The sequence below is a fragment of the Tyto alba genome, unplaced genomic scaffold, assembly GCF_018691265.1.
Source record: "Tyto alba isolate M040663 unplaced genomic scaffold, T.alba_DEE_v4.0 Super-Scaffold_42, whole genome shotgun sequence".
NCBI lineage: Eukaryota > Metazoa > Chordata > Aves > Strigiformes > Tytonidae > Tyto > Tyto alba.
The window spans coordinates 7,561,545-7,703,555 of NW_024881318.1; the positions used below are offsets into that span (position 1 = coordinate 7,561,545).

Consider the following 142,011-nt stretch of genomic DNA (forward strand, 5'->3'; position numbering starts at 1 on the left):
GGCAGCCTGGCCTCCCCTCACGGACTTACAGGACAGCCTGGCCTCCCCTCACGGACTCACAGGGCAGCCTGGCCTCCCCTCACGGACTTACAGGGCAGCCTGGCCTCCCCTCACGCACTTACAGGGCAGCCTGGCCTCCCCTCACGGACTTACAGGGCAGCCTGGCCTCCCCTCGTGTACTTACAGGACAGCCTGGCCTCCCCTCACGGACTTACAGGGCAGCTTGGCCTCCCCTCACGGACTTACAGGGCAGCCTGGCCTCCCCTCACGGACTTACAGGGCAGCCTGGCCTCCCCTCACGGACTTACAGGACAGCCTGCCCTCCCCTCACGGACTTACAGGGCAGCCTGCCCTCCCCTCACGGACTTACAGGACAGCCTGGCCTCCCCTCACGGACTTACAGGGCAGCCTGGCCTCCCCTCACGGACTTACAGGACAGCCTGGCCTCCCCTCACGGACTTACAGGGCAGCTTGGCCTCCCCTCACGGACTTACAGGGCAGCCTGGCCTCCCCTCACGGACTTACAGGGCAGCCTGGCCTCCCCTCACGGACTTACAGGGCAGCCTGGCCTCCCCTCGTGTACTTACAGGACAGCCTGGCCTCCCCTCACGGACTTACAGGGCAGCTTGGCCTCCCCTCACGGACTTACAGGGCAGCCTGGCCTCCCCTCACGGACTTACAGGGCAGCCTGGCCTCCCCTCACGGACTTACAGGGCAGCCTGGCCTCCCCTCACGGACTTACAGGGCAGCCTGGCCTCCCCTCACGGACTTACAGGGCAGCCTGGCCTCCCCTCGTGTACTTACAGGACAGCCTGGCCTCCCCTCACGGACTTACAGGGCAGCCTGGCCTCCCCTCACGGACTTACAGGGCAGCCTGGCCTCCCCTCACGGACTTACAGGGCAGCCTGGCCTCCCCTCACGGACTCACAGGGCAGCCTGGCCTCCCCTCACGGACTCACAGGGCAGCCTGGCCTCCCCTCACGGACTTACAGGGCAGCCTGGCCTCCCCTCACGGACTTACAGGGCAGCCTGGCCTCCCCTCACGGACTTACAGGGCAGCCTGGCCTCCCCTCGTGTACTTACAGGACAGCCTGGCCTCCCCTCACGGACTTACAGGGCAGCCTGGCCTCCCCTCACGGACTTACAGGGCAGCCTGGCCTCCCCTCACGGACTTACAGGGCAGCCTGGCCTCCCCTCACGGACTCACAGGGCAGCCTGGCCTCCCCTCACGGACTCACAGGGCAGCCTGGCCTCCCCTCACGTACTTACAGGGCAGCCTGGCCTCCCCTCACGGACTTACAGGGCAGCCTGGCCTCCCCTCACGGACTTACTGGGCAGCCTGGCCTCCCCTCACGGACTTACAGGGCAGCCTGGCCTGCCCCCAGGCCTCTATAGCGCAGCCGGGCCCTCTCGCACCTCCTCATGGGGGAGCCTGGCCCCTCCCGCAGACCCCTTCGCACTTGTTCTCTTCCGCCGTCGCTCCCACGCCCTCCGCGCCGCTGATTGGCCGGGATCGCCTGGAGCGAGTCGGGGGCGGGGCTGCCGCCATTTCCGGCAGCGCCCAGGGCCGAGCGGGGGGCGGCCATGGCCGAGGCTGTCCGGGCTCCGCACCGGCCCCGCGCCAGGGGCAGGCCGAAGGTCGGGACCGGGGGTCGGGACGGGGACAGGCGGCGGCGGGGGCCGCGCCTCAGGGTGTCTCGTTGCGGGTCCGTCGCTGCCGCCGCCCGCTTGTGGCGGTCGCAGCCGCGAGGTGGGCCTGGCGTGGCGGGGAGGTGGGGATTGCGCGCCGTGGGGCTTCAGTCAGGGGTTTTGGGTCCTGTGTGGCGTTTCTCCTTTTTTTAAGCGGTGTTGTTAAAGCAGCCGAAGGGGGTGACCGCTCTTGGCGGTGTTTATAGCCGTTTTTGCTCCTCCGCTTCTGCTGAAAGCGGTTATCTCCGGGGGGAGCGGGTGCGCGTCCTTTTCTAAAGCGATGGGAGGAGATTTAGAGTGACAGTTCCCCTGCTGTAAAAGGCTGTAAACGAGCTTTTTATTCTTACAGCGAATGGCCTTCTCGGGCAGCTCTGCACAGCGAGACGGCTGGAGTTGCCTTTGCGTTGAAGCCGTAGAGCAACTGAACTTCCTGGCGTTTACCTGGGTTTTAGTGTAGTAGGACTGTCATCCCACACCGTATCTCCTGTGTATAGGTTTGGCTTTGAAATGCTGAAAACAGGAGACCATGTATAGCAGGCAACAGTGCTTCTTCTTCATTAATTGGTGTTACAGTTGCTAAGTATCAGTCTTCCCAGGTTTTAATCCTGTTGTGTGTTCCTGGTTAGTGATGTTAGTACCAACAGCTTTCTGAATGCTTTATTTTCCTTGCAGCTGTGCTACGCAGAATTTCAGTGGTTTGTGGAAATGACCTGAACTGAAATATCTTGCCCCAGAGTTGTGTCAAAATGGAAATGTTTCCCGTAATTGCTTAACCTTTACATATTGTAAACTGTACCACATAGAGTAAAGGCATTGAAGTCATGGCTGTCAAAGCCCTCTGAAAAATAAATTAATGAACTAATTGATTACTCTTCTGTAAAATAAGCGTTAGATCTACAGCTGTGATTGCTCAACTGGAGCCAAGTAAAGATTAGAGGGACGAGCAATCCCAGAGGAGTAAGCGTGTCATTGTTTTTGTTTTGATTCAGACCCACAGTATGTGCAAGGCAGTCAGATCTTAAGACTGCTGCTTAAGAGAATCAGTTCCCTGCAGGAAGGTGGTGATTCATAAATGACGCTGGTAGTTCATTAATGACGTGTGTATGGTGACTCCAGTGCCTGCTGTCTTTGGCTGTCCCTTCCAGGTGTAATTCACGGTGAAAGAATTCACAGGCAATGTCACATTGACATTCAGGATCCTTCAGTGTTGCACATGATCCATTCCTGATATTTTTGTTCTATTATTATACTCAGCTCTGTTAATAGGCAGGGGTGTTTGAGGATGAAGTTTGGGGCCCCATCACATTAAGGACTTTATCATTCCCATCCCTCAGAAACAGCCGAAATTTTTGTGAGCTGGGAGAAAGGCTGGGTCAGCTGTGGAGCTGCCAAGTAGTGGAATGGAGCCCAGGGCTTTCTGAAAACAGTCCCAAAGTTAACCTTGTCCAACACCAGTAATACCAGACTGATTCAAACACAGTGAAGTGGCAAAACCAGTGAACCTGGAACTGGTGAAGATGAGGTTGTATGTTTGTGTGCATCTTAGTGGGTCGCACTCAGGTACTCTAGAGATTTTTCCTGAAAAATATTAGATGTCCTTAGAGACTGAGATGTCGTTCAGTGATGTGCTAGGAGAGGAGAATGGCTAGGCACAGGTCAAGGCTAATGAGCAGGCATCGCCTGTGACTTCAAGGCTAAACCCTCAGAAGAGAGAACATCAGGTTTTACTTTCATGTTAATTCAGAACCTGATTTCTTTCATCCTTTATCAGATGAAATCCCTGTTAATCATTATGGCATTTTTTGCCTTGGAAAGTGAAAACTGAAAGGCACTTCATACATTTTAAAAGAAACCATTTTATCAAACAGTAGCATTTGGGAGGAATATAGGATGCTACTGAAAGATAAAGGGAGTTTATTCTGTGTAAGGACTGCAGGAGGGAACTTTGAGGTTGTAGAGGAGAAAGGACCAGCGTGTGTTTGTAAAGTATGCGGATCAGTACAGTGTTAAAAATACGATCTAGTGATACCATATCCTGTGGAAATTACTGACTTTGAGTTACTTGTCAGGAGATGTTTATTTTAAGTCCTAGTTTAAAGAATTGTGCTGATCTATTTTTAACCTCTCACCTGTAGCTTCAGCTAGCCTTGGAGTGCATCAGAAATGTTTTGTGAACAGAAGTGTTTACAGGTTTCTAATATACTGGAAAACAGTCTGAAAGCAAAGGCAGTGTGCTGACATTTTATAAAGAAGCTGTGAGCATATGTTTAGAGTAAAAATAGGCTTGAGATTGAGGTTACCTAGGGCCTTGATTTGAGTTGTTTTCATGTATGCCTTCTCATAAGGCAAAGTCGTGTCAGGTGTTTAGTGAAAGTATATGTGATGCTGTCAGCAAGTTCCCAAAACTATCATCTTTTCCCCAATCATGGAGGAGTATTGAAAGCTGATTTCAGCTGTGTTCTTTGCTATATTTGGGTCATTAAAACTGGAGCTCTGTAACCAAATTCTTCTCTGTTTCACTCCTAATATACTTACCAGTTTACACAATTTACAAATTTGTTGATTTCCTGTGCAACATTATTTCCCATGCTGTGCTTTGGGAAGGAGGACAATCTTCACTTTAGACTAAGTCCATGGGAATATTTACCCTCAAATTGATCTTATTTTAAAAGTGGACAATTGATTTACAATTTTAATGTTACTGCAGAGTTTTTCTACATCCCTGGTGTGTAATAAATATTGAAATAAATATTTCAGTAATCATACAGATGTGATGGTTTTAGAATGTAATTGGGGGGTACATTCCAGACTTCCTTTGTTTTGAAATTACTTTTTTGAAAATATTTTTCCATTAACTAAATTATTTAATTAGAAGTTAAAATTAATCACAAAATAACTATTTTTGTAAGATTATGAAATCTAGTGACTCTTTTTAGAGGTCGGGGTCCTGTTTTGATATTTTCATATGTTAATGAAACATTCTGTCCTGATATTTATAGCTTTTTACAGAGAAATGTTGAAGCACTATTGAATAGCTGCCCTTTGAAGACTGTCTATCAGTGTCTACTTGGTCAGTTCAAGAACAAGGGTCTGTTTGGTACATTTGTTTTTACCTATAGTATTATGAAAATTTATGTGTTAAGAGGGGTTTTTGGAGTTGTAATGTTGACAAATGCTAGTTTTGGTTATGGTGGGATTTGAGATGCAAGGGGGAGAGATTCACTTGATAGTGACACTGTTAATTTTGTTTTTTCTAGGAAAAAAAGAAGAAAAGTAATGAGGAGTGCCAGATACAAGAGTCTGATGATGTCTTCCTTCCTGCTGTAACTGAAGTGTCTTCTCAAGCCAGTAAAGTGCAAGTGGAACATCCTGGAGAATTTACAGAAATTCAACTCAGTGATGAAGTAGAGGATGGAAAAACCGTAAATGATGTGTGTGATATCCCCCAGAGTAATTTGTCTTCATCAAATGAAGGGTCTTCGGCAGTGACTCTAGAGCCTCCCACAGGTGCCAAAGAGTTCAAAGCTGATCATTCCCATGAGGAATATGGTGGGGATGTTGAGAAGAGTGGAAAAAGCAAGTTGGACAAACCTCACTGCCCTGTGGAGGCAGTTGCTAGCGGATCAGGAAACTCTGATTTATTGAGTCGTGCTTTTCATTCCATTGCTGCTGTCCCTCAGGCAGGAGTGGGTTTTGTACAGGACAAAGGGTCTGAAAACATACAAGATATTAAAAATGCTCTTGTCTGTTCTTCAGAGAAGCTTCCTCTTAGTATCTCACAGGTCTCTGAGAAATCCAAAACACGTATTCAGTGTTCGGGATTGAAGCCAGTTTATCCAGACTTGTCAACTGAATTGTCCTATGAGAGACCAACCATAATAGCAGTTAAACCACTGTCACATAATGAACGGCTGTATCCAGAGCTTCCAACTGAACCAGAACTGGTGCCATTTACCAGAGAACAGCTGAAAATTTTTGAGCCGTGTTCATGGCTGGAGAATGTTGACTCCTATGCGGAGGAATTTGAAAGTGTTGCTCATCAGGACAGGCATGAATTTTATGAACTGCTCCTGAACTACATGCGCTGCAGGAAGCAGCTCTTGCTGGCTGAGACAGAGCTGCAGGCTATAATGACAGACTGCCAAAACGTTAAGGGAAGATTGTGGACTTTTAAGGAAGAACAGAAGACTGTACAGGTGCTGTTGCTGAAGCTACTTCTGAACCCAAACTATTTGGATGATTCCAGACATTAATTTTACTTGCTGTCAAGTTTATCTTATTTAAGCTGTTTTGTTTTAAGAGATGATTGCCCTTTCTTTCTGTCTCATCACTGACCCCCAGTACTTCAGAGTATCATCCTGTTGAGATTTAAGATAGGTTGTTGTTTGATTTTTTTTTTTTTTTTTTTTTTTTTTTTTTTCCTTTTAAACTCTGACAAATGTAGGGTAGTGGGATCTCTGTTAGCTATGTCTTTTGGAGTCACTCGTGTGTCACCAGTCAGAATGAGCCTGTGTACAGGCAGTTCTGTCTGTAGTGTTGGATGAAATTTGTGCTGCTGTACTTGAGGTAGATGCAGGGGGCGTGTGGTGGAGGATGACTTCAGAATGACTGTAGTGTTGATATCCCATCTGGCCTGCTGCCTGTAGTGACAGTTTTCATTGACGTCATTCCTAACTGTCCTGCTGTCAGACGTGGCAGCTGCAGAGGAGCTCTAGTCACGCTTGTGGGTGACCCTGTTGCTCAAAACAGGGGGAGTGTGAAGTCCATCCACTTTCAGTAACTGTTGCTCTCTTAGTGTAGCTGTGGTTTTAGCTATTTTCAGAGTGGCCATGGCACTCTGTAGCATTTCTGTCTCCAAACTGGAACGGTTTGGGGAGCTCTTCGGTGCATGCATCAGAAAAATTTTTACCACAAACTCATTTTGTGTAACTTGTTTTTGGAGCTGGATGTTGCAGGGGGAGTAATTAAATTGTTCTGGCACTTTGAAGCTGTTTATAATCAACACATCATCGAAATTATCCAAGGGTACTAAGTGCCTGTGTATGTGGTGGATTTTACCGTTGTTTCTGTGAGTGCAGTGCCTCTCCTGTGCAGTTCCTCAGAGTTGAGACATTTAGAAACATCCACTGAACAGATATAAATCTTTTCCTTTTTAGTAGGGAATAACACTGCATCTCACTAGACTCTCAGTTTCGTGTTGATTGCTTTCTACAATAGAAGCAATTTTGGCTTCAGTCTTACATCCCCACTAGGCATCGTACAGTTGGCTAAGCTTGTTGCTTGCTTTCTTCCATCCCAATTCGCTATCTATTTATTGTATGTCCAGAGTAATTGTAATCTTTGTGCCAATTTAAAATTCTTGTTCTACTAACTTAGGAAACACAGGGATACTTTCAAGCTAAGCTTCCAAAGTGCTGACTCTGAAGCATGTTTTCTGGTTACATAAAAGAATAACAGGAATGTTATGCATTATGGTTTTCTTGCGCTGAAGAATTAGATAGGACAGAGGAAAGCTGGCCTCAGCTTTTAATTCCAGTTTGGGAAAAAGAGTGCAGTTAACTTCTGAAAATTTTAAACATATGAAGGCAAGTTGCTACAAATATTCAGTTCTGGGAATTTAGAAGAATATTTGTTTCAGTACATATTTTAGCTTTAAAATAGCAGATCCAAATATTAATGGAACTCTGTAAACTGCGAAGCAGGTGCGCTCACTGGGAGTAGAGACAGTTGGTTTCGTTCACATTTCTCAGTGATACAGACAAGTTGCTTGAGGTCTTTATAAATCTGATTTACTGGGGATTTATAGAGTAATTTTTTTCAGAAGTCAGTGGTAGGACTCTTCCATAAACAGCAGCTCTAAAAAGTATGTAGGATGTTCCCAAATGTCTGTCTTTTCTACTTGTGAAGTGTCCCCTTTTATGAAAACTTTGAAATCTGTTGAGGAGAGGGTTATGTCAAGGTTAATTTATGTAAGCGTGCTTGACCCAACAAAATGACAAAACAGCTTATGTAAAATAATTGCTTTCTTTTCAGGGTGTCTGTGCAGATCAGTGTAAAGTGACAGGTCACCATCGCTACCAGACAGTGGAGCTGAATGAAAGTGTGCTGGTGGAGCTGAAGAAGCTGTTTGAAGCCAAAGCAGAACACGTGCATCAGACACTGGCGCTGCACTCGTACACTTCGGTGTTGTCTCGGTTGCAGGTGGAGTCATATGTGTACAGGTTGCTCAGCAGCTCGTCCCTGCTGAGATCAGTGGCTCTTCAGCAGCAAGAACAAGGTGTGTTGCTGGTCTGGACTACTGCCATGCTGTGCAGGGTGCCTAGCACCTTGTTCACCTAGAGTTTTAGAGTCTTGTGGTGGAATTTGTATATACTGGAGTGTTTCTCCTCTGATACTAAAATCTGCTGATATATAAGGATCAATGGAACTTTCTTCTCACAGGAAAAACTCCAATTCTCTTACCTTATTCACTTGGGGAGTAGAAGATGAATGCAGGAGTGCTGTATTCTGTCTAAGCTGTATACTGCCACTGATTACTGTAGAGGGACACTGTGTGGGATGGCATACCCAGACTCCAATCTTTTGTTATCAAAGGCAACTTATAATATAGGCCCTTTCCCAAATTGATCATGCACAATTCTAAAACCAGATGGATGTTTTTCCTGCTTTACTTCTTGAAGACCATTTGAAATCTTGCAGCTCTAAAACTTATAAGTCTTTTTGGTTTTCATCCTAGGTGTATTACTTATTTGGGTTTGTGCCAGTATAATCTTTTAGCTAAAGTAGTCCTCCCCCTCCTGCCTTGGATATTTATCCTTCCTAGTCCTCCTCCCTTTGCCCCTCACCTCCCAGATAGTTTATATGCATAGTAAATAGTGTTTTTTACAAATATTATGTTGAGGGAAGGCCTTTTATTAGAATAACCATAGTATATTCTTGTAATTAGTGTCCAGTCCTTAATTATAAGATTAAATAAAGTACTCTTAAGTGTTCTCCTCTGTCAGATGTATCAAGCAACTTGATATCTATAGATACAGAGACCAAGTTTTCTCTATTGCCCCAAAACCACTACTTATGCTATTACTGAATGCTGCTCATTGAAGCTTCTTAATTCTGTTTTTAATTTACAGTTTCAAAGCAGTCAGAAAGTCTTTCATCAGACTTGGGCCACTTGAAGGAATGTATCAGCGTCCTTTTCAGTTTCACGCGCAGAGTTATTGAAGATCCTCAGTTTCAGAGTGACCTTCTCATGTGGCTGCAGAGACTGGTGAGGGAGGAAGAATGGGTATAGTTGTTTGACCTAACACATGGGTTAAGTTCTGGAGTTGTTTTTGAAAGTGTTACTGTTTCTCTCAGTCCCACATGCAATGATTTTCTGGGGGGTTTGTTCTTGAGGAACAGGATCTGTTAGTGAATCTTTAGAATGAATTCCCTTGACTGATAAGTTAATGGAGGTCAGCAGCATTAGCGAGGTCTGGCATCTGAGCAGCCAGCACTGCTCAAAGTGGGCTTGATACTCAATATTCATTATGCTTTTACTTATTTTGAAAGTAAAACTATTCAGGCTTATAGTTTTTGAGAAATATATATATATATAGTATATAGTGTGTATATATATATAAATACATAGTTTTTGAGAAATAGATTCCTGCTGATTTCTAAATAAATTAGTTTTTAATGCAATTTAATGTAGTTAATTTTTCTACACCAAAGAAAATGGTTTGTGGCTCATAATCCAAGCAAGCAGACTTTTAAATATGTTCTCCTGTAACTTGCTTTTAAAATTGAGGTTAGAAAGCATGGGAATAAAAATGAGAAAACCCCCCAGTATTACTCTAGTTAGCGAGACTGTAAAGGAATGAATGTTGAAATAGTTTACAAGACTGCAATATACTTTGCTTTAGGTATCAGTGTTGCAAAGAATTGGCTGTCCAGGTGACCATCTCTTCCTCTTCAACCACATCCTTCGATGTCCAGCTGGGATCAGTGAATGGGCTTGTCCATTCATTCAGGTGTGAATGTTTAAGTCTTTATTGCCAGGAAGTTGGAGTAGAAGTGGGGTGGGTAGGAAGGGAGAGTGTCTTGTGCTAGTCAATCCATTGTAAAGGACACCATATTTCCAGGTGTCTGGAGTCATTGTAACAGTGAGGGGTTTGTCAAGGAATGTTTTTACCCACGTTAGCCCAACCATGTGAAGGTTAACAGGGAAACACACTTCTCATTCTTGGCTAGAGAGATTCCATGGAAGGGAGTAAAGGAGTTGTGGTGCACCTCAGGTGGCCTCATGCAGCAGCAGGTTTCGGCGGTGCACTCCAAGAAATAGAATATTTAGACTTGAAGAAGCAACTGTATACGAGACAAGTGAGATTAGAGGCAGCTCTGTGATGTATAAGGGATGAGGAAGAACAGATTTTTATATCCTGGACATTGAAATGGGACTGGCTGTCCTGTAAAGCTTTAGTTAGGTAATTTCAGGGGAAAGAGTTCACTTTATATAGATCAGAGGGAGTGCAGATATCCAAAGACACCAGGGTCTTCTTGTAAAGAACATTTTTGCGGTAAGATGTTGGAAATCTAGTTGTAGGAAAAGAATTGCAATTACACTAAGAGGGGAAAGGCAAACAATGAAATAAAAGGATAGAATAGAATCATAAAATCATTTAGGTTGGAAAAGACCTTTAGGTCATTGAGTCCAAACATTAACCTAATGTTGTAGCATCCTAATTTCCCCTGTGCTCAACATACCAATTCCCCCTGGTGCCCAAAAGTACATCTGAAACAGAAAGAGAAGTTGTCTTTTTTTTGTGGAGCTTTTGATGTTGTATTTTTTTTTTATTTTTAACTCCTTTAATTTCTAGAAGTACTTCTTTTGGACAACTCCCAACATTTTGCCATAACAATACTTTCTCCAGGGTGTGGGTACTATCTTTTATGGATACTTCTTAGTTTGAACAAAAAGCTAGTGAAAAATGTGAAACTCAGAATTTTAACTTCTCTGATAAAACTGGTGTCCCCTTTGTTTTGCTTATTTAGATGTATTTAGATTTTTTGCATCTAATTTCAGATCAAAGTCTTGGATAACCCATCAGGTGTCTTTCATTTCATGCAATCTCTTGCCTTGCTTATGTCTCCTGTCAAGTAAGTATGAATATGATTTTATAAATTTGTTCTGATTGTTTAAGAGTAGAAAACTTGACACATGATCTACTTGTAAAACTCAAAGTTCACTGCAGACAAAGTCATAAAAGCAGGCACAAGTAAGAGATTCATGGTTTAATTCAAACTCTTTTTACTCATTCATCTTAAAATACAGCCTTGGCAGTACATTCTCCTACTGTGCACAGTAGGATGCAGCTTGCTTTCAGCTGTCATATAGCTTGTGAAGACTGGCATACCCACGTGTTTTGTTACTGTGACTTCTGAAATAGAGTTCTTGCCTTGCATGATGGCCTGTTCATTTTACTGTCTCTGCAACAGAAGCCCTTGAGTTAAGGGTTTGCTAAGTTAGTGTATACACTGGTTGGGCTTTTTAATTTTCATCCTTTTTTTTTTTTTATCTAGAAGGAATACATGGTCCTTGGCAAAGCTAGTTAATAAGATCAGACAGTAGTGAAAACTGTTAGTGCTTCAGATAAAATATATAGCTTGCCTGCCCTCTGCCCAAATTTTAACGTCAAAGAATGAAACTGATGACATTTAAGGTTGTCATTCTGGTCTTGATAGTCTGACTCTGAGTTAAGTGAAGGTCCTGATTATCGAATGCTATTATTTTAAAGGGTTTTGTTTTCACATTTCCTGTCTAGAGCTGCCTGGGGAAACAAGTGTATCCTGAGGGCGTGCGTATTGCCAGTGCATTTTGATGCTTGTGTTTTGAACAAGGGCTGACTTAAGGTGTCTGGAGTGATTGTCTCAACTGTAGATAGAAGAACGCAGAGATTCCACAGTGGCTGTACTTACTGGTAAAAGAGCTATGTCTGGTTTAGTTGCTGTGTGTCAGGAGCAAGTTTGAATTCTGAATTTGGTTTATGAAATTAGTATCTTAAAACTTTTGTTTAATTTGCAATACATCCATATCATCAGAGTTTAAGTTCAGGGAGATCAAGAGGGTGATACTATTCTGGAGTTTTGTGGCACAGTGTGCAGAGTACTGCTATTGCATTTAAAGTTAGAAGGAAGTTGGATGTTAAAATTGTAACTTCATATATAAACTTTCTGCACATTTGTTTTAACTTGGTGGTATCTCTGAACAACTATAGATTTGTATAGTATAGACTCTGGAAAATAGTATCCCAGACTTAAGGTAGTCTGATACATGGAACTGGAGCTGGCTTGCTTTGAGGCAACTCTTTCCTGAAAGGTCTTTAGTTTTGGTAGCTTAGCGTACGTAAGACCAGTGTTATTAATGTTGATGTGGTATCCAGCTAATGCACCTAAGAAAGTTGCATAGTGGAGCTGGCCTGCTGTCATCCTTTTGTTGACTCAGTGGTGATAGCCTTAAATGGTTGTTGCAGAATACCTATTCTGAGACATGATATTCTTCTTCTTTGTTGTTGTTGTTGTTTTTTTTTGTTTGTTTTTAAGGATTTTTCTTACACATAGGCAAGAATAGTGTTATCCCCTGCATATTTAAATGTGCTTGCTATACAGAGCTGATAGCCTTCTACATTGTTCAGAATACTTCTTGGAAGATCATTTACTGAATACAGCAGATTGGTGCAAGTCTTGGAGAATATCAAATTATCATAGAATCATTTAGAATCGTAAAGTCATTGAGGTTGGAAAAGACCTTTAAGATCATCTAGTCCAGTGGCCAAGTCCATCACTAAACCATGTCTCCAAGCACCATATCTGCATGTCTTTTAAGCACCTTCAGGGCTGGTGACTCCATCACTTCCCTGGGCAGCCTGTTCCAGTGCTTGACAAACCTTTTGACAGAGAAATATTTCCTAATATCCAATCTAAACCATTCAGCCACCATACATGCACCCCAAAGCTCAGCTTGATCATTTCATCTCTTCAGGTCTTTTTAAAATGAGGCAATAGGTACCCTCTCCCACCTGCCTCTGATCCTTAGGGAGAACACCTGAAGAAGAAGCCACATCTTGTGAGGTAACATAAATAACATCTTTGAGAGATCACTTTGTCTTTCCCTCTGGGAAAAAGGAGGTGGGTGTAAAGAAAGCCTGTGTGTTGCAGTCTAAAACCAACCAGATTTCTGCAGCTGTTTTGAAATCTGTACAGACAAACAGTGTTGGACTTGCTTGGTCAAATGTAGGTATCTCCACCTGGGTGATCCGCCCCAGCTGTCTGCTCTCAGTGGAGAGAAAAAAGTACTGCTAGAGGCTTGCATTAGAAGGTCTACAAGATAAAATAAATAGCTTCCTAAAATGTCTGTATCTATAATGCAACTGCAGCTGCCTATGCTGTTGATTTATAGAGTTTGGCAGTGGGGCTCACCTAACTTAACTCTTTAAACCCCAAAAGCTTGTAGGGGAATGGAAAAAATAAAGATTATAAATGGATTTTTTTTCTTCCTCTATCTAACTTCCCATGAATTTCCTTTTGAGACAAAGCATCAAATCCAACAGGCATGTTCTTCATGACTGGGACCGTGTAATAGCCATGCTGTACGTAGAGAACTGGGCCATGTTCAGTGTGAGGTGCCAGTAGCAAGTCCAGGTCCAGCCTCTAATGTCCCCCTGGCTAGACACATCAGTGGGAACCTACACATCCTTCAACAGTGAAGAGGAACAGGGCACAGGGTGTGGAGGAGGCTTTTTGCACTTTCTCTATTGTCACAGTTCTCAGGGTTCAGCGGATGGTTCCTCGGGCAGCTGGAAAGCCCAAATTTTCCTGGAACATGGGATTACAGCCTAGACAGACGTAGGTGCATTAGACACTTTTAACTGCACATTTTCCTCCTCTTCATCCCCATTACATTTGTTCCAGGTTGGTTTGTACCAAGTCTTGTATTCAGAGGTTTGTTTTCTTCAGTTCTCAACACCAAAATTACATTAATTCAGGGTTATTCTGCAGTGCTCTTTGTATTTAAGCATTGCCAACCAGGTGAACCATAAAGTCAAAATACTTGGCCAGACCATCTCAATTGTAGCTTTGTAGCCACAGAACCTCTACTTAGGTCATATCATCTCATTAATAAACACACTATCTAATCCTGCTCCTTCTTTGTAACATCAAATCTGTGGGCTGTCCATAATATACAAAGACAAATTCAGGACAAAATTGTGCATCTCCTATGCCGAGGTCTTCACCATCTTCTACAAGCTGAACTGCAAGGTGAACTTCCTGGGAGAGTGTGTGGCCTGGGCAGGCCACCAACAGCTACAAACACATCAGTACAGATGTCTGACAACATGTAAGACTGAATTATTAAACTGCTCCTGAGTCCCCTTTTTTTTTAACGGGCAGTTCAAAATGTGAGGATCAAACTCTGGCACTATCCCGGCCTCACAGCTAAGGATTCCTGGGCATGGAGTTCATAGCACAACACCAGCCATGCAAGGAAAGAACAGCGTAAGAAAACAAGTTCCTCATCGGTCAAAAGTAAGAGGTGGTTTACCGCAGTGGACAATTAAACACAACAAACAAAACTGGGAATTCAAGGAGTAATACTGGCACCACCTCGCTTCCCACGTTCAACCCAACCGATTTTCAGAGGTAGCTCCATACCTTTCCTTCAGAAAGTCTTCAAACTCTTTGCAGTTCTTCCTGCTTTCATTCAGATGTTGAATGATGCTGTCGTAGCTAACTGTGCTCGTCAGATCTGTACTCTGAAAGCACAAGAACAGGAGTCACATCCTTGTCAGTGCAGTCCACAGCCACTGCCACCTTCGGCAGCATTTGCACAAGTGATGGCTCAGCTGGGAGCCGATGTGCAAGTGCCTCTTTATGAAATAAGCTCTTTTTGTTTTAGGGGTGGGAGAGGCTCCAGAATGAGAACAGTGGTGGCAATTTGGGAGAAGGCACTTCCATGACTTTCAGAAAACAGAAGAGCTCGGTCCTACCACATCCTATTGCTCCCCTCTGGCCTCAGCACAGCTGGCCCCACAGTGTATGTCATCTCCTCCTGGGAGCTTAGCTGTCAGCTCTAACTTGATGAAATCAAACACTAAAAACCCTCCAAGTCCCTAGATATAGCCCATCTGTCTACCGCTCCTCCCCGTTTCTGCAGACATGGAGATGGATCTTGGTTAGCATTGACTTGCACTGTTCTGAGTATCACCCTCACATCTGGCTGTAGGAGCCTACATCTGGGCTGGAGGTGAATTTATCCGACCTTTCTACACAGGATCACCGAGCTATGGGCTTCTCTCACTGCCCTCAGTATGTATGGATGCACCCAATGACCGCTGCTGCAACAGCCTTCTCCTTGGCCTCGCAAAAAAGCAACACTGTCCCACATATCAGTTCAAAACACCACTGCAAATATAATTTCCCTAAGTACCAGGTCTTCCCCTCCCACTGCTGCGTGCCCTCCAACACATCACACAGGGCTAGCTTCTTCAACCCCCCCCAAACATCACAGCCATGGAAAGGTCCTGCCTACACCACCCATGGGGCCAAGTTCCATCTTCCAACCCAGAGCTCTCAGCCCCACAGTGCCACTCGCGCTTCACACAGACTTCTGAAGGCTCAATGCTTTCCTTCAAATTACTTCTCAAAAACATATATCGTACTGATGCTTATTAAAAAAAAAAAAAAAAAAAAAAAAAAAAGACACATGTGTCGATATAGGTAGGCTAGGATGAAGGTTGACTAAGTCTACTCCATTCTTTCCTCATACCCATGCCTGGAACCAGCTTAGGACAAAAACTGGATTTTTGCCTTACGACTGTTGAGGATTTACCCTTCTGGAGACCCAGGACAAAAGCAGGGCTTCTGAGTGCTATGATAATGCAAAGAGATGCTCTGACCATGAATTGTCCTTCTCTGGAAGAAGCCCAAAGCAGATGAGGGGAGCTGAGAAGAAGGTGCTACTGGTTGTCATCTGCGAAGAGGATCAGTTGGTATTGCATAGAACAGCATGTGTGGGAGCAAAAAGGTATAGGGAAAGAGGATGCAAAAAGGAAACAATGGTAGGACCGGATGTGAAACTCAGTGAAAGGAAGCAAAAGTGGCAAACTTTAAGAATCCTGAAGAGAAATAATGGCAGGACAGAGAAACTCGGTAAATTGTTGAAAATCAGGATGAGAGTTTGCAGAGAACTGGGACAAAAGTGTGGGCAGCAGAGGCGGGGGGATTTCTTAGGAGGTCACCCCTGATGCAAGAAATGAGGAAGAACAGGGCTAGTATTTGTGATGAATGAAGTATTGAATTATGTAGACTGCTCTAAGGAGTCATGGACTTGAACGTCAGTGGGCAGAAAGCAAGAAGTGAGGAGGGAGGTCTGGTGGAGTGGGACCTTCAGGAAATCCCCGGGTATCCCAGATGAGCTTTGCTCCGTCTGTGACATGCATGGGAAGAGAGAACTGTGGAGCAGGACCTAAGCAGAAGCCAGAACGGTTTCTGTTTCTTTAGAAAGCACAAACATCGCTCCAAAATGGGCTTATTACTGATAAACCCGCTACCAGTTCTTAGTTCACATCACGTCTTTGCTAATCAGGTCTGTGAAAAAGGAAACGCGCTTGCAATGAAGTCAGTCTTCAGTTGCAAAAGACAGGAACATCCTAACTTGACCTCTCATCCCCAGTCTTAAAGGACATAAGATGGATGAAGAGAACAACTTTTGGTTCCTGCAAGGCCTGGCAGGAGAGGGTGGTCAGAGGCACATCGCTGCGTGTCAGGAGGCACCCGAAGGCTCCTGCATCCCGCTCTGCTGCCTGGGACACCTGGGCTCGCTGCGCCAGCCAGAAGTGCCAGGGGAAAAATTGGGGGCATCCATCAAAAATGTGCACTAAGCTCTTTATTTTGTCACTCTTGCTCCCGCCGTAGAAGGATTTTATTCCAGCTCATAGCCATTTCCTAAGCGCCCAAGGCTGGACCAGGCCTCACAGCGCAAGGTGTACACGAGACATGGGAGGTCACAGAGACGGTGGAGGTCTCCAGAAGAGCTGCTTCCAGGCAGGAGGAGCTCCTGGTCCAGAAGATGCTGGGCAGAGTTGTATGCTGTGAAACCAGCCTTCTCAGCAAACCTCTGGGCAGATGTTGGCACAGAAAGGATAAAAAGGACCAACGTGACTGCCCGTGGGACGTCGCAAAGGCAGGGCTGGCAGGGAGCAATGAAAAAAGAAAGGCAACACAGCGAGCACAGAGCCATGGGCACAGAGGACAAGATTTAAAGACATAATCGACTAAGCCAAAGACGGGCGTGGAGGATGGGGAGTTGCACCAAGCCCTCCCTGACCAGAGGGATGCGGGAGGATGAGCATCTCTCCTCCTCCCCTGCAGCACGTGGCTGTCATGGTCCTCCCCACCGCGCAGAGCTCTGAGCCCATGTGCTATTTAGAGGACAGCCCGTGGAAACTACAAGGAGATGATTTCAAGGTGACAAAGCAGCAGCTGATGTTTCCTAGGCCTTCGGGGCTCTGCAGGATGTGCCCCCCCTTCCTGATCTGTTGCCCGGGTTTGCACCATCCTCCCAAGGGACTCCATGAAGAGAAGGAATTTGTGTGCTTGTTGTGATATTTTGGTGTTTGTTTGCACTTTTATCCAAAAGAGGAGCTAAAATGCTCTAGTGGGGATCTGAAGTAACATTATGACCTTGTGTGAGTCACAGCTAAGAGGCAAGCTGCTGAGCTTGATATTTCCATCTTCCAGCCCACTTTACATGGAAAACTCCTTCCAGATACACAGCCTACAAAGCCCATGACATGACAGAATCATAGAATCAGAATTTTTTAGCTTGGAAAAGACCTTTAAGATCATTGAGTCCAGCTATTAACCTAACAATGCCAAGCCCACCCCTAAACCAAGTCCCCAAGTGCCACATCTACACATCTTTTAAATACCTCCAGGGCTGGTGACTGCACCACTTCCCCGCAGAGCCTGTTCCAGTGCTTGACAACCCTTTTGGTGAAGAAATATTTCCTAATACCCAACCTAAACCTCCCCTGGCTCAACTTGAGGCCGTTTCCCCTTGTCCTATCCCCTGTCACCAGGGAGAAGAGACCGACCCCCCCTGGCTCCAGCCCCCTTTCAGGCAGTTGTAGAGAGCCATCAGGTCTCCCCTCAGCCGCCTCCTCTCCAGGCTGAACCCCCCCAGGTCCCTCAGCCGCTCGTGACAGAACTTGTGCTCCAGACCCCTCACCAGCTCCGTTGCCCTTCTCCGGACACGCTCCAGCACCTCAGTGTCTGTCTTGTGGCGAGGGGCCCAAAGCTGAACCCAGTATTGGAGCTGCGGCCTCCCCGGTGCCGAGTACAGGGGCACGATCCCTGCCCCAGGCCTGCTGGCCACACTACTGCTGACACAAGCCAGGATGCTTTTGGCCACTTGGGCACACTGCTGGCTCCTACTCAGCCAGGTGTTGACCAACACCCCCAAATCCTTTTCAACCAGGCAGCTTTCTGACATACGTATTAATTTCCTGTTCTTGTATCTGTTTTTTAAATATCTTCTGTTAACTAAAAGATGACTTAATTCAGAACTTTTAATTTTCTAATATTTGTGAACTCAATTTTTGACTTTAAATCAGAAATCGGGTGGACTTCATGTGCCATATGAAACCAAGTGAAAGGAAAAGTTCTTCTTCATCTGGGAAAGAATCTGGAAACTGGACCCTAGTAGATGAAGGAGGAGAGGAGGTACAGCAAATGATTTTTTTTTTTCTTTTTTTCTCTTTATGCTTTTGCTCAACCTTATTATGTTGATTTTTGTGAAATTTAGAAAGAAGAGCTTACTTTTTCAGTTGAAAAGCATCACTGGAAGCTTAGATCAATTTTACTCTCTTTTATCTCTGTGATATATCTGTAGATAGTGGAGCTTCCAGGAATAAGTTTTAACAGACAGAATTTAAATGTGTTGGGCTACTGCATGCAAAAGGAGCATGGAAGTTGACATAGGTTTGGATAGGTGCTTCACATCTGAGGCTGGGTTAGATTAATAGAGTGTTGCCTCTGGTTCTGGTTCCTAGCTGGTGAGAGCTTTTATGTAGAAACACACACAGAAGAGGAATTTAGGAACTTGTGTATATGTGGGAAGGAGAACTCATTTGTACTTTTTGTTTTCTTCCTAGAAGCAAACTGTGATTAGTACAGTATTGAAGCAATTGCATTTTATTGTAAAGCTACTAAAAATTACTGTATTTGTCTATAGGATGAGGATCCTGAAACAAGCTGGATTCTGCTTTTGGAAGATGACTTGATTGCCCTGTTGTCACAGTTTCCATTTCATGAACTTTTTCAGCAGTTCCTTGGGTTTAAATCTGGAGGTAAATCAGCTACTAAAGAGTTATTCTTCATTTTGTTTATGCTAATTTTATTAGTGACTAAAACTGCCAAGAATGCTACTGAGTTACAAGAGTGTCTGAGTGAAATAATGATGAACCTCTGCAAGAGCTCACAGACTAAATAGATGAGATGGAGGTGTATGCCATGTTTATGGCATAACTTTAAAACTTAGAGCAATACATGCAGGACATTAGAGACTTCTACCTTACTTTTGATCTGCTTGGTAGTTATACTCACAGATGTGCTTTCAGAATGAACCTTTCCCCTTTGCCTCTTAGCTGTGATGTTACTGTGTTTTTTCTCCAATTATTTATTCATTCTTGATTTTGCTAAATCTCTGGATAAGTACATGAAGATAGTTGCTTGCAAGAGGTCTTATAACCTTCATAGTTTACTTGTACTTAACAGATATTTATTGTTCATTTCATAAACAAAACATAAATTTCAGTTCACTGTATAGCTGGCAAAGAATGAACTGTTTGTCAGCTATATGGTGGATTGTTGCTTTGAGTGCTTGTTAAGGTACTTTTAAAAATCCAGAATTCACACATTTTGTTTGAGACTTATTTTTCTGTCTTGGTCTTAGGTGCTTATTTTCCTGAAAAAACAACTCCCCAGGAGATGATGAAGATTTTTGCTTTTGCAAACTCCTTAGTGGAACTTCTGTCTGCAGGGTTAGAAACATTTAACAGAGCTCGGTACCGACAGTTTGTGAAGCGAATTGGTCAGCTGATCAAGTAAGAGAATATTTTCTCAGTGATTAATTTTTTTTCATGCAGCCTGGTTTAAAGTTCACAGCTGCTAAAAAAAAATAGCCAACCACCAAACAAACAAAAGAAACCCCAAACCCAAAGAACCAAACCAAAAACCCCGAACAACTCTTGGGTAGATTCTGCTTTGAGAGTTGGTCAGTTTAGGGTTAGTCAGTCTGGGAATTTGAAATCCCAGGGTTCTTGACTCTAAAGCTGCCTGTGAAGAGGGGAATTGCAGAATCTAAATGATGTGGGTACAAAGAAGCCAGGTGAGCTGTGGAACACCAGGCTGCCTTCCATCAGGGATGTGCTTAGTCTTGTCTTGGAAAGTCACTGAAATCTAACAGTTTCTTGACCCACACCTGTTTATAACAAGTGTTACTGCTTTCTTTCTGTTGTTATCTATAATTGTTTTAGGGTTTTTAATTTGCTCATTGGAAAATGTCAAGTTGTTGCAATAAACAAATGTAATTGAAACCTAAAAGTTCCTCTTTAGTTCTAGATCTCTGGCAGTCACTTTATATGGCTTCTATGAGTGTGTTTTCAAGGGGTGATACAGTTAAATCAGAAACAAAATCCATGTTTTTCTTTGTGTTATTAGAGTAGTAACTTTCTCAGTATAATTACTGCTGTATGAACTTTTTGCATGTACTGCTATTTCATCATGTGGGATTACCTTAAGGCTCTAAAGTTCATACACAAACTAATTTGGTATAACAAAATATTATTCATTGTTTGCTAGAAAACCAAGGAAGGATAACAGAAGAATTTTAGACTAACCCTGTTTGAAGAGGGGAGGGAATTGCTATTTATATGGAAATCTCTGGAAAGCAGAGGACAGAGGATTGAACGTATCTCTTGTGACTAGACTCTGACCTAGTTGCACTTGTTTGTTTTTATATGGTGATGACATACTTAATGATCCTTCTTCAACTTGTTCTGCTGTGTAGGATGACACTTTGTCATGTGAGTGACCACTGGGCCCAATATGTTAGTGGCAGTAAACAATATGGATCAACAGTGCATCCCTACTCTGTGGAAAAATTGCAGCTGGAGTTTGATGAACTGTTTTTTAGAGCTGTTCTACATGTTCTGAAGGCAAAAAGGTAGGCTGTCCCATGTGATTGATACTGGCTTCATCTTGGAGGAATTAGATACTTGAAACTGGGATTTGAAGTATCTTTAAATATGGAGCAGTTTAAACAAAACTGCAATATGCAGGACTTTTCAGCACATTGGTAGCATCAAGATGGGCAGGAAGTATGCCTTGAATTCTGGCCTCTGACAGAAGCGCTGAGGACTTACTCAGTTCAGAATGAGGTTAACTCAGAATATGAAATGCTAAGACACATCCTCGCCTTCTTAATTCTGTTACATGGCAGAGATGCAGGCATGTGCCTCTTTTTCAAGTGTTGGGGTTGATCAGGGTGAAACTGTTTCTATCTACCTCTTCAAATCCAACAGGTTGGGAGTCTGGTTGTTCATGTCTGAGATGCCCTATGGAACTTTATCCAGAAACATGCTTTGGAGGCTCTTCTTTGTCATGCATTGTGCGGAGAGTGAGCACCTGGAAAAGCTCTGCTCTACTCTGCAACTTGCTGACTGCAAGCAAAGACTCAAAGGTAGAATTCCTACATTCAGAACCAATTCTAATCGATTCATCTACTTCTGCATCAGATATGGGTTTAATTCTTTGCAGGTTCCACTGTTAAATACACCCTCAGCAGCATGACTGGTCCAGAGGCCTTAGAAGTGTCTTGGGCCGTTCATGGTCTTCCACTACTTGTTTGCCCAAACTTTCATTTTAACAGAATTGTCAGAAATACTGTACTTTTATTATTTTCTCTGGCAGTGATTGCTACTGGCTGCTTCAGAAAGCTGTAAGATTGCCATACAGTAGGTACATGTTGTGTATTCTTGTATCATCTCCTATCTTGACCTTCAGTAGTATTTGGAGACTGAGTTTTAAATCCTAAAATATAAAATTTTGTATAACTTTTGGTTGGTTTTTTTTTTTTTTTTTTTTTTTGTGTGTGCATGATCTGTTGATAGTTCTGGAAATACCCCAGTCCTCCTCTTCTTCTTTTTTTTTTTTTTTTTAACCCCTAAACTTGCTAGTTTTGGCTTCAGTAACTTACACTGTAGGAGATCTGCTTATCTTCCACCACAGATGTTCACCTTATCTCAAGCCTTCTTTTGATGCTTTCCTTGTCCTATATGCCACCTTTTCGTTCTGTTTCCCCTTGACTTCTGTCCTGTGTTGATCTCCACAGTAATTGTGGTAGCTTCAGCTATAGCAGAGTTATTTAGAAGCCAGCTGGAATGCTGCTTTCTCTTTTCTGCTACCTTCATGGAAAATATTTCAGGAATTGATTGACAGGGAGACAAGTGAACAAAGCAGTAGCTCCCTACTTCAAAGCCTCTTTGCTGTCTTGAGGGAGAGCAAATCTCACTCTGTCACTTCTACTTTTCAGCTAGCTGCTAGCCCAGATAATTGTTACCACATCAACAAAGTCTTTTGATGGAGAATCAGAAGAAAATGGTGATCTTGAGAGGTTACAGTGTCGTGACTTTGTGCAAGCTTAGCTAACATTTAAGTCAATTTTATGCAGAGTGGGAGAGAGGTATCAAGACCATAGCATTTTAAGAAGTGCTGATGTGACTAGAGCTTGCCAGCCAAAACAGTAACAGTTATGCTGTTTCAGTAGGACTAATTTTTGTTTTTGCAAGAACGTTTTACTGCATCTCAAACAAAGAGAATGTAATATGATGTGGTGGGTTGTAGTCCTGACTGTAACAAACACTGATATTTTTTTGTTTTTTGGTTGGTTTGTTTGTTTGTTTTGTTTTGTTCAGGCTTTGTTTTGCTTCTAGCTAACTTTAATGTTTTAAAGTCCCTGGTATGCTGATGCAGGATATTTTTATCCTCTTCATTCTCCTCGATGGTTTATGTCAGCACAGTACTATTTTTCACAAATGTCTAGACAGGGAATATCAACCGTTCTTTTAGTGAATTCCATCTAATCTTCTGAAATAGTTTCTTTTGATTGACATCAATATAATGCTGACTTATTTTCCTGTAATTCATAGTCTAGAAGACCATGGCATTAACGTTCTCTTGGGAGAGTACCTTTTTTTATTGATTTCTCTTCTCAAATTAAGCTTGAGAAATCGTAAGAGTGGTGGATCAACAGTTGTTAGCAAGCCTTGGTAATTGCTGGAGGCTTTAGGCTTGCATATATAGAGGTGGGACCGTAGTTGCTTTTAAGGGATAGGTAGAAAGAGCATGGTAAAATGGATTGCAGTGATGGAGCTGCCCGTATTAGGATGAGTGCTGGACTGTGAGAGCTACCAGACATAAAATAATCCCGCTGGGTTATATGGGAAGTGTTGCTATTTGAGGTATTCTTGAGTGGACCAAATGTGTGTTCCACAGTAAGTTTATTAACATTTTCGCTGACAAGCAATGACCTAGTAGTTTCTTCGTGATGTTTCATACCTGTGGGAGATAACCTGTGTTCTCCATAAGTTCTGTAAATATAGATTAACAGTTTTGTATTTGCTTCTATTGCAGTTGGCAGTGAGAACCTGCTGAACAACATTTCTGGTTACAGTTTCTTTACTGCTGTACCAAGATTTGAGGAGGCACTGCGTTTTAGGGTCTCTGTGAACTTGAACTGTAGTGTGATCAGATGTGCAGAGGAGGAAGGGAATTGGTGCAAGTAGCAGCTGTGTGGTGAAGATGTCATTGCTCCACTGAGATGATAGGGTTTAGGTGGAGTCTCTCTTCTTTGCTCTTTCCTCGTCTTAATCCTTCAGTCCCAAGCTATGGCTTGGTGTGGGTTTGAGGTTGCTGGGAGGTATGTAGCATGTGGAGCTCACAGATGACCTCAGGTGCAGTGAAGAGGAGGGTGCAGCTGAAGCAGAAAGCTGGGAGATTGCAGAGCTGTCAGTTGCACCAGAGAAAGTCTAGTGCATGTGTTCAGCAGCTGGTAACAGCCCTTCTCCTATTTATGGTCTTTGTTCTTTACGGGGATCGCTTTTTTCTCTTCTATCCCCCTCCAAATCCCTTCTCTGTTGCTTAGCTGGTCTGTGCCTAATAAAACAGACACATATATCATGGTGCTAACGAGACAAGTGCTGTCAGTTACTTGTTACTTGTGTGTTCTACCCCTTCCCCATGCTGTTGGTCATTCTGCTATGCCTTTATATACAGTAATGGTATAGGTGTGTGGTTTTGTTTTTTTTTTTTTGTCCTGCATTACCTTAAAAAAAAGAAAATCCACCACCAAGCAACAAGGATAAAAGGTAGCATTAGGAAAGGGAGATGAATGGATGGGACATCCCCTGTATTTCTACTGTGTCTATCAGGAGTGTAGTTTATCTTGCTACATGGAAAAACTCTTAACTGAAATTTCACAATCCTCTAGCACAGTGTTGATAAGATCTTTTGGCTGTACAAGTCTGACCTTTTCAGGTTAAAATACAGTTGCAAAGTTCTTGAAAGCCCTCAAAATAGAATGTAATCTAAGTGGAAGTGTTTAATCACAAGCATCCTGAGTACCTGCCTGTGCAGATTAAGTAGTTGAGTGCCACAATGAGTGCTTTTTCAGTATATTCAGCTAAGATAGGATCACTGTAAACAGTGTTTACTGGCATGTTTATGCTTCAGAGGGAGCAGAACACTCTCCAAACCATTTTACAGCTCAAATGCAGCTTGCAATGCTTATTTTACTGCACAGACTATTTTTAAAGGTTATTTGGAAGAAATTAAATTATTTTTTAAGTCCTGTTCAGGTTTCTTTGTACCCTTCCCTTCCTGCTGTCCCCCACCCCAACAAATGAAATATTTATTTGCATTTGGCAGCATGTCACACTTGAGTTTACAAAAGAGGAAACTTGTCTTGCATTCAAGTGAGAGTATCTCTTAGCCTGTATCTCCCGTGCAACTTCAGTTCTCTGTTTTTGGAGATATTTTCCAAACAAGTGCATTCAGTAATTTTCTTGTTTTGAATCTGAGAAACTGAAACTGACCTTTTCTTGTAACTCTTGGACATAATTTAGGCCCAGGGCTAGATGCTTGAAGTATTTTTATTTGTAGTCAGCATAAAATGATTTCCCCAGCTTAATTGCTGCTTGAGGTCATGGTATGTGGAATGGCCTGTGTCTCGCAACTTGATCAAAACCTCTCTGCTGTGCTTGGATGGGCTTAGTTTTAATCTTCTCTTGACTGTATGCTATTTAAAACTAGAATCCTTTCATAAAGTTTGGACTTAATCTGTGGAATTAATTGCTCCAATATGTAACAGAAGCCAAAACCATAACATCTTTAAAAAGCAGAAAGATTTAAGCAATTCTTCCTGTAGATGATCGACATAGCATAGTTAAAAATTAAATCCCAGCTGTTCTTGAAGCAGTTCTAGCTTTCATTATGGATTACTAGCGTATTTACTGAATCATATGGACTCACTGCATGTTATGGTGTGTATTGCACCTCATTTTAAAGCAGCTGATAACAGCCACTACGGAAGAGAGGATATTAACCCAGTGACAATTCCATTGTCACTGATACCTTCCCTGGGATTAGACTGTCAATAAATGTATAAATATTAATGATATATGTCCTATAACACTTATTTCATCATGTTTCTTTCATGTGAATTTTTTCTAGACCCAGAGCATCTTGAGAATTTTGAAAAGTATCTCAAATCCATGAACTGCTCAGAAGAAATTTGTCTGCTCACCACATTTGCTCAGATGGCACAAAGCAAACGGGCTGATGCTGATGAGGATTTTATCAAAATCATTGTTCTGGAGATATATGAGGTCAGTAATATTACTGGTCCATTCAGGAAAAGAGTGAGTGTGTTCTTTTCCTAACAGTGGAAAGTGTGAAACATTCATGGCTTCTGTAGTGTGTTCTACCACGAAACTAGGAAAGCACTACTACTGAAGTTTATAGTCTAGTACTGAACTAAAATGTCCTGATGTGCATGTTTTTCTGGGAGAAATAACAGCTCTTCTGTAGATCAAACCAGAATGAAACAAATGAACAAAAATATCTTTGTTTTGGTTTTGTTTGTTTTGTTTTTTTTTTTTTTTTTTTTCTTGCACAGATCTAACTTGCAGCTCTGAAATTCCTTGTGTGGTCTTTTCTCTGTTGTGGTGTGTAGTGGGATTTTTTTGTTCGTTTGTTTAAGTGTGTGGTGGTGGTGGTGCTCCTACGTTTAGTTTTAGACTTTGTTTTTGGCACTGTGATGTAATCATTTCCTTATCTTCTAGGGCCATCAGTTTCAGTTTTAATATTGTCATTTATCAACTTTGTCCAGGATCACCAAGAGCAATTTAGTTCTATATTTTCCAAAAGATGACTTATTGTAGTGAGTGAAGGTCAGCCATAACCAGTAAATTCTCTCTGCTCATCTTCTCAGGTGTCTTATGTTAGCCTCTCCACAAGAGAAACATTTTCAAAAGTTGGTCGAGAACTCCTGGGAGCAATTGCCAGCATCCATACGCAGATTATTTCTGTGCTGCTGGATCGAGTTAGAGAGACCATTGAGAAAGTTGGGATGGTAAGTGTTAAAGTCCATCGTTTAAAGCAGGTGCCCAGTTAAAACTAGAGGCCATACCAGGTTGTGTTGTAAGATACAGCTCGTTATGAATGGATCATGTTAAAGGCCCGTTCATGTTTTTTTTTGATCTTATCGCTCTTTAAGATAGATGGGCATGATGCTGATTATTTCACACTGAGTACTGATTAGCCTTTTTTTTTCTTCTGCCCTCAAAGGTTTCTTTATATCTGTTTAAAGAACTGCCGTTGTACCTGTGGAAGCCTTCTTCGTCTGAGATTGCACTGATTCGTGACTGGTTACTAAATTACAGTCTAACAACAGTGGAGAATAAACTAGCCTGCATCATCTTGGAAGGGCTAAACTGGGGATTTGGTGAGCATGTATGTATTAAAAACAGGAGGCCTGAACTTGGTCAGTTTTACAAGAGTAAAAGTATTACTCAACCTGGGATTGTAACTGAATTTGAAAACAGTGAATTACATGCTTTTTTATGATGGCTGTACACTTGATGTCATAGGATTAGAACTTCACAGTAATTCTGAAGCATTCTGCTTGAGGATTTGCTTGTGTTGCTTTCTTGTAGTGCTGCAGCTGACATTAAAGGAGATATTTAAGCAGGAGTTTCCTCTCTCTAAACAAGAGGAAACAGCTGACAGGACAGTTTTTATGAGTCACTTGATTAAGATATCTCTGGCTGCAGAAACAGAGGAATCCTCCAAGAAGTGTGTGAGACTGGTCTGACTCTAATTTGCAGGCTTGTATCCAGGTGTGTTTTTCATGATATAAGGAAACGAATGATTGAAATTGGAGATTTCAAAGTCCTGAGCATTATTTACATGATTGGAATATATCCCATAGAATGGGTTACTTCAGGAGCTCCAACAGTTCAGGATTCAACAGAATGTTTTTTCAGAGAGAAGCAGGAATAGATTTGGGGGGGGAAAAATCCTGTTGTCTGTGTTCAGTGATCCATGTTAATATTGAAATCTGTGCATTTGATTGTACTGAACTCTTCTCTTTGCTGTGCTGATACTTGTACATGAAAATTGCCTTACTTTTCCTCCCTGCCTCTTGATCACACGTGAAAAAAAAGGAATCGTAGGAAAAATTAACTGTGAGGTCTTTGCTGTGTAACAACAGTGTCATGTCTATACCCTTTAGTATCGGGAAAAATAGTTCTTTAATGTGGCAATTGATAAGAGGAATTATGTTTTGATACAAAAACTGTGATAGTTTTGGTTGTGTTTTGTTTTTAAAGGCAAGACTTCCAGTGTCTGTACTGTGTAGTTTAAAATGCTATCTATGGATCTTTGGATTAATTGCTGTAAATCCACCAAAGGAATGAGAGAAGTGATTACGATCACTTTTTCTGGAAATAATCTAGCTGTTGAGCTTTGTATTGCCCAGTGTGAGCTCATTATTTTTCAATGTTGGGCCAAAATTTTTTTGACTAGCCAGGATTTTAACTAGATATTACAATACTTAATGTCTTTCTGGTTGTTCAGATTAAGATTTATTTCTTTGTAGTGCAACTGAATTATACACTTGCAGAGAGCTTTTAAACAAGGCAGTTTTGTCATGTGATTCTGTTTTTATCAGGGTGTTCTTCATCTGGATCCAGCTGTCCATTCTGAAGTTGCATTGATGGTGCTGGAAGCATATCAGAAATATCTCTCCCAGAAACCATATACTGGGTTGCTTTCTGAAAGCATAAAACAGGTATTCCTTCTTCAGAATTACAGAGACTAGCTTAGTGATAGTGATAGATAGGAAAAACTGCAGGCCAAGACCTTGTTTTCTTTTTTCTTTTTAAAAGCTTCGCTATCTTGATACTACTAGAACACCATAATATACCAACTCAAAGTATTTTTGCACCCACAGACATATTTGAAGATGCTGTTATACATATGTTGAACATCTATATGAAAAATAAAAATTTTAAATTTGTTCCTCTTGTAGGTTTGCATTATTGAGCCTCTAGTTCAATAGTTGCAAACTGTTCTTTCAAAGCATCCTTTACTCATGTGGCGTTGGCCAGTACTTGCTTAATGAAGGGCTACTTACTATTACTGGTGAACATGAGACACCCTTCCTGTGTCTCCAGCTCTTAGTCTAACCTTATTTAAAGACTCAAGATTTTAGGAGCTTTTCAGTAGTGATCGGTGCTGTGTTACTTGAACATTTATTACATTGATTATACAGCACTCTGGTGACTGAGGAAGGTATGGCTTCAAGTTGCAGAAGGGGAATGGAAGGACAGGATCAAAGTTAACCCCTTTTTTGGATATTCCATCCAATATACTTCTATTGATTTATTCAGAACTTTTAGCATTGTCTTGTACTTTGTCTTCTCAGGGTTTCTTGTACAGTGCTTTCTTCTCCCCTCCTCCCCTGTGCTTTTTTCCACAGTCTTTTCTCACACTTTGAATGTTCCTTATTGTCTCTGCTCTTTTCTGACTTGCTTCTCTGCACTAATTAATTGTGGTTTGTTGTCTTGTGCCAGCTAGATAAGTTCTATTTTTAAGCCTATTTCACCCTTGGTTGCCACCGGTATTGGTGAATCAGTACTGACTTGCATGAGCTTGTAACTGGAATTTAAGAGAAAATAATGCTTAGGTTCTTGTACCCCTACTTGGAGAGGATGAAATATCTACACTGACTCTCAACTCTGCAATTTACACTGGTCTGTCAGAACATGTTTTTCCCAAAGTTTTTATAATTCCTTCTGATCGAGACAGGGTCTTCATGGTTATGAATGCATGTACATGACACAGAGACTTTGCCTGTCCACATTACAGACTCCTAAGGAGAGGATGCTAGGTTTTAGGCTTTTTGCTGACAGATGTTATTTTGGTATATATATATTTCTTGTTTTCCTTTCACTAGCAGCCTTAAATATTACTAAAGGTGTTGTGTGGGTTTGTTACTGTTTTTTTATTATTAAAAATAAAATTTAGTCCAAGACCAATATCTAGTTTGGAAAATTTTGGACAAACAGTAGAGGTCGATAGCCTTTACCAAAAGGGATGGGTGTGGGGAGAGAGGTGGTAGAAATCGTAGGCCATAGAAACAGAGATTTCAGATAAACTGAGCTGGTGGTGCTACATGTTGTGTCTGGATGCTCTGATCTCGTGTCAGGGTGATGGGATAGAAGAGGAAACGTATCCAGGCTGACCAGAGTCCCAGGCTAGTGCTGTATGTGCTGTAGTATGGCTGTGCTTCCTCTCATTCCAGGTCTCCTACTTAGCCAGCATTGTTCGCTACGGAGAAACACCAGAGACCTCCTTTAACCAGTGGGCATGGGGTTTGATTTTGAGGCTAAAGCTTCACAGAAATGACTGTGCCATGCAGCATGGCTGGCCTGCAGTCCCTGTGCCTGACAGTGTGCTCGACATGACGGAGTCGGTCACGCTTCACCCCCTCGTGAAGGCTGTTAAAACGAGCATCCCTCTCGGCTGTTTTCTGGCACTGGCGATGACCACGCTAGGTCACAGGTAAGTGTACTTTTTCCTGTTTGCCTTGGATGGATGGCCCCCGTGACCAAGCAACCTACCTAATGATGAACTGAGGGCTGTTAACATCTTTACGCATGTTTAAAGAATAAAGGACTTCTGATGCAAGGGTTTGAGTGGTCTTTCAGGGACTGTAGTTTCAAACCACGTTTCATTTCCTTTAATTTGCTGATACTCTCTTTTGTGTTCTGCATGTTAGGATCAAAGCAGTCCTGAGAAAAGTAGTATTGCAGCTGAGGGGTTTGGCACCATTGCTATAGACAGAAATAACTTTTAACCACACTTGATGAAAGGTTTATTCTACAGGTAACTTTTGTTAGCAGGGCTGCAGCAGAGCCTTCAGAAAATAGTGAGGATTAAAAATCCACTCATGCTGGTAATGATAGCTTTATAACCCTGATAGTGAGGCTCCTAGCCCTGCCTGTGTTCCAATAACATCTTTTCCAGTGCTTTCAGCTGGATTGTAGGTAAGGTTCTTGGACATAATCAAATGTATTTGTTGATTTGGGTACAGAGCTAGGCATAGATTAATCAGTCTCTCCTGTGTCTGTTTTCCTTGAATCTCTTACCTCTTTAATGTCTCTTACTCATATTCAAAATTTTGACTAGTTTTCTGCATATAATACTGCTTTACTCCTTTAAAGAGAAGTTGTCTTGGCTTTCTCCTCCCCTGTGCTAGGTTGGCCTTGTCTGGATGCCAGGTGCTCACCAAAGCTGCTCTGTCACTCCTTGACTGGTCAGAGGATAGAGAATATTAGGAAAGGCTTGTGGGTAGAGATAAGGACAGGGAGAGATCACTCACCAGTTGCTGTCATGGGCAAAACAGACTCAACTTGGGAAAAATAATTTAATTAATTGCCAATGAAATTGGAGTAGGGTAATAAGAAATAAAACCAAATCTTAAAACCTTCCCCTCACCCCGCCCTTCTTCCCAGGATTAAGTTCATTCCGAGTTTCTCTACCTTCTCTCCCACAGTGGCACAAGGGGATGGGGAATGGGGGTTGCAGTCAATACATCACATGTCTCTGCCACTCCTTCCTCCTCAGGGGAAGGACTCCTCACGCTCTTCCCCTGCCCAAGCGTGGGGTCCTTCCCACAGCAGACAGTCCTCCATGAACTTCTCCCATGAGTCTTTCCCTCAGGCTGCAGATCTTCACGAACTGCTCCAGCATGTGTCCCTTCCTTCAGTAACAGACTGCTCCAGTGTCGTCCACTGCCTCCATGGATCCACAGGTCCTGCCAGGAGCCTGCTCCAGTGTGGGCTTCGCACAGGGTGTCAGCCTCCTTTGGGCATCCCCTTGCTCAGACGCGGGGTGCTCCCTGGGCTGCAGGTGGAGATCTGCTCCATAATGGTCTTCCCCATGGGCTGCAGGGCACAGCCTGCCTCACCACGGTCTTCACCGTGGGCTGCAGGGCAATCTCTGCTTCAGTGCCTGGAGCACCGCCTGCCCCTCCTTTGTCACTGATCTTGGTGTCTGCAGAGTTGTTTCTCACGTATTCTCACCCTTCTCTCTGGCTGCAATGGCTTTCCCAGAGGGTTTTGTTTTGTTTTGTTTTTTTTCCCCTTAAATGTGCTATCACCGTTGCTAATCAGCTTGGCCCTGGCCAGCGGTGGGTCCATCTTGGAGCCAGCTGGCATTGGCTCTATTGGACGTGGGAAGCTTCTGGCAGCTTCTCACAGAAGCCACCTGTGTAGCTCCCTCGCTACCAAAACCTTGCCTCGCAAACCCAATACATTCCCAGTCTGTTGCTTGATGCTGAATTTGTGCCGTAGATACATATGTGCTTCAATGCACTAGAGTAATTTGAAACTGCTATGAAGGTATTCTGGTTTGAGAGTGGTAATTTGTACATGACTTTGAGCATGTAATGAAAAACAAGGAACCTCTTTACTTCTGTGGGTTTTTTTTTGGTGGTACCCTATCCGCTCACTGTCTTTGGCCTTGTGGAGAACCATTTGACATCTTTCTCCTATGTATACAATAACTGATATTTATCACATGCAAACGTTCAAGGCCGGTTATATTAATGAGCAGAAGAAACAAAGCGCTGTACTTTATGCTAGTGACTTAATGCAATCTTTCATTTTCATGACCTCAGAGTAAACATAGGATTAATGTTTTACATCTTTTCCTAATGTGCAACCCTTCTCACTTAGCAACACTTGATGCAGAACAATGTACCAAATAAGTTGCTGCTAGTAAGTTTTTTGGACAGTAAGAGTAGGATTAATCCCAGCTGACTGTAACCATCTAAGTACCTACTGTACGGAAACCCCCTGAGCTCCATCTATAGGTAGTGAATCAAGATGTCCAGAGCATCATCCATCCTGAGGAAATGTCAAAGCTAGGTAATGCGGCACACCCTCTGTAGGTTCTTCCATTGCCTGGACAGGGAAGCTAGTTGGCTAGGAAATACCTACCAAATCTGTCAGCAATTGAATGACTCCTACAGCTGAAAAAAAACCTCTGCGGATTTAGCCATCAAGGATTTCAAAGATCAAGTGTAAATATATGAATTTCTTTACATCTCAGTTCACAAAAAAAAGCCAACACTGTCTCCCATTCTACTGATAGATAGAAATGTGGTTTTTTTTATTTTGTTTCCTTGTTTTTTGACAGTATTGAGAAGTTCTGTGCTGAAGGGATCCCTCTTCTGGGTGTACTCGTCCAGTCTAGATACCTGAGAACAATGGTGCATGCGCTGGATAAAATTTTACCCTTCTTTTACTCCTGCCAGTATTATCTCCTGAAGAATGAACAGTAAGCATTATATGTTCCTAATACATTTATTGATAGCCAACAATGAAAGTTAATCTTAACTGTTAAATTTATTAGGCTTCATTCTGGATTTTGCATTCAGTGAGAATGTGACGCAGGTGGTGGGGAAGTGTGTCTGCTTTGTTTCCCAAGTTACTTTTTGACACTGACTGTGGCTGTGGAAGTAGTTCAAGTGTGTCCTACTGACATTATGTGTAGCATTGCCACTGATGCTGCTGCTCTGCCACAGCTGTATTTACAAGTAGCTGTTGTGTTTCTATGAGTGAGAAAGGCAAGGAGGCAGTACTAGTTAACTGTGTCCCCACTGGTACGTTGAGCGATAGCTCAATAGAGAGTGTTCTCAGATGCTGGACCTCAGCTGTCTGTCCTGGTCAGTTGGTAATGTGGTCCTTGGGGTGCTTTTGGCTCAGACCACCTGGCAGTCTCCCTATCAATCCCTGGGCTAGATTTGGGTGCTGATGTGGATCAAGAATGTATTCAGTCCTGATGAGCTGCCTTGAATTACAGTCTGCCGTGAACTGTTCATACTGTGCCTATGATATGGTTAAAATGGAGCAATTAAATCTGCATCATGGCTGTGAATCAAAGTGCTTGTATACTGGTGTCACCTTTGCTGTTGAGCTGGTTTTAAATTCTCCAGAAGCAGATTTTCCATATATTATGCAGTAGGAGAAATTTTAGAATTAATTTAATTTGTTGACATCCCTAGGTTTTTATCTTACGTCCAACTGTTCCTTCATCTGGATAGTGGAGTCCCTCAAGGCATGACCCAGCAGGTTACCCATAAAGTAACACAGCACCTGACAGGAGTGACCTATGGAGAAAATGTTAAACTGCTCAGTAGTATGATACAGGTAAGAAGATTATTTTTAATAAAAAAAAAAGGGGGGGGGAAGTTTTTTAAAAACAGGTAGGCTTTTTTGACCGAGTTAGTGTTTAAGGTTAGAAAGGATACTGAATCTGCAGTTCTGTAGCCACAGAGTACCCTGCATCAAGCACGAGTAGTTGGATTTGGTTCTACTTAAACTTGCCTAAATCTGTCAGTGCATGTGACACTGGACACAATAACAATATGTGCCTTTCAGATTTGTTGGAAAATGCATTTTCTAATACCAGGTCAAAACTGCCTAGAAAGGCAATGTAATATGCAGAACTACTTTCTTGCTTGTGTTAGTTGAGGAATGCAGCAGATATATTAATGTTTGAAAGCTTTGCTTTTGACCATTAATTTATGGCTGTGGTATGAAAAATTGTTCCTGTGTTAGGGAACGGTAGTATTTTTTAAGTGTACAAAGGTCAAGAACAAAGGCCCACTAACTTTAGAGAGGGATAAAGACTAAAGGGAAACAAACTTACACTGTGAAGTCCTTTTGCCGGAACAGCAGGCTATTTGGAAATAGGTGCCATTTATGCATGCAGGTCACAGGGGTCCCACTTATGGCTTTTGTGTTTGTTTTTGCTGATTGCACAAGATGCTCAGCTCTCCAGGCTGCAGAATCTGCAGAAATCTGGAGGTTGGAGATGACAAAGCTATTTTTTACATAGGCATAGAACGACATTGTAAATTATTTATTTTAAGGATAGTCCCACTGCCTTATAAAAGTTAAACAGTTCCTTGATAAATTCTTAAGCTTTAATTGAAGCTGCAATCTCTTGCAAAATTTTACCCTTTAATTTGGCAGACACACATTTTTCTAAGTGACCAGCCAAATGGAGTGGGGCCAGTTGCAGTGCTGGAGTTCTGGGTTCAGATCCTTACCAGCCAGCAGCTGTGGCACAGGGACTGGGCAACACTCTTCTTGCTGGATGACTTATGTAAAGCTGCTTTTCAGTATGGTCAAGAGGACTGTGTACAAAAGCTGCTTTACCAACAACACAAGGTAAATTGATGTGGTGTATTGGTGTGGTTATTGTGTCAGTTAATGTGTTACTCATTCTAATTTTTATGTGAATATTTTCCTGAAATGCAACAATAACAGTCATGGTAATGAGTGATAATGGAGTTATCTGATTTGTTTCTGAGTAGGTCAAGATTAATGCAATGGCTGATATTTTAATAATAACAATAAAAACCTATTTGGAACACAGGTTTCATTCATATGAGTTCTATTGTATTTTAATTTGTGGTCTTTGGATTTCAAGGGTTCAGTAGTGTGTTTAGAACAAAAGCAGAGCTTCCTCTTCTGTAAAAAACAGACACTGTCACTATAACAGAATCTTCTAACTGAAAAAGAGAGTACAAGCAGGCCTTTAAGTGATGGCTGGCTAAGGTTGGGAAGTAGCAATATGAGGCATAAAGGAAGGAACCTGGATGAAGGTAGACTAGCATACCTGTAGTGTGTGAATCATCTCTTATGCTGCTTACCAAAAAACCCTCAAATATTTTCTGTTTCTGTGCAGAATGCTTTGGGCTATCATTGTGACAAAGGTCTGCTGTCTTCACTTGTTAGCTGGATTGTGGCAGGCAATGTGACACCTTCTTTTATTGAGGGCAATGCCAATTCTTCTCAGGTAAGTGGTGTGATGGTGTTGTATGAACAACCCTGGGATAAGCAATGTACAGCTGTCCAGGGCGGGGTTTTTTTTGGCTTTCACAGGTTTTTGAAGATTTTTCTCGTTCCTTTTTTCTTCCTGTCTCAGTGTTTGTGAGATTTCTTGTGATAAGATTGTAATTTAGCCTAAGAGAATGCTGTGGGTTTATTACACCAAAGGGAACATGGATATTTTGCACAGAGAGAGCTTGTCTGATCTGTATCCAAGAATTCATATAATAGGATTTATTAGTTAAGATTTCTTTTGTCTTCAGTTGTTCTTGAAATATTTAATGAGAGAAAAATATGTAAATCCTGACTTTTCTATTAGATCAGTCTTTATCTGATAAATATTTTGAATACTAGTTGCTTTCTCTGTACTTGAGTGAGTTTCTCATTTGAGCAAAAAGGAAAAAAATCTTGCAATATTCCAACTAGAGGTGTGTAGTGTAGGTAGGAGAGAGGAGATCTTAATTTTACTGAGTTTGAGTATGTTGTTTCCTTCAGAACACTGGATAATTCTGTCAGTTGTCCCTGGTTTCCCCCTTCTTTCTTAGGACTGTACAAAATACAAAGGGAAAGGTTGAATGTAGATAAGGAGGAAACTGTTTTCTCGTCAAGTTACAATACTGCTTTTGCAACTTTGTGATGAGAGTCTGGCAATGACCTTTTCCTCCTAAGAGCACAGCAAGCTTCCTGATCCTACTCCTGCCATTTTGTTATCAATGTTTCTGTTATTGCTGTGTTGTACAGGTCTGGTTTTCATGGATGGTGTTAAATATGGAGTCAATATTTGAAGAAGACTCACAGCTTCGCAGAGTTGTGGAGGGGGAGTTGGTTATTAATGCTTTAACTCCTGATCAAGCTTTGAAGGTGAGAGAACCATTCATCTGCTTTTATTAGAGAGAACTACTGGAGAAAAGTGTTCTTTTGTATTGTTTAGTTTTTATCTTACGTACTTTTTTTTTACCAAGATAAAAGCATAACTATGCCTTATCTGGCTTTCCAGGAGAAAATACACCTCAGGGAACTTCTACATTTTGAGTTGAACATTTAAAATCTACCATGCAAACATCTGTTTTTAAATATACCATCATTTACAGGAAACTTCAGTCACTAATTAGGGCTCTTGCATGATTTTCTGGGTCATCTGAATGCCTCATCATCTTCAGTGGATTTATTCTATACCACTGAGATGGGGAGTGCAGATAGTATTATTTTGCAGGTGGGAAAATGTGTCTATATTTCAAAGAGTATTTCTCAGATGATCTGTATTTTGCAGAAGTCTGGGCTTTACTTTTCTCTGTATTTGAATTTTCCAAGATTTTCAGAACTATTTAGGGGTCTCCCTTAGCAAGGCATGTAGTCAGGTGTGCTTTAAGCCATGTTGCAGCATTTTTCAAGTTCTTTGCCCAAATTGAGTTAGAAATTCTGAATGATGCAAGTGGAAACTGAAGCTGTCCAGCCTCAAAGTGTAACGTTTGGCCTGTCCTTCACCTCAACTGTTTCAGTGTATTTTAATGGAGAAGGTAGTCTAGAAGCTCTATGAAAATAGGTTTGCTCGAGCTATGTCTAGACTGGTACATGTCTTGCATCCATGGAGACTAGTCTGAAGAACACTTATACTTGTCCTTTGACTTCCATGTTTTGATTTAGCTGGTAAACAGTAAGATATTATGTAGGTAGTGTGTGGGAAAGGGTGCTGAGGGTTCCTGAGGTCTTATGTGGGGGATAAGGTAGTGCCAGGATCTGAGCTGAGACATGGGAACTCGAAAAAGCTCTTCCCCTGCTTCAGGCACAGTCCGTGCAATCATGACATGACTTTTTAATGATTTAGTGGGTCCATGGAGTAACATTCCATGCTGCTAATATGGAGTGCTCATGTGTTGCTTTGCCTTTGTTATGTGTTTGCAAAAAGAAATTTTTTTTTCTTTCTGTATTTTTTCTTCACATTAATTTTACTTTACATTTTAGATTTTCAGTAGGGCTATATGGAATGTAGTCTGGAAAAAGAAGTACCATGCTGGAGGATTCTGTATCCTCACATGGCTTAAGACTGTTTTTTTTTATTGGTTGGAATGTGCCATGTGCTTCACTATTGCTGCTTTGTTCTCTAACATCAGCAGTCTTACGGAAGTCTAAACCAGGAACATTTACCTCTGAGGAAGAAAAGTAATTAACTGTAATTAACATCGATGACCCATATGTTGGCTTTGCATCACAGAGCCATCATGCTATTTTTTTTTTTTTTTGAGCATCAGAGGTGTAGCAATGCTTTCTAACAGCTGTCCCAACATAACTGTAAGCTAGGCAGCTCTTCCTCTAAGACCTGTAACAGATGTGTGAATATTTCCAAAGTCGTCTTCCCTGTAATTACTGAATTTTCATGCTGTGTTAATCTGTTGGGTTAAGCTGTGACGGCCTCTTACAGGGAACTGCAGCAGAGTACTTGTCTGAAAATGTTTTTTTTCCAGAAAGCACAAACTCAGCTGAAGCTGCCCATTGTACCTTCCCTTCAGAGGCTCATGATTTACCGCTGGGCTCACCAGGCCCTTGCTACCCCTGCTGATCACCCTCTTCTGCCACTAGTCTGGCAGAAATTCTTCCTCCTTTACCTTCACCGACCAGGACCACAGTATGGGTGAGTCTGATCATAAGGGCTCTAGCAGATTAGCAAGCACTGCTAAATTTGCGCTGCAAGTGAGATTAAGTGCATCACACTAAGACTGCACCTCAAAGCAGTGGGTACTTCTCTAAAGTGTCAATTTACTTGCAGAGATGTTGATTTGACACTTGCAACAAGACTTTGCTGTGCTTTTTTGTTCATTTTTAGATTACCTGTAGATGGCTGTATCGGAAGACGTTTTTTCCAGAGTGCTGCTCATGTTAACTTACTAAGTGAAATGAAGCAACGCTTAATAGAGGTAGCAGACTTCCACCATGCTGCCAGTAAAGCACTGAGAGTGGAGAGCCCTGCAGAGGGCAGTGACAGACCACCAGAGAAGACGAGCTCCTCACCAGGTTACCTGACTTCACCAGAACTGCATAAGGAGCTTGTCAGGTAAAAAAAAAAAAAACATGCCCAGTTCAGTCTTACTCAGTGCAACTACCTGAGCAACTACTAGAGCACAGTGTGGGAGACGTGCAACCCTTGGCTGACCTAGATGTACTGTAGGCGTTTGTTCTATGCATTGTTGTGGTCAAATCTGTTCCTGTGTTGATACCACTTGTTTTGTTTGAGAGGTGGCTGATTTTACTACTAAAAATAAAACGTTGTTGATAGAGTTGCTGCTCCCCTTAGGGGAGAGCTTTGCTTTTTAATTAATGGTGTCCCCATGCTGATAAAATACTTGTTGTTTAGACGTATCTGCTACTGGTATGTATGTCACTAGCTAGAGATGTAAAATGCCCTGGTCTGTAACAAACAGATGTATACATACAAAGTAGCCTAAATTTATGTCTGAGTAAGATGACTTCATCATGGAATTTAAACTGGGGACTTCAACACGATTCAGTTAGTGCAGTTTACCCAGCTAGCATGCTAAAGCTGAGCTGTGCTAAGTGTGTTCTGTGGTATGTCTGCTTAAACAAAGCCTTAGCACAAGACTGTCGTCTTGTGTGGGAGTAGGTGAAGAAGGTGGGCATGGTCACTCACTGTGACTCAGCTGGTGAACACAGCCGGTAAATGCTCAGTTTTGTAAGGGGTGGAAACTTCCAAGAGCTACACTGGAACTACTGCTGTGCTGTACAGAAGTCTGTGGTTTTGTTAGACAGAGACTTTTGGTCTGAGAAGTCTACCTTAAAAAAATGTTTGCAGTATTACAGTATCTGAATATTCCCAGAAACCACTTGAAAGGATTATTTGGAAAGAACCCCTTGTTCAGGGGGTTTGGTCATATGGCATCTGAGCTTCTTTTAAGTGCTTCCTCCACCTCAGCAATTGATAGGTACTGTACAAACAAACAAAGGAGATCCTTGGTCATTTGTGAAAAATAATCTAGAGATGCTCACTGGGTGTAACTTGATTATCATTTTCATTTCATTTCAAAGGAGTTCCCCACTCCAGTGTAAAACCAGAGAGCTCTATGGCCAAGTAAATCTTATGATCAGGAAGTTTAATGGCCACCTACACAGGAGAGAAAATATCGGTAGAGTTCATGAGGGCTGACTCTTAGAACTAGAATACTTCAATTTTTTCACCAATGATACTGACTAGGAGTTGGCTAGTGATATTTAATACCACAGTGTGAAGATTTAATGGCATTCTAGTTCTTCCTTGTCAGGAAAGCTTGGATGATATGATTATAAAAAGGGTACCACTCAGTAAAATTACGTCAGTTGAAGAAAGAGGTATATTTATGTTACAGTGTTAGCAGAGGAGGAAATGGGAATAAGCTAGCCAGGAACTGGAGTCTAAAAATAAATTAAAGGATGTAACTCAACTTGTGTGTGACATTTTGGAGTGGGGACTCTAGAGAAGTCATGAGGTAAGAAGTCAAACTTGCTCAAATGTACTCTGTTTTTTCCTTTGTTCTTTTGGATGGGGTTGTGGATGAGATTCCCTGACATAAGAAACTATTCCAGTTGTGGGTCATGTGCTAACTTGCATAAATGTTTTCCTTTCCAAAACTTGTCCTGTTACTCTTTGTTACTGCCCTTCATATTTTTCTGAATAGGTTCTTTCCGCTGCTGATCTTTGAACTGACACTTGAGTCAGCTAGTCACAAAAACATCTGAAACATCTATCTTTTCAGCTGTGTCACCTTGTAGTGTTACTTGTTGCCTTCACTTTAAACCCCAGAATGAGACTCCTCTGTATTATATGCTATGCATACAATTAAAGTTCACATTGATTTATTTTTTTCCTTTTTTTGTTTTGATTCTCAGGCTTTGTAATGTTTTTGTTTTGTGGTTGGAAGAAGAGAGTTTCCAGAAAGGAGACACATACATTCCTTCTTTACCGAAGCAATATGATGCACATAGACTTGCAAAAGTTATGCAGAATCAACAGGTGAAGCACTAATGACTCTGGCAATATGGGATCTAAATTTCCCTTCACTTGTTAAAATGGGTCCTCTAAAGTAGTGAGAGACTGTATCACTGGTCTTTAAGCAGCATACAGTGTGTATGATACCTTCACAGCTCTAACTTTTTTCCTAAAAACTCTGTGCTAACCTAAACTGCCTTCCTTTATATTTGAGCAAGGACTCATGAGTAGATATCTTGCATATCTTAATGAGAACACAGTCCTTATTCTGTATTGTTCTGTAATTCTTTCTATGTTCCAAGGTAATGTAGAGAATTATTAAAGTTGGAACTTTAAATGACAAAAGACTGGAAGCCATAATCTGATCATGTTGGTAGTCTGTAATATGTCAGGTTCAAATATAAGTTATCGAGTGGGAAGTGTATATTATTCTGTCCAGTAAACCTGAAGAGTTAATGTAATTGAAAAACCTGTGAGAGGGGGGATTTTGGAAGGGCATTTCCTCATGCCTGCTTTGTTTTTACTCTTCCAGTGTATATGACCACTGGAAGTGCAGCCTGCTTTAGCCTGATTACAGCTAGTCATGCCATGATGTTTTAGACTATATTGGTTTCCTCTTTTTTTACAAACAGAGTTTTAATAATCTGTACCCTTTCTCTATTTGTTAAAAATTATACCATGTGTGCTTGTCAGATGTCTTCTCTAAGTGTCATGAATGCTTTTCAGTGGCTTATCTGTATATGTGATAAAAATTCTGCAGCTTTTTTCTTCAGTGTAGATTTTTTTTTTTTCCCTTAGTAATAATTTTCCTGTGGCTTAAAACTGCAGGGTCTAGTTTTATACACTTACTTTAGTTCCCCAACTACTGGGATGGGTCCCACAGTACATGTTACTGACCAAAATGGGAATGATAATTTAATTTTTTTTGTGCTTTAGGATTTGTGGATGGAGTATGTCAATGTTGAACTCATACACCATGAGTTTCAGGAAGCTCTGAATCTTTGGCTGCAGGTTCAACTCGAATCACATACAACTTGTGTTTATGCAGGGCAAACAGATTTCACCAACCCTTTATCAGGTAAGAGGTAAGAATATTGTTAATGAAACTGGGTCAGAAAGAATTATTAGCATGTTGAAGCCCAGGTTTCTTTAGGAACATGATGATGTCTGTAAATAAAGATGTTAATACAGAAAACAAATGTTTGTTTTCTATGGGTACAGTATTTTGCCCAAAGCTTTCATGGTGTTCTTACGAGGATGCTCATGTGAGAGGCTAACATCAATGTTTTTGGCTTAAAGTTTGCCACATCACAGTACAGCAGGTCATGGTGCGCCCAGGGCTTCATGGGTGGGCTTCCCAAAGATTCCTCTGCACAGAGCATGCTCCAGACAGGCTTAATTTTCCCAAAGCTTAGATAGACAGCTGCAAACAAAGGCAAACCCCACTGTAACTGAAAATGGAAAGATTGTCTCTGTTCATTTTTCTATGGTTACCAATGCCTTCCCCTGGAATTTTGGTGTGGTGAAAGGGTTGTTCTAGCACAGAAGGGGGATAATAGTCATGGTAGGTATAGTAAGGATATGATGAGAATGGATTTTTGGGGCCATGCTGACTGAAAACAGGAAGGGAGGGAATAGAAGGAAAGTGGAGTAGTTTCATAGGTGAATTGGCACTGTTTGGGCAAAGGAAACTGATTGAGAATCACCAGGAGGAGAGCTGACCTGGAGAGAGGCTATGCTTTGGGGCAGAATTGGAGCTGGCAAGATTAGAGGTGAGGATGAATTGTAGGGAAAGGAAGGTGAACTTTACTTAGACTGGGTCGGGGAGCCTCTGTCAGATGAGGGGAATAAATGGGGTGGTAAGAGGAAAGGTGGGAGGTAGCAGTGGCTGGGGAAACAAGGAAAGCACTGGGGCCTTGGATCCTAGTGTTTGTATGATGGAGCTGGTCATGAAAACAGCTGTGTGAAATAAACTTTGACAATAAAAATAGGAAGATTAGGCAAGTGATTTTTTTTAATTTTTTATTTTAAAAAGGGAAGAATGCTGAAAAATATGTCTGCTGCTAAAAATGTTTAATGCAAAAAAACCCGATAATTTTGTTCAGTTGCTCATAAACTTTTCCTTTTGACAAAACTGCTTCTGCTTTCTTTTCTAGCAAAAGAGAGAATAATGAATAATTTAAAGAAGTTTGATACTCCCAAGCCCCCTTTTCCACTCCAGACAGTGAAAGCTCCTGTGCCAGTTATTTCCTCTGCCAGTCTAGTAAGTCAGAAAGAAGCAGTTCAGCTCATGCGCATGAACCTCAACATCTTGCAGCAGCATGCCAAGTAAGACATAGCTGTTTTCCTTCTGCCTCCCTATCGTGTCTAGCAGTGTCTTCAGGTGCCCTTTACAGCAGCCTCATTTGTGGCTTTGGCATAAGACTGTCAGTGCATCACTTCTGCTTCTTGTCCCTTTTTTTCTTTTCTTGGCTATCATATTATTATTCCACTCCTTTAACTAAGATAATATGACACAAGTCCTGTCTAATGACTTATTTTACATCAGCTGACATCTAACTTCTACAGTTTCTTTTCTCATTAGGCATACTTCTTAAAATAAAGCCTGCCTTTAGACTAGATTTGTTGACAGTAAGTTAGTTAACCCTTTTGCGCTAATACAGTAGCTGCAGTATGCAGCACTAGAGTCCTTGAGAAATATGATTTCTGGGACTGTTAGCTTTGTGAATAAAAGAGACTTTCTGTCTTTAATACTCCCATTAAGAGAATCAAGCTGAATTACGTTTGAACACAGCTGATGAATCTATAGCTGTTCTCACCCAATATAGTAATTTAATAAGAATATTATAAATGAAAAAAAAAAAACTTGCTAAGCCCCAGAGAGGATGTGTCTAAACAATTCCAGCAGCAGTTTTATGTGGGCTATTTTTGTTGATTGAATCATCCCACAGTCCAGCTCTTTTTGTCTGGTGGAAAATTACATTTCTTGTGGAGGGTGATCTATTTAATTTCCTTCCAGGTTGTCATATAGAATAGTTAAAAAGAACTCATGCAGACTTAAGTAGTTTTGTTCTTATGAACCTATTTCTTTATTACTTAGAAGTGCTATTACTTTAAAGTTTTAACTCAGTTTCATTTAACAATCTTTTATGTTTTCTTTGTACAGCACATTAAATTCCTAGCATTACTGTTTTCAATAAAGATTTTAGTAACTTCATTAATAAATGCTTTTCAGAACTGCAGCTCTCAGGGAATCTCAGCAAGTTGCTCTTGATAGTGAAATATTGGACACGGTACCTAAGCTGTACGTCAATCGGGAAGAGCAGATCACCCTCCATTTGGAGTGCCGGGGAACTTCAAATAAAGGCTGTCAGGGAGCAGCTCTTCTAACCATCCAGGTTAGAGACATGGCATCACTTCTGGTTTGGGGCTGTTGGACGTGGATAAGGAAAGTGAAATGGCTGAATGGTTACAAGAATGGTAGCAGCTGACCAAGTAGATCCCTACACACAGAAGTCACCTGAAATACCTAATATGTAATGCTCAAAAGGAGATGCAGATCAACAGCTGAAGAATAAATTGTTGCATAAAGCTTGTTTTGCTCAAAGCATCGATTCTAAACTGTTTCACAATGTGTGAATATGGGAATATGTGTGCTGATAGGAATAGAAGCATGGAAATGTTTATAGAAATATTCCCATGTTGCTTGGTACATGAATTTCTTGATCTCCTCTAAGTTTCAGTCCCTGTGGATTAAAAGTCTTACATAAAAGACATGAATTATATTAGTGTGTGATAATTAAATGGGAACATGACCAAGGATGTGTGCTTGGGCACAGCGTGCTCTCAGGGGGGAAAACCATCTGTATTCAGAGTTCTGTTACTGGTCTCTGCTTCATTTTAACAAATAGGTGCAACATTGAAGAGTTTTAGCAAACAATATTATTCTGAAATGAATATTTGTCTTTTTGTCATTTAGTTTGAAGGGAAACATAAAAATGAAGCAGTGAGCCAGCAGCTTCATGTTTTGCGTAAAGAAGTGAGACAACTTCAGGCAGAAGCTACGAAGCCACCGTCTCTGGGTGTTGTGGAAGCAGCAGTACATGTGGAAAACTTTATAACGTAGGTTGTTCAGACACTGTTTTAGGTAGTGATGTTTTATATTTATTTTTCTGTGTGTTAGCGATAAAATGTGGAACATGTCGCTGTTTTTGTGATGCTTATCAGCATGGGTCAATGATAGAGCTGGAATCCTGAGACCTGTATGTCTGTATGACAGACCTCTAGAGCAATAACTGATTATCAGAAGGTCGTTCAGCCTCAGCAGGGCATGGTTTTCTACTTCAGTTTATTGTACTGTGCATTAGAATAGCCCTTCTAACCCTGCAAAAGCAGCTTGGATGATGACAGGGGTGCTATGTTAAACTTCTGGAAGTAGCAAACTTGTGTAGCACAGTTGTCCCAGCCATAGGCTAAACTATAGGGTTTTTTATATCTATTTCTCATTTTTTTCCTGGTATAGTGCAGGACATAGTTCTTTAATAGAGTTATGATTTGAAGTAGCTTTTCAGTATGTGAAACAAAATCATACAGTGCAAGAGGACTATATAATACCACTTCTACTATGGAGGATAAATAAACGGATTAGTTCAAGGCCCTCTTCCTCTTGAAGATCTTTTAGAATTCATCCCAGAGGTCCAGTTTTGCACCACCATTTTTCTCAATCTTCTAGATTTCTGCTGGGATTCTTTTAGTGCAGTTGGTTTCCTACAGAGTATACTCACTGTACAAGTAAAAAATATTTGGTTACCATTTCTACACATTCATTCTTGGTCATTACTTTGAAAAATTATGTGGATGAGCTAATTTTTGGATTTACATGTGTGGAATTGCATGTTCTTTAGATGTTTTAATTCAGACTCGGTGAAGGTGGGGGTCTGAGTTTATTAAAACATTTACTTGGCAATATAGAAGAAAAGATTGATTCTGTTTTTGTTTTTTTTTTTTTTTTTTTGCTGAGCCTGATAAGTAAATTGAGGTTAATTTTCTTGAAGTACAAATGTAGTTGAGATGGCTTAAGAACATGAGAAACACATGATTTTAGGGAGAAATAATCTGTTGGAACCATGTTGTGAAAAATCTTTTGATGATCACTTTCTGACTCTGATTATGGAGACTTTTGAAGGTGTGGAGGTACCTATTTCAGGCAGCAAAATTACTTGAGCTAAACCTGGGACTGTTCAGCCTGAATATGAGGAGGCTCAGGGGGGTTTTCATCAATGTATAGAAATACCTAAAAGGAGGGTGCAAAGAAGATAGAGCCAGGCTCTTTTCAAGGGTGCCCAGTGACAGGACAGGAGGCAACAGGCACAAGATGAGACAGATGAGGTTCCCTGTGAACATCAGGAAACAATTACTGGGAGGGGTGACACAAGCTGCCCAGAGAGGTTGTGGAGTTTCCATCTGTGGAGGTACTCAGAAGCCATCTGAACACAGTCCTGGGTAACCAGCTGTAGGTGGCCCTGCTTGAGTAAGGAGGTTGGTCCGGATGTCCTCCAGAGGTCCCTCCCAACCTCAACCATGCTGTGATTCTGTGAACCCATCCTTGATTATCATGTAAGCCAGAAATACCCATTTCAAGGCTATATATTGACAAGAAACCTTTCTTTATTGTCACAGATCATTTTCCATATGTAAGTTTAATCTGATTTTTTTTGCAGGGCCTTAATAAATATCTACAAGGTGCAGCCTATGCCTGCAATTAAGACAGTTGGAATTAGTTTGTTTTTTACATTAGTGGAATATGTCTGTGATGAAACTCAACGCAATCCTCCCACAAGACAGTTCTTCACATCCTGCATTGAGATTCTAGGCCAAGTGAGTTTATTCTCTGAATTTTGGATGCCTAATGCTTATTCCAATTGCCTGCCGATATTGGGGGTGTAAAACATTCAGAAGCCTGAAAATGAAGTTTTAAGCTTCTGTCTCATTTTCCTTTCAACTAATTGTATAATATACACAGTCTTTAAGAGAGTTTAAGTTTGCATATAAGCAAAAGAAAAACTATTGCTCTGAGATGTTTGCTTAGTGCTAATAAATGCTCATTGTGTTAGTTAAATGCTAAGGTAGGCTGGATTTCTGGGTGGGTAACTAAAGTTTGGGTACTTCTGTGTGTAAGAGTGCTTTGGCATAATATTTTGCTGTTACTGATGACTTTCTAGCTGATGTATATCATGTCAGCCTCTGTATTTAGACACTTCTCTTCTACTGCCTTGCAGTATTCTTTGTGTAGAGAGTTAGCCAGAAGTTTGTTGGTAGAGAACATAAGTGCTTGTTGTTGGTGGTAATGTTTGCCATGGGTAACATACTACATGGGTGCTCTGAGAAGAATCATTAGCCACTGCTTTGAGTCCAGGTGCTTATTTTCATCTCTTAGATTCAATTTATTTCCATGTGCAGCTGTCCTTGTGTGCCTCTAACAGCTGAACTACTTAAAAGCTCTTCATAGCTGTAGTTCTGTTTAAATTTTCCCTAATACCAGGCAGAGCTGCTGAAATCTGCATTAGTTTTCTTTTGCTATCCAATCAGAAAAGTATTTCTAGGTATTTTGACACAACATGTGAGGTCACAAGTACTGTTCTTAATTACGCTAGGGAAACGGGTTAATTTGGCATTATATCTTGTGGAACAACAGTGTTTAGTTGATGTTGATCTCATATAGTCTGTCAATTTTCAGAAAACTTGCCTTTTTAAAAAAGGACCAAGATTTTGCTTATCTCAACAAAAAGCTCTAAGAGATGTGTTTTCCAGTAGATTCATACTGGGCCGTTTTTCTCACCAGTCCTAATTTCTTCAGGTGTTCATCAGTGGGACCAAGTCAGAGTGCAAACGTCTCCTCCAGACGATCCTGCAGAATCGAAGGCTCTGTACTCTCCTTTCTCCTTACTTTACTCCTGCTGCCTCTTCCAATGAATTTGTGACTTTGTATGAAAAAGTTGTGGCCTTTCTGAGCGAGGATAACAGTGATGTTGTCTTCATGCTGCTGACAAAGGTAATATATTTGTGAACGTCTGGTTTGTGTTGCTTTTGTGGGTGTTCTTTCCCTAAAGACTGTAACTTTAGCCTAAGGAGGAAGGAGGTGCAAATCTGGTACTTTAAAATAATATTGACAAGTTCTGTAGATCTGTGTTGCTCATCCATGAATCGTATGTGTTGTATTTAAGCTCAAGAGGGGCTTGAGGCAAAAGCGAATAGGAAGTTTAACCTACCCTTTTCTAGCCCAGACAGTATCAGTATGTGCTTCCTAGGGCTTACTCTTCTGTGCACTCTTACACTTGAAATTAAAGCAGCATCTTGATGGCTGCTTCTGTCTGATACCACTGCAGAGACATTCAGCAAAACAGCCAGTGAATCCCAGGTATCTTAAAAATAAAAACAAACAACAAAAAAGTTTGGAACAGTGTCTGAATCTTCCATCTCTTTTTGTCACTCATGTACTTCTTGTCTATCTTAAAACATACAGATAGGTAAGAGCAAGTGATATGCACATCTTTTGTTTCAGGGCTGCACAGTACTACTTGTATTGTCAGTGGAGAAATTACTGCTTTGTGGAGAAATCACTGCAGTGGAGAAATACTTAGGCTTTGGTACCGCTCTGATTCTCTCAGGGACAGGATTCAACAACTGTGCATAGCAGGCAGTCTTTTGGGCATGACTCTGAGCTGTCCTTCATGGCAATGATCAGCATTGTCCCTGCTGACCTAGGTCTGAACAGATGGCCTTGAGGCTACAAAAGCTTTACAGCTTCACCTGAAAATGTATGGACTATAGAGGTTAGCCCAGTCTAATGCCTGTAAGTGTGTGTTTGACAGTGGTACCAAAGCGTGGAAATTCATACACATCTTTATGAATTTGAAAACCCCTGCCAAGGGTTGTTTCATATATTCAGGGACTTCTGCAATGTGCGAAATCATACCCTTTGGAGAGCGTTACCTTGGTTTTGAGTTAGGGCTAGTGAGGTGCAAATTCATTAGGTTTTTCTTAAATATAGAAAAACTTCAGGATTTTTTTTCCCCCCCAAAATTTTCTCCCTTCTAAAGGTGGTGGTGGTGTTAAAGCTTCTGCTTACAAATGCTTCCTGTCCTCTGTTCTAGTTTGACCTTACACAATGGTTAAGCGTTGCTAAGCCATCACTATCTGAACGTACCAAGCTTCTGGAGTCTATTCACTTGGCTCTCAGTGCATGTGGCCTTGAACCTGAAGAAGATATTTTGATGCCATTTAATATTTTCTGCAAGCATTGGACTAACCTTCTCCAGTATCAGTTCCCTGATCACTATAGTGATTTCCTAAGATTGTTCATGCAAAGTAAGTATCTGAATAGATGCATATTAAGCTTTTCATATGGAACTCTTCTGGCTTAAAAATATGAAATGCTTGCAGTAGTTAAATTTCAACAAATACGGAATGATTTAAACTTTCTTATGTTTCTATATGCACTTTTATGTGCATGCGATGGGATATGTTTTTATTAGACATATTTTAGCTCTGCTACAAAGAAACACTCTTCTGCAGATCAAAGTACAAGCATCAGTGACAACAGATTTGCAGCCTGTATTACAGGAGGAGGATGGAAGATAGGTTTCTATTAATGGAAGCACTTAATTACAGTTTTGCAATGATCTATAATGCAGCATACTTGTTTTCGAGCACCCTTCAATGTCACAGTGAGAACTGGAATTATGGAGACCTGAGACTGATACTGAAATCTGCTGAGTGTGTCATGGTTGACATTAGATGCTACCTATAATCTGATGCGCCTCTGAAATGATAACAAAAGTACTTTCTTTCTGTCAGCCTGTATGTGCTGTGGCAGCAGATGCCTCTTAATATGTGTTTGTAGCCAGGGATGTACTAAGTGCCTGGGAAACTCTAAGGAGAGTGCATGAAGACACCAAAAGGGAGTGTGAAATTATTCGTGTTTGGGAATTAGAGGTGTCTCTCACCATTAAACTTGGGGCTTTCAAACTCATGCCTTACCGTATTTTTTTTATGTGATAGGGAGTTCTAATTTCAACCCCTTCTGACTCTTACTGAGAAAGGGACTAGTATTCTTCTGATTTTCACAAATGCATTCCCTTCTCTTTTTCTTAAGGCTCGTCAGAGCAGCTTCTAAGCCCTGACTGTTGGAAGGCATCACTTAAAGCTTTGGGATGTGGCTCACCAATGACTGAACAGGGAAGCTTCAAGAAAACTGATTCTGCTGAAAGTGCTGTATTGCAGGATGCTGCAAAAATTCTCCTCTCTGCAGAACAGGTGGGTGCCTCTTTGCTTGATTTATTGTGTTTTTTCAGCTGAAACGTGCCCACCAGTAACAAATAACTGCTGTGCAGTCTTTCTGTAGCTGATTAATAGTTTCCTTCTTTTTACAGGTTAGAGAGACAATAGAATGGCTTTCCACATCTTTCTGCAAACTCCGAATGGCTTCGACAGACTTCAGGACTTTTGGCCTGTTTTCAAAATGGAGCCCTTATGTGGCTGAAGTGAATACATTTTTGGAGTATCTTATTAAACGACTTATTGACAACAAAGTTGCCAATTTAGCACAAGAGCCTGTTGGCAGTAACAGAATTCTAGCAGGTGATGCATCTTTAAAAAGCAGATTACTTAAGAACAGGCACTCAGTTTCTCTAATTTCCTCTGGTAAAGACCACTTAAATATACAGGAAAATCTTCTTACTTTGTGTTTGTACAATGATGAGAACATTAAAATACAGATGGGAGATGCTGATGCTACTTCATGGCTATGTGAGACTTCATGCTTGTTGGAGGAAGCTTGTTTATATTTGAGCTTGCTTTAAAATTATTTTATGAAGAGAACATACTTTATTCAAAGCAAAATAGTCTTCTGCACTTAGCAGAGATTTAGGAATGAGATACTACTGAATTTCATCATGGTGTGATTCAGATTTGGAGAAAATCACCAAAACACGTTTTATTTTAGTATATGTGTGTTTAAAGTGTGAATCATCATTACCTCCACAGTCTCAGATATGTTAAAGTGATATTAATAAAACATCTAAGCAATGCAAAATGCTTATGATTGTTGTTAAAGCAACCATAGTGTTAACCAGGATAACTAATAAGCATATTGTATATAAAATTTTTATTTGACCAGGAAGAACTGCATAAATGTTGGAATAAGCAACAGACATTGTATTCAAGTTTGGAAAAGTGTAATATGTTCACTGTTGCTGATTTGAAGGAAAAAACCCAAAACACTTACTTGTTTTGTTTTCTTTTAGAATTGCAGTCCTTGTATTCAGTCATTTCTGAACTCTTTAAACCATGGATACTGGTCTTGGATAAGGAAGATACAAGGTATATATTGCATTTTAAAAATAAATGAATTTTTACTAATGTAAGGGCTTTAGCCCTCTAGGAATGGTTTTCATTGTTACCTGTTTTTTTTCTAATTCATGACTGTATTGTGACCTTCCTTTTAAACAGCTGTTACTTGTGTCATATTCTTAATAATTATGGAACTAATTCACGACTTAATTCAAATTTTCCAAGACCTGGATTGAATAAATCTTTTAGATACAAGAAATACCTGTTTCTTGACTAGGGCTTGGTTACGAGAAGGATATCAATTGCAATCATTTCCGAAAACACTGAAACTTGAATTTTAGATTACTTTTTTTAGCTTCCATACTATCTATAATGCCTTAGTTTAAAACAAAACTTGTTTTTAGCTAAACAAGTACATCGCCAAATGCCAGTGGTATGCAGGGAAACTTCAGGCTAAATCAGTCCTGTGATGATCTGTCTCGTGTACCTCTATCTTCACATGAATGGGTATTTGTAATATTATACATTTAAATTTTGCATTTTTACAAAATGAAAAGCTTTTGGAGTTCTGAGTGTATCTTAATTGGAAGATTGACTGCAGGTAGTAACTGCTGTTACTCAGAAATTCTTGTGTTTTGGTCTTTAATTCAGTTACAAAATTCCAAAGAAGTAATTTCTGCTTACTCAGTGGTATTGTGGATCTTCAGTGTGACATTAAAGTATGTACCTGTTCTAAGCACAAAGAGGACAGTCCCTAAGTGTTGAGTTTGGGGGAACTGCTGATACCTGTGCTATATTGATTTACTGTTCTTTAGAATATTTAAATCACTTAAGTGTTTATGATCTGGTAACTCTGACCTGAAATTTGTGTTGCTTCTCTTCTTCTTTTAAGTAACCAGTCCTGCTACCCTTGGTTAGAGAGTGACACTCCTGTAGCATCCACCATGGTGTGTGTGTTTACAGATTGCATCAAGCTTTTGCACGAGAGCTTTAAAGGTGGGTGAAATCCATGCTATTTTAATGCAGTGGCACTTGCTGTTCTATCAGACCAAAAAAAAATTTTTGAGGTGTGGGACGTGAGGGGATTTTGTTTGTTACGAACTTTTAGGCAAGATGATCATTGCAGTGGTACTAGGAGAATTTATTTACTTCATCCTTAACAGACAGCCTTTTTCCTTGGCAAGGGTAGATAACATGATTGATAAATGCGTATCTGTCAGATAACAAAATTAAAGCAAAGCAAAATGAACTGTCGTGAGAAGTGCCTGACTTCATTCCAGGTCTCTGTGTCGTTCTCACACAACATACGCAGTTGGTCTGTCACTATGACCAATACATGTGTGTCAACAGCTATTCTTGAGGGTAATTTAAGCTCCAGGACTGATCATTTTGAGCTCCTATGTAGCACTATATTGCTCCTAGTATGTAGTTAGGAATGGAAAAAAAAAAATAATTTCACAATACCTCTTAACAACTTTTAGGGATGAACTAGATTCAAGCTCACCTTGTAAAAATAAATAATTAAAAATAACATATTATTGTGTATCTTACAGAATTTGACACACAAGATATTTTTAAAAAAACTAAAACAACCCAGCATAAAAGCAATGAAATTCTACATGGAAAGATGTAGCTGTGCTTAGCACAACCAACTTCAAAAGATAGAGGAAGGTCATGAAATCATAAGCTTCCCCACTTGTTGATTTGGAGAAAAAAAAAAAACCAACTAAAAACTTTCGTGCCATTGTTTTTTCTTTGATGAATGTATTTTAGTTTAACTTGCACTTACAGTTTTTCATCTTCAAAACTGGAATTCCTTCTGTAATCAAGCTTTTCTTGAATTTTTTCTGTTGTTAATTCAATGGTTTTCTTTGAATCTAGATAAGCTGTTGCCAAGCCACCGTGGGGCTCTCTGGTTCCATCTAATGCGTTACTGTGAATGTTGTACAGCCCCCAGAATGCCAGAGTTTATTCTCTATACTTTCCACACTGAGTTCAGAAGGCTCCCATGGAAGGAAATGCATCCAGACCAGATGCTTATGGAAGAGTTCTTCAAAGTGAGTACACAGCATCTGTTGAATTAAGTTCTTAATCAGTGTTGCCCTTGAAAATAACTGGAGAGCTGGAGACAGTTCTTTTAGCTAGTAAACTTTTGAAGTTTGTGACATTCACAGCTGCTCATTTTGTGATTGATTTTTGTGAAGGAGTGCTATTGAGTCCTAGACAAAGTTGTGGGGAGCTGTAAAGCTGGCAGTCTTTGTAATCTGTCATTGCTCTATTTGAATGTCTCACTTATTACATATATATTTAGTATGTATTCAGTTAGAGTTAATATGTTTTACTGTTGCCATGTTATTCTCATTTTCGAGTTGTCTGAGGCAATATAAAGCTGCAGATAGGTGTGGAAATGCTCCAGGATTTGCTGCTACCTTTTGGGATGAGTTCATGCAGTTCTAAACAGTCTCAGAGTTTCTTAGTTTCTCTGAGAGTGAAGAGAAATGGATGCAATTATGCAGCTGAGAGTTTCTAATAGATTATTTTTTTCTGGTTTGCAGCAGCTTGGTATTCTGTACTGGTTGTTTTAGAGGCTTAGAAAGTTACATGTGCAACTCCTCTGATAGAGGCAAAATGCTGGAGAAGTGGCATTGTCCACTCCTCCGCTGACCTAAAATGCTGCTGTGAATTTATCGTTGGCTGAGGAACTGGGAAGTATGAAAGTATTTATATCTTGCATTGTTTCATGTGCCTGTCTTCTTCCCCTTCTCCTTTCTAGATTGAAAGAGGCAGCCCTAAGAGTTGTTTCTTATTCTTGGGTTATGTTCTATGTGAAATAAACTGGGTCAGTGTGCTCTCTGATGCCTGGAATCCCAACCCTCATCCTCAGACTCACAACATGATTGTCTGCTTGCTGTATATGATGGTCCTGTTGGCAAAGGAGGATCAACTTCTAGGCGAAGAGGTAACTTTTGAAAAGGATCATAACTGTCTGTCTTAAAAGGAGAATAATCCTTTTCTACCGAGGGCACAGGGTGACTTCTTTCTCACTTGCAGAATGATTAACTCAGAAGTGTTTTTTACTTAGGTAAAGTACCCCCAACAGTATTCCAGACATGGCCAAAAGCTTCTGTAGGTGCTGTGATCCAGTAGTGTTGTAAAGAGTAAGCAAATAAATAAAAGACAGTTTTCTGGAGTTATGAAATGACACTCTAGGTTTTGGAAAGAACACGTATCTATGTTAGTTTCATTAGTGTTTAAAAATTTACTGTTTTTATGTAAAGCTACTGTGCAGTTGTTTTTCCTTTCATTGTGAAGTATGGGATGCTGCATAGTACAGCTTTCTTGTCTCTTAGGCCAGCCCTTAATTAAAATGTCCATTTCCTTTTTTCTTTCGAGGTTTTGGAACGCCTTGGTTATAAGCACATGCAAAGTAGAGGTAGTATTAGCAAGAATTTGCATATGCACCTATAATATATGTGCATATAAGTATATGTACATGTTACGTACACCTATGTGTAGGTGCATATGTACTGTGCATGCATATATATGCGTGTGCAATATTATGTATAACTTCAGGTGAAGGTTTTTCTGGCAGCCTGAGTAAAGAGAGTGTGTAGTACCTGCCCGGTTTGATTTGGGCAGTCTGCTGACATGAGTGCAGGAGCAGCTCTGACTGTGGTGTTCGTGCCTGTAGTGCCTGTGGTGCTGTGTGAAGAATTGGGAGGCTCACTGAGTCATGTTTATACTGTCACAGTCAGTAACGTAAATGCTTTTTTTTTTTCTGAGTGGCAAACACGAATGTGTGGAGGGATGGTAAGGAATCATTAATTTATGAAAAGCTTGTGCCTGGCTCTGTGTCTTACTGTGCATGTTCATGATGTTTTCCAGCCTGGTCATCAGTACTGGTCACGCTTCAAGTTGGTTGTGCTAAGCACAGCTCATCAATGGTGTTAGTCCCTGTGAGGTTAGGAGCAGCACTTGTTCTGAGCATAGTTTTTTTTCATAGCTGTCTAAAAGGAAAATATGTATTTCTCTACTCCTGTTTTCTCAGGAGTAATAAATAAGTGTTATTCAGTCCTTACTCAGAACTGCTTTGGCAAACTTTTATTTCTTACCATAAAATTATCGCCTCCTAACTCTTTATGATGTGATGACAAGTTACAATGATGTAATAACATCTTGAAGACCAGATATATCTCTAAGAAGCTTGGCACTGTCTGCTTCTGATGAGTTACTAGAGATAGATTACTTCATCTGTTTAATCTGAGGTTGAGTTTTCTTGTTTTTCTGAAGGAGGATTTGATCATCTTTGATTTCTCAGTGCTTTTCCCATTTATGGTTGCATTCCAGTATTTCTGAATTGTTAGAATAGAAAGGAGAAACACTGGGTGTTAGGATGAGCTTTCCAAACCCTGATTTTGCTAGGAGCTCTGTGTAGGTAAATCTAGCACAGCCTCATTCAGTTCATTGCCTCTGGAGCACTCTTCCAGAGGGGCTGGGTAATCATCAAACAGTTCCGTTTCACATCTGCCATCTTTCTCCCACTTGCAGTGTCTTCAGTTTTTTCCATTTCCTCTGAGGCATTATGAGATGCTGTGTCATCAACAGCCTTTGCTCAACATTGTATTCCAGTTTAGGAAAATTACCGGAGTTCACATGCTTTGACCTGAATGTATTTGCTGATAAGAAGCTTCTCAAACTTCAGAAGATACCTGTTTGTACATTGTATGAGTCAGCCTCAGGAATTCCCTCCTAGCCTCCAGCAGTGTATTAAACTGACACTCGATCACTCATTTTTTACCTCCCAGAACACTCCTGTGACAGCTTGACCTAAATCTCAAATTTTCTCAGCCCCGTGTTCCAGTGCGTGAGCAACTTGAAGTACTTGATATACCACTGTCATGTTCTTGTCGATGTAGTTTAATCGGAATTAGTTGTGGATCCTTAAAGTCTTTAGGTTGTGTTGGCCATCAACACAATTCCAGTATATAACGTGTAGAAATCTGGTGCTTCTCAGTGTCCAGGGGAAGCCCTTTTGTATGGCAGATGTATATGAACCTGTGAGAGGGCTAGGCTCTCTGCTCCTTGTTGACAGACTTTTCCATCTACATGCTTGCACTGCCTCTGTGAGTTGTGGACGCTGTAGGCTGCTGTACTGTTCAGGATGGTATTTATGAGAATAAGCACTTGAGGAGTCCCACAGGTTGGTAGATGATTCACTGAATGGAAAATTGAGGGACCTGGCTTCTGTCCTTGGTTCTACCGTGAACTTAGATTAGTTAATTTTTTCAAATAACTTTTTAATGCCTTCTTTAAGCCTCTGATGAAGTGACTTTACCTTGTAGGGTCTCTATTTCTTTCTATCTGTTTTTACATGTTTACATGACAAATTTTGCTGTCTCTCACTGACTTCTGTGCTTGGTTAGAGCTGCTGCAACAGTCTGAGTACTGTTAAGTGGATGCTAGAGAAGACATAAATGTGTTGATTTGCTGCTTAAATGACAAGGTGCTTTTCAGCCAGATTCCCAATGGTCACCTATTTCTGTGGGGTTTTTTCTCCGTCTCCTTCAAATTTTGGAGTCTGGGCTTCCTTACAATATTGAGTACTGTGAATTAATTTAAAACAGCAAGGAAGATGAAGCTTAGACAGATGTCTTTTAAATCTTCAGGAATCGCCACTCATAAATCTTCTTGGACAGACCAGCTCCCTTCCTTGGCAGCTTGTGGGCATCTCATCTTATCAAAGCATCATCAGCTACTGCAACAGTCACTACCCTCCCTCTGTGATCCTTGCCAAGAATGCCACATCTGAACTGGTAGTGAAGCTTCTGAAAATCTCAGCAGGCTTTGGTGCATCTTCAGATAGTCACATCCACCTTGTAAGTTGAACTGATTTTGCAGTGTCTCTGAGCTGTTCTTGTTGTTTGTAGTGTTCTGCTTCTGTATATTATGGACTGTGGAAAGAGTTCTAGGCATGATTTTTTTTCTTCTACTTGATTTTAATTTTGATTAACAGGATGCAACACTGAAGTGCCAAGCATACATTCGCCAGGTGGTTCAATTTCTCAGCACCTTAGAACAAAGTGGAAAGATTACTCTTGCAGTTTTGGAACAAGAAATGTCCAAGTTGCTAGATGATGTAGTCATCTTTAATCCTCCAGGTTTGTGTTAAAGAAGTGGCAAATTACTTTAAAGCTGTCAGAATTCTTTATGCTACTGCATGGATTGTTGAACATCTGTGAGTATGTAATTACTTGCGTTACTATAATGTCTCCCTTATGGGCAGCAGGGTATGTTGCTTTGATGATCACAGAATCATTTAGGTTGGAAAAGATCTTTAAGATCAAGTCAAACTATAAAAAATAGTATGTATGTATAGGTGGTATACTAGAACAAAACAAAAATATGAACATTACCCTATAAAGCTATCAAGAATGACAGAACAAAAAGGAAAAAGTAGGCTATGTTGTGAGTAAAACAGACCAAATACACAGGATCTTGAGAGAGTCTTTTCTTTGCTGTCTAATTTTTTAAGAATTTTTTTTTTAATTTTATTTTGCATTTGCATCTTTTTTTAAAGAGGAATTATGACACAAATACAGTCTCCTGGTTCTGAGGGATCAGATTCTAAGAAATGATCTAAACTGTTGTGCAATTGGGAAAACTGACTGTATAGAAGTAGGGAAATTATATTGCTATACGCTAGCAGTATGGTGTGTTCACACCCTCAGCATTTATATTTATCTTAGTTTTAGTACTAGACCAATCCTGGGCTTCCTCTATCAAACTTCTTCAGGTGAAATCAGTTGTCTCACTGTACTACAGAGAAATACTTGTCAGGAGTCCTGTCTCTTCCTGTCCATGACCCACACAGATGTGCTAGCAAGAGTGAACAGAAAGTGTCTGAAAAATCAGCAAGAGTGATAACTGTCTCTCAGTACTTACATTGCCACTTGGGGAAAGTCTGTAGGGCAGCCCCATAGTTAGCAGAACTCTGTGACTTTGAGAGGTGAAGCCTTGCCTGTTGCTGCTGACACTCTGTAGCTCAGAAATTTTGGAGGAGGCAGGAGCTCTGCTATAACTCTGCTCTGTTTCATGAACCCCTGTGCACACTTGCCTGTGTTAAAGGGCTGAAAGAGAGAATGCTCCATGTTGCTCAGCCCGGCTGTGGAGTATAGGAGGATCACTGCTGCAGAGTGGCAGGAAAGGGGTGGTGTGTATTGCATTTAGCTTCTCTGTGAGGTTTGGAGGGGTCTGGTGGAGGCTTTTGGAAGAGCACCTTTTGTTGACAGCAGCTGAAGAGGAGAAAGCTGGACTTCTGGCATGGGTGCTGCACTGAGGCTTGTCTCAGGGGATCTGGTGGGACTGGGTGTCAGGTATCTGGTGGCGGTCCTGCTCAGTGGTCTGCAGCCTGTGAGATGGACTTGGCTGTAAAACCAGTTGTGACCTTAGGTAAGTTGGTTAACCTCCCGGCATCATCTTTCTCAGCTGGTCTGTGATAAGTTGTTTACCTTACTGGAGAGCTCTGCCATGACATTTGGCTTTTGGGGCTTTTATTTTTTTTTCTTGGTAGGTAGATGATACAAACAGAATACCTTAGTTTGGAAGCGACCTCTGGAGGCCTGTAGTCCAACCTCCTCCTCAACCAGTTCTAGCTTCAAAGTTAAATCAGGTTGTTCAGGGCCTTATCCAGTGAGCTTCCAAATACCTGCAAGTCTGGAGGTCTTAACCTCCTTGGGTGATGTTTTTCCAGTGATTAATCCCTCTTTGCGCACAACTGGTCTTCATAACCAGTTGACATTTTTCCTTCTTACAATGCCGTGATAATTCTTGAAAATCTTCTTTTATAACAGTGGTTGCTTTTTTTCTTCAATATGTGCAAAGGTCTACTCTGTAGTTAGACTTATAAGAGCCAACCACAGAAAACATTTGTGCTTTGAGCATACTGTTACAAGTGGCCCATAATAACATGTTCAGGCAATGCCAAGAAACAGTTTTAAAGAAATATTCTGGGGATCAACACTGGGATTAGCAGGAAATCTGGAATTCTGGAAATGCATGAGGGAATTGCAACATTTCAGGGCTCATCTCAGTCATACTTCAAATTGAATCATCTAAAATCTTTGTTGTTCCACTCTAAGATGTGCTTTAAACTGTGTTTTTAATACTCAAGTTTTCCTGGAGACTGTAAACATGCATTATCATTCAATTTATTTTCACTGTAGTCATGATAAAAGACCCTAGGCAAAAGATGGGCTCCAGTGTACTGTGCTGTAGCCTTATCAGCTGTCTCTCCGTTTAGTGAATGATGAACTATCTCATCAAGGGAAGAAACTGCGAGGAATGGGTGTCTTATTTCAGTTTCGTATGTGCGGACAAGGAATTGAGGTGTGTAATGAGCAAGAGGCTTTTCCAGGTATCTACAGAAAGTGTTCAGTGGTGAAGTTGAATTTGCGTTCTGGTGTCTATCTATTGAAATGGTTCTCTTATTTCTGACTTTCAGATATGGATCTGCAAACACGACACATGGCCCTCAGCAGCCTCTTTACAGAAACGCTGATGATGATGAACAATTCTAGAGTTACAACAGCTGAGTCGCTGCGGGGGAGCTTACGGAAGTGGATCGACGGCAAAGTGCACGGGTTGCTAGCGATGCCCCTTCTCACAGCAGCCTGTCAGAGCCTGGCCTCTGTGCAGCACATGGCAGAGACGACAGAAGCCTGTATTGCTGCTTACTTCAATGAAGGTAAGGAGCCTGTCGTCTGCTGCTGCTTGTCTCAAAATCTTCAAGCAGTCTTGGATGCCCATTAAATACAAATTGTCTGGAATCCTTATAGCTTCGTGCTGCCCAGTGCTGGAACTGGGCTGTAATTGTTTCTGTAATCAGACCTCCTTTGTTTGTATCGGATGGCTCCTAACTGTCACACATAAATGTGCTGTAGTAACTATAAGTGGAAAAGTTAGACCGTTGTGGTTTGGGTTTTCAACTGTTCCAGTTGTGTATTTTCTTAAGAACTATACCTATCTCTGAAAACAGATTTGCTCTGTGTAATGGTTGCCATTTTTCCAGCTAAGCAGGAAGACTAAAAAAAAAAAAAAATCATCCTAAGAGAACAAAACAGGTATTTGTCCCCTCTTGTAGTGTTCTGTGGGCTAATTTAAGAAAAAAATTATTCTTGATTGGTAAAACTCAAATTCTGTGGTGTGGGTATTTTTTTGGTGTTTATTTTTTTCTTTGGTTACATAATCCTTGTGGAACTACATTTTGATTTCTTCCACGTTCTATGTGATCAGATTTCAGTACACCTGAAGGAAATATTTAAAATTCCATTGCTAAAATTTTCAATTTGAATCCTGACTTAATGCTGGGAAAATATCTTGCCTTGACCTCAAGGAGGTGCCCTGTGATAACGGAGTCTTTCTTTTCTCTCCATCAGAGTGATATGACAAGCTGTTTACCTGGAAAACAGCTAAACCAGCCCAAATTCTGTAATTTATAGGAACACAGTGGAGTAGTTCTATTTCTTAGTGTTGTGGTTTGAACTGGCTGGCAGCCCAACCCCACGCAGCCGCCTGCTCACCCTCACCTGCTCTGGGGGGTGGAGGAGGGAATTGGGAGGGGTAAAGGGAGACCCATAGGTTGAGGTAAAAACAGTTTAGTTGTAATAAAGTAAAACAATAACAATAATAGAAAGTACAAACAGGTAATTCACAATGCAATTACTCACCACCTGCCAGCCAATACCCAGCCCAATCCCAGCCAAGGAGTCCTGAAATACCAAGATCCCACAGTCTCAATCCCAGCAGTGAGAGAGAACACCCCCCCACCCCCCACCCCCCTTCCTGGCCACCTCTCCTTTCTATACTGAACATGACATTACATGGTATGGAATATTTCACTGGCCAGTTTGGGTCTGGTGCTCTGCCCGTGCTCCCTCCCAGCTCCTTGTGCACCCGCGCACAGGCAGGACACGGGGAGGTGGAGAGTCCTTGATCTCTTGGCAACAACTGAAAATATCAGTGTATTGTCAGCATTCCTCTCATACCAAATCCCACACTGAATCCGAAGCACAGCACTATTCTAGCTACTAAGAAGACAAATTAACTCTATTCCAGCTGAAACCAGAACACTTAAGTTTTACTAAATGCTGCTTTCTCACATGCACTTCGTTCTGTCCTTTTGTTTTCTTTTTAGATTGTCCTCACCACCAAGATTTAGGCTGGGGCCCTATACTGGCCTCCCTCCAAGTTCCTGAGCTGACTATGGAAGAATTCCTTCAGGAGTGTCTGTCTTTAGGAAGCTACCTGACCCTGTATGCCTACCTGCTGCAATGCCTAAACACTGACCAAACTTTTACTAATGAAATGAAGATCCTGCTAACCATCAGCAAATGGCTGGAGCAAGTGTACCCAAGGTATGAAACTCAAGGCTTCTGAATATGCCTTGACTTTTAAATAAGGCTATAGTTGTATATCCAGTATAATTAGGTGGCCAGGTTAATTTCACCAGGCTGCTGGATGAAATGGCCAGTTCTTCTATATCCACTATTAAAGAGTCTGCCCAACTGCAGTGCCAAAACTAATAGCTGTTGTGGTAAACAGAGGAAGGAATCTTACTTTCTTGAATGTTTCTGGTGCAGTTTTGGTTAGTTTTCAGTCAGGGAAGCTTGATTTCAATGGCGGCCTGAATTTGTGTTCAGATAAAATTACTTTAAGCAAACCCTAAGTCACTGTGGGTTCCACTTTGCAGAATGTCCACTAGGTGGGATGAGTTATGTGCTAAATATTCCATCTGACACTCCAATAGACCTGGTGTTCAAAGCTGCTCAGTGGAGACTGTCAGCAGCTCTGAACCAAATCTGAACCCAGTGGATCTGCTGGGGTGCCCAGAGTTAGAGGCCTGTATCACTGTAAAACAACTTACTAGATAACAGGGTTCGGGGGGGGCGGGGGGGGGGGGGGAAGGGATGGAAAACCTTGGGGTTTAAGTGGAAATTATTATCATTTCAAGTATATAACAACCGTATTTACAGTTGCTGCTGAAATGGTCAGAATTCAGCAAATGTGGTAAATATTTTTCCATGTTAATGTTGATAATGTTCATATTTGCTGTGAAAGAACATTTTGGGAAAACGTAAGTTCCCACTGTTTCTTGAAATTCAAAGAATACTTTCACCATTGTAGATACCATAGTAATTTGATTGCCAAAGTGTGAAGGAGACACCAAAGCCACCATATACAGCAAATTAAACCTCGCTCTAAACATTGAAGCTGAGGGTGGCTGGAATGGGAAATGACTGGGCGGAGTAATATGAGGATAGTCTGATGCAGGAAACTCGTGCTGATGCTTTATGTGGAAAATCTGAGCTTGTTAACTTAAACTGCAAACTGTTTGGGGGGAAGATTAAAAATATCGTAAGGGGAACTTCACTTTGTGCTTTGCTCAACAAAAAACTTAAATGTTTCCTTTTCTAGAAGATCATATTAAAAGTCTAAATTGTTGTGGAAACAACAGCTAGTGCTTCCTAAAGTGTTTTATTGGTAAGTAGAGAAAAAAAAAAGAAAGGTAAAGATACAGTTTCATTCTTTTTATACCAAGTCTTAGACAAATTTAAATCCACTTACGGCTGCAATATCATTTATTCTCAGTTGTAAAGCTTAAAAGGAAGCATGGTTGTTTGTCCTCTTACAGGCCTTTAAAACCTGCTAGCTGATGTCTGTATCAAATCCATAACAGTAGCAGTTACAGCAGCATAATAACTGGTGGGACAGTATAGTTATGCTATCCTCATATAGTAAGATTAGCTGTCATTAATTAACGATCTGAATTTTTCTTGGGCCTAATGGGGAGAGATACAAACTTCTTAACCTATGTGTCTGACTCTCTTTAAATTTGTATTTTATTTTATTCTTTAAATCTTACCTGAAGCTCAGCAAAGGAAGAGGCAAAGTTGTTTCTTTGGTGGCATAAAGCCATGCAGTTATCCTTGATTCAGATGGAACAAGATGACACCATCCTGATTGAATCTGTGATTCGGACACTGCTGTCAATCCAGGGCAGGCAGAGTCAGCTGGCTGAAGAGAGACTGACTTCTGGAATACTTGGTGCTATTGGGCTAGGCAGGAGGTCTCCTTTGTCACCCAGGTAAGAGTTCAAGGTGCAGTAAATTAATTGATTTGAGTCATCATGTTAAAAAAAAGGCAGCAGGCTGGATCCAGACTACACAGTGCAATGTCAAAAGATGCTCTGAAGCCACGCTGTCCCCCCAGTCTATGAAGTTGTTTGGGCCCATCACAGAAAAAAATGTAGCAAGTGTTTTAATCTGGTTAAGAAGTAAATATGAACTTCTGCTAAGTTTGTGGTGGAAAAGGAAAGAAAATTTACTTGTGATTCTGGCTCAGTGTCCATCTCCAGCAAAGTTTGTGGGGAGACTGTTTGTTAGAGGAATATACTTCCACTTGGTCTGTAGAAGACTGTTCTAGTTGACCTCATAAGAATTTTGTACTATCACGAGCATGTTGCCTTTTCCATCTTAACCTTGAGGTGTTGGAAATGTTAAGAGAAGCTCAAAGAAGTATGTGCTTGCTGGTTGCTGACTTTGCCCTATAAAGAGAGACACCAAGTTTGGTTGTTAGGTATTAAAAACAAGTTCTTTGTGGAAAGAATGCCAAGAAGAAATATGTAGGTGTTTGCTGGACACCAATTCAACACAGTACATAAACATAACTTTCTGTTTCTGAAGACCTTCTGGGATGCAATCCTGTTGAAATTGCTCTGAAATATTAGTCTTGTTCAACTCCTCCTTTGATTTGGGTGATAAGAATGTTTCAAAGGCTGTGAAAGGAAGGAGCGTTCCAAGCTAAGCTTGGAACAGATGTAACATTTCGTATGTATGGTGTTATGTTATCCTTTATGTATGATATCCTATTATGTGTATATTAAAGTGATTTTTTTTTTCTAATGCATTGAGAAAGGTCCTCTAAAGCCTTTACTGTGTTCTTCATGCAAGAGATATCTCACAGGATAGAATCTCCCATTTATCTGCTGTTGAAGACTTGCAAATTTGATGTCACCTTCTCTGTCCTTTTCCCTGTGCAAGGTTTCGGGTGGTTGCACGCAGTTTGTCTGCCTTCCTCTTGGTGCAGATTCCTGCAGAGAGTCAAGTCCGCCTGAAAGCGGGGTCAGAGCCAAAGCTGTCGCAGAAGGCCCAGCAGGTAGTGTGTGCCACTTGCTGGCTTTTTGACATGTCGTCTCTGTGTGTTTGCTCAGCTTGTGGGCTGGAGCTTTTATAGGCATCACTGCAAGCATTTCTTCAAGATAAATCCTGCTCTCAACTTGTTGATTTTATTCAGTGCTGAATGCCCTCAGTCCTTTTCTTGCTACTGCTTTACACCTGGCTCTAAATTCTAAATTTCAAAAATAGCTTATTGCTCTCATTTGTCTTTTCAGGGAGGGTGTGTATCCTAAACTTGTGTACTGTTTTGCTATACATCAAAACACCATCTTGAAATTTTCCAGAGACAAGGCCAGGAGCAGCATAGGCTAGGTGATGATACGAGTTTGCTGAACTCTGGTAGCAGGACTGTGTGTCTGAACCTAAAGTTATTCTAGGAAAAACTGGTTGTGCAGTGTTCTGTATTAATACGAAGGCACCAGTTTCTAATCTTATAGACTGATGAGGGTGCAGATGAACTTGTATCTGTAAACCCTGAGTTCAGAAACTTTGAAACATAGCGGGTAAAAGGAGTTTCAAACAAACAGGAAGAAACAGTGCTGCTGTGATTGCACCACTTCAGTGGTGAAGCAGGACTGCATTCACACTGACATGTGTTTATGTGAGATCAGGGCTTAAAAGCCCTATGACAAATAAATATTCATTCGTTAGCATGTGTATTGACCATGTTGTTTCAGTAAGTGCATGAGAAGGAGGACTTATTGAGAAACTAAAGCAAAGTAATTTACTTGGTACGGTTTGTTTCTCTTATCTTCTCTAAGAAATTAATGAAACTTGTTCAGACATATTTGCAACATTTGCCCTGGCTGCTACTGCCAGCATACGTTCTTTTACATATAATTTCTAACTTGACATTGGTTTGTAATGTTAATAATGGGAGCAAAATAACACTTCTGTGAAAGTCAGGATGTTCATAAGAACAACCTGTAGTGAATAGTAAAGTGTGTTGCAGTTTGTAGTTCAGTGTAATTTCCTTGAAACCATGTCTTGAGTTCATAAAGTATTTGACAATGTTTGGGTTACAGAATCCTAACAAGTCTTGGTAGAACAATTGTTGTGTTGATCTCGGGAAGGGAACAGCTTGAAAAATATGAGTTGACTTGAAACACTGTTCTGTGATTGTATTTTACAAATGTTTTGTTCCAAATACTGCGTTCCCTAGTAGATAAGGATCTTCTAGTGGAATTATGCATATGATGGCTCATGAACTGTTTTGTTATGGACCAAAGTACACACAGCTAACAGAATTTTTCCCTTGTATCTATAGGCACTGACTGCTCTCGAATCTATGGCACTGAACAAACAATATATGGATTATCAAGAGCAGCTCTCCCAGGCTTCTCAGTTCATCAGGCATCCAGAACATTGTCTTCGAGATGGCAATAATCTCTTGGCTCTCCTTATTAACACTCTGTACCCAGAAGTGCATTATCTGGACAGCATACGGTAGCAGCACTGAGCTCGCAGAGTCATCATACAATGTTGATTATTCTGGTTTACATATAAAGTTATTGCACAGTTAGTTTTTACTTTCAGAGTTCCACTTTAAGTCAGAAGTGTGAATGGGAACTGCACACTGGCAAGTTTTCTCCTCATTAAGGTTTTCTTTCTTTTTTGATTTGTAGGTCTATGGAATTGTTTAGTTTTTGTTGACTGAAAACACTTGAATATCCTCCTGTGTATGGTGCATATCTGAGAGGAGGATACCTGGGGATATGTGTACAAATCATTAGACAGAAAAGCTCATCCTGTAGCATCTTTAGTTTTTGCTTTGTGCCTTTTTTTGTTTTCCAACATGTCATCACTCAGGCCAGTTCAAAGTAAGGGGAGGATTGTGTATAAAAGAGGTTTTGACTTCCTTAACCAGGGTACCTCTGAATCTTATGTGAGTTTGTGTCTCGAGATTTGTGAAATCCCTGTATTTGGAAAGATAGTATTTTTAAATTGTGACTTTTTGTTTCTGCTAACCTGCAGAAATCTGTAGTTGAAAGGCATGCCTATGATCTTCTCCCGCTTCTGTAAATGCAAACTGAAATTTGAACTGAAGAACTTGGGTTTTTCCTATTTTCTAAATATTAGTGAGTCTGCATCAATATTACTTGATAAATTCAAGTAACTTTTAGCCAAATTATTTTAAAATCAGGTGATTTAAATCCAGAGACAGATTTTCCGGATCCCCAGTGTCTGGGAGGGGAACGGTCAGGTATGTTCATGTTGAATAGGATTCCATAATTCTGATAGTCTGGTTGTTTAGGAAATACTGATTTAACAGGTGGATAGCCACCACTTGAGTTTTATTCTTTTCTGTCTAGCTAGGCATGACATGACAGAATTTTAGGTGAAGCTGTGAAAAAATATTTTTCTTGTATTAAATTTGGTGATAATTTGTTAAAATTCTGTTGCCAAAGTGTGAACCATGACCCTGTTTCAGCTGAATGTTCAGCCTGTTGTTTCAGCTGAACGATCAGTGGTTTTGCTGCCTTGTCTGATCATAAGATGCACTTTTGTTCAGGGAAAGCAGAAGAAGAGTTTCCCCAGTTGCTTAACTGACTTTGTCCCTTTTACTGCTGACCTCTTTGAAATGGCCCACGGTCCTGCAGCCCCAATCTGTACACCTCTGTGAAGGAACAGTGATCACTTCTTCTCTTCCTCCATTAATTGTGCCTTTCTGTTTATCACATGGTTACATGTTAAAACATTAGTTCTGGTTGCTAGGGGAAGGAAATGTGCTACCTACTGTCTGGCCAATCATGCTTTGAAGTGTTGCTCTTAACAATGGTTCCGGTGCTGGAGAACAAATGACCTTTTTCTTCTTAACAGATTCTGCTACCTATTTCAGCTGGGTCATTAGATCACCTTCATCTTAATGTGGTCTTAGAGTTCTTTGCTCTATCTGCGAGCCTATAAATATATATACATATGTACATCCCTCTGTATATTAACCAGATATCAATGCAGCATGTTTTTTAACAGACTCTTTTGGAAAATTCATGTCTCGAAGAATACATTCTGCTGCTTTTTTCTTCCCCATCCCCCCACCCCCCCCCAAAGACTTAAAAGCACTGGGTTTATTAGATTCAATCGATCAGTTGCATATTAATGTGAAAAAGTCGGAAATATGTTTGACATGCACTTTTAAAATGAGATATTGTTTCAGCTCTTGAAGTTTTACATATGTTGTATTTATAACATGCTATGTCTGCAAAGATCATGCAAAATAAAAATGAAAAATCAATCAATTTGTGACAAACACCATGGTATTTTCACCTTACTGGAAGAATCCAGATCAAGTAATACATAATTGTTGTTGGAGAGGAAAGTATGATGGGGGTCTGGATGCTCTTCTCTTTGACATCCTGAACTTAACATGTGTGTGACACAGCAGCCTGTTTTTGTGCCCAGAACCCAGGAGAAATCTCGTCTGTGTAATGGCAGAAATAATGCTTCTCTGTCCTGGTGAAATCCCCCAAACCTCTGTGGTAATGTGAGTGCAGGGTGATGCACTGGTTCTGTTCTTTCAGCACTCACAGCTGACCCAGGCTGTGGAATTTGATATTTATCTCCAATGAGTGGAAAGCTGGTAGTGTTGAGAGAGAAAACTGTGCCTCCAGTGCTGGGGGTACAGCGTTCTTGCTGAGGGCTTTGCTGGTCGGCAGGGCCGGAGCAGGCTGGGGTCACTGCTGTCAGCAGATGCCATGGGCACCACCATGTCCATTTGTCTTGAGCACTGAAACAGCTTCTTTAGTAACTTGCTGCTTAAAATGTAATAGAAATGATGCTGTTGACTTTTTTTTTTTCCCATTTATTGGTCTAATAATTGTGGTGAAAATGATTTGTCTCATCACGGTTGAAGTACTCTGACTAATACTGTGGTAGGTCCTAAGAAGAAAGGAGAATGTACTGTGAGCTACTGCTTTTGCTGTATGTGTCGCCCACAGACCAATCTTCTGGCTTCTTGGTGAGCAGTGGTAGAAGTCTGAACCCGAGTTTTCCTCAAATACAGGGGAAGAGTTCTAGGACTTAACAGATCCGCTGGTATTTCTCTGTCACAAATGTGAACTCCAAAGCCTGGGTCTTATTTTCCAAATGGTGCCCAACAGATTGGCTTTTCATTTCTTCTACTTTTACTGGAAAGACTTGCATGCTCCCAGCATCTCCCACCCTACTTTCTACCCTAAACTACAGTGTTCTTGTTCATGTCGTAAATGTAACCATGTAATCTCAGAAGGAAAACTGAGTTTCGTGTTGTTTTTAGTATTGTAGATTGCTGTGGAAAGAGATGAAATTGAAATGTTATCTACTTAATAACAAGTGTGCCTTTTGGATGATTTGTGCAATTTAGTTGGAGAATGAGTATTTGTGGCTTTTTGAATGCTTGATTTGCACAGCAGTTGTTGTATTGGGATGAATTGTTGCCTGTAGATTGCAGCGTAAGTATTTATTAAGAAAATAAGGCCAAATAGGGAAATGGACATAACAGATGAATGTGGCATTAACATAAGTCAGTGGTATGGAAAACCCAAAGTCGAGTAGCAAATTGCATGAAACATGCAGCCGGTGCTTCCTAGGCAGGCTGACTACAGCATCCCTTGGGGGCGGTGGTGGCGTGGTGATGGGAGTTTGTGGTCTTTACTCTGGAAGCTGAAGTGCTCAACAGAGCAACGGCCAAACCCTCCCAAGCCCTGACCATGCTTAAACCAGGGAGGGAAAAGGGGGGAGGAGCTGGAACGCACTTGTCAGACCAAATGAGGTCAGTACTAGAAACCTCCTGGCATGTACCTTGCTGTGTCTTGTCCCTTCAGTATATACTGGTTTGAGTGAGTGGTTTGAGTCCCCTGTGAGGACCAGGATCTGCCACCATGGAGCTTCTTCCTTACATACCCCCTGGGCAGGTGGTCTGCAATGGACACCTGCCACACCATCACCTGTGTCTGCTGGCCTGCTAATGCTCACCTGTAAGCGCTCCTCTGGCTCTGCTGCACTAACGTGGGCTGTGCTCTGGAAGCCAAGTGAGTAAAAGTCAAACGGTGCCAGCCCGTGAGTTTCATCCCAGTGGCTGCAGCGATTTCATGACATGCATTTGCTGGCAGTGCTGCGAGTGCCAGGTGCTGATGACACGCAACAGGGTGCGCTCGGTGCGTCCCGGGTAGTTTTGGGGCACGAGGCCTGATGCTTCTATTTGGACCCAAACTGCATGAGTTTAAAAAGTAGTTTTCAAGAGAAAAATCATGTAAGCCAAGCCTCAGTCCCACCCATGGGTAGAAATGGGTACTCTTTAATGTATGTCTATAAATCATAAGAGCTCAGTTTGTCTAGTTAATATCTCTAAGGCCTGTCTTCCTCTGACACCCATGAAACTGAAGTTACTGGTCTGTGACTACGTTGTCTGCTGTAACTTCCTTTTTTCATATCTTTCTATTTTTATTAAACCTGCGTTTTGCCACTGCTGAGATTTTAAACTGGGATTTAAAAGATCAGGTTCAAGTATTTCCTTGCATTTGTTTGTCTTGTCTTTCTGTTTTTTGTTTTGTTTTTTTTTTTTTTTTTTCCCTTGTTATACTGGCCAAGTTATTTACAGTTGTGCTTTACTTTCCCAGCACAGATGTTATGAAGAGAGGAATTTGAAAACAGTAATTCCCAGGCTGGGGCTGAGCTTGCAGGCAGGACCACAGGCTTGATGGTAGTTCAGTAGCAGCTTGGGCTCCCCGCCAGCGGTGGTTGTTACCAGAATTGGGATCATTAAGGGAACAGTTCTGGAGCTGCTGCACTGGAATGATGGTGCAGAGCATCGAATCCAGTGAACAAACCTGAAGGCAGGATCTTGTCACTTCTCTTTTCATTCTTTCTCCTCATCCTCTGTGCCAACCCGCTGCTCTTCACAGCCCTCTCCTGAGCCTTTGTCTGTCTGACCCAGACTCCAGGCTGATTTGCATTGTCCTGTACCATAAGCTGGGTCTATTCACCTGGTCTTGGAGCTCATTCACAGTTGGGTTAGAGAACCGTCTGTGAATGTCCAGTGACTTTGTAGTAGTGACTTCATTTCAGAAGAATTTAAGAGATGGGTAGTCAAGCCTTAAAGGAACTTCTTCATGTAACACAGAGATAGAAACTGTTTAGAAAGAATTTTCTTTGTGTTTTTTTTTTTTGGTTGGTTGGTTGGTTGGTTTTGGTTTTTCTTAAAAAGCCAATTTAATTTATTGGAACATTTTCACAGCATATTTATCACAGAGCTCTGATATTCTGCTTGTGTGTTCACATGGGCACTAGGAGCTGCAGGAAAGTTACAATACAGACCACCCTTTGCATGTCTTGCTTTCTTCTCTACCAGCTTTTGGAAAACCTCTCTTCCTTTTTGCTTGGACTCCTCTTGAAAGCTAAGATTTTCTTTAAACTCCTGAATAAACTCTTCTGGAAGTTAAGGAATAATAATAAAAAACCCCAGCAGAATTTCCAGTAGTGGTTTTTCTATGGCTGATACTTGACACATGAAAATAGTTCACTTGCTGGCCCTAGGAAGCTGCATGTGGTTTGACAAGTGAAGTGGTGAAAACTGCTTTGTGAAGTAACATTGGAGAAAGGATGTGAGAAAATGGTAGCCTGTTACCTGTTTGCTAAACACTATCTGATATGGGCTAAAAACGCACAGGTTGATCAGAACTGATTTCCCATGTAGATCCTCTCCTGCCCTTCCAGCTCCATCCTTCTTTGTTTCCTCTTTCTTCCGTTTTCCCTCTAAGGGCTTCTCTTGCTTGCAAGCAGCGGCAGGGATGGCAGTCGTGCACCTGCAAGGCCTGTTTGACCTTCTGTGCATCAGTCAACGTCAGTCTTGTGTTCACTGGGAGGAGGCACCCTTGCACGGGGCAGGCAGGAATTCCGACGGCGCAGGCGGGTGGGGATGAGACTGCCCAGGTCCTCAGCTGCGTCTTGATGCTTCTCTTTCTGTTGGCAAAGTCTGGCCGCTGCCGTGACTGCGGTCAAAGTTCTCGTAGGTGGAGTCTTGCAGCTGTGGCCTGGCAGTAGAAACAGTGAATAAGGTGAAGACGCATTTCAGTCTGCTCTAGACTTTTTAAGTGGCTTCAGCTAGTTTAAGGAGTGTCAGAGTAAGTGCCTGCAATGCTGTCTGATACGGATCCTCCCTTCTGCAGCAGGTAGTTTTTAAGTCTCTGGGTTGCATCTAATGTTTTACATCTTAAAGCATCCAGACCGATCTCCTACACAGCATTAACTACTCCTCCTGTCCTGCTGCTCAGAGCCTCGGGAGGTTGTGACAAACCTCTCCTGAGAAGCATCTTGTCGTGTAGAGCGTGGAGGATCTTGGGTTTTAAGCTTTCATCTGTGTATCTATACAAATGCAATCAAGGGTGCAGTATGGTTTAGAAACTGTTAAATCAGCAAAACTACGCTTTTTACGAATAATTACTACAAATTTAACTGTAGGATTAAGTTTCACATTGCCTTTCTGGCTGTGTCCTGATGCTGTATACTTGACTGTCCTGCTGAAGTGGCCATATTTCTTGGGTAAACTGAGGGAAAGAGGCATCATGTAGGGATAACTCAGGCTGGAAGGGAGCAGCCCCAGGAGATGGAATTATACTGACATTATTATATTATTATAGTATATATACTCTGTGTGTGTGTGTGTATATATATATATATATAAATATATAGTATTATACAGCTTCTTTAGGTTAAGTCTAAGGGTTGTTTTTGTTTTTCTGGGGTTTTAGTTGGTTTTTTTTTTTTTTTTTTTTTTTGTTTGTTTTTTTTCTTTCCCACCATCCATTTCTAGCTTGGCCACCACAACTGTCAGGAGTGTCCAAGATGGGTGTTGTGCTGGCTAATGGGAAATGCCAAGGTTACTGTGGGAGCATGTACCAGGATGCCAGCCAGAGAATCGGGCCCTGCCACACCTGAGCTGGCTCTGCTGTGGGCTGTTTGGTATCTCTGTTGCCTTCTTCCACACTTGACAAAGCTCACCCACGTTGGTGTGGGCACATTTTCTGCTCTGTTAGATTCTGGGGCATGGAGTGAGGAGAAGGTTTCTGTTACAGTTTCCTCTCCCTTGTTCATCATTCCGCAGCCTGGCACACACCCCATCCCAGCCTGTTCACCTCACCTGGGAAGTGGCTTCATCTGAGATTTCTTCTGCTAGTTTAATGTGACTTCCTACCACACTTTGGGCCTGTGGTTCACCTAAACTTCTGCTAGCCCTTTGCTGCTGCAGCATCCATGTGCCATGGTCTCTCCAATCTGCTTACATCTACTGATGTAAGTCCCTTGTCCTTACGTCAGTAGAGTCTCTTCCCAGCTGTACCCAAGCCAGAGCCTCCTCCCAGCAGTGCCCAAGCCTTGGTGCCTCACACCAGCTCGCCTGGCCATCAGCTCAACCCTGTCCTTATCCCAGGAGCCTGGTCTCAGGCTGGAAGATTGTTGCCAAGACCAAGGGCACGTTTCACTTCTCTCCCTAGCCATCTCCACCCTCCTGCTGGATAAGATGGAGTAGAAGGTGCGGCATCCTTACCGGCTCAGGCTGGATGGAGCAGATGAGGGACCTGTGAAGGGGAAAGGAAGATGTGGGTTAGCAATGTGGTGAGAGTGAGCTGGGGAGGCAGGATTGACCTAGAGCTGTCGAGAAACTGCACTGGAGGGTGTTTGCAACACTCCAAGGAATGGGGAGAAGACCTTCTGTCAGGCGTGTGGTCCTCTTCATGGGGATGGGAGTTAAGCCCTGAAAATATAAGGAGCAAGGCATTTCTCATTGGTCTCACAGCTTCTGCAGTTCAAGACACACTGTGGATTTTGCAGGGTGTTAGCATCAGACCGTCTCTGCAGACGGGTCATGATTATGTGACATCTCACCCAGCCTGAGGGGCAGAGCCTAGAGTTCTTCCTGGTCCCCTCCTCCCCATGCCATAACACAGCAGGGCTGGTGGGCTGGGGTCCGGCAGCCTCCGGGCTTCTGGGGAGGTCTCATCCCTCAGTTCACGAGCTGATTCTCCTCTCTGATGGGATGTGGTCTTCCTGCTGTCATGGCCTTGGTGTGGCTGGGAAGTGGGATTTCACTAATGATGGGGAAGCACCCAGGTGGTGAGAACGGGGGATGGAGAGGAGGAGTGGCTGGTAAAATGAGGATATCCACCCCAGGAGATTAAACTGTTGTGTGGGATGCAGCGAAATGAAATCCAACTCATGGGCTACAGGGTAAGAGGTAGTAATTGATCTGCTTTGAGAAAAATAAAAATAGTTTTGTAGGCAGCAGTTTCTCCACTGACTGCCCATCTGCTGGTTTAAACTTTTTCCTCAGGTGCAGGGTAGCTCCTGTTCCTGCTGTCTTTTCGAAGGTCCCTTCCCAAAGGAGACCTGCTATCTGCAGGCTGTGACCAGCCAGCCAGGAGGTCCCTCTCACTTGTTCTTACATTTCTTGTTAGCAATGTCCTTCTCCCAGGTTGGAAAATCATAAAATCATGTAAAAAAACCCTCCAAAACAAACCCCTCCTGCCTGACTTTGCTGCATCCCATCGCTGGTTACCGGTCTGATGGAGGAAGGGCCACCAAGGGAAATACTAATACATACCTCCCCTCGAGAAAACAGCGAAGCTCAGTATCACCAGCAGAATGAGCACTTTAATTCCCAGCGGCACGAAGATCAGGATCAGGAAGAAAGAGCTGTTGGATGCTTTGAATTTATAGAAGTACACAGCCCCCTCTGCTCTCCCATGGCTGTTGACAGCAGTACAGGTGTATTTGCCGTCGTGGGTCAGGTACCGGAGCTCCTTGGTGACACGGTGGTTCATGCTGGTGATGGAGGTGAGGTTGCTGTAGGGCGGTCCGGTCCAGGTCAGCGCGGGCGCTGGCTCCCCCTCGGCGGTGCAGCGTGCCTGGAAGGTGCGGTCCCCGTTGGAGCTGACGGTGATGTTGATGATCCTGGGGGCAGCTGCGGAGATCGCAACAGGGTTAGGGAGAATGCATCGGGCGTCAGAGGCAGGACTGGCGCAAAACACCTGGAATGGGCTCGTGGTCTTGGTGGACCCTTTAGCGTGTTATGTCAGGGTATTGTTGGGATCAAACCACTCCCCTTCCTCATTTTTTGTTTTAGCGCTTTCTTTCCGCAGATTTCCCCACCCTGCCTATGTTGGATAGAGGAGCAAAGCCTGGTGCGAGGATGTGTATTCTGTGTTTCATCCCTGTAATGATTTACACTGTTTTCTAAGCTTTGGACAACTTCGGCTGTTGTGACCTCCATGGTGGCAGAAACCACCCATGAAGATGGGTTGCTTTCTGCATTTGCACCCTGAGTGGCAGCGGGGTGCTGCCCGTGACTCAGGCACAGGTGCAGCTCGTGACCATTTTGGACTGGCTGCATCTGCACATGGTCCAGGACAAGGCAACCGTGGTGCTCTCCTGCAAGCGTCTTGCGGCTGTCCCTTCGGAGGGATGGATCCCTTTGTGTAAGCCCTTTGCTCAGTGCCTGAGACTTGCCAGATTTCGCTAATTTTTGCCAGGGAACATTTACCCTCCTTACTACCACCTATCTTCTCCAACCCTGTAGTGGTGTCCTGGTTTGGGCTGAAATAGAGTTAATATTCCTTTTCAGGGACTAGATGAGTGCTGTGTTTTGGATTTAGCTTTGGGTTTGGGATGAGAAGAATGCTGACAGCACACTGATGTTTCCAGCTGCTGCCGAGACTTCAAGGACTCTCCGACTGCCCGTGTCCTGCCCGTGCGCCAGGGCACAGGGAGCAGGGAGGGAGCACGGCCAGAGCACCTGACCAAAACTGGCCAGTGAAATATTCCATATCATGGCACGTCATGCTCACTACAGAGAGGAGGGGTGGTGGGGAAGGGGCTCTCTCTCTCTCTCTCTCTCTCTCCCTTCCAGGATTGCGACTGTGGGATCTTGGTATCTCGGGGTCGCTGGCCGGGAACGGGCTGGGGGTTGGTCAGCGGGTGGGGAGCAATTACGCTGTACATTGCCTGGTTATATATTTCTTTTTGTTTTCCCCCTATGATCGTCATTGTTCTCGTTTTATTGCCATTATTAAACTGTTCCTATCTCATCCTGCGAGTCTCCCTTCGCCCCTCTGATCCCCTCCCCCATTCCCAGGTGGGGAGGGGGACGGGAGGGTGACCACCTGCGGGGGTTGGTTGCCGACCAGGCCCAAACCACGACAAGCGGCCACCCAACAGCTAGTGTAGGTTGCTGGTTGCTTTGGGGTAGCACATCAATACCAAGGTTGGGTAACTGATTTTGTATCCTGTACTTGTTGCACATGGGATTGTGTGACTGAATGAACAGTGGTAAAGTTCATTTGGGGGATGCAAAATGTTAGGGGATGTCATCTTTGATCTAGTCTGCTAAGGAAGTTTAGCTGGTATGACCAAGCTTGTCTTACCCATCGATCCTCTCCTCTTGGGCCTGTTGACCCATTTAATGCATTTGGTTCCTAAAGACATTGTGAAAACTGAAGGGAACTAAATGAGTGTCCTCATGGAGGAAAAGCAGGAGTTCAATATTGATTTCACTTTTTATCAGGCTAGAGAGCAAATCCATAGCTTGCAACCACCTACAGCACATTTTCCCTCTTGCCTATGTAATGCAGGAGGAGTTTGAGCCTGGAGGACTGATCCATAAGAAAGCTAGCTGTGTTAGTTGTGTGCCATGTGCCTCTGTGTTCTGGTGTTTAAATTAACCTCTTAAACATTATTTAACCTCTCCCATTCATAGTGCCAGGGTCCATTCCCAAATCTGGGTGCAGCCTGGGTACCATATCTGTGTATGTTATCATTTCTCTTGTGTTAAAATCCAGGCAGCCCCTGGGAGACAGATCTTGCTGCCATCCTGCCCTGGTCATGCTGTGTGGGGGGGTGTTTAGGAGATGCTCCAAATGAAGGAGAGCCTTGACTATGCAGAACTTCCCAAGAAGTAACTGAGCTCATTCTCAGGTCCCATCTGGATGCCCAAAGTGCACAGTAGGCATAAGGTAGTTTCACTTCAGAATCAAAAATCCAACACATGGCACCTTTGCACCCATGGGTAAGGTCTAAGTCTGTTCCTAAGGCCGCCTGGGGCTCCTAGCACTCCCTTGATCTCTGAGCACACCCTGGGAGGTGGGATTAGCATTTGACATTTGTTGATCCAAGCTGTTTTTTCAGGCTGTTTGTATTTAAAGTTTCCTGCTGCAGAGGAGTTTGGACCTATAGCATGTGGGTACCAGGTATCTTGTCTTTCCAATGCCCTGTTACCATCCAGGCCTTCTTGGGCTTACACTTGCTGACATGTGCTCAGCACCCAGGCTCTTCAGTTTAGATTCTGATGAAGAGGATGTCTTTGAGCCCACCCCATGGGCTGCGGACCCCAGCTTGTCCCTCTGCTGCCTGCATGGATCCTGTGCTGCAGGGACAAAGTGGGATGCTCAAGACTTGGCTGAGTAGCCAGAGCCTGACTATTTCCTTTCCAGTTTTGTTCCTATTCCCTTCCCTGCCGTGTGCTCATCCCCTCATACTGGAAGTCTGTGAAAGGCAATATGAGTATTCCCTGCCCAAATATTATAAACAATCCACAGAGCAGGAAAAGCCAGCCGTTGGAAGACCACCTCAGGTCAGCTTCTGTTACTGTCTCATCAGTTTCCACATCTTGTGGCTCTCTCTTCCCTATGGGGTGGCTTTGCCTCCTTTGTCTCTCATGCCCTCTTACCAATCAAATGCAGCTTTATCCCATTCCTGCTTTCATACTTGTCATGGATATCTCCGGACAACTCCACTCGGCAGAAGTATCTCTCGCTGTCACTCCAGGTCAGGTTGTCAATCCTGATGGAAAGGTCCTTGTGCCGGGGGTTGCCAAGCAGTTTGTATTTGTTTTTGTAGCTGATGGCAGTCTTACAGAGCTCGCTGGTGGTCTGACTAATGCACTTGAAAACTACTGTACCATTGTAAGGTTCCTTGATCCTCCAAATGGCAGTGAGGGTCCGGTCAAACGTTTTGTAGGGGTGTGTGAAAGTACAGGGCAGGATAGCCATCTTCCCAAGTTCACCAGTAACATCAGATGGGACATGAACGGACCAGCCATTGGACAGCACACCTAGAGGCAAGAAGAGATGATGAAGAGTGATTTATCTGAAGTGTTTAAGAGGGAAACCGGGCATCCTTCCTGCTTCTGCTCTGTTGTTGGCCGGAAAATGGATGTTGTGTTGCTGTGGTGGGCCCTGTGCTGCTCCGTGTTCCTGCTAAGGACTTGCAGATGGTGGCACAGCCCGGTTACCGGGGCTGGATGATTTGGTACCAGACTGCAGCAGAGCTCAGGGGACTGCCCGGCTCATGTTTAAAATGATTTAATTCCTAAGCAGGCTTCCTGTTTGTCAAGTGAACAATAGCACCTGAAGTTGTGTAACAGTCTTTTGCAGTTAACAGACATTTATGTACTTGGAGGAACAGACTTCTTTTATTCCTCAAAAAAAAAAAAAAAGGCTAAAAATAAAAGTTTTGCATGTATCCAGAAATCTGGTGGCTTTAGGCGCTTAAGTGCAGTAAGCGTAGCAGTGCTGCATTTGAGTGCATGCACACACACACTCCTACTTTATAATATTTGTTACACTAATCAGCTGGTGATTGCATTGCCCCTGGGGAAGGTAGTAGCAGCTGATGTTTCCGATGATCAATGCTGCTATCATCACAAAGTAGAATCTTACCTGTAAGCTGTGACAGGATCTGGGTAAAGACTTGAAGTTGCTAATTTTATGAAGGCTGGTGAGAACAGCAAGTTCTTCCCTATATTGGCTCCTGTCCTATGAGGAGGATCCTCTAGACAGCACAGAAAGCATCTCCCTGTTAGCAGAGCAGATTGTCACTGCATGGGCTCTAGCTGCCAGTATCTTCCCATAGAGGCCTTGTCTTGGTGTCGCGGCAAGGGAAATCCCGAGTTTCCCAGCTGAGACGTCACAAATGGTTGGGATTGCACTCTCTTGGCCAAAGTTGGTCACAGTAAATCCTAGAGCGCTCCGGGGAGCTGAACCTCACTGCCACCAGACCCAGCCTGATCATTTTTAACCAGTGACGAGAACAGCCTTCACCTGAATGGATGCCCACCACTTTAAAGTATACAGGGAAAACTCAATGTCTCATGCACTTCTCTTCCCCAGAAACGAACAGCATCAACAAACAGCACCTGTAGGCAGTGCTTTCTGTATAGATATGTATAGCTACCTACTGTCTGGTTAATCGCAACAGCTGTAGCAGCAGATTGTGGCTTCAGGAATGTCTGTGGCTATGTTCCTGTCTTAAAACTCACGCGATGGCTGCATTAAATCAGCAGCTTTCCCCTCAACAGCTGAGAATAACTGCAAAAAATGTAAAGTTGTCCTGTAAGTAACTGCCACCCATGCCTGGCCTAGATGGCTTCACTGTGGTCTGGAGACATTCAGCTGACGGGTTACTCGTGTAAACTCTAAGATAAGATTTGCTTTGCTCCTTGTTCATATATTTGTTCTCTGTAATATTTGACAAATATCTCAGTGGCAGTGCAGCTCTTATTACTCTATTGTGTTATGGACAAAAGCCAACGTAGGACTGGTTCTTGCCATTAAGTTATTTATCTGGAATCAGAGCCAAACTGGTATTTTGAGTACTGAGATCTAGAGTTGATCTGCCTTGTCATTCATTGTAACGATATGAGTATATTTTGGAGCCTAGGTAATCTAATATACATGGCCACAGGAGCTCCAGGAAGCTCATGGACTCTGAGCACAAGGACCTGGCAGTGAAAACAAAATGCTATTGATTTCTAGTTTATTTCATGTTATTTTGCAGCATGTCACTGTAACCCTTACTTGCAGAGAACTGCAGATCATGTGCTTTTGAGTACATGATTTGCTTTTCTCTGCCACTGTTTTGGTTTGCATTTTTCAAAAAATCTTAAGCAAAGAACATTCTTTTTAGCACATAAACATCCCCTTGCCTTCCACATGAGAGATAATGTTAAAAATAAGTGCTTCTAATGTTACCAGCTCCACCCATTTCTATGGCAACACAGTTTGCCTAGGTTATGAGAGGAGGGAGTTGTTAGCATCTGGTTTATAATTAAACCTTAACCTTAAAGCTTTAGCATGGTAGGATTTCCATGGCTCCCTCCTGCTAAGATCCAGCCTCCATTTGTTTCTAGAATTGAAGCTTTTACAAGGAAAAGAGAAGGTCACAGGCAAATAGCCTACAAACCTTACATGAGGTAATGCCCAAAAGGAGTTGTCAGTTCAGTGTATCTGCTAGTTGTCAATGGAAAGGTCATGAAGACAATAACAAGATCAAGAGTTGGAGACCACCACAAACAGTAGCCTTGACAGTACAGCTGAGCAAATCCCATTGAGTTTAATGGGACTTAAGTGCTTGAAGTTAAACATGAGCTTAAGTGCTCAGTGCAGATTGTGTCTGTTGCATAATAACTCCTAGGATTGTGAAACAACACTTCTGGGTGGTGATGGAAATGCTGCATCCAACTGACAATGCAGGGGGAAAGTTAGATCAACTCCCTGCACAAGTTAGAAGCAACAAAAGCAAGAAAACCCAAATCAAAGACCCCTCTGACAATTGCAGAGTCACACCTTTGAGGTTTTCCAGTATTCCCACATGCACCTGGGATTTCAAGTGATGTGATGAATGGTGCAATTCATGGAGAGCTTATTATACCAGGCAATTCCTCTGGCACTTTGACTAGAGTGGGAAGAAAAGCCCTGATCAGACAGGGATTCATAGCAAGCTCAGAACTCACCGTTTCTGGAGATGTGAAGGAGGCACAGAAGAAACAAGCTGAACTCTCTCATGCTGGTTGACGTTCTCCACTGAGGTGTATCAGCAGTCCAGAACCATCTCTTCTACATCTGAGCTGCTGGTCTTGCCAGTCACAAAAGGTTTTTCCAGGGATGGAAGAAGTTGTGGTTTTCCTCTCCTTGGAGGGAATGAGTTGTCTAGCTGAACCAGCTCTGGATTCAGATATTAATAGGTCTGTGGTCAGTCATGTGCAAAATATACCAGAGGAAATCAGGGTATTACCATTTTCCAGCTAAAGGAAGGGGACTGGAGTTTGGGACTGAAAACACCCATCCCATGTGTGTGATGGGGCAAGAGGGGTTGGCTTTCAAGTGCTACCAACTCACCAGTCTGGAGAAGGTCCTTGCAGTCTACCTAAGGAGGTGGCAAGGAAGACCCTTGCTCTCCTGGCTTGAAGTTCCTCCTCCCTAACCTGGCACCTGCAAGCCAGCTGTGCTTTACCCTTTAAGTTTACTGGTTATTGTCACACCTGGGTGTAAAAAAAAAAACCCAACCCCCTCCTTTTTGGAAATCATCTGAGCACTTGTGCCAAGGTTCAGAAGTGGCAGAGTGCTCTGGTGTCCCCTGGTACCTTGCTCTGTCCAGATTCCCATGACCCTGACAAGTCATGAGTCATTCTTCTCCTTGTTGTTACCCGATGTTTGAAATAAACTGAGCTCCAGCTTCTGCCCAGAATCCTTGTGCAAGTGCTCACTTCTGGGTTTAGCGTTAGCAAACTTACTGTGAAGTTTGCTGATCAGCTTGGGGTGGGTGGAGAGCTGGCCATGCTCCCTTCCCCATCATGTCCCATACAGCGATCCCGCGACCTTGTTAAATTTACCCTTGGAGCGTGTATTCCCAGTCGGGCTTTAGCTCGAGGTTTGCTGCTTTCCCTTCAAACCGGAGCGGGGGCTGATGTCTGGGTCCCTCTTCTCCTCTCGGCAGCTATGCTGCTGTAGGGTCCTGCTGCCTCCTCTTTGGGGACGGGGACAGCAGCACCCGCGGGATTCCCGCTGTGGCAGCGGTGGGTGTGCAGCCACTGGAGGGCTCCCAGAGCCAACAGAAGAAGATGCTGCTGCCACTTTCGCTGTGCCAAGAGCCAGAACCTTCCTCCAGCAGAGATGCCAGGGCTCCCCTTTGCTCCTCACCTCTTCACCTTAAACTCTCCACATGTGTTCCCTTCTTAACAAGAGGGACTTGGAGATTCGGTAGTATTAAGTGTGCTTGCTGCTTTCTGAACCCTTTATTTGTTCTGGCCAAAGTTAGAGTGTCTGTGAAGAGAGTGATTTCTGTTTTCCCAGACTTTTTGGAGGAGCCTCTGAGAGTACCTAGCTATTATTTACAGTGGCTTGGACCTGTTGCTACACAGCAGAGGATGGTATTATTTCAAGTGATGACTGAGAGACCTGCTCTGTCCCTATGCCTATCTTCCTCAATCAGGAGGATCAGCACCCAGTGCTCTGATTACCTTGCAAACTGTCCTGAGTAGCTGTAAAAAGTAACACATGACATTATCAGCAGAGAAACCTGAGGGTATGGGTGGTCGAACAGCAAATAGGAGACCTGTATCCTTATGCTACCTGTGTTATGTGCCTTTTCACTGTATCTTCCCCATTTTCCTCCATGTACTTTTGATTTTATCTATTTGTCATGTGAACTTTTTGGTGTTGTGACTGTTTTTAAGCATTTCACCCCTCATGGCACAGTGGGACTCAGTGGATTGATGTAAAAGATTAAAGTGAAATCCATGTTAAAAACATGTTGTTACAGTGAAGCATAAATGATTAATGTAAAGAATGGCTGTAGTTAACATTTAGTATGAAACTCCCCCTCTCTGATGTTTTACTGCAGCATCTCCTAGACAAATATCTGGTAAATCAGTGCAGTAGTATGAATCTTTTGAGTTTCATCTCTGGACTGATTTTCTTTTTAGACCATGAGATAGCTATTTGCAACTAATATTTTAGTGTTTAAAATACAGAGTAGAAAAAATAGCTGAAAATGTTAGCAAACTATTTGAATCAGCCAAAAAAATTTTGTAAACTTATCCATCCATGGCTATATGATCCATAGACTCTGTTAACTGTGACCTTTCTTCCAGTTTTGTGTTTAAATATCATCTAAGATTTCTGTAAGGAAGGCTGTTCCTGGTCCAACACCAAAACCAGGATGCCTTCTATATTCATAAAATATAGATTTTCTTCCTGGTAAATATTTTTTTTAATGGCTGCAGGTAGTGACAGCAATCGTTATGCTACTTTACTAATATCTTCCCTCAGTGCTTGCACAGAAGCAACAATCACAGATCTGACCCCAGAGACACCCCAGTTTCTGGTACTTTCCCGTGCTCTGAAAATACATGGAATCTGGAGAAAGAGAGGGGAATGAAAACTTGTGGGTTTTCCCACTCAGAAAATGGATGAGCTCATTTAAATAAAAAGAACCTGTAAATGAAAACTATAGGAACATGTAAATGCAAGGAAGTAGCAGTCAAATACAGGCCAGTGGCAAATTTTCAGCCGAAGACAGGCTGATAGGCACCTGCCCTTCCTGCCAGTGGTATGGCCAGTTCAGGCCGTGCTCTTTGCATCTGAAGGGGAGGGTGTCACGTGCCCATCGCCTTCATGGCTGCCTCTGGTCTTGTGAATAGCAGTCCTGGGATTTTGAAGGTTACCTTTTGAAGATGGTACTAAATCAAACTGCCTTTAGCAAGAACCAGTATCAGCCTTTCCTCCCCAGACTTTGCCTCTTCTGTCTGCCCTGCATCCAGGTGATGGTCTCATGGGCACTGGTGATGGTCTCATGGGCACTGAGCAAGGCAAGAGATGTATGGTGTCTGGGTGTTGCTTTGACCACATTAACCATGTGTTAGTGCCCCTGTAAGGAGTTACATACCATACCATATAGCCTGCAATTTAAAAGCACGATATGATGGAGAAAGCACAGAATAAGGGGAGAATGATGTTGAAATAAACTGTTCAAGATGGTCAGTGGCTATATCTTGTTAATGCGAATGTTTTACAGGGCCAGCAGCATTTCCCAACTTTTCCCAGTTGGCTGAGTTCTTGTAAAGGTTAGCCTCTTGTCAAGTGTTCATCTCTCCTAACTTCTTGAGAAATTCCCAGAGTGTTTTGTGATGGATGGTTGACAAAACTTGGAGGGCAACCCAGAAGCATGCCAGGATGATTTCTTAGCAGATGTGCCCTCGGTTCAGGGATACCCATTGCACCACATGCCTTGGCAGACAGCAACTTGTTAGCAGAGCCCTTTGGACTTGTCAGAAGCTGCTCCATGCCACCTTGCACGCTTCTCCACTGACCACTGTGTTAAACTGCTGTGATCTGAGCACCTCTCTGGTCCTGGGGGGGTGGTGTTTTGTACCCGGGTTGCAACACGTTGCTGGAGATGAGCCCAGCAGAGCTCATGCCTCCTCTTCCCAGGTTTGTCACTGAGGACCTAAGTAATGAGCTTTTCTGCATGGTTGTACCTGTGCTGATAATACACCCGCTTATCCAAGGACCAGAGTGAAGCCGGTTGTTCCCCCTTTGGGTTTTAATTTAATCTCCAAGGTTTTCTACTTCAATTACTGCAGCGGCATCTGTAAGTCCTGCCCCATGTCCTTTGAGTGTGCCAATCTGCAGATGTTCGACGCAAAAGCCTTATGTTTTGTCAAATCTGGCACTCTTCCCTGAAGGGATTGGGTCTGTGAAGTAGCTGGGAGGTTAGAGGAATTTTCCTTCCACCTGGTCTCTGCCAGCTGAGCAGGAGAAAGCGGAGCTGTGCTCCCCTTCTCAGGGAGCTGCTGTGGGCATGTTCTCCCATGTGCATTGGCTTAATTCTCACAGAGCTGGAGGGAGGAAAAAAAATCAACAGATATACCTGCAGTGCAAAGGAAGTAGGAGGGGTGAGAGGGATGGAGGATGTCAAAGCCAGGCACCGTTCCTGTAGGTGACACTGATCCTGCTTCCTGGCAGAGAGTGTTGCTGCAGACCATGGTCACTGCGTCAAGCTCTTGCTGATCCAGTTTGAAAGTACAGGTTCAGTTGCTTGCCTGTGGTGTTTGCTCAGCCCCTTACAAATGCTCCTGACCTGGGAAACTCTCCTGCATGCCATATGGTCACTGCAAGGTCTTGAGCTGTTCCATCACCAGAGCTGCAGTGGTGAACTGATGGAGCAGCAACAGGGGTGCTGGTGAGCCCTTGTTGCCTCTGGTGAACATCAGCTAAAGAAAATTAAATGAGTATTTGGGTAATTTTCTCCTAGTGGGCAATAACTGTATGAAAAACATAGCTTGCATCTTTTTATGGGCAGAGCATCATGGATGAAAGAAGAATTAGGAAGTGTATCTCTAGCAAGTTGTTTTCTGCTGACGTCTGCTGCATATCCATGTATTGAAATGAAGAACAGGTCTGGTCTTCCAGACCTGTGTGTTTCTGTCCCTACTACTGCCTGTTCAAAGCCTCTGCTGTGATCATGAAGAACTGTGTTTGGAACACCTGCAGACAGGCAGTGACATGGTGTGTTCAGGTTTGCCCCTACCAACATCTGTCAAAGCCAGTGAGGGGATGAGCCTGGGGCTGTGATGACGCTAATGTGCACCCTCTCCAGGCAGCACTAGAGCTCAGGATAAGGCAGCTGTTTATGACAGGCTTGCAAAGTGGGGTTGTCTCATCTCAGCACTGGGCTTGGTCCCAAGCTTAGCCAACAGTGTAGATACACCTGATTTAATAACTGCTTTGCCCTTAAATGCCTGATGTGGCCGTTTAGAATGGCAACCCCAAGAGACCTTTGACTCACAAGGGATATATGTGGACTTGCTTAATGACAGCAGTGGAAAGTTTTAGGACTGAACCCAATGCTCCTTGGACCCGTGTGAACTTACCAACCACTGACTGTCCTCCCCTACCCTGGTCATCCTGTCATTAAAATAAGCATTGAAGGTCTGGTTTCTGTGTGACGCTGGGATTAGCCTGGGCAAGGGGGTGAGCCAGCTGGCAAAACAGAGACACTAAACCTCTCCTTTAGCCTAATCCAAATGAAGTGTCTGATTAAAGGCGCTTGAAATGCCAACAGAAAAGAAGTCCCTGCCTACCTTTCCTACTGAAAGTGAGCATGTGGAGATTTATGTGCTCTGTCTTTCCCTGCTGAATGAGCGCAGCTGGTGATTTAAGAGATTTATGCTCCTTTAGCTGTAGATTTCATAGCCCTTCTCTGGGATGAGAGCTGCACTCCCTTACGCTGCAGATTGGGAGGGAGTGTGGGCTGGTTATATCCATTGGTCCACACAGTATCTGAAGCAGGTCCTGAACTTTCCCTTGTGACAATGCTCTGGGCCAGTGAAGCAATGGGACTGATGCATGGTCTGAGCTCTGGTCACCACCACCTCTGTGCTGTCTCACTTCGCAGACTCAAAGCGCGTTCAAAAGCACTTAGACTTGGATCTGTGGCAATTAAGAGAAACCCGCCTCTCTAGGATGTGTCTCTGGAGAATAACTCTCTACCTTTTGTTTTTACTCACACCCTGCCTTGCCTGAGATCCTGTACCCAAACTGTCTAGACTGAAGCTTCTTGTGTCATCTTCTCCAAGAAACATACCATTCTGTTGTCCTTTGTCCTTCCTAATGTCTGATAGCCTATAACATTTAATTGATCCAAATGCAAAATGTAATGGTAATGCTTTTGTGGGAGTTTTTGCGTTTTTTTTTTTGTTGTTTTTGTTTTTGTTTTGTTGTGTTTTTTTTTTTTGTTTGATTTTTTTTTTTTTTAAACCTTGGTGCCCCAAGCTGTCGTGCATCTGACATGTGATTAAGACCTGCACTGTTCAGCCATTTCCCCTTGCTCACTGGCAAACTTCAGCTGAATTTCTCCTCTTGGCATTTGCTGCTGTGCAGCTCCAGAAGTGCTTTGACTGCTCCTCAGCCCACCCACCTGTAAATGGGTGTCAACCACAGGTTTTCCATCCTGCATGGGTATCTTTCCATCATGCTTGCTCTTAAATATGGCCCAACATGTGTTTGAAAGTGATGTCTTTCAAGGGTGGGTTGAATGGCCAGAGGAGACCACTGCACCATCTAATCTGACCTGGTACATAACTTCTGCTATAACATAGATTGTTCTAATCCATTTATTCCTAAACCGAATTCAAAACTTGGATTTGACCTAGGTACCGAGTTCCCATGTATGGTAGGAAGGAGTGAGGAAAGGCACAGCACCTGCAGCCCCTGTCCAGACACACTGGGCAAGCATGGGAGGGAAGGTGAGTTGCAGACATGAAGCCAAGCTGTTGAGGTAATAAATGAGGCAAAGCTGAGTGATCAGTCTTTCCAATGAACTGTGTCCAGAGGCAATATTCTTTGACAGCCTTGACCTGATTGTCCCAGGACTGAGTACACTGCAGTTAAATCTGCAGCTGAGTCATAGGCAGAGGCAAGTGTATTTTAGGGCTATTGTAGACACTATGGCCTTTAAGAGGACCACTGCAAATAATATTTGTACGTAGCTCATGACCTGTAATGAAGAGCAGGCAGCATAGGTACTATTGAAAGAGCAGACCTTAACCTGAATTCATGGCAGAGCCTGTCAGTGCAAGATCAAATCCTTTCTATCTGGGACAGGAGTTAGATGAGATGAAGGCAGAAACTTTCCTTGTCCTGATGGAGTGACCTGCCCCTGGAAGAGCCAGGAGAAGGGATTATTTTTGCTCTCTATGGCAGGGGTTCCCAGAAGGCGGATTGAAGAGGGGATTGTGTTGCTGTTTTATCTTATTTGATAAATAAGAGTTCTTTTAGAGTTCAGTTTGCTCAGTGGGTGTGATGTTTTGATTGATGCAGGCAACAGGGCTAAATAGGACATACTGATAAAGCATTACTGCCTGTGTGCTTACTCTTTACCTTCGCCTTAGGAATCATCTCTGGTAGTAGATGGAACATTTAGTGTCAATAGATGGCAAACCTTTTTCAGTACATCTCCAGCATGCTCAGTCCTGCCTTCAAACCACAACACTAGTGCATGCCTCTGTTGGTAGGTGCCCAAGGCTGGCAGTTTCTCTTTCTGTGTTGTTGGTACTGGGATCTGCTGGGTTGGAAGGTCCCGGCGGTGGAAGTGCCAGGAGAGACATGTGAGTTGTAGCATATGAAGGCATTTGCTGTTGCTTCCGCTGGTCTCTGATAAAATAGAAGCGTTCCCAAAGAGCCAGTGCTAATACTTTCAGGCCAATGTAACCTTTACTTAATTGCACTATTGCCATAACCTCATATGGCCCTTTAGATACCAAGTGAGATAAGGCCCCCACCTAGGGGAGCTCACGCTCATTAACAGTGATGGATTATGACATTGACTCCTGGGATTAAGATCAGAGGCTGATAACACGGAGGAGAAGTGCTATGGGGAGTGCATTGTTCTTATCAATTCTCACCACACACAGGGTTGAAGCAAACAATAGATCAATTTACATCACTTAATACACCCTGCTACAGCCATGTGTTCGAGTGGCTGTTGAGTCACCTGCAGGACCTTGTTGAAAGCTCAGTGCTCTTGTCCAGGCAAGATTAGGAAATTAAGTTTCACCAGAGGAGGGAAGCTGCTTGACACAGAGGTGTCAAAGTGAGGGAAGCTTGAGGAAGCATGGTGGGAAAGTGGGGTGAAGAAGACATGCAACTTGGGTTTGGGCAAACATGATGCTACGATGTCAGAGAACAGCAGGGCCTTGGAGATGAGGGGTGGATGGACCTTCCATGAGGTGGACATTTCCATACAGTCATTTCTCTACTCTCCAGTCTTGAAACCCCTTTATGGATTATGAGCTTTGGTCATGGTCCCTTTTGCAAAGAGATTGCCTTAAAGCACGGAAGAATGGAGACAGGGCATCAGCAAGATCAAATCTGATCATGTTACAGAATGAATAAAATACTGGTAGTCTAAAACTGGGAATCTGGTAAAGCAGATGGGGAGGGGAATGTGCTGGTTAAGAGTGGACGTGATGAATGGAACGAGCAGTTAATGGTACTTCTTGGCACACAGGGCAGGTGGGTTTCTCACAAATCTCTTCTTGTCACATGGTGTCCTCAGAGACCTCAGTTAGGTTAATTAGAGAGGTTCTGCAGTCCCTGAAGACAAACTCTTGCTGGCATTACCACAATCCCTTGGGTTGGGTATGAGCTTATCCTGATGTATTTTAAAATCACTGTGCCTTGTTGCACATGTCCTTAAGTACCTAAAGAGTTAAAAATGCATGACTCTGTGTTGCCCATGTTGTAGTTTCCACCACTAAGAGGGGAAAGGAGGTTTCTCTTTCTGTTAGGGAGCTGGGTGACGAAGGCCATTCTCAGGTAGGCTTTCCAGGAGTAGACTGCAGGTGATTTTGTCAGAGAATGACAGAATGGTTTGGGTTGGAAGGGACCTTCAAAGGTCATCCAGTCCAACCCCCTGCCACAAGCAGGGACATCTTCAGCTCGATCAGGTTGCTCAGAGCCCCGTCCAACCTGGCCTGGGATGTTCCCAGGGATGGGGCATCCACCACCTCTCTGGGCAACTCTCTGGCCACTGTTGTCATACAGACAGGTTTTGTCTGGTGAAACAGGGCCAAGTTTTTGCAGGCAAAAACCATTACTTTTTAACAAGTAGTCATACTGTAGAGAGATTAGCCCATGATTTAGCAAGGGAAGGAAGAACAGACATGTGCGTCCTCTGACGTGCAATCACTCATTTGCCTGTCAGGGTTGACTATTTTCAATAATCCAGGGCTTTGGCACTTTTTTACTGAGTGTATAAATGATTCTCAGTTACCCTTTGAATGCTTTTGGATGGATTCCCAGAAGAACTTAAATCCTGGATGGCTTTGTGACATGTCTGTAAGCAGCTGTCTTTTCCAGCACCAGTATGTGGTTACCTCTCCCACGATCAGGAGAAATCTGGCTATGTATATTTGAAGAGCACATGAGCAACCCCACGTGTCTGAAGTCAGAGCTGTTTGGGTGCATTTCTTTCGTTGCTTGCTCACAGCTTCATCTAGAATCACAGGTTTCTGCAAGTGTTACAAATAGCCATCATTCTTTTGAAAGGACAATGGAACAAATAAACGTGCAAAACTTGCTGGCGTGATTATCGGTCACGTCGCAAATGGGGCCTCTGTTACGTCCTTAGCTTTATTACGTAAATCTGCAACATACAAGTTAGTGGCCTCCTCTGTGAGAAGGATTGTCGTAAGGACAGCGTGCCTCTCCTGCACGGCATTCTTGCTGACATTCTCCTCTGCTACCGTAGGCTTCAGAAGTCCTTGGCCTGCCATGTGCTCTAGCTTGAAGGGTGGCACTGGTTTTGCCTGGCTGGTCTATGTGAGTCTTGTGGATTCCTGCTTGTTTGCAGGATTGTCACCCTGGGAGGCAGTGAAATGCTCACAGATGGGATTTTCAGCTATTCTGGAAAGGAGCTGATGGGTGGTTTGACTTGCTGTGAAGGACCATGCCACAAGATCCCAGCAGTTTTTAGGCTGGAGCTATGCAGACTGCATCCCTTGTGTGTAATTCCTCCTTTGGCACTGGCTGCTCCTGAGCCTTGCTTGTGCTGAAGGTGAGAGACAACTTCAACTTCCAGGAGGTATCAGCCAGGGTAAAGATTTTCTTCTGGAATTTTCATTGCAGGAAAAATATAAAAAAATAAACATTTTTGTACTGAAGAAAAAAGCTTTTGGTATTCAGGGGAGAAAGTCTGGATGTCTTAATCTAACTGAGACCATTTCTCAAGCACTTTTGATGTAACATTTCTGTAACACTCCTCTGCTTCTTTTCAGCACATCTGCAAACATCTCAGGAATAAGGATAGATCTCATTTTCTGCTTTGTTGCTGCTATTCTGCTATTAATCCACAGCATGACTTTCAGTTCACAACATCTATCGTTTGATATGTTGGTGGGCATTTGCCCTTTCATAACTGATCTAGTTCTCTCTCTGCTATGTGTCAGTTTTCAGATTTGGTTTAGTAAGGTAAAAAATTGCAACGTGGCAAATTCATCCCAAAGCTGTATCACTCATGTTTTGGCTAAATGTAATCTCATGCTCACTTATGTAAAATCCCTACTATGTTTTGGATGGGCTGGTCTGTCTGCTGCACTGATGTGTTGATCCTCTCTTTCCAGAGTCCATTTTTCAGTCTTTTCCAGTTAAACTAATGTAAGCAAACAGTGTCTTCTGTATCATGTGGATGAAGGGTGATCAAATGGAATGTAATCTGCCCACATGAAGCCTTTACTGAATGCCTCTGTAATAGTTTTGTTCCTGTCCTAGCCCTCTGGGATTGCTGTTCTTGTACCTGGACAGATCAAGTCTCTGGTGCTGTGGACTCTCTTGCCAGGTCACATATCTTTCGTCATTCTCTACCCCACAGAGATGAAATCCTGTGCCTTTAGATGTTTCAGGAGAGAGATGAATGGTATGTTCTTTCTAACAAGCTGCTGAGGGCAGCAAGGGTTGAGTGAACTCTGGCAAGGGTCCTGCTTATGGTTGCTTATGGATGGACACTGCTGTGGCAGGAGTGTGGGTGCAGGGAGCCCCAGAACAAGCTTTAGTAGCAACTGGAGGGTGCTGTGGCTAAGGACATTCAAAGGTTAGTTAATTAATTCAAAGTGTTTGGTGGTTCTGGAGAAGCTAGAACGCTTCCCCAGAGGGGTTGGTGACCACGTCCATCACCAACAACCCACTGTGAGAAAAGCAGGAATGGGAAAATGGAAAAGGGAGCAGAGGCTCAAAGAGACATTCATGGTGGGATGACCAAAAAGGGAGGGAGTTTCTTGGGGCAAAGCACAGAATTTCAATATCCCTTTAGGGCATCTTTTTTGGACTTCTAGTTCTTCCAAATTATTGCCGTGTTCCTTGTCTCTTGGATAAAACTTGGGTTCGTTACACATAGCAAGCTTGCTAGTTGCTCACAGTGTCTGGCAGAAAAGTTACACAGAGACATGGGTCTTGTTGCTAAGCCACCACCAGACAACAATTGCTGTTAAGTGGGATTTCTCTCTCCAGGGAGGGACAGTGTGTATTTTGAAGATATTCTGTGCGTATGTAGGGTTGAGTCACCTATGCAGTTTAGATAAGGGTAAATTGAAGATAAGTGATCTATTGGGTTATGAAGTGAATCTGAGAGATGTGTCAAGGGGGTTGTCATTCTGGATCTTCCTATTCAGGTGAAAAGTGCTGTCTTGTATGCAGGGAGTGCATGAATGTAGGGAAGGGTTGTGTCTTCCTCTGACTGAGAGTAAAGCCAGGACATTCCAGGCAGCAGGAGGTGGCTGAGGATCCTACATTTGCTGTCAGATGCTGCCACTTTCTGCAGGTGTTCTCTATCATGTGAGTAGAGGAAAACAGCAGAGAGCTGGAAACATGTAATGAAAAATATATAGCAGCTCCAGATATAGGAATTTTTCTTATTTTCTTGTCCTGCAGATGAGAGCAGTTTCAGGTCAGGGGAGACAGATGTAGCACAAGCTACTACTTATGTGGCCTGTTTGTCATCACTAACAAAACCTCGTCTACCTTTTTTACCCACACAAAAGGTGTTCAGCATCAGGAGGGCTAATGAGATGAATGACTGGTTCAGTGGGGCTGGCAGATGAGGTGACAACATTTCTATAGACTAGCAGTGAAGAGGTCTTGGACAGATTCCCCTTGACTGCTTGCTTCTTTAATGTAAAAGAAAGTTCAGAGATAGAGATGATACCCTTAATTTCCTTCACTTAATTTGTTCTAAAATAATAATAAAATAAATCTATAAGATTTTCTGTAAATTTTAAAACTACACCGCTGGGTTGTCCTGCACTTTGGTACGTCTATGTGGTACAAGAGCATAGTCAGCAGAGGATGGTGCGATGAGTAGTGTCCTCACCTATTGCAAATCCTTTGTGCAGCAATGTAGTCCAGAGCGGCTGATCTTCTTATAGAGTATCACATCCTTCCCCACCAAAATTACATACTACATTGTGTTTTATAGCTGCTTCTTGACTGAAGCACCAGGACTGCTTGCTGGAAAATTCCACTTGAAAAAATTCCTTCTTTTCCTTCCCAGTGTACCATGCCAGGAGCACGCTTTTCCTAGTATTATTTCTTTAATTATACTAATTAGCAAATCTGATCCTTAACCTCCCACTGATCTCAGCCTTATTCGATTAAACTGTTGACAAATCCAATGTTTAATCTGAAGTGAGGGGGTTTGTAGTTTGTCAGTATTCCAAGTCCATGGTTCCCATCCAATTTATAATCTATATATTTTCATGGGAGGCAAAAGAAAGGAAAATACAGATTTTCCTAGAAAGTGTTTGCATTTGAACTCTCAATTTTGCAATCATGTGCACATGTGGTTTTATTTTACTCAAAAAAATAATCTCATTGACCTCACTAGGCCTAAACGTGGAAGAAATTTCTCTGATGTTACAAGTGCAACTGAGCCATATTTTTCCACATAGGCACTTCTGCTTGATTGTAGGATTGATTTCATTGCTTACTTCTAAGTGCTTGAATTTGTTGTGAGAAATCCTTCTTATGGCTCTTGAATATGCTCCGTATTTGGGGCCAGCGTTCCCACTGCATCGCTCCCTACGGCAGTTTGAAATACTGTTATTATGGGCAGGATTTCATCCAGCATCGTTGCCCCAGTCTCTGAGGCTTTTCCCACAGCACACGAAGCAACATGAGCTCGTCTGTCACGTTTACTCTTTCAGCCTCCCTTTTGCTGGTTCTTGCTGGCATCCTTCTTCAGTGATACCTTTGGGTGATGCCCAGAACCATCAGGTTGCAGAGCTACTCGTGTTCCCTCTCCCTCTTTATTTCTGTTCTTTTTTTTCCAACCCCAGGTGAGTACTTCTGTGTCAGGCAAAGGTCAGAGCTTCAACACTCCTGTCTCCTGTGGTCTGCCCCTCGTGTGTGCCAAGGATCCTCTTTGGCCCTGATGCTAGGGCCAGGCTGGGCAGCAGCCCCACAGCACAGGAGCTAAACCCCAACCCATGCAGGACCAGGAGGCTGCACTTGCAAACCCTTAGGCACGAAAGGGCTCTCACCAATGAAAAGTGCAGGAGCGCTATGCAGCAAAGTTGTCTTACTTTGCGTTGAAATACAATGGCAAGTCAGGAGGGCTCAACCTCAAGGTAGGTAATTTAACCTTCAGAGCCCATTTGTAAGTGAAACATCTTTAAATATTAGCTGGTGTAGGGAGTGCTGAGGGGCTAAGAGAGGTCCACGCTGCTTGCTGAGCTGTGTTTAGGCACTGACTGGGGGATGCTGGCTGACAAAGGCTGGGACTGTGCCAGGGCGTGTATGCTCAGTTGAGCATGGTGGGTGTCTGTGCCAGCACTTGATCCTTTTCATTTACCAGCATGGATGTACCCTTTGGAGACCTAAGCCCAAGTCTTCTGACCCAGAGCTATGAAATACTAAGACTCCTAACTCATGTTAGAGCACTTCCTATTTCTACGCATGGGAAACTAATTAACTTGGTCTGTGTGTGCCTTTGAGAATAAGAATAGTGAGGGTCTTAGTTCACTGGGATGTATTTGCTTTGAGAGTTATATTCTTTCCTCATCTCATTCAAAATCTTAAGAAAGCTGAAGTGCTGGTAACAAAAAAGACCTGACCACCTGAAAGCAGGTTTCCATGGCAAGACAAAGAGAAAGCATCAGAAAAGTGTTCATTTATATCAAAGAATTCACTTGTCATAGTGGTCTTTGCAATGCTTAGACTCTGAGGGAAGAAGAAATAATCAAGTATTTTTTTTTGAATGCACAGCCCTGATTTCTTGTGGCTAGCATCCTTCTTATCAGGTGAAATATTCCTAGCTATCACCAAAGTCTGTGACAATTCTACCATTTACACCCAATGTCAATATTCAAAAGATTACATAATTATCAAAATGAGCATTCTTTATACTGTTTGTATTTCATGTACAACATGGTAAAAGCAAACAAAACCTGCAGCAGTTCTGGAGGATCAGATAAAGGAGACTGTATTATTGCATGTACCCAGATTTAAGCATCTGAAGTGTTAGAGTGCTGCACTCATACCTCTTGTTTTTGGTTCTGTTTCTGCAACCAACTCTTGGGTCTGGTCCTCAGGTAACGTGGGCTGAAAGTTTCCTCCTCCCAGTTCAGCATCATCAAGGGTGTAGTGTGTTCACCTCATGGCTCAATATTGGGCTTTTCTGCACTTGCCCAGATACCGGTTTGCTGGGGGAAGGGGAAATCAAGGCTGTAGCCCATGTCTTGGTACTGCTGCTGGTGTTGTCAGATGCCCTGGGCTTCATGGAGAAGCAGCACTGGTTTGGGAAGGGAGAGGAGTGAGCTCTGCTCACAAAAATCTGCTGGTTCTTGCTCAGCATCCTATGATTTTCTTGTGTGAAGTTGTCATTCACGCGTCCCTTTCTCTTACCTCCAATAGCAAACCCCATGCAGGACTCCGAGGTGTGTGGCTGCAGCCAGGGCTACTGGGCCAACTGAACCACAGCAGAAAGTACTGGGGAGCAGGAGATACACCAGTGACAAATGGAGGAGACTGGGGCAGTTGCTTGACATGGAGATGGGAGTTTTGGAGACAATTATGTACATCAGACAAAAGCAATGAGAGTGGCTTAGGAATTGGCAGTGTGGCAGTTCATGTGAGTTCACACTTTTAGATAAAATCTGATTCCAAACAGATGTTTTCAAGTAGTTCAGTGGTGTGGTTTTTTTTCCTATTATTACTATTTTTTTAATAAATGTTAAATGCAGTGATATCTCTTTTGCTATGTTAAGCTGGCACTGGGAGGGAAGTAGTCCAGGAAAGAACCCCAAAACTCCTGCCCAACATAAATGTTTCTGAATAGTCTGATATCACCTGTGTGTCAGAAACAAGAATGCAAAAAGAGTGCTTGAAGAAAAATTGTGACTTGAATAGCATTTATTTGATCTAAAGAAAAAAAACCCAAACAGTTTAAATAATAAGATAAATTAGTTCTGTTAGCAAAGACTGTGTTATGAATGATAATGGGATAAAGCATGCTATGCATATTCTGACTGATATACATGTCAAATTACCAAATAACTGTTATTTTGTATGGGGTAATGGGAAGAATGAATTCTCTGGATAGTGTAAAATGAAGAATTAATTCTGAATGATGTGCAAAATCATTCTAATGGCTGAGACTTGGCCCTCATCTTTTGTTGTTTTTCTGTTCTGTGCATATGGTTTCTTTATGGTACTGCCAAAATGTCCCTGTTGCTCAGCAACAGCAAGCTGCAATAGCACCAGTTGGAGGAAATCTGCTGATTTACACTGGTCATAAACTGTGTACTTTTACCCAAGTGAAGAGTGAAAGCTAGACTTTGTAGGCTTGCCTCCCTGGGGCACGTGTTCCTGCGTGGGGGGATGTCAGTTCAGACACCAAAAGATATCCTTTTCCATCACAGTTTGACAAATGGAGAGGTGCATCATCTGGACATAACTTTACCCCATCTAACCCCAATCTGGGGGCCTGTCTAGCAAGTCCTCACCTGGTCTCGAGAAGGTTTCCAGCTCTGCCTGTAGCTCTGCAGGCACAACACTGTGCCTTTGGTTGATCATGCCTCCTGTGCAGGAGCAGACTTTACACTTGCTCTTTTAAGAAGGTATTGATGCAACAAAATGCCATAAGTGCAAAGAGCAGAAGTTCCCTAAATATCCCCCATACACCAATTTCGTAATTTTATTTTCCAACGTCTTCTAGACTACTTATTTAAGAGATAACCTGTTTTTTGGAAGACCTTAGTGATGATAAATAGAGAAAAACTTATACCAAAGTAAAAAAACTATCAATACTTGTTTTAAAAATTATCTTCACACAGTATTATGTAGATATTTACCAAGTAAAACATAGGAAATGGTACATTTTTACAAGTGGTCTCTGGAGTGTCAGTCATACAGAAATACTGTCAAACATCTGAGAACCTAATACTTCGCCAGAAAATACTTCCAGCAGTTCATCCCAGATATTTTTCACTGGTATCTTTTTGATGTTCATAAAAAGATGTATTTTTTTCCCAACCTCAAAAAATCAGCGGTAGCACTGTTCACAGGCTACATTTTATTTCCACTGCTACAAGAACAGGTTTTGATCTGCTTTTCCAGGAGCAGCATTACTGCACATAGTCTAATGCCAACAGAAGGACCTGATCATATGGAGTATTTGTGGTGAAGATGTCAGCTTCATCGTGAGACGAAGCCTCTAAGTAAGGCAAGCAGAAAGGCGGCTGAGTTAGCACCCACTGAGGTGACCTGCACTGTGGGGTGTGAGGTCAGCTTCTTCCTTCCCTACCTGCAGACCTTGGGAACCTGGGCAGAGGCAGCACAAGGCTGGTCTGCTGCAGAGCTCTGCTACATCCATCAATCCCCAACCACCCCTCTTCCCACCACGGAATGCCAGACCAGAAACTTCAGCAGCAGGCTGGGACAGTGCAGCATTTTGCTGCTTGATATGTGTAGGCTGAGGGGGACGGTGGAGGGAGAGGTGTCAAACGCAGCTCAAATTGGTTCTACTTGTGCACAGACTGAACAGAGCCATTTCACTGCATAGGAAAGGGACAGGAATGACTTTGCTGCTGTCCCCCCCCTTGCTAACCCATGACCAAGTTCAATTTTTAAGAATAATCATGATATCAGCATAAGATCATGACATTTACTACTGTTTTGTTTTGTTTTGTTTCGATTTTTTTTTTTTTTTTGGTTGGTTGGTTGTTTTTTTTGTAGAAAAAGATTTTTTTAACTGGCATTTGCTTTCTTGGCCTTCAGTTTACAGACTTTTCTCTTCACCAGGGAAGGCCTGAAACATTTTTTTTTTTTTTTTCAGGAAATGTTAAAGCCTAGTGGAAACTAAAACATCCAAAAGGTGGGACTGATAGACACCCCCTCCCTGCCATTGTTGTGATTTTTACCACAAATATTGCAAGTGTTAACTTGCAAGTGTAATGCTGCCTGCAATTTATCTATGTTCATCCTGTTTGCGGTGGCTGCTAATGCACATCTCCCTCCACCAGGCTTGAGAGATCCTCCAGGTAGAATTCTGCACCACCTATTTTCTACTTAGCATAGCGTACTCTTTATTCCACTTCTCTGCTACTATGAAGCTCTCTAAGATGTACCCTGTTGCTTCTGTAAGCTGGCTTTAGCCATTAATTAGGAGTTCCATCAGATGGTGAAAGATGCTCTGCTCTTTATTGCTTTATGTCCAATTGCTGTGACTTGGATTTCACAAACAAGATTTTTCTTTTCAACTTCTAATTCATTTCTCCACTACTAAAAATTAAAGTGTCTTTTCAGGCATATATACTTTTTAAATCATTACAGATTGGTCTTGGGAAAGGTCCTTCCAGCACAGCACAGTCCTATCTAATCAGCACAGAACAAAAGAATGTGGTGGAAAAAATCTATCCACTCAGAAGGTGGTGATATTTTTGGTCTTTTGACTTTGTAGCACACAAATCATGTTTTTTGGAGAAACACCTTGCACTCTTGCCTTAAAATCTACAAAATATTTCTCTTCTTGGGTCCTTATACTTCACAGCAAGACCTCTGATGTTTCTTCATCTTCAGATAATAAGCTCGGTTGGCTTCTGGATAGGTGACTTTGGAGAGTGGCAGCTTGTAGATGGCAGAGTAGTTTGTGGTTATTAATAGGAAGGTCAGTGCAGACAAGCAAAAAGACCAGGTTCCTGATGGCACCCCAAACTGCAAAAAAAAATACGTATCACCTATTTATGATGTGTTTTTCTTTCAAGGTCCCCCAGCCCTTGAACAAAACTCAGAGACAGGCAGCTTGGAACAAGCTTTCTCAAGGAGGTCTTGACTTGGTTTTGCATGGAGTCCCACCCTGAGGAGGCAGGATTTCTTTATGAGATCCCGACATTTTGCATTAACCTGGGACATCTACTAGCTCTGGTGAGAAGGTTGCCTTCTCTTTGTGCATCTGTAGTGGTGTTGGATGGAGATGAGATGGGAGTGGATGGGTATGAGACAAGAGTAGATACCAGAAGCATTCAGCTTTTCCCTGGGCTTCTTTACTGACTGCTTTTTGGCACCTGCATGAAGCAATTAAACCAAATTTGAGGTTTCTTTATGTGTGTAGACGGCTCTTTTCTCAATTGCTTTGAGCATGAAGTGTAGACACATACAATTATCTCAGAAGTGTTGAGGGCTGAGCTGTGGAAGTTCATGCAAACTCTGAGGATAAGAAGTGGTGATGGTTGTAAGTGGCCTGCTTCAGTGGGAACCACACCAACCCCCTGGGCAGGCTGTGTCTCCTTCCCCAGACCAGTTCTGCCTTTGGCTGAATTGTTCTCTGAGTCTTGGTGTTTTGCTTCACAAGCCAGGAAAATATACAGTGTTCAAATCTGTCTTTGGAACAAAGATGTTATCTAATATACTACTTACCACAGACAACATGTTAGTCATTGCTGCTCCCAGGTAGGCACTGAAGAGCGCTGTGAAAAAGAAAGGTGAGTTCAGTTGCTCATGGAGGGGACCATCAAGGATGAACATCTCTCACACTGCCTTGGGTAGCTCAACTGATGTTTATGACCATGCCTGGACAGCCTCCTCTCAAAGCTCTGTCCTTTGAACTGTGTCCCCTCCAACCTGGAGCTCATGGAAAGGGCAAAACAATAAAAGAACTGGAGTGATGAAAAATGTGACTATGGAAACAGAGGCTTTTGAAAAATGCACTGATGTGAAAAGTATGTAGCTTGATGGATGGGGTTAAATAGGAAGATAACCCATCCACCCCCATCTCTCCTGCCTCTAGGGCTATATGGTGGGTCAATGAGATACAAAGCTAAATCTTTTTTATATGAGCACTGAATGAGCGATAGTTTCACTCCCAGCTCACTGTGATATTGAAATTTCATATGGAATTGCCTTATAAATAATTCTTCAATCATTTTGTGTTGCCTAGCTCATGCCTTTGGTATCCATTTCAAAAGACTGGGGAAACTATACTGTCTAGCTACAGCTGTGGACTGATCTTGAGCTCCAGTTTTCTCAAAGTTTAGATATGTCCTTCTCCAAAGAAGCAATTTGAGGTGGTATCTATGATTGGAAAAAACAGTATGATTCATCCAGCAATGTTGAACAAGCACAATTAATGCCTCAAAACTAAGTATCTCTTTTCAAAGACCTTAGTTAATCAGCATCCACTGATCGTGTCTCTTGTTTTGAACACAGCTCTTGGCTGAAAGTGAAAGCACTGTTTTTATTTTGTCAGGTTATGTTAGAGCAATGGCTCCAACATCTGGCTCAATCATTGGTCAGCCTCCCCTAAGTACATCTGCCTGTGTAAAGGTGTCCATCTGGCTTCAGCCCACCTCCAGTATGAATGCATCTTGTCTCACTTCAAAAGGGAATGGAACAGTAGTGAAAATCCATCAGGTACGTACCACAGGCAATTGCCAGCAAATGTGTCTGCCAGGTGAAAGCGTAGAACATGCCTCCGATCGCAACACATGAGAGGGAGCTGTTGTAGCCCCACAAGCCAGAGTAGATTTTTCTAAAAGGTGTTGCTAAGCTCAGCGCTGGAAAATAAGTCAAAGATGTGTCATTCCTTGGCCAAAGAGATAAAAGCAGTTGAAAAATGGTACAAATCCAGCTTTTTAAGGGCCTAGCCCACATACGTACACAGAGTTCCTATTTGTAGTTGTGTTGCTATGATCTAGGACTAAAGCCACTTTAATCTAATGCAGTCATGGCAGAATTTCCTCGGTGCTGCTGAGCTGAATTCGGCCGTGCGATTTCAGCAGAAGATATATGAGTGAGTGAACGTATGTGTGAACCTTAAATGCATCCCTGAGGCCTGCACGTTCAGACTGATGGCTATGACTTTTATTAAGCTGCTCCTAAGCCCATCAGAATATATCCAGAAATGAAGTATTTCATGATAAAAAATTGTTTCAGCCAAAAATATGCTTCTTTCTTCTGAAGATTTCTATCATAAAATGAGTAAAAGAATGGGGAAGTCAATCAAGAGAATTCTTAAAACAGAATAGTATGTATATTTTTTTTTCAAGCAGTCATTCTCCAATGGAAATAACATTTGTGACTGTAAGTGGTGCACTCATTGCAGTTCCTCTTTTATTCTCCATGCTTTTATATAAATCTGTGACACATGTGAAATCCTTACCTGCCAACATCCCCACTGCTGATCCAATTGCTGCATGCAGACAAATGAGTGGAGAAGAGATAAATAAAGCAATCAGGAAAATTCCCCCAGCCCAGGGGTTATCACAGCCATAAACCTGACCCACCCCAACTGGAATGGATTGCAGAAGCTGCAGAAATTAAAAAAAAAAAAAAAAAAGAAAAAGAAAAAAGAAAAGATAATTTGTTATTTGCTTTATATATATATTTTTTTTTTTTTAAAAAACCCTATTTTTCTTGTTCCTGTTCAACATTTATTGGATGCAGTTTCTCTTTCTGGACTGTAAGTGGAAAGTTTGGACACTTCTTAGAAGATATGAAGTCATTTCCACAGAGTTTCCCCTTCAATGAAAGTGAGTCATACTTAGCCATGAGCTCCTGTGATATTAAAGCAAAAACCTGGCAAAGATAAATGTCTTTTGTGAAAGGGTTTGCTCACCATCTTTACATGTGCTGCTGCCTTGGCCATTTTTGCGTGCTGTTATGGACCATGGCATTGAATCTGGGAAATGGAAACGTTCAGGAAGATTATGGCTTTGGAAAGATGTTCACCACTGAGTCTGCAGATCCAAGGGTGAAATGGCCAAAAATGGCTTGGCCAGAATTACAAGACTTTATTCAGGTAAGGCTATATCCCTGATCTACTTCTGTACCTGAAACTCCCTTGGGATTCCCTAGGAATATGCATGAGAGTTGCTGGGTTGGTGGGACAGATCTCGCCTTGGTCACAGCTTAGAGATGGTTTTGAGACACTTTTCCTCAAAATGTTATGTTCCTCACTGTGGAACAGTCCATTTATGATCTCCATAAAATTATGCACCATGGTAAACGTTCTTTGAGAAATGTCACTAGTGTGGATTGCTATTTAGTGTCAATTAACTTCCTTTTCTTAATAACTCCCTGAGAACCCCTCAAAATAATCCACTGAGCCTCAGGGGAAAGCTAATACTCTAGTATCTATATCATTACGGAGGCGATGCAGGAGAATAAAATGTTTATTTGGAAAAGTCCCACTTGAATATTAACTACAAATATGTGAACATGTGCCTGCACTCAAGTTTGTAACCATTCTTCCATAGTAATATCTGCTTGCTCACTTCTAATCAGAAAGATGCAATTTTAAAAATACAGCACTCTGTACATGGAAAACTAAAATTAACCAGTGAGATAACTGGTAGAATCAGCATAAGCTTAGCTATGGGGCCCTGATCAGTATACACATGGTAATGGATGATTAGATTCTAGAGATTCTTTGAAGATTATAATATATACATTTAGATCCAACTGCATATGAAAGATACCAAAGAGATTCTTAATTTCAAGCTGTCAAAAATCTCAGTTCCTAGCATAAACCATTAAGTTTTGGATAACAGCTATCTTATAAACACAATTTTGTATTGCCAGGACATAATGCAGTAACGTATTGAAAGATAATATGATTCTATACTGGTTTTATTTGTAAATGGAGAAGGCTGTTATCTTTAAGATATCCTACCATCGGCATTTCAGCATCAGTCCAAGTGATGTTTGGAGTTGCTGTTGCAGGCTGAATGACAGTTGTAGGGAAGAAGAGGTTATGGGGTCCTGATGCAGCCAGATAGAGGGTCAAGGCCAAGTTGAAAGGCAAGGTGAAAACAGGCAGATCCCACTTACAGAAGACTGAACCCAAAGCACTGGTGAAAACAGGGCTGAAAGAAGAACAAAATGATCTCAAGAGGAGCTTGACATCTGGGGAAAAAACCCAACACAACAACAAAAAAACTGCAGGAAATTCACTCTATTTTTTATAAAAAGCTGTTTCATTTCCTCAGTCTTTCAGATACAAACAGAGTTTTGCTAGGGTCACTCAGTAACTTTCTTACCCTTCCCAGGGCAGTTAGTAAGTTACAGATTCCTATTGTGTTATGCAATATATGTAGGTGAATTTGGTGACCATGAAGGAGCCAAGATCCTTCACTTGTGTGGAGAATCCAGTCATTTATTGAAGTTACTTCCCAGCTCAGTGTCAGCGTTTACTTTTTTCTTTTAGCACTTGAAGTGGATTGAATTTAGGACACCCATGTCAGGCCTGAGTAAACTGTGAAGAAGGCCCTGTGTCCTTGTTCAAGCTTACAGATCAAGATCATTAGAAGAAAGGGCTGATATCAAAGGTATGCTTATTAAAGTGAGTATAACACCACATTAACTCCAGCCAGACAGATGATATGTGTGGTTTAGCAGTCTCCAACTAGACATCTGGGGGCCAAAAAACAGCTTTCAAAAATTTCGCTGTCCAAATACCTAGCAGATTATGGTGTCATATATAAGAGTAAAGTATTATTAGTTGTTTGTTTTCATTAGCATCAACCATCATGTCTTGGGACCACTGAACAGCTTCTGTGCCTGGAGAGGTAAATTTTCTTGACATTTTTATATGATGGCTTAAATAGATGAAACACTTGTGGTTGATGGTGGTAGGCAATGGTGAAAATAATGTTCCTCTTGAGACAAAAACGAATTGACGCATCGCAGCAATATGGCTAACATTTAGGGCATTGAATTACATATGGTCAACCATCGATTTTCCTTTTCCCTGTTGGGTTTATTTGTGATTATGTGGGTATTTTATTTGTTTTGGGATTACATTTGAGTTTAAAAGTACAAATAATGATACAGATTTAGTAGCACATAGGTGCCAGTTGTGTTTCTTTCTCACTTTAATCTGTATAGTGCGTAAAAATACAACAGCTCTGTCTCAGCGTGAGGCCACCGGGGCCGAAATAAGAAGAGGAGCCATCTGACTTACCACATCATGGACACCAGTGCTACCGGTAGTAGAAGCCACCAGTGGTAGTCTCCCTTAGCAGAGAAGACAGCCATGAGCAATCCCACCAAGACCCCATTATAGCCGTACAGGCCTGCTGATATGGCTGATCTGTATGAAGGAAACAACCATCTTGAAATCTTCCCCCCCATGTACATTCTTTGCTTGTATCACCCCTGCCCTCCCCACGTGGCTCTGTGTGATGACGACCTGACAAGGCTCATGCATCAACCTTCAATTTCACATGCTCGTGGGCCATGTCTTCTCAGCAACTATCCCTTTTGCAGTTATGTCCAGTGTCCCTTTGCACCAGATGCAGGCGGTGGGAAGATCTCTCTGGTCATACCAGATCAGATATGTAGCTAGTGAAGGCTGGATATGTGCTTTTCATCCATGGAGCTTGTTTAACACAAAAGCCATCACTGAAGTGACAGTCTGGTTTTGAAGGGGAAAAGGATGGATTTACCTGTCCTGACCCAGAGCAAGTGCTGTTGAAGTTGAGACAACTGTTCCTAAACAGCCCGTGAGTGTCCACCACGGGTTCTGCACCAGGAAGCCAGCAACCATGATGAGCCCACTGAAGGGATTGTTGACAAACATCACTTGGGATATCCCACGCAACACCCAGTCAATAAACTGGATCATGAGAGGTTTATCTGGAAGAGATCAAATTAAATAATGAAAACCCCAAAACTCCCAAATATGCAGATGATACTGATTTGGGATGGTGTTTTTTGAAACTCAGGAAGAGTTTTGGCAGTGGAAATTGGCAGCACAACTGAAGCAATAAATCAACAAGATTGTAAAACCTGACTGGGATTTATTATGGTCTATACTGAAGTCTTACAGCTGGAAAGCTGGGATGAACAGTGTGGTTGCCAGAGTCCCCTGTTATAAAGTACCCTGGACTGGTTTCATGTGAACTGGCTAATTTATGATGTCTATGCCTCAGATGGCAAATCATGTATGTATCCTGTTGGTGATTTATTATGGGGACCAAACACACCTACCTATGTGTAATTTAATTTCACAGTGGCATTAGGCTTGACAGCAACTGCTCAACTGAAAGGACAGGGAACGTTATGAAGAATGGCAAAGCACAGAATAGCCATCCCAGGCTGTGTTCTATGGGACTAAATTTGCTTTGCACATGGCATGTTGGGAGGTAAATGTCATCTCAGTCATCCTCAAGATTTAAGCAGTATGTGGATCTCTGCACAAAGCTGATTTTTTTCCCTACACAATGGAAATAAATCAGGGCAGATATAGTTTCTGTACTACTCCAACTGGAATCATGTTGCTGAGAAGTTACTTATTACTCCTTTGATGTAATTCTTCTTTGGAATTCCCTAATTAGTCATGATGAAATAGCTTTACCTTTTAACCAGGCTCCAAATTCCTTCATGTCTCCAGTGATGTACCCGAGAGCTCTGCAGACTCTCTTCCCAACTTTGCTTAGTGGATTCTGCTTTACTGGCTTTCTTTCTGCCTTGCTTTCTATCTTCAGATCAACACTGTTTTCCATGTTCATGTTCTGACCCTTTGGTAAAATTCAAGGAAAAAAAAAAAAAAAAAGGTCCATTACAATGCCTCTTACAGATCCCTGTTTATTCTACTACGTACTGTTGCTCACCATATGTAATTTTGGAGCCAGAAAGAGGAAAATCCTTACTCTGAACACCCGATTCTCATGTCTTCATGAGCACATTTCCTCTTCATGTGTTCCTGGGACCATGCTCTGTCCTTCCAGACTTTCATGCAGTCATAGATGTGAATACCAGAAGTTACCACTGAGCCTTGTGTCATAGTAGTATCTCACCTGATTTTAACACCCTGCTTAGCTATACTGTGTTTTCTAGAAATCAAACAATTCTCGATTTAAAAGGTGACTTCAAGAAGAGCAAGACAACATTAGGAGACAAGGCTTCACCAAAGTTAAAGGTTACCTTAAGATTCAACTTGATAGAAGCTGAACACAGAAGTTGGTAGTTGTACCACAATCTAGGAAGCTGCTTCAATGATTAGGTTTCCCTTGCTGCTTAACCCATATTTACAGTTCAAATTTATCCATCAGCCATCAATAATAGGTGCCTAAACTTAGGTTTATAGTCTCTATACCGTCACCTATTGGGATCAGTTCAGCCTTTCTCATGAGCATGGGCTTAGCTTGGGGGTTGTTCATGGTGGTCTTACTCCATTAATCATATGCATAAATAATTTTTTTTCTCTATTGGATTGTACTTTTAGCTGCCCCATCTTTAGAAGTGTCCAGCACCAATTTAAAAGATTAAAGGCCAAATTCAGAGTTCTTGCTTTCTATTCTGCCTTAGTCATGTTGCCTTCTATCTGCCAGCTGCCCAGTAAGGTGTTAGGTGGTCAGCACTGGCCTACGTTCTTCAGCATAAGACAAGGTAGATGACCACATATTGGAACCAGTAGTAAGAAACTGTCAGAGATTAATGAAAAGACCCTTGTTACATTTAGCAGGCACTATATCAAGACTTAAATAAGGTAGGGGGGAGTTATAGGACAAACAAAGTTATTAAGGCCTGAATAAGCTGTTTGGGCTATCCACACGGGGCTGGCAGAAATGGGAGATCTTTGGCCTGGGAGCTGCTGGAATACCCTGTAGCACCTCATACTGCTCTAGACAGCTTCAGTCAGGCATGTGCATCAGAGACTTCCATATAACCATAAACACTGGATTTTAAAAACAATGTCTTACAGCCAATTTGTTATTTGCTTAAGGGCCAATTCTCAACCTTAAGTTAGCAAATAAAAAAAAACAGCCAAACCTTTCCCCAGAGTGTACTCAGTTTCCTGAAGAGTAGGAGTAATTCCTGGTAATTGTCAAGACAAAGAAAACGTAAGACCAGGTACATTGTTGAGTGAATGCAGAACCAGAGCTGCAAAGCTTGTGCAAGAAGCAAAGAATTTAGGTTGTGAGTTAATAGTCTGAATAAGATGATACAGGCACGTAATTATTGGAGTTAGTCTTGAACCATTTGCAACTTCAGTAAAAGCCTTCTTGGAGGCTTGGGAAGAAAATTCATACTTCAGAAATAGAGGTGCTGAGTACTTAATCTATAACAGCCTCACCCCTGGGCATTACATTTTCAGACCCAGATGTGTGGTTAAGCAGCTCTGAGTCTGTTTAGGAGAATGGCTGGTTACTGTATATCCTGACCAGTTTCTTTCTGTGTGCTATTGGAAGGCTGATGGTGACATTTCGGGAAGTAGTAAATATTTGCACAACTAACAAATAGACATTTTCTGCCTTCTGGAAGGGCCCTGCTAATGCAAGGATAGGTTCCACATGAAAGAGGCTGAAGATGGGACCAGTAAGTAGAAGAGTATGAATTTGACTTTATATAGGACACAAAGGCAAGGAGCTTAACTAGAGGAGGAAGAAAAGAAAAGGATGAGAGTGTTGCTAGGAATGGCGTCTCAATGCTGGAAGGCTTTTTCCTGGCTCAGTTATAATTCATTACCTTGATTCATTAACCTTCACTTTTCTCATATTTTATTCTGAAGTAATAGAATAAGTGAATTGGATGCACTTTCAGTTAAATCAAAATTTCCAGCCAAGATAAATGCTCTTCATTTGGTGAAAGTGCATTTACATTTTCAATTTAAAGAATATTCCTTTTTATATAACTTAGGCTTTCTCTGTTGCTAATCCATAAATTTAAGGGCTGTTGCATTTGCATTTGCAGAGTGATGTTGTGTGTCCTGTGCTAGTATGCCCCATGTGTTTCCCTGTATGCTGAGTGAGCAGCTGTTTGCACCACAGGAGTCTGGAGTTGTTTTGCAGTGCGGGATGTAATGCGCACGTGAAGGCATGTCAGAGTCACTCTCTGGTGCACTTGCATGGTGGAGAAGAAAACCAGCCAGCCCTAATTCACCAAAACTTTGAGTTGCTTTGCTATAGGAAGGCACTAAAGTGCACACATAACTTCCCAGTGAGGCAATGTGAGTTCAGTGCTTTGCTGAATGAATGAGAAAGAACTTCTCCCTTAGTGAGTTCCTGAGCGGAGTTTTGCTTCTTTCTTGTGCAAGGTAATTTTTACCCTGGGATATGTAATAATTACATGCTGTAATTCCCTGTGAGATATAATATCTTTCATCTGCTCTGTGGCAGATACTTGTCTGTTGGCAGAGTATGAGCCATGCTGCACTGTGCAAGTCTGGAGAACTCCTTTGCATGGGGTTTTCATGGGCGGGAATGAAGTCAGATCGATGCATTTGGCACAACAAAAAGACCAGGTGACCGGGTGAGTCACTTCCACCAGGCTGGCTTGAACTTCACCCCCCGATGAAGGCTGCGTCAATGCCGTGCCTACCTGTTCTTCCACAGTATTTAAAATCAGAGTGCCTGTGGGGTGATCATGGGCACCTTCTGGCCAGTGGTCAAACTCAAGTTCATTATGTCCCTGTCCATCAAAAGATGTGTCTCTAGAGAGGAGTCACATGAACTTCAGTTCATCTTTCCTATCAGCTTTCCTATCAGCTAAAGGGGAAAAAAATTACAAAACTCCTCCATCACCTGCAGAGCAGCCTGGTATGTAGTGGGTAGGCTAAGAGCACTCTTTGTTCCAGGTGGGGTTTCTATGAAACCTTATAGATCCAGATCCAGCCCTCTTGGCTTCATTGTCACCCCAAATCACATCCCGGGTGCTGTGTGAGGGCTGCTGTGTGCGGTGGTTTGGCTGTCCCACAGCCATGGCTTGTCCCATCTGTCCACAAACGCAGAGCATGGAGGACCTGCACTAATTCTGCTTAGGTGCTCAAAGAAAGTATAAAGGAGCAGTAAACCACTTGGAAACTGGCACCAGCAGATAATTTTTTGGGGGGCAATTTTAATAATTTTTGGTATTGTAAGAAGCAATAGCTGCCGCATATGCTCATATTAAAGATCTGCTAACACTTTATCTTGTTTGAAGGAGTAGGTGATAGCAGCCATTTTAAGAAAGAACAGAAGACATGGAGATGTTCAGAGAATTTTAAGGCAGTGATGTTTGAATTTTAATTCAAGCTGAAGTGTGCACGTTCTGATGGAAATTGCATGAAGGCCAGTCTAAAGTAGGTCTTTTGAAGAATTGCTATCAAAGTTATGTTAACATGCAGTTCTCAGTCCAAATGGGCTTTTTTGTTTAGTGGACGAAGGAAGGAAATGGAAATAATTATGGAAGGAGTATTTTGCTGGAACAGACTGCTTGCCTTCCAAGGGTGTTGGAAAATGGGATTTCTATGACAGAGTGGGACAGGATTTTTATTTTTTTTTTATTTTTTTTATTTTTTTTTTTTTATTCCTTATTTCTATTATGGGAAAGTGTTTATCTCACATTCTTAACTAAAGACTGTGTATGTCCTGCTTTCAGGCACACAGCTTGAAGTGCACTGTCTGATCTCATATGTGTTCTAGAGAGGTTCTCCAGACATGCATCTGGTAGAAAATCCAGTGTGGGCTACCGATGCTAGTGTGTAACTGGTGTGATACAGGAGCAGCAGCAGGACCCGGGCAGAGTGAATCTGAATGTGATTTTCGACTCTGTGGTGCAAGTGCTGATTTACGCTCTTCTGCAAGTGCAGAGGAACTATTTAAAACTATTTTCCCATGGTGTACTGTGGGAAGTGAGAGCTAGATTTGGGGCACTGCTGCCTTTCTCAAGTGATTCCAGATGTCTGTTGCCTCCCCTTGCCTAGATATCTTTGTGCTGTTGGATAATATCTCTCTGTCATCCTTGTTAAGGATGCTCATGTAAGCAAAAAGAAGTTTTGCAGCTAAAAGTGTCTAAATACTTTTGTATCAGCTATGAAATGGAACCCGTGAGAATAGAAAAGGAAAAAAAAAACAACGGATGTTTCTCTTTCATCGAAACAAAATCATTACAGAGCCAAGAAGCTAATCTCTTTTTTTTTTTTTTTTTTTTTTTTATCATCTTTTCAGAGTTAATAAATGTTCTGTAGCAAAGCACTGGTGTTATGCAACTTCACGTCTCCCTAGATCAATTTCTCTTCCACTTGTGTACACTTCTTCCATGTCACGCCATACCTACGGCATCTCAGTAATGCCTCGTTAAAGCTGCAGCAAAGCAGACTCCATGCTGGTGCTGCACTCCTTCAACATCTGGCCTGCGAATACTTTTTTATTCACGTGCTGAAATGGAGACAAGCCTGATCGCACATTCATTATGCGTTATGCATGGTAAGAGTGGTGCTGTGCTTGCAGAAGGGAAAGGAACAGAGGCTTTTATTTGGCTAGTTGTTTTAATTCTGCCAGATAATAGTTATTTCCAAGCTAGTGCCTGTGCTGCTAGTGGCTGGGCTTTTATCTCTGAAAATGTAGCAAAGTTATCTAGCACTTTCTCTTATTACTGGAATTTTCCTCTCTCCCTGACAAAATTCAAGTTGCTTTGTAAATCAAGAGGATTTAAATTACTGTGTGGTATTTGTTTGTCCAAGGAACTGCTACTGCACAATTACAGTCATTGTATCTTACATTCTCTGAATTGTTGCTGTGAAGTGTGCAGGCAGCCAGCTCTGGGTGCAGCATGTTTTCAGAGGAATTCCTGCATCCAAGTACAATAGGAGGAAAGGGCCAGATTCTCAGAAACTCTAATTCCAGCATAGACTGTGTAATCTTACCAGGGGTTCAGGAAAACTGGATGAGTACAGTCTTGTGTTATGTATAGGAACACACGCATGCACAAGCACACTCGCCAAAACAGAGAGATTATAATGCACATGACCCTCACTGAAAAAGAAGTTCAAGTTTTCCTGTAGAAGATACATTTCAAAGCATTAGCTCAAAAGAAAGCTTATCCCTCAGATTCAAATATTCATTAAATTCATTTGCAATTCAGTTTTCAGAGATCTGTCTCTCGGGGACAGAGAAATCTGTAGACACTATCACATTAACTGTATATTATTACTATCTGAGCTTTTTCCATTTTGCAGAATAGAAAGGCAGTAAAGGGAGATGTTAAAGAGTTCCAGTGAGTTTTGCTTTTTTTTTTTTTTTCTTTTTTCTCAAAAAGTTCAGCCAAGTGGTCTAAGCAGTACTAATAAATCCTCACCCTGATAGAAAATTCTCAATATTTGAAATTCTTGTGACATTCTCTAACCTCTTTGGTCCTCTTAAGCCTTAGCTGCTCTCACTCTGAATGACTGCTCACACGCTATTTGTTAGGTCTTTTGGGGGGGAAGAGAGATCCAGGTAAGTCACTAAGTCAGCAAGAGGGTGCATATTTATTGCTGTGCATTAAAAGGAAGGAACAGAGTGCTCTTACCTCTCTGATGAGTTCAGGGGTAGCTGTTGCTTTGCTGGCTAGAATAGAAGGGAAACAAGGCTGAGAAAGTGGGAAAAAAGAATATGCCCCACCAGCTTATATAGGCTAGCATGGCTCCTGTCCTGATATTACTAATTAGTTTGTTTCTCCTCCCACTTAGTGAGTTCCAAGCAAATGTTAAGAAGGTTCCCTCTTGAATTCTCCACCTTTCCTCTTGCTCTGTCATTGGTCTCTTGCCAACAGCGTCTCCAAATATTCTCTTCCCTGCTGCTTTTGTTTGTTTTGTTTGATTTTTTTTTAAATTTTTTTAAACTAACTGTCCTTTAACTCAGTACTTTCTCCTCTTCCACCAATTAAAAGGACTCAAGGCTTCAAAACACACTCTCGCTATACCTGAGCTTGACCTCTCTAGGGTTATTCTCCTTATTCAGGACAGCTCAGCATCCTTCCCTCTCAAAACACTGACCTGGGAATGTGCAACACAGTGTGTCGTGTTCAGCAGCCTGCCCAGTTTTCCTGTTTCTGGGTAGTTTTTGGAGGCACTATTCTGTTAACATACCAGAGCAAAGGACCTAGTAGCCTTCTGTTGTTTAATTGCTTTTTATCAATTATTTGAGAAATACAAGGGGTATTTCTCCTTCCCTTTTAATAACCTGGCCTCCCTGGATTGCTGAAGGGATCTTGAATATCAGAAGTGTGTCATATCTGAGAGGTTTATAAGGCTGTGAGATCACTGTGAACAGCAGAGAAGAAGTAGTGAATTATAGGAGAAAGGGCAGAGAAAAAGCTAGCAAACTTAAGGAGCCTGTTAGGCTAATTTAAACCACAGTTTAATTCACTTTAGGACTCTTACAGTGTTGGCTTAGAGAAAAAACCCTGCAAATTCACTGTAGTGCTGGAGCGAATGGTTCATTGTTGAACAAGAACCCGTCTAGTTTTATGACTTTGCTTCCTCCAGCCCTGTGGAAACAACCTCAGCATCTGCATGAGCTGCAGTGATGTTATTCTCACAGTGTTCATTCCCAGGGTGCTTCTCTTTTGTTGAAGATGTTTTTAACAGGACATTGGATTTTTTTTTTTCCCCCTAAGAGTAGGGTATCTGATAGTAGTTGTCAGCTTAGCACTGCTGTGTGAGCAAGGCTTCCACTAATCAAACAGGCACCAGCCGTTGTGAGTGAGCCAGACACTACCATCCACTGACTTTGTGCACAGCAGCACATTACATGAAATTTTCCAGGGGAAGCTGCTTTATTCCAACACAGTAAAATTTTTTCTCTTTATCATTAATTTCTCTTTGGGCTGCCTTTGCTTTCTCACTGGTAAAATTAATCCTTGCATTTCAAAAGAAGGTAAATACATCAGGTAATTTGAATGGGAGATCCTGATAGGGAATCTGATCAGATTGAGTTTTGGACTTCATATCTCTTGTGTTTCAGGGACACTCAGGACTGTACTTAAGTCGCTTCAAACATCATATTTTCTGCTCTCTGTGAAAGGGATGCAGTGGAAGGGGCAGGCAGGGTTCACTGTCAGGCTGTGCTGACTGCATCTGCATAGCGGTGAGGTGGCTCTTTTCTCCAGGGAACCAGATTCAGGGCCACCCTATCCAATTCTGGTGTTTTAATGGGGTTGTTGACACGTTGGAGGGAATTTACACAAAAAAAGCCATTGGCTTGCAGGTCTGTGATGGATGTCTTGGAGAGATGCTTTGTTTAGATTATTAGAGCTGGTTAATAAGTAACAGGATCACAGTCTGCTGATGCCTACGTGGGAATGAGGTCCCTGGCAGCAGCCTGCTCTGTGAACTAGAGGCAGAGCATTGATGATCTCCACTGCCATGTGATGGGTTCACCAGATCTTAGGTGCAGCCAACTACAGGAAGCGTTTAACTGCTGCATCAACTGCCTTAGGGATTCCCTGAATTTCCAACAATTATCCTTCTGAAGAGGTCTGGGCCAGATCCCAGACTGGGTGCTGGAGTCAAGTGCAGGAACGCCTGCCTGTGGCTGTGTGCCTTAGATGGCCAAAGTGCTCCTTGTTGCCTGAGGACTGATATTCCCTATGAGAATGATAGAAAACCTCCCAGGTGTAATTCAGTCCACTCCAAGCCAGGTGTCCATCGCTAACCACTGGTGCTGGGCACTCAAGAGCATAGGTACCTGCTCTTGTCTTTTGGGCTTTGGGATTCAAGGTGGGAAGACTAAAACAGTAGAGGCTATTCCTTGTCAAAAGGATCAAAATAAGCCATGTGCCTGTTACGTAGCTGTTGGGTACCATCTGCCTGCAAGTAGGCCACCAGCTCTGAGTGAGCTCTGGGTAGCCACGTAATGATGTGCAAACTGAGCATGCAGGTGACACTCACAGGTGACTAGCGAGTTGCCTCTTAATTTTAGGTGCTTGTGAAGACCACTCAGTGCTGAGGACAAGGCAGCTGGAGTTGGTGTCTGGCAGCTGAGTCCTGTTTGATTTAGGAGGGCTGAATCTATGGCTCAACTCATCAGCTGTCTGCCAGTGAAGCTGATTGATGTGTTTCTTCTGTCCTCTGTGCTCTGAGGGAATGTGGCTCTGAGAACACCCCTTGGACTGAGCCCATGGTCAGAAGAGGTGTTGGTGGTTGGATCCCAACCAGACTCTGTTAGCTCGCCAGGCAGGAAATGTCTAGCTGTGTTAGCTGGGCACAGTGCTTGAGCTTGTCAGCTCTTCCAGGAAAGACTTTCATGGCCCTAATCCAGCTTCACACGCTCCGTCTCCACACCTCTCACTAGGCCCAGTGGCCTTCAAGAGGTGCATTGAAAACCACTTGGTAGCATATTGCCATTACGCTGCTGGTTTTGGCTGTGTTCCTCTGCTCAGGTTGCACTGCAGGGATTAGGTCTGTGCAGGGAGCTGCATCAGCTCTTGGACTCCAGCAGGTGCTTTAAAATGACGTAAATCCACGTATGGGGCTCTGTGAATTGTTATAACTAAAGTCCTGGTCTGCCTTTGCTAGGATGGGCTGTGGATGTGTAAAACATAGCCCATGTTTATAAGGTCTTCGTCTTCCCTCACTAGTGAGGAAGTCACTCCCAGGAGCTGAGCTCCTGTCACTGGACACCACTGAGAAAAGTTTCTCTGATTTCTTTACTCTCCCCCATCAGACATTTGTACACACTGGTAAGATCCCTGTGAGCCTTCACTTCTCCAGGCTAAACAGTTCCAGCTCTCTTGGCCTCTGCTTGTATGACACATGCTCCAGTCCTTTAACCGTCTTTGAGGACCTTTGCTGGTCTTCTTCGGAATGTCCCTGTCTCTCCTGTACTGGGGAGCCCCAAACTGGGCACTATACCCCAGATGTGTGTCACCAGTACTGAGTGAAAAGGAAGGATCGCCTCGCTCAACCTGCTGGCAAAGCTCATCCTAATGCAGCCAAGGAGGCCGTTGACCATCCTTGCTGCAAGGGCACATTGCTAGATCATGGTCAACTTGGTGTCCACCAGGACCCCCACGGCCTTTTCTGCCAAGTTGCTTTCCAGCTGGGAGGCCCCAGTATGCACTGGTGCATGGAATTGTTTCTCCCAAGATATAGGGCTTGTTGAACTCCTTGTTGAACTTTATGAGGTTCTTGTCAGACCATCTTTCCAGTCTGTTGAGGACCCTCTGGATGGCAGCACAGCCCTCTGGTGTATCAGACACTACTGGTTTTGTATCTTACCCAAATTTGCACTCTAACCCATCACTCTGGTCATTAAGTAAGACGCTAAAGAATTTTGGCCCAAGTACAACCCCTGGATTATACCACTAATGATGACTCTAGCTGTAATTTGTGCCACTGATTACATCCCTTTGAGCCCAACCATTCAGCCACTTTTCAACCCAACTTGCTGTTTATTTATCTAGCTCTTAATTCATTAACTCGTCTATGAATATGTTATGGGAGACAGTGTCAAAACCAGATGATGCTCCAAAACTTCTCTAGTAAGGTAAGGGAACTCTGCAGTACCTCTGGTCTAACCTCCTGCTATAAGGCTGACTATGACCAAACCCACTGTTTCAGTTCCAGAATTTTTTCCAGCCTGTGATTTTTCTGGAGGTGTGTGGAGAGGCAGCAATGGAAATGGAGGTATGACAGGAGGGGGAGATAACCACACAGTGTCTTGAGGGAGAGTGATGCTCACCCATGAGAGGGCAGCTCCTCTGGCCAGGTAAGGACCGAGCTGTCCCAGAAGCAGGATGCCTGAATGAGCAACATCAGCAAGTCAGTTCCCATCAACATCTGTGGCTACATTGCTTTTCATCGTCCTGTTTTTATGAGCAAATGCCGAGTGGAAAAATCTGTTTCAGCGCAGAGCACAAGGGGGTCTATCACAATCTCGCACTTGTTTGCTGAGGGAAATAGTTTTGGGTTTATACAGAGTACATGAAAATCCAAGCTGGTGTGGGCAGCTCCTAATCCCTTCATTTTGGCCTGTAAAAATTCTCTAGAGAAAGCTGCTATTTGGCTTTCCACTGTGCAACACCTGAATGGTGTTCAGCAACTGTCTGTGGGGATGTCTGGAGAGGACCACTGTCCAGCTCCAGTGTCCCGCTCCCTCTTGTGGTATGTCTCCAGCATGGCCACACGTGCAGTTACAGAAATCAGAGCAAATATTCATATGTTCATTTTTTTCAGAGGGCTCATAAACACCAGTTCCCTGACCCTGGCCCAGTCAAAACTCCCTGTGCTCTGAGCTTGTGTAAGGCTCTAGATACTGATCTTGATGCATGCTCCTAAAATAAACATCACCTCCCTCCTCTGCCCCCCTGCTCTGGGGACCCACTGTCTTTTCTGCCCAGCCTGAGGTGTCTCAGGACTTACCTTCTCAGTCCATACAGCTGAAAAGCGCACAACTGCTCTCTGGAAATCCACTTATTGATTAAGAGCAATAGTGTCTGTCTCCTAGGGTAGGAGTGGGGCAGGAATTTGTGAAGAGTGAGTTGTAGATGTCTTATGGCTAGAGCAGGGTGTAAAAAAGCTCTATGTTGTCATGGAAAATAGGTGCCAACTTTAGGCAGAGGTTCAGACTCTCTTCCTGCAGGCTGATGCTCTGGATATGGGAGTGCTGCGTTAGCAAATAACTAGCTTCTTTTAACTGCAAATTTTTCAAGATATTTGTTTAAAAATTTGCTGCTAGTGGGAATGAAGAATTTCTTGGAAGTGAGCTAGTTAGCCAAGGCAAACACTTGCCAAGGACTGCAATGGTGATTCAGCATCTAGGTGATGAGGAGCTGCCACCTGGCACCATTCCATTCACTGGTGTAGAGGTGGCCATGGTGTCCAGCACAGGAAATGTCTTTGAGACCCTAAGAAAGACCAATTGGTCATATCTCTTATGAAACCCAATGAAATACAGGTCAAAGAAAAGCCAAGTGCGTTCATCTGGCTGGTTCTCCTTGTTTGGTTTTGTGTTCCCTGCCCTTTTTGCAGGCAGCACTATCACTTTTCTTTTATCAGTAATGGGCATCTCTCTAGGATGGCCTGGATGCCTGTGGAAATGAGATTGAGTCACAAGCACTTATGGGACCTCCATTGGAAATTGTTCTTTTCACCATTGTGATCCTAGCTCCAATTACTTACTATTGCAAACCAGCTCCTAAGATAATGTGCACTTTGTCTGGAAGACACTGGCCGCTTGTCTTGTTGTCTTCAGCTTCAGACACTTTCAGATCTTCTCTCCCCATTGTGTGCATCTGTTTTGGAGGATGGAGTATCAGTTCTGCCTGTCTCTTGGCATGATCCTGTTTGTTTCTTTGCTCTGGGACCCATGATCTGGTAGTGAGAAAAGCTCTCTGCTTCATGTCATGCATCCGAACCTCAAGTTGCTTGTTTTTCTGGTCATCTGGAGCATTGTAAACCGGATCAACCATATTGAAATATCCTGAAATACTAGACGGTTTTGGAAGACTGAGTTTAGCTGTATCACTGTATTTCAGGACCAAAGAGGAAATTGCAACTCAAATAATTCTAAATTTCAGCTTCAAACCCCTCTCCTGTTCTCCTGGCTCCAAGGAAGAACCCTAATACAGAGAGGCTCATTTTCCAGACCTACCTCAAGACAGCAGAATCCCCACAAGAATGACAAAGCTGACCAGGCTTGCCTTATTTTTAAGACACAAGGCAAGGTGGTTTTTCTGCTGCTTCATCCACTTTTTCAATTCCAGAGTCAGTTCACTTAACTTCCCTGCATCTAATCTCAGTTTAGTAAAGTTTCACAGGCTTTCCCCTTCCTTTGCCCTGATGGTGGGGGGGTTTGAGTTTCACCCAGGGCATCCTTGCTTTCAAGGAAATAATCCACTCTCACAAGCCTATATGTTGTAGGAGATTAATGTGTTAGGCCTCAGCAAAGAGCATAATACTGTAATAGTTCCAACATGAAATTTAACATATAAATTGCAGTGATTACCATTTTCTTGCCAAATAGTTCTTAATAGAAGTGGAAGGTGTTGTACATAGAATCGCTTGCAGCTCTGATCAACAAGAGAAAGAGGACTGGTAGCATCCAGAAATGAACCAGCAGACAGCAGGAACAACTGAAAATTAATAATCAGTGCAATGGATAGAGGTAGAGTTACACTGGCCATAGATGCTTATGGGATTTTGCAAGCAGTACTACAGAGCAGCATTTTCATGCATACACACAAGCAGACATAAATCCATTTACAATAAAGGTGAGTATTTTGTAATAGACAAAAGAAAAAAAAAAGTCCCATGTGTTCGATAACTCAATTTCTGGGAATGGAAAATTCTCTAAGAGGATTTAATATATAGAAGTGAAATGAACTCACTCAGCTACACTAAGAAACCATCGCTGGCTGATAGTTTGTCATGATCTGTGCCTTTCTGGTTTGCTCCACAGCCAGAAAGTCGCTGCCTGGTTTCTGCCCGAGTGCTTTTGCAGAGCAGAGATTTGTGGATAATACAGCAACAGAGCTGTCACCACTTACTTGAAATGAGGGAAGTGGGAGATGTGGGTTCAGGTACAGGCTGGAGTGCCCTGGAGTGAGGGGAAAAAAGACTCCAGGTCATCCTTAGTGCAGAGGTCAAGGATGTCACTGTCTGTCTGTCCACCTTTTGCAATTCAGTGCACAGCACAACTTGGTTTGCAGCTGCTGAGGTGTGCTAAGCAGCCTGAACCCTTGCACATTTTGGGCGGGTGAGGTAGCTGGATGTTTTTGGAAGGGCTCCTGCATGTACTTGGTGCTTCATCCCTGCTGTGCTGAGTGAAGCTGCATATTTTGGAAGAACGGATTTGGGTCTGTCTCAACTATCTGTGCAAAGGGCTGTCCCTGGAGAAGGAGGTGAGGATGCAGCTCCGTGGCAGCTTAAGCTACTAAATGCACCAAGGTAGCTGAGTGCCCTCAGGAGCTGCTGAGCTGTACTTGGAGGTGCCCACACTCATTCCCAGGGAAAATGTGGTGGAATTGGCCTTTGCTTCCCACACTGCTATCCCTGGTCTTCTCATCCCACCACTGGGATGTGCGAATTCCAGCTGTGGCAACAGCTGCAGGAGTTTGTCAAAGACCCCCTGAGAACTGTAAAATCAACTGCAATCAAGGGTTGGTTTCCTGTTTGAACTTCCATCTTCCAAATTCAAACACATCCTTCTTTCGAAGGGAGAATGAGTGGACAGTATTTGGCAGAGATCTCACCCTCAGAGTGGTGATATTTCTGTAATCCTGACAAATGTGATCTACAAAAAAAAAAAATGAGTCAGCTTGCAGTGTTGGGGAATATATTTGTCATTGCAGACAGGAGATACCTGGCATGGACAAAGCACAAAGAAACTTACCAGTGGCTGGAAATTCAGGGACTTATCTTATTTGGATATGTTGTAGAGTTTTGGGTTTTCTAGCTTGTAGTGAGGACCTATGCTGCTGGAATGCCCCTCTGGAGCATAAAGCCCTTCCTGATATTTGATGGTGGCTGCTGGGATGCTGGCTGGCTCCACGTGCCAGCTGCCTAGGGGCTTGGAGGGGAATCCTGCTCTGCCTGTGCCTGACAGCTTCACAATCCTATTTGCACTGATCTGTAGCTGCAGGTATGGGAAAAAGAGGCACTGACATTGCAGAAGGTCTGAAAAAAAATGACAATATTTAGCTGAAGATCACATCAGTATTGAATTGAGCCGGGAGAGAAGGGCCCAGGTTCTGCTGCAGAGCAGTTCTGGCAGCTTGAGAGTGGAGGCCAAGGAGGAAAGCTGCTCAGTGGCAGCAGACTTTAACCCGTTGCACTTTGCCTGGTTTTTGCTTCCCATGCAATGCTGCAGCCGCTTCTCCCCATCACTGTTTGAAAGCATGGCAGTGAGTTTTCCAGCCCTATGGCTTTGCGTGTCCTCCCCGAGCTGAGAGGTGTGACCATCTCCTCTAGTGGTTTCCCTCACTACTGCTGTTTCTGTCTGCTCTGGGCCCCAGTAGTATGTGAAGGGGATTGCTGGATCTCAAAAAAGATCATCAGATGAAGGAACCAGGAGGTAAACATCATGCTCCAGCAATTAGGATGCTCCGGTGCAGATGACAGCATGGCTCTGACCTGTGCTACAGATAATGTCCACTGAGAAGGCAAATCCCTCCCCTCCACATTGCTAATTGTTTGTGAAGAGTGATTAACAGGGAAGTAAAGTAATTCTGGAATCATCAGTACGCAATCCAAGACACCAAAAGCACTCACCTCAGCTTTTCCTGTAAGAGGTTCTGTGATTGATCTTATCAACAGAAGCACCTATGTCTATGGGAGAAGAGCTGGGAATGTACTCTCAAAGAACAAAGTTGCAGGTGCTTTTTTTTTTTTTTTTTTTTTTTTTTTTTTTTTTAGGGGGTTTAGAGCAAATAAAAGAGTAAGTAAAATGACTCATTTGCTGCTGTTGTCCACTTTTCAAAGGCAAATTTTCAGGAGGTTGTTTTTATATATGCTAATGCTAGGCCAGATGTTGATTTGTACAGGAACATTTAATTCATTTTCTGTGGAGGTGAGCTGGGTGGAGTGACCACTCTAGCTATAGAAGAGGTGTTAACTATTAGGCTTTTTTTTTTTTTTTTTTTTTTTTTTTTTAATGGGCATATTTGTTTTATGTTAAATCTCTGGGAACAGTCCCAAAATTATTAGTCCTACTGAAAACTGCACATTTTACTTCTCTTAATGAAAATTTTAAACAGAACTCAGTACATAGCGGACTGCTGGGCTACCTCTGATAACTGCAGTTAGTGCTTTTACTATTTACTGCTCCCTTCCAGGAGACACTTGATTCATCTTGTCTGTTTTCAAGAATTACTAGTACTGGCTACAGTTACTCAAATATTTTGATTAGCTAGGGACTTAATAAAGCTATTTATACCCTATTTTTTTATGGATTACTTCAACTATAGAAATTGCTTTACTAATTGATTTCAGGATAGATTTGCTTGTGTCTGAGGAATTAATGTCTGCAGTGATTCTTACATGACAAATTATTTCCAATAGTCATATTGTGCTTGGACTTAACTCTTATTTTTAAGAAGACAAATAATATGCTTGGCATAACTAACCACAGCTGAACCTTTTATTCAAAAATATGGTTCTAGCATTCTTTTAAAGTATTTTTGTAACTTTGTGTTTCTACTATTCAAATCTTTCTCTAATGCTGGACTGTGTATGAGCTAAAGTAAACTGTGCAGAGCAGATGACTGGGTATAAAGAAGAAATTTTTTACCATGAGGGAGGTGAAACACTGGCCCAGGTTTCCCAGAGAGGTGGTGGATGCTCCATCCCTGGGGACATCCCAGGTCAGGTTGGACGGGGCTCTGAGCAACCTGATCGAGCTGAAGATGTCCCTGCCCGTGGCAGGGGGTTGGTCTAGATGACCCTTACAGGTCCAACCCAACCCATTCTTTGATTCTATGTGCAGGTCATGCTAGTCTGCATGTGCTTAGTATTTCACTGACTGCTATAGAAGGAAGGCATTCAGACAGCTGTGTATCACCTCATGTGTTAGTCTGCCTTCCTTTGTTTCTCTACAGCAGCAGTATCTTTGGGATGTCCCTGATCTTGCAGTTTGTAGTGACCATACAAGACTGCTTTTTTACTAGCATGGATCTGTTGGCATCATGGCTCAAAGGGCAGCTTGGCAGCCTGTTCTCCTGCAGCTCTCCACTTTCTTCACTGTCTGCTGACACCTTTTCTGATGATGTCTGCTTTTTCTGGAGTCACCATGCAGGAATGAGCAGCTGCACATGCAGCCTTCAACACTGAATGTGACTGTAGACCCATTTTCAGCAGTCCTCTGTGATAGCTTAAAGGTTTAACTGCCTTTGTCCAGTGCCTGTGTCCCAGGTTGGTTTTTGCAAACTGTTTCTCCTAAATTAGTGGTTTTCATCCCTTGCTCTTGTGTTACAGAAATACCACTGTGCCTCTGGGGTCCTGTTTTTTGTCAGAGCTTAGCACCTCTGGGGGGCTCCTGGGATTTGCATGGGAGATTTTGACCATAGTAGTGCATTTGCTTTTCTGCTTCCCGCAGTTGTACATCTGTCAGATCTTCTTCCCTCTAATAGAGACAGGTCAGGTACGGAGCTGTGGTCAGTTCCATACCTCTTAGTTTGCCCTGGGCCAATAAAAGTCTCGCAGCTTATGTGTCAGGCTGGGATTCTTTGTCTTTTACTAATCTCCAAGAAGACTTGTGGCATGTGGGAATGCCAGCTTGTTCCCTTGGTGCTTTCTTGGAGGGTATTTGTAAGGTCACATTCAGAGGTTAGCCTGAGGTCTAAAATGGGACAGAAGTGTAACACAGATGCTTAAGTCTGAGGGTGGACCTGGTCATAATGGCTACAAAGCTTGCTGGATCCCTAAATTTTCAATGACAGAGTTATCTTGACTGCTAAAGTTTGGACTTATCTGCATGTATGAGGCTGTCCTGTCAGGTGGAATCTCACATCTGTTGTCATTCAGAGAGGGGAGAAAGTAAGTCCTAAATTTTACCAGAGTCCCTGGAATGGCCTAACCTGTTTAAAAAGCATCTGCACATATCTGAACTTATATAACACTATATTTTGGTCTCCCAGGCTGAATTCAATCTTGGATGCTGTTTCTAGGGGACACTTAGAGGGCTGACAGTTGCTGGTGCCGATGGTTTTTTGGTTATAAAGGCATGAACAGTTCCATGAACAGCACCCAGGCTCACCTTTTCTAAAAAGGTCCAGGTGCTGTGTTAGAGCTGGGCTCCCACCTCCTCGAAGACTCTCACGTGAACCTGCAAGAAACCCCTACGTCAAGAGGCAGAAACGTCAGCATCTGATCTGAATGTTTGTGGTTGCATAGTCTCCTTGGCTGTTAAATCTTCAAGTACTTTGGGTCTTTGATTTTAAACTGAACATGTGAAATTACTTTAGAGTGAGGAAGCCTTTTCATCAGGCTGGTTTTGCAGAGGTTTTGGAAAAGGTTCCCAAGAAAAGTCCTCTTTAGAATAATTGGCCCTTTTCCCTGTTGTGAGGACTTGGAGGAGGCATAAAGTAGCAGTGTCTTCCTCACACCTTATGCCTGTTAGAGATCAACCCCCAGGGACAACATCATCAAGAGTGTCCTCAGCTTCCCATGGCTAACTGATGATGCCTCATGAGGTTTCTCTGGGACAGGCGAGACACTGAAGACCCATGTGCAGGTCCCAGCCTGACACCTAACAAACATCAAGGGGAGCCTTTGACTTGTTCATTGTTCACGGCTTAATGCAAGTGAACTGCTCCCCTAGGAAAGGGAGAGAAGGAATTGCAGTGACTGCCACCAGCAAGAAATTTAAAGTTTATCTAATTCTTTAAGTTTTTCTGTTCCTCACTGGATGCATGTAGGTATCCTGCATTCAGCAAGAGAGAGATCTTCTATTTGTAAGACAGATAATTATGCAAAGAAAAGAAAAACATTTGATCATTGCTAGCTAGTCACTTTTCTAGTCTGATTAAAGCATATATATTTATATCTTCATTGTCTTGGCACTTAACGAGGAGACAGGAGATGGCACCAAAAATAGTATGCACTTGATAAGAATATTTACCTGTGTGTGTTATAGCTGTTAAGATGGATTAAGAGCATTAGACATTGATGGGACACAAGAAAGGAAGAGATCAGTCTGTTTATTCCACTTTCAAATATATATGTACTTAATTTGAAGTGCAGCTCTTGACATAGTTCTTACATTATTTATTATTATTAGATACTAGTGCCTTCTCAGCATATTTATTTTGTTAAATTACATGTCTGAAATTAAATACAGTCTCTTGTCAGCTTTAATGTTCTTCAGCCTATTCTTATAATTATTATTGATAAGAGAGAGGTGACTTTCAAGTTAACAACATGTGGATTGGTAAGGCAGCCATTATTATGTTACTGGAGTGCTTTTTGGAAGGCTTAGCTCAAGGACAAGTTGTATTTTCTCTGGAGCGTGGGATGCCAAATCCCCAGCCTGCAGACTGCTGCTGAAGGTGGTGTTTGTGGCAGTAGTGTTCTTGTCTAGAACCTGAAAAACCACCCCAAAACTGTACACTTGTGGACGTTTGAAATCAGTAAGCATGGCGGTTTTTGGGGGTGCACAGGGGAGTGCCTCCCGTGTTTATTTTTGAGTCTCCAGAGGGTTTCTGCTCCTTTCGTTTCTGTTCTTCTCTCCTGCTCTCTGATGCTCTTCTCCTCATTCTCAGGTAGTAGATCCGGTTGTCTTCTGGGTAGGTGACTTTGCAGAGGGGGATTTTGTAGATAGCTGGGTTGTCTGAATTTATCAGCAAAAAGAGAAGTGCAGAGAAACAAAAAGGCCAGGTGCAGAGTGGCAGCCCAAGCTGGAATGGAAAGGACAGACAGACAGGTGCTTTTTGGTACCTCTTTTCGCATGTTCCTTTTGCTTACTTCTGACTGTTGCTAAATTCTTGCATTTGAGAAGCTGGGAGAGCCTGTGCTTTCCCTGATGACAGTGTGACATAGGACATGTCTTCCTGAATCCCCCCATAGAGGATACTCCATTTGGATCCATACGAGGATGCCCAGATGCAGGTGCTACATGTGAGCTAGGTTCTTGCTGGTCACTGGAGGTCTGGGAAGCTCCTCTGCTACCAAATGTCAATTCAGTGGCTCACACAGAAGCATCTGTTTTATCTGAAATCTATGTGGCTATGTAAGGCAGCTCACACTGGAGACCCCAGTCCTTTCGGGCATGCAGCTCTTGGCCAGAATGGCACTTGGCACCAATGTTGAAGCAACTGAAACAGGCTCCAGAGCTCTGCTGACTGTAATGAAAGCCAATACACCCAGCTCACACATAAACATTTAAATTCTACAATAAATAAGCTGAATCCTACCCTCGCTGTCCTCTAAAATGCCATGTAATGACAATACTATTCACACATATTCATTGTCCTCAATTCCCATGTGTTACTGGCATTGCATCCAACCCTCGGTCCTGTTCTGTGACCCCACCTCTTGACCTGGCTTGGGGTCTGCCAAAACCAAGATCACAAGGAGAAGAAAGTAAATGTTCTTTTTTTCTGATGTATCCCAAAAGCAGGTGTGCTTAACAAAACAGCCCATCTGCAGGGACCTACGTGGTGCTGAGTGGATGCCAGATGAATACATTTAATGCATGAAGCTGCTCGTTCTAGATCTATTTTCTTTTAAGTTACTAAATCAGCTTTATTAAAATATGTTTTTGCTTTAATCTCTCAGATCTCAAAGAAGAAATAAAGCTTGACATTTCTGGCATCACCTCTTTCTTGATCTGCCCAGATATGATGATTTTGTATTTAAGAGAACTGTCTTCCCCTCATTTTAGTTCTCATATCCAGAACAAACTTAAATACTATATATGGTTAGGGTGCGAGAAAGACCTTGGCAGAAGCAAGTAAAAATTCAGATCGTTGGGAATTGTTCAAAAATATATTCTGCAATTAAGTATTGCATCTCAAACCATACACTGTTGTTGGAATTCACATGTACATACACAGTCCTGCTGTGGATAACGTGCTCCAAAGGTCTTTGAAATTTTATTATAATCTATAGAGTCCGCAAGTGTACAACTCAACTGACACAGAATTTGTACAAGACCTGCCCCTGGTTGCAGTGTTCTCTCTTCAGTGCTGTCAAAGCTGACATGGATAATTTTGGGGCATTTCCTTATATTAGAACAAATCAAAACACAGTTAAAACAAACAAACAAACACACAAATCCTGCAAAACCCCCCAAACTTACCACAGCTAGGGCATTAGAAAGAGCTGCTCCGGAGTAGGCACAAAATAATGCTGAGAAAAGAAGACCAAAGACAGTTCAAGGTGAGGAATGTCTTGCTCATCTCTCCAAAGAAATTATCAGAAATAGTAATATTGTCCAAATGCACTGTGAATTATCCTCCCAGCTACCTGATGTGAGGATTAGTGTTAGAATTCAACAATTAGTTTTTATGCCCAATTCTGAATCCGGCCTTGTGGACTACATTTGGCCCTATCTGCTCTGTAGAGATGGTTGATGAATGAAGAGTGTGGTTTTCTCAAGAGTAGGTGGTGGTGGTATTTATCAGTTGGCACAACTTCACCTGTGTGCAGTAGGGCATTGCAGAAACTCTCTACCAGTGTCTGCACTGTGGCTTCAAACCATGAGCAGTTAGCAGTGGGCCTCCTGGCCCCAGGATGGGGCAAAGAGGTGGCAAAGCAGGAGGTAAGGCACCCAAGGACAAAGTCAAGGAAGGGAAAGCTACTGTACCATCCAGAAACTGCTCAGGACGGAAAACTACTGAAATGCAAATGGTTGGAGGCCGGGTGGGTCTTCCTATGAATTTTATATATGTTACATGGTTCCTAAACTCTCTCCATAGAATCTAGTTTTGCCTGCTGTTGGAGATGGGGTCTTTGGGGAGATGGATTTTAAACAGAACTTGTGCAACAGCTCTCTTATGACATGCTTCCTCTAATGATACATCTAGTTATGAAAAGGCTGCTTCTATGAATCTGTTGAGTTGCTAATCTGTTAACCTGCTCAGGGCATAGCTTGTGCTCCTTTCACAAACAGTACTTTCACCCTTTGTAGATGTTTTTATGTTACCAGGTCCTAAAGGCCTCTCTCTCTGCACTTGCACCTTGTACAACCAAACTCAACTCTGATGCCATCCCAGAAATAGTTCTTTCATAGTACCTAGTTTTGCAGCAGAGAAATAGTTGACCCTAAACATTTACTACTCATAGATTGCTGGCTGCATAAACTCTTGTCTTCCCTTTATATAAAAGATACGTACCACAGGCAAGTGACAATAAATGAGTCTGCCAGGTCAGGGCATAGAACATGCCCCCGATTGCAATGCACGCGAGTGCGCAGTTGTAATTGTGTAAACCAAGGTAGATGCTGTCAAATGGTGATGCGATGCTCAGTGCTGCAAGACAAAAGGCAAGGCTGTGAGGTCAGGTATGAGAAGAATCTGCAGGAGGACCCATCACTTGCTGGGAATCTGTTGTCTCTTCCCTATGACATCTAGACAAAATTAGCCATGCTCACACTTGCATGACATGCTCATGCAGAAAAAAGATGAAATCAAAAGATGCTCATTACTTTGGAGCTCTGATAATGTTCCTAGGGTTGGTATTTTGCCCAGTCTCAAAGGTTTCTTTCAAAGCTTTCTGTGTATGCACTGAGTGTGTTGTAGTTAGTCCCCCAGATGACCAGACAGAGGATCTAGCCAAAGTGTAGGAGGACCTTCTCACCTGGATGTCCTTCTTGCAGGAAGCTGTGCTCATATGTACTATTTAAACCTCATACATATCTTGATCTTGAATATCAGAGGCACAGCTGAGTGTCTTTTGTTGGAGTAAGCAGAGTTTTCCATCTCTTCCTAGTGACTTTTGCTAGGTGTGGTCTAGTTACTAGAAATGGTCACTTCATCAGTGCTGTGGAAATTCTCCACTGGGGTAGGAGCTGAAGGTCTGCTCTAAATCTGACCTCACAGGTACTTCTGCAGGATTTCTCATAGGCTTCAAGAGTACCAGTAAAAAGGAGAGTACAATATGTAGTGCATAGGCCACCTTCATGTCACTATTAAGATTAATACATTTTCTGGTATAATGTCCTCATTTATCTTCTGTTTCATTGCCATGCTTATCCCCAGACACTTTTCCCTGACCTTTTTCTTCTAGATTAAATGTCAGAACTGTACAAAACTTGCCAAATGCTCTTAACCATACTAGCTGTGGATAGTTTTGTTTAAAAACACAAATATAAGGCAGCTCATATCTTGTACAAAGTGTTTCAGAGCACAGAGAACTTATGGTTGGATGACTGGCTTTTCCAAGGTTGTTATCTCAGACTACACTTGCTCCAGCATATTTTTTTTATCACAATTGGTCACATAAGTTGCATTAAACTCATCTAACTTCAAGGGTCAGATTCATCTCTGTTAGGATTGTTTCTCTGGTTAGTGGAGAGACAGGACATTTTGAGTGGCATTCATTTAGCTATTTTTAAAAATATGCAGCAGGCTAGAATGAATTGCATGCTAGAAAAGTCTGTTTCTTTTCACTGACTGATCACCTCTGAGGCAGACATCTGCTTATAGTGGTAAATTCAAACACTTGTGGTGGCAAGAGATCAGTTCTGAAACTATTTCTTTAGGTTTCTTTACCATCATCTCCATGGGATTCATTGCATCCAATGGCAGGAGGGTTAAGCAAGGTGGAACAAACCACCTGCCCGAGTTACAAATCTAATAAATTCAAAGCTTAAAGAAAATGTGCTTCTGTTCTTGCCTTCACCATGTTGTGTGACCTTTAGTAAGACCTTTCAAATTTAGAGAAAATTTCAAAAATTAGAGTGTTGTCCCAAGTACATCCAAGCCCATGCAACTGTAAAGTCTGGACAGAGGCATATAATGACTTGGGTCAAGATACCTTAGTTACAAAAATTACTGTTTTTTTTTGTCAAACATGAGAAAAATTTCTTACCTGCAAACATCCCCACTGTTGATCCAATTGCAGCATGTAAACAAATAAGTGGGGAGGAGATAAGTAAAGCAACAAGGATGATGCCTCCAGTCCAGGGGTTTTCACAACCATACACTTGACCAACACCAACTGGGATGGACTGCAAGAGCTGCAGTATCCAGTAGAAAAGGTCATGTTATTGTATCTCTGTACTCAGAAGGACATAGCAGTTATTTTGTCCAAGCTATTGGTTGAAAAGGAAAGGAAGGAACTTTGGCTCTGAGTTGGACTGCTGGGTAAATGTAGGCACTCATGCCCTTCAAACCAGAATTAGTTAATTGTTTGGTTTGAACTTGATAAGTCCAAGGTGGACTTTTATTTCTTTTGGGATGGTAATATGGTGGATGGGGGGTGGTGGAGGGTTTGCAGTTTTTTCATAGCTTTAATGAAAGAGAAAAACTATATCCATCCTAGGCAGTGATACTATGGTAGGGCTGGCTGATCTGAGTTTATTATGTATTAAGTATATCAATTACTCTTATGCTGCTTTGGGAAGGTGACCCTCCAGTGCTGGAGCTGAACTGAGGGCACTCGGTATAAATGAATTTCTGTCCCTTTAGGATAATGATGTTTCTTCTGTCTTTTCATATTGTCACTGTTTTGCTGATGTCCTTTTAACCACATCTGGACAGCAGGAATTCATTTCCAGATATGCTTCTGTATTGACAGCCCTCGAGACTTGTTTTGGGGCAGTCCAACTTTAGGTGGAGTGAGAGGTTCAGCATCTCTGTTCCCTCTGGCTTGATCAGCCTTTCTGCTGGACCAGCCAGAATTGTCCCTGGGGATTTTATGCCACTGAACTGAGCCATGTATTTCTGTGAGTTGCTACTGGCTGTACATTCCATATAGCCATTCCGACCCATGTGAAATTGTTATCCTGAGCTGAATGCCTTCACGCTCACTTCTTTAAGGAAATATCATAAACTTGGAGTGAAGCTTACCAGTGGCACATTGATTGCAGACCAGGTGATATTGGGTACTGATGCTACAGGCTTGATGAGGGTTGTAGGGAAGAAGGAGTTGTAGGGTCCTGTGGCTGCCAAGTACAAAGTCAGAGCAATATTGAAGGGCAGAGTGAAAACAGGAAGGTCCCATTTACTGAAGATGGTTCCCAAAGCACTGGACAGGATTGGACTGAGAAGAGAAGGAGAAGAGAAACAAATGTAAGTTCTTTGTAACAGTGATAGTGGTGAAACAGTCTACTGCTTTGGTCATAAGTTCTGTAAATGGAAGACGATGCCATTCCTTTTATAAGTATCAGGTAGTGAATAGCTTAATATATTAGTCTGCATGAGACAGATGGTTACAGAATGTTGTTCATCTTTTTTTGAGACAGTTACCCCATCCATTCATGGAAGGTATAAACTCCACACCCTTTTCCCAAGACAGTTGGCTAGTGTGCAAGTTCTCTCCTAGTTACCCTGAGCTCAGGGAGTCAATAAGAGAAGCATCCAGTACAGCATTTAGGCATGAATGGAGAAAGGTGATCTGGCTTCTTATTCTGTACAAAGTCTAACAAGAAACAGAATTTTGGGAATGCCACAGGAAGAACTCTGGAGAACTCTAGATGGTGTAAAAAACTCTTGTCTTGATGAATTAAAGGGTGTTGGAAATTATGTAATTTGCTTTTGGTGTGTTAAATAGTTGGAAGGATACCAGAAGATGGTTCTAGAAGAGAAATAAAGCAGAAGAGGTTATCAAAGAGGATGAAAATTCTTCCATTAAGAAAGATAAAATTTTTACTATTTTAAACACTATTGTGGGGGAACAAGGAGTCCTTAGGACATATGGAGCCTGACAGAGTGTAAGATGAAGTGACCACTGTAACAGAGCTGCGAAAGGTGTTGTGCCAGGGATGACCCAGACCTTGACTGATGTTCCTGCTTATGTTAGTGAGACTGATATTACTGTGTGCTGCCCAGGTACCACCCAAAATCATAGGGCATTTTCTGAAAAATGAACTTAGTTCTTAAGAAACATGATTGAATATATTTATCACATAAAGTATTTGGGGTCACCCTCAAAATATTTAGAGATCAAACACTAAAAAACATGAAAACCTTGAGATACCATGACTTTTCTGAAAGTTCTTGGCTGTAGAACCCGGGATATAAACTTTACCACATCTGTTTTCCTCAGGACATTTCCAGACTGCCTAATTTCCTATTGAAGTGGATGTCCTGCATGAAGGACTTTGTGGGAGCATATTGGCAAGATAACATCTGTTTTCTATGAGATCCAGAAAGCTTGTGAAAGAAAGTAAATGGTCAGGGCCTGTCCTTGGTGGAAATGGCCTGTGTTCTGCTGCTTCCAGCTAAGCTTTTCTGGTATAAGTGAGCAGAATAGCTCTTATGGTCAACCTCCAAGTAGCAGCGGACATCGCACAGTTCACAAAAATTAAATTTTAAGACTTGAATTTTTTCAAGTAGCTGCATTTGAGTCCTGGAAGGTCATTAATCTGGTTTTAATAAAAAAAAAAAAAAAAAAAAACAACAAACCCACCCAAACTATTTGGCATTTCATGAGCAACATCTTGTGTCCTGTTGTGTAGATATTATCAGTGGAAAAAATGCTTTGTTCTCCCTGTATAATCTCAGATGAAGCCCATTCTTTTATGACAAATTTAGTTCCCAGAGCAGTTGACAGATTTCCTTGCTTGTAGCTGTAGAAAAAAAAAATCAGCACTTCAGTGAAAACGGTGTCCTAATTTCTGTGCTGAAATACAAAGCTTCTGCCAGTTATACATCTTGTCAAAAAGAGAAAGAAACAATTAAAGAAATACTGACTTCTAAAGCTGAAATTCAAAGTATCAGTTGAAAAGATCACTGAGATGTCTAATTCTAAAATCTTTCATCTCTACGCTCAAGTCTTGTGAACTAAAAGAATGAAGAAAGGTTTGAACAAAAGGCCTTAAGGAATTCTGGCAGAGAAGACAAAATAAACATTCTTGCAACATGTCCTGGGCTTTGAGAGGTTATTACAAAATGACCTTTGCTGAGAGTGACTAAAGAAATAAAATATGAAAAAACCTGATCTTAAAAGCAGTGAAATACAAAAATGACTTGCATCTTATCGCTAACAGTGATTAAAATGTGCCTCTTGAATTAATTTTGGTTAAGGCTGTTATATAGATTCTGCAGTGCTGTTAGGGTTCATACTTAGAAATGACAAATTTAACCCTGAAAGGACATTGTCTGACATTTGGAGTTACTTGGAGGAATTAATTTTGCTCATGACTGTTTGCATATCTGAGAGGGGGAATACTGAATTCAGCCTGAGGGAGGGCACTGGGTTGGTTCAGCGCCTGAATGAGGACGAACTGTTGTGGTGTTGGGCATGATGACATCCACCCTGAAAGTGTCCTGCTGATGAGGGCCAACTGCAGAGCATTGAAGTGGGGCTGCTTTGTCTGTGCACTAGAATCAGCACTGCTGGTGCTCTCACCCTCCTGCCAACGTGCCTCACAAGCTCTGTGCACCAATGAATGCCCATTTCCAGTGCCACCCTGGCTGGAGCTGCTGGTGTAGGGGACTGGGCAGAGGAGAATTCCAATGTGTTTAAGCTGTATACAGCAGGATTCATCATTCTCTGAGAACTGTCCCTAGGAGGACAAGTGGCACTTACCAGGCCATTGATATAACTGCCACAGGAGGAAGAAGCCACCAGTAGTAATCCCCTTTGTCAGAGAAGACGGCCATGAGCAGTCCCACCAAAATCCCGTTATAGCCGTGCAGGCCAGCTGCAATGGCTGATCTGTGACGGAAAGAAATTATTTGCAAGGTAGCAAGCTACGCTGAAGGTGGCCTGTCATGGGGACTCACCGAAATGCAATTTAAAAGTGTCCTGCTCCTGGTGAAGGGAGGGTAGGGGAAGGATGAAAAAGTGTGAAGTTGCTGCCATATTGCATTGCACCGGTGTGTGGAAGGGGGGAGAGTTTAGCGACTGTTGAATGATGATGACCTAGGGGGATCCTTGTGACCCAAAGGACCTGCATGGTTGTGACAACAGTTATCAGAGAGAGATAAATGTCTGCTCTCAGACAGACAGCCAACTAAGGGGACAGACCAGCTCTTCCCGGACCACAGCTCTGTCCTCACCTAACTGCTTCCAAACCATCCAAAAGGAAAGCTGGTGTGCTGTCTCTGACATACTCATATGTGGGGCTATGACTCATCAGTGGATTCCTGATACCATAATGTTCAAATTTATTAAGTGCCAGGACACGAGGTACCACCTACCTGTCCTGACTGAGGGCCAGCGCAGTCAATGTCGAGACGGTCATTCCAGTACAACCTGTGAGCATCCACCAAGGGCTCTGGACAAAAAGCCCCACCAAAATGATCAGCCCGCTGAGAGGGTTGTTGACAAACATCACCTGAGAAGTCCCTCGCAAGATCCAGTCCACCAGCTGAACCATCAGGTGCTTATCTGGAGGAGATCAAATGAAAACGCTGGCGATAAGGCATCATTTCAATGAAGCACGCTCATCTCTGCAAGTTGCTTCCTGGCCACAGAGCAGAGGCGATGTATCAACAGGACTGTAAAATCAGTCCCTGATGTATTGCTGTCTGAGCGTATTTTGCATCTGGCACTTGAAAAGCTAATAGGGATGGACTGGGCACTGCTATAAAGTTCATGGAGGGATTAATAAAAAAGTGGTTTATTTATGATGATCAAAGAACAGTCTTTCTTGCATGGTAGATTGCTTAAGATTCTGCTATAAATTTAATGAGGAGATAGTCTCCTTGTGGTGTATAATTCAGATGAGGAGAGTGACTTAGGCAAAGGCTGAAACTAGTTTGTATGTGGGTAGAGAAATACGAAAAGGAAACACTTTTGCTGTTTTAGGGACTCAGAACATGGAGGCACACTGTATATAGGAGATGGGATCAAACTGTCAAAGGTGTCTAAAAAAGTACTCGGGGAACCGAAAAACCTAAATTAAAAGAATAGTTGTTATAGCTCGGACTGTACCCAGGGGAAAGATGCATTTCCAAAGGATAAAGAGCCTTTTCTCTTCAGAGAAGAATATTGAACCTGGACAGAGGAAATGGGCACCAAACTTGAGTCCTTTAGATGAGTGCTGTGGGATGTGTGTGGGCTGAGGGAAACTTGTCTGAAGGCATGTATGTACGGTGATCCTAGTGATCTCCATGGGCAGAGGAAGGTCTTGTAACATTGCAGTAACATTTTCCTACTGGGTCTTCTACAGCAAATTGACTTAAGGTTTTTTTCTGCCATGTGTCTGGGAAAGGTGTAACCATTTCTGTATTGCTCTACGTTATTACACATAACACAAGGAGGATAAATGAGAAAGAGGGGCTTCTGGCAAGTACAATATGCTCATACAGTATGTATATGTAGCTTTCATCATCTTAAATATTTTAAATGATTTTAATTAATTTAGATTGTTAATTACACACAGCTAGACTACTTTTACTTTTTGAATCTGGGCAATGACTTCTTCCTAAAAACTACCCTCTCCCCCACTCCTCCCTGTGTGGTATTTACAGCCAAGGCTAAAGTTTTGTTTTCTGATGAGAGTAGCTTTGATAGAGGATCTCTGAAGGGCCACATACCACTCTGCATCTCTTCAGTATCCCTGGGAGAGCCCTCCCAAGAGGCTGGAGTGCAAGTGGAGGGGTGGTTTCACAAACATCCCTCAGGCTGTTCATTGCTGGGGAGCCAGGCAGTTACAACCACAGAGGAATGAGTTCCACAGAGAAAAATAATTAGGCTTTTCTGGAATAATTATTACCAATATTCGGTGTTGAGCTATGAAATATGTCATCAATGCTTTTGGTTTTAGACACAGGCGTTAACTGTAAGTATTCAAATGTAGCCAGTAGGCAGTGGCCAAACCTTCTTGGGTCATTGAATAAGAAAGGGTGTCTACCAAGCATGGACCACTAAAGAGAAAGCAGGAGAAGATGATCCCCTGAGGCTGGTGATCACACTGCTAGCCTGCTGACCTCCCTGCCTCGAGACATCTCAGCCCACTTCTTTCACCAACGATAGACACTGCACAGCCTGGCTGTACACGGCTGTCTCTTACTTCTCTTCCATTACTGGAGCTGTACTGTTAACAAACCTGGCCTTGACAGGGGACCCACAGTCTTACATAGCCTCTCAAAGCCCCAAATCCCTAATAATTCTGGGTAATGTGGACCATCTGCTCATGCATTGTTCCTGTCTGGATAGTAAACCTTTGAGATCAGTACTTGGTTTGTATTTTATAGCAACATAACAGCCACAGTGCTTACTGCTCCCCCAAGGCTGGTAATACAAGAGCTTTTGCCCACACAATCAGGAGTCAAGTCCCCTTTGTCAGCCCACACGCAGACAAGGAGATGGTTGCTGATCCAAAGTACTTACAAACAAGACTAAATCCCCAGCCCTGATGTGTGATTCTGGGAACTGCTATAAAGAACGTGATGCTAATGACACATAACTGATTAAGTGTAAAAGACATCTTTCGCCTGCGCTGAATTATGTGTGCAGTCATGGTAATGGCAAGAGGATGCAGTGAGATTCCCTTCCTGAGAATGAAAATATTTGGGTTAAAAGGCCAGAAGTTTGCAGTGAGCTTGGACCATGCTGCCTCTGTTCTGCCTCAGGGGCTGAAATGGACTCTCATCTTGTGCTCCAGCTCTGAAAGTATTGTCAGCAATATAGATGTTCTCAGCTTGCTCTTCCTAGCCAGAGAGCCCCAAACATGTTCCTCTGCTTACTTCTCATCCACTCGCCATATTCTTTCATTTCTCCTGTGAGATACCCGAAAACTTGCTGGATCCGATTTCCGCCTCTCCCCAGCAGGTCCTGGGCTCTTGGCTTCTGGTCCACATACAGCTGGCTCTCACCAGGACGTTCAGCCACAACGATCTCTCCAAGATCCATCTCTTTTGGGTGGTGAGAAGAGGTAACTGTAAATCATAAAGCCCATGTGTTAAAAAACCTTTTGCGATGTGCCTTGGCAACTTTCTGCTGTACTTCAGAGCACCGTGGTGATATCCTTTTTCAAAGATGGGGTGTTTCGTGGAAAAGGGGCCTGTCTGAACCACTGCTGAGAGTGGTGTGTGCTGCTGCCCAGGGCAGTGATGTCTCCTTTTGGAGATGAGGACCAGGCAATGACCCACTGCTGTCATGGAGCTGTGACACATAGCTGCAGGGGGAAAGAGGGATGTGACATAGGTGCCCTGCAGCATCCCACCCTCACTCCAGCTCCCTATGCAGCATGTGCCAAGCTACTGGTTGGACAGGGGACATAACATTTGCCAAGTAACCGGGAGGTATCTGCATGCTGACCAGTGCTGCTTGGCTAAGTATAGTTGCTGTTCCAGCTACTGGAGAGGGAGCCTGCTGATGTTTGGCTAGCAGCGAGCTGGAGGGAAGAAATGCAAATTGCCAGTAGCATAGCAGACAGAAGGAGACAAGAAAATACTAGGGGAGAGGGTGAAGACTGTATCCCTTTAGATGTTTTGAGCTAGTGCTTTCATATGTCACAGAAAATCTATGGCCTTTCCATGGTCCTCATTCCTCATCTGCCTTTGATAGACCTTCAAGAGCGAACTGGGGTAGCATCAAAATATTGAACAGAAATCAGCATCCACGTGTGGCTTTAGACAGAGATAAGCACCTTGGCTCAGGGCTGTGTCCTCTTTAGTTAGCAGGTGAATATCCAGCTGGAGTGTGTGTTTATTATCCTCCCAATTACAACTGCAGGGCTCTGTTCGTTAAGAAGTCTGTCAGGATATAAACCCTTAAGACAAAACACACTGCACCGCACCCAAGTGAGCTACACTGCAGGTTACATCTGCAAAAATGCCACCCCGCTTTCTGAAGGAGTCTGACATCAGCTGGTCCGTGGTTTTGCTCTAATAATGATTTTGGAGAAGGGGGGGTTGCCCAAAGGCGGACTGTGTTGTGAAGTGCTTGCCCCGTGTTTCGCGGAATATGGGCACCACCTCCTGGTAGGAAACTGGTTTTTGGTAGCTGAAATTGTCAGGGTTAAAGCCTGCAGCAGCAGCAGCAGCAGCAGGAGGACGGGCTGGGAGGGGGGATACCTGTCTGGGGGGAAGGCTGTTTTTCAGAGGAACACTGACAGGCGGTAAAAATAGCTGTGGCTTTGAATGCCCTAGTGAGAAGGTCCTGGAGCATCAAAAGATATTTTCCCTTCACCCCTGGCAGCACAATGCGCAGTGCAGCCCTGCAAATGCGTTCTGCAGCACCTGTGTCTAGTGCGCTGGCTCTCTCTGCCGGCAGCTCGTCCCCACCGCAGCAAGAGTCTTTGCGATGACCTTCACGCACCAGCACCAGCCTGGGGCTGGATGTACTGGCAAGAGATATTGTTAACTGTAACTGTAAGAATTAAAGCTGAGCATCACTCGGTTTGCTTGATCCTGAGGAGAAGGAAGATTATAGAAGGTATTGGGTGGTCTAAAGCAACAAATGTGGTTGTGCAAGGAGTAGACACCCCTGAAATCTTGCTCCTGAGTGTCTCATGGAGTCGTGAGCAAGGAGGTTCCCAGGTTCTGCCCAGCTGCACTTACTGCAGGAACAAGCAAGGAGCAAAAGAAGAGGGAAGGGGTGGATTTATTGTTCCTTTTCATTTTTTTGATATCTGTAATCTGATTCCAGCCAGAAGCTGAGTTCAATCCCTGGTTTTAGTTTAAGGCAGCCTTGGTGACTCTCATTTTTGGCCAGTTATTTCTGGCTAGTCAGGAGGACACTGGTGTAGGGAACACTGAGCAGGAGTCCTCTTTCTCCTCCTACATGTTCTCTAGGCTGAGGAAATTTGCCGTGGTCAGCTATTGGTAATTTTCATACCTCTGAAGTAGGAAAAGCTCAGATCCTACTGGAAAACCAGGTATTTGTGCCTGGATACATCCAATAAACACTAGACTGTGTAAGATGTGTTGTTTCCCTGGGCTTCCTGATAGTCAGTGTAGCTCCAGGCACCTTCAGATGGAAGTCAACCCATCTCAGCTCAGAACTGCCCCCTGAAAGTTCCTGTTCTTCCCAATGACAGCTCAACATGGGTGCTCCAAACACCCAGTATTTTTTGGGAGGGACACAGAGTCTGAGGTCAACAGCACAAACAGAGAGAAGACCAGAGAAATGCCAGGCTAGCACCTGGCTGTCATTGAGGTTGCTTTCCCTCCAGAGCTTAATAGTCACATTTAGCAAGTGTGGCTGGTATCAGAGAGAGCTATTCAATGTTACCTGTTTTGTTTGTTTGATTATCCTCCTTCAAGACTTCTTGAAAGAATTTCAAGAGTTGAGGTGGGCTAAGACAGCTGCAGTGGCTCCACATAAAGGAGACTGGACCATATTCTTAGGATCTTGAAGTCATGAGGACTCATCAGTAAGGAAAGGTTAGTGGCCTCTTTGCTGTGAAAGGTATCCATCACCAGCGATGGAGTACAGCTGTTACCAGCAGAGAGAATAAATACTGAGTGGTTGTGCCTATGTCATCATAGCATCTGAAAAGCTCACAGTCATTTTAAACCTCACCAGGAAAAATTACTGCTGGTTTTACAAAGCAGAAACATCACTGCAGATCTTCTAAAGCCCATATTTATAAGACTTCACTGCTCAATTCTCTCTGAAATTGAGATATGGGATCTGTGTATTTTTAAAATTCTTGTCCTTGCTCACATAATTTAACTGTTAGAGGTTAAGTGTAAAGCAGTTGTGTTAGAGCCGTTTGCAGTCAATACAGAGGCTAGTATCTCCAGAGAGTCATTCATGTCCTTTTTCTTATATACCATTCTGAGATGTAAAAAAAAGGGTGTCTGTCTCTCTCCACTGGCTGTAGAGGGAGCCTGGTAACTGAGCTTTTGGAGGGCTATTTTCAGGCAAGACAAATTCCAGCCTAAGAGATTTTTGCCAAGGTCAACCTTGAAGTTTATGGAAGTGGGATCTGGAGTCCCAGGCTAGTGCTTTAAATCACTGAGCCATCTGTAACAGGCCTGTAAACTGAATCAAGAAGGGCATCAAACCTCTGGGGCTAAGAAAAAAATTACAGTCTCTTCTTATAATTTCTGTTTGCTGCCTCCCTACAGATTGCAATGGAACTAAATCTCTCCTTTAAGGGATCATACTCACTCACTTCAGATGGGAAGGAAACCTGGGACATGACTGGAGGAGATGGCAGAAGAATTACCAAATTTTGGGCGAAAGGAGTAGTGCAAAAAAGAGATATGGGGATACTGAAATCCCCTACAGTGCCACAGTGGTGAATTGTGGGGCTTTACAGCAGAGCAGCCCGAGGGGCTGCAACATCTAGAGAAGATGCTGGAGGGCTCTGATGGGCACAGTGATCCCTGCAGGAGCATCACCCTGATAAAACACAATTTCTTTGCAGTGAGCACCCGTCAGTCGATAGGCTTGTGCTCAGTGATGCAGCCTTCATGAATAATAGAGAAATCATTTGAACAATTAGATAATTAGGGCTAATGAGAGCCTGAATCACTTATGGCATACCTACGGCTGTTGGGGAATTCATTGAGAAAAGAGCTTTTTTGTCATCAAACACTGATTCATCAGTGTGGTAATGAGCTGTCCTGCTTCTGATATGGTGGTTAGGGCTAATCTCTAGACCTACCTTTTTATTTCACTGTGCCTGCTTGTTCCCAGGCAGACTGCTGTTGTAGGACACTTTTGAGGTGCAAGATGCTGGTAGCACAGAGCCTTGTATTTTTAAGCCTCCCAGAGGAAGCACTGGATTTCTCTTTGGCTTGTGCTGCTAGAGAAATTGTTTGCAGTGTAGCACCCTCACACAGCCTGCAGTGACCCGGTGGCATCATGAAAAAGAAAAAGAACACAAGCAGGCTGTGAACAGTGGGTTGGTGCATGACCAAGGTGATGGGTGATGTGTAACACTTGGGCCAGCTTTTCTGCAGGGCTGCTGTTTGTGTCGGGAGCTTAACCTTGCGCTAAGACACCTGAAGCCAAGCCTGGGCAATTGCTCTTTCCTCCTCTGTGCTGAAAACATAGAGGTGATCAGAAAAGTGTTGACTTCAAGGGACGTGGCCTCACAAGGGCCTTGAAAAGAAACAGTTTGTAAAAGCTCATTGCTCTCATGAGAAACCATAAAGAAATAGAAAAGAAATAGTGTACAGCTAGAGGGCAAAAGTTTGTAATGGTGACAAAATGCTTGGCTGAGTCATAATGACTTTACCAAGCAAAGTTCTACAAAGGATCAACCAGTGACATTGAAAACAAATGAACAAAGCAGGGCATTTCAGAACAGTCACTGAGGTTGAATGCAAGACAATTGCAGAGACTAGGTATGAAACACTTAGCCACAGAACTTTCAAGTAAAAAAAAAAAAAAATCTACCCAAAAGGAAAAAAATGCTCAAGTATACTTGTTTCCTATCACAGGCATTAAATGAAGCAATGTTCCAGTGCAGCTCTGTCATTTCTGCACAAGCACAACTACCACACAATAGTTAGTAATCAGGATAGTTTAACTTATGGGACTAAATATGACTCTTATATCCTTATTTAGATACTTGGCCTTTACGATGTGGTCTTGGAGTCTTTCTGTGTCTTCTTTTCCCAGTCTGTGTAGTACGTAATGCAATACTTTGCTTTGCTCCAAGGTGATACTTTACTGCTTCTTCTTTTCGCTCTGTTGCAGCAGTATCTCCCAATCTGCCAAATGGAGGAACATAGTTTATTTAATGGATTATCCTAGTGCCTTGCATAAAAGTGCTGATACCGTTTGTATATGGAATGTACGTATATACACAGATGTGTATGTAACTGTGGAGAAGGAGGGTTTGACATCCTTTACGGTTTGTCTCCTGAATGATGTTTGCAGACAGGGATTCCTCCTTACTCCCTGTAGCCATTTAAAGGCTTATAGTTTTGGCACTCTTTATGATCAACATAGACTGATCGGTATCGCCTCTGGGCAGTTCACCCTGGTGTGTCAGATATCATCCTTGGGATGGGATGAATTTCCTTCCAGAGTGCTTTGTCTCATCCTTTTAGTGTCACAGAGAGTCTAAGATGGGGCTTATGAGGTTAACCATGGGTATCTGCAGTGTGAGTGTCTGTATCTGAGCAGTTTGCCTTGACTTCCAGGGAGGAGCTGGTCAATATATGGATCTAGAGCATGATTCATCCCCTCCCATCCTACACAGATGAATCATGTCCTAAATTCTGTTGCATTTGCTGTCTATAACGGGAAAGACAGACAGCTCAGATGCACACAGCTGCACCGCATATACGTAGGGAGAGGGGTGATGAATCTCAACTGACTATCCCAAGGTCATTCGGGAAACCTGTAGCTGACTAGGGTATCAAACAAGGACACGTTAAAGTTTGAAGTAAGTGTCTAATACATGAAGAATTTTCAAAATGCGAACTGTTTTTTTAATAATAAAAGTAGTCAGACCAGGTAGATATTTTAAGACACAAAAATCCTATTTTCCTGCATATGGCTTCAATTATAAAACCAGAGGGGAAAACAAATACAGAAAATATGAAATATAAAAACTGTCGCTTCTAAACAGAATGTTTTTCAAAGGTTTCCATGAGGTGTTGGCTGCTCAGCAAAGCAGACTGTAAAACAACTTTACAAGCCACATTTATTCTAAGAGCTCCACTTATTGAAGTACAATTCAAACTCTTGTTCTGCCGGCCAAGTTCCATAAATTAAACACTTGTCCAATAACACATACCTCTCCGCTTGGATTCTCTGTTTCTTTTTGGCTTTGTGTGTCTGTGTCTGTCTCTCTCTCACTTTTTTTTCTTTTTTATCCTCTGCAAATGGAAACAAAAAAGGTTTGCTTGTTTTAGCAATGAATTTAAGAAATAGACCAGTAAAAGTAAAAATAAGGAGAGGAAAAAGAAAACAGGTCAACTTTATAGTCCAGCTGATTGAAATGAGACTTTCATTCCATCATTTTGCATCTCAGTGACACTGATTTAAAGTTAAGGCTAAATCCACAGTGTGAAGCTGTGTGGTGTCAAACATCTAACTGAAGTAGTGCCTCATCTCCACTACAGTGCACTGGGCATTGGGTGTTCAGAGGAACTAGCAAGCTGACCTGGGAGCTGAGAAGGGAGGTGGGACCTGTGCCCTGCCTTCAGAGAGTACCCCATTTCCCTCCCTCCCCTAGAACGTTATGGCCTTAGAGATGTGACCATCAACAGAACCAGCCTTTTCTTACACGAGAAGGGACAGGGGAGGTGTGAGACATTTTCAGATGGCCAACCTTTGTGACCTGGCACAGGAATGGGTCTGTGGATGTGACATGGAAAAGCCCTGCTAGTAGGGCTCCTGGGCTAACCATGTCTTCCCTTCCCACCTTCTTTCCTGTTCCTCTTTGTTGTCAATCCTACCCACCTGCAGCTCTCTCAGCTCTTTCTGTTCACTCTAAAACCTCATGTCCAGAATGTGTCTAAATCTTGCAAACTCTTTCTGTGTGATGTCTTTTGAAACCTGATTTTCTCATTCATCCAAGAAGCTAAAACTATTACCTAAGCTCTCATCATATCACTCTTCCTTTAGCGCATTATCTGTCTTTCTGTTCTTGACAGTCATTCCTGCCCTGTAGTAACACCATCTTCCTGACTTTCATTTTGATGTTACCTTCTGTCTTTCTCTTTCATATTGACCATGAGCTGCATGTCTTCACTTTCAGAACCAGTCATTCTGTCTCATCAGGAGGGCAAAATTAATTTCTAAATTCACCTGACCCATAATGCTGCCTCCATTTGCCAGAAGTATTTCTAAAGATCCCCTCCTGTGGTACAAAGCTTAGATGTCCTAACATGAACTCAAATGAAATTAATTCCTTCTTTAATTCAGAGAGTAACAATGTGGGAAAAGTACAGCAGGAAACTGGACAATATCTCTGCTTTCTTGTTAATTCACAGTGAAAATGTGGGAAAGTCAGCTTCTGAACATCTCTCATCAATTCAGAGGTGACCTCTTAAATGAGAATAATCCTTTTTACTCACTGTAGTGATTCAGAGACTTACTCTGTAAGGCTTGAGTGTGACAGACATGAGCAGTCAAATGTGAATCGTGTTGGAGCAGCTAGAGAAATCACTGTTCTTTGTTGGAAGCTACCTTCTGCCTGGCTGAGATACTGTAACTGATGGGTGTGAACGAGAGGACAGGGAAGGAAACGTGCTTTTAGAACATTTTAGTGTGGAAGAAGTGATATTTCATTTATCTTATGCTGAAGGTGCTTTTAGACAGCCTATCTGTGTTGCAGTAATGTTGGAGCAGCTCTTGTGGTCAGTCCCAAGGGCTGACAACCGACCAAAAGACAGTGGGGACATCGACTCCCTCTGAGAGGTGGTGGTTGAGGGTGATGATTCTTAAACTACACACCTGGTCTTCAAGAGGTCAAAGAGGGATTTGAGCAAGGAGGTTTTCCAGTTTCTCTGCGTGACTGCTTAGGTGATGTCATGTGGTATTCTCACTCCCTGGAGCACCAAAGACAAGGTAAGGTCGGAGCATCCATGCCTCCACCAGTGATCTGTAGGTTCCAGGTGATCTGTGAGCTGCAACACTTGTGTGCATGCAGTTGTGCTCCAAGTCCAAAAAACTGATGTAGACACACACTAAGAAACCTTGTTTATACTATGCAGAGTTATTTGGTTGCTCCACCTGTAAACTCTTCTGGAGTTGGATTACCTGTACAAGCCATGTGGGGGGATTAGCAAAAATCCCTTCATTTTGGTGTGAAATACACTGCCAGTTTTGCTAGTTTTGCTTAACAAAGCTTTGCCTGTAAATGTTTTAACTGCACTAACAATCACACAGTGGCTGCTATTCCTGGCCTGACTCAGCTGAATACTGGACTGTCTTTAACAATGCATGGTAAACCACAGACTGCAAACTGCTAGGTGCTGTTCACAATGAATAAAAATGTCAGAACTTGGCCAATATTTGGTTAAATCTTGAAAGAAAACATACAGCATTTTAATAGGGTAACCATAAAGGCATTTCTCCATACAGTTCACATTGCTTGCTCTTTAATAGGAAGTTAATGGGGATTTTCTTTTTTAGATAGCAACAATTTATCATGTGTTTCCCTGGTAACTACAACACCGTGAACCTTCCTTGAAAACTCTGTTGGGATTCCTGTAATGTTAGCGAGCATAATGAATGGTAAATGTAAAGCAAA

The 142,011-nt window shown here is 42.6% G+C and overlaps 4 protein-coding genes across 6 annotated transcripts; 1 reads left to right on the forward strand and 3 right to left on the reverse strand.

Moving 5' to 3' along the window:
• The first annotated feature begins 1,557 nt into the window (after positions 1-1,557).
• Positions 1,558-68,140, forward strand: EPG5 (ectopic P-granules autophagy protein 5 homolog). 3 transcript variants are annotated; one of them, XM_042804479.1, is made up of 44 exons: positions 1,558-1,638; positions 4,947-5,885; positions 7,723-7,966; positions 8,820-8,956; positions 9,594-9,701; positions 10,754-10,827; positions 18,342-18,450; positions 18,962-19,076; positions 19,682-19,832; positions 20,798-20,953; positions 21,312-21,469; positions 25,519-25,673; positions 26,279-26,419; positions 26,635-26,799; positions 28,019-28,138; positions 29,654-29,913; positions 32,554-32,694; positions 33,422-33,566; positions 34,395-34,592; positions 35,113-35,223; positions 35,997-36,116; positions 37,718-37,884; positions 38,077-38,304; positions 40,131-40,254; positions 41,167-41,308; positions 42,387-42,558; positions 43,466-43,628; positions 44,210-44,352; positions 45,951-46,107; positions 47,087-47,281; positions 48,384-48,597; positions 49,385-49,545; positions 49,662-49,869; positions 50,535-50,610; positions 51,473-51,576; positions 52,462-52,637; positions 53,354-53,539; positions 56,247-56,456; positions 56,594-56,738; positions 59,081-59,323; positions 60,773-60,992; positions 62,507-62,722; positions 63,678-63,792; positions 65,080-68,140. In XM_042804479.1, exons 1-44 carry the CDS (start codon positions 1,585-1,587, stop codon positions 65,260-65,262), a joined length of 7,749 nt encoding a protein of 2,582 aa, XP_042660413.1. In that variant the 5' UTR covers positions 1,558-1,584; the 3' UTR covers positions 65,263-68,140. The 3 variants fall into 3 exon arrangements, with proteins under 3 accessions (XP_042660413.1, XP_042660414.1, XP_042660415.1); XM_042804480.1 differs by lacking the exons at positions 59,081-59,323; positions 60,773-60,992; positions 62,507-62,722; positions 63,678-63,792; positions 65,080-68,140 and adding an exon at positions 57,873-57,969; XM_042804481.1 differs by lacking the exons at positions 56,594-56,738; positions 60,773-60,992; positions 62,507-62,722; positions 63,678-63,792; positions 65,080-68,140 and having other exon boundaries at positions 59,081-59,236.
• Positions 68,141-70,176: 2,036 nt separating this feature from the next.
• On the reverse strand, positions 70,177-79,635 carry SIGLEC15 (sialic acid binding Ig like lectin 15). The gene is made up of 5 exons (XM_033011100.2): positions 79,570-79,635; positions 76,507-76,890; positions 73,387-73,746; positions 72,334-72,364; positions 70,177-70,822 (listed from the first exon to the last, which is right to left on the reverse strand). The coding sequence occupies exons 1-5, from the start codon at positions 79,619-79,621 to the stop codon at positions 70,726-70,728; spliced, it is 924 nt and encodes a 307-aa protein (XP_032866991.1). The 5' UTR covers positions 79,622-79,635; the 3' UTR covers positions 70,177-70,725.
• Positions 79,636-96,784: 17,149 nt separating this feature from the next.
• On the reverse strand, positions 96,785-109,967 carry LOC116965873 (urea transporter 2-like). Its single transcript, XM_033011212.2, has 9 exons — positions 109,877-109,967; positions 103,962-104,124; positions 103,051-103,240; positions 102,567-102,695; positions 101,277-101,469; positions 99,765-99,912; positions 99,025-99,159; positions 98,024-98,073; positions 96,785-97,321 (listed from the first exon to the last, which is right to left on the reverse strand). Exons 2-9 carry the CDS (start codon positions 104,113-104,115, stop codon positions 97,145-97,147), a joined length of 1,176 nt encoding a protein of 391 aa, XP_032867103.1. The 5' UTR covers positions 104,116-104,124; positions 109,877-109,967; the 3' UTR covers positions 96,785-97,144.
• A 12,435-nt stretch (positions 109,968-122,402) lies between these two features.
• LOC104362027 (urea transporter 2) lies at positions 122,403-133,751 on the reverse strand. Its single transcript, XM_033011214.2, has 8 exons — positions 133,586-133,751; positions 131,093-131,282; positions 130,479-130,607; positions 127,796-127,988; positions 126,816-126,963; positions 125,120-125,254; positions 124,084-124,133; positions 122,403-122,680 (listed from the first exon to the last, which is right to left on the reverse strand). Exons 1-8 carry the CDS (start codon positions 133,749-133,751, stop codon positions 122,411-122,413), a joined length of 1,281 nt encoding a protein of 426 aa, XP_032867105.1. The 3' UTR covers positions 122,403-122,410.
• Between the last annotated feature and the right edge of the window lie 8,260 nt (positions 133,752-142,011).

Excerpts from the sequence above, each read along its gene's own strand:
- SIGLEC15 (XM_033011100.2), bottom strand. The coding sequence starts at position 79,621 with ATGAGAGAGTTCAGCTTGTTTCTTCTGTGCCTCCTTCACATCTCCAGA. Across the intron at positions 76,891-79,569 it reads CCTTCACATCTCCAGAAACG|GTGTGCTGTCCAATGGCTGG; the intron begins GTGAGTTCTGAG and ends TCTTGCCTCTAG. Across the intron at positions 73,747-76,506 it reads GATAAAGCTGCATTTGATTG|CTGCCCCCAGGATCATCAAC; the intron begins GTAAGAGGGCAT and ends CGATCTCCGCAG.
- LOC104362027 (XM_033011214.2), bottom strand. The coding sequence starts at position 133,751 with ATGGATCTTGGAGAGATCGTTGTGGCTGAACGTCCTGGTGAGAGCCAG. Across the intron at positions 124,134-125,119 it reads TTTATTGTCACTTGCCTGTG|CATTATTTTGTGCCTACTCC; the intron begins GTACGTATCTTT and ends TTCTTTTCTCAG. Across the intron at positions 122,681-124,083 it reads TTTCTAATGCCCTAGCTGTG|CTTGGGCTGCCACTCTGCAC; the intron begins GTAAGTTTGGGG and ends TTTCCATTCCAG.
- EPG5 (XM_042804479.1), top strand. The coding sequence starts at position 1,585 with ATGGCCGAGGCTGTCCGGGCTCCGCACCGGCCCCGCGCCAGGGGCAGG. Across the intron at positions 5,886-7,722 it reads AAGAACAGAAGACTGTACAG|GGTGTCTGTGCAGATCAGTG; the intron begins GTGCTGTTGCTG and ends CTTTCTTTTCAG. Across the intron at positions 33,567-34,394 it reads TGCTCAGTAGTATGATACAG|ACACACATTTTTCTAAGTGA; the intron begins GTAAGAAGATTA and ends TTAATTTGGCAG.
- LOC116965873 (XM_033011212.2), bottom strand. The coding sequence starts at position 104,115 with ATGAACATGGAAAACAGTGTTGATCTGAAGATAGAAAGCAAGGCAGAA. Across the intron at positions 101,470-102,566 it reads GCACTGGTGTCCATGATGTG|CCCTGTTTTCACCAGTGCTT; the intron begins GTAAGTCAGATG and ends TTCTTCTTTCAG. Across the intron at positions 98,074-99,024 it reads TTTGCTGGCAATTGCCTGTG|CGCTCTTCAGTGCCTACCTG; the intron begins GTACGTACCTGA and ends TCTTTTTCACAG.